The 144179-nt window shown below is 35.8% G+C and overlaps 7 protein-coding genes across 7 annotated transcripts; 2 read left to right on the plus strand and 5 right to left on the minus strand.

Moving 5' to 3' along the window:
• Nucleotides 1-8764: 8764 nt before the first annotated feature.
• On the minus strand, nucleotides 8765-15085 carry LOC129001504 (exosome complex component CSL4). The gene is made up of 6 exons (XM_054428819.1): nucleotides 14979-15085; nucleotides 14345-14457; nucleotides 13641-13715; nucleotides 12404-12577; nucleotides 11969-12050; nucleotides 8765-8932 (listed from the first exon to the last, which is right to left on the minus strand). The coding sequence occupies exons 1-6, from the start codon at nucleotides 15007-15009 to the stop codon at nucleotides 8823-8825; spliced, it is 585 nt and encodes a 194-aa protein (XP_054284794.1). The 5' UTR covers nucleotides 15010-15085; the 3' UTR covers nucleotides 8765-8822.
• Nucleotides 15086-16898: 1813 nt separating this feature from the next.
• On the plus strand, nucleotides 16899-32875 carry LOC129000980 (UDP-glycosyltransferase UGT5-like). Its single transcript, XM_054428095.1, has 6 exons — nucleotides 16899-17007; nucleotides 18612-18853; nucleotides 19114-19718; nucleotides 21189-21411; nucleotides 23105-23324; nucleotides 31011-32875. The coding sequence occupies exons 2-6, from the start codon at nucleotides 18613-18615 to the stop codon at nucleotides 31312-31314; spliced, it is 1593 nt and encodes a 530-aa protein (XP_054284070.1). The 5' UTR covers nucleotides 16899-17007; nucleotide 18612; the 3' UTR covers nucleotides 31315-32875.
• A 2284-nt stretch (nucleotides 32876-35159) lies between these two features.
• On the minus strand, nucleotides 35160-40492 carry LOC129001029 (ER membrane protein complex subunit 5). Its single transcript, XM_054428170.1, has 3 exons — nucleotides 40287-40492; nucleotides 36805-36857; nucleotides 35160-36153 (listed from the first exon to the last, which is right to left on the minus strand). Exons 1-3 carry the CDS (start codon nucleotides 40363-40365, stop codon nucleotides 35893-35895), a joined length of 393 nt encoding a protein of 130 aa, XP_054284145.1. The 5' UTR covers nucleotides 40366-40492; the 3' UTR covers nucleotides 35160-35892.
• A 21434-nt stretch (nucleotides 40493-61926) lies between these two features.
• Nucleotides 61927-80095, plus strand: LOC129001769 (uncharacterized). Its single transcript, XM_054429208.1, has 11 exons — nucleotides 61927-62295; nucleotides 64138-64316; nucleotides 65755-66144; nucleotides 67147-67255; nucleotides 68046-68231; nucleotides 69025-69146; nucleotides 74102-74341; nucleotides 74971-75123; nucleotides 76248-76421; nucleotides 77157-77274; nucleotides 78035-80095. Exons 1-11 carry the CDS (start codon nucleotides 62235-62237, stop codon nucleotides 79912-79914), a joined length of 3612 nt encoding a protein of 1203 aa, XP_054285183.1. The 5' UTR covers nucleotides 61927-62234; the 3' UTR covers nucleotides 79915-80095.
• Nucleotides 80096-97529: 17434 nt separating this feature from the next.
• On the minus strand, nucleotides 97530-98474 carry LOC129000669 (uncharacterized). Its single transcript, XM_054427631.1, has one exon. The coding sequence runs from the start codon at nucleotides 98472-98474 to the stop codon at nucleotides 97530-97532; it is 945 nt and encodes a 314-aa protein (XP_054283606.1).
• Nucleotides 98475-98488: 14 nt separating this feature from the next.
• Nucleotides 98489-99016, minus strand: LOC129000670 (translation initiation factor IF-2-like). Its single transcript, XM_054427632.1, has one exon. It carries the CDS (start codon nucleotides 99014-99016, stop codon nucleotides 98489-98491), a length of 528 nt encoding a protein of 175 aa, XP_054283607.1.
• Nucleotides 99017-99030: 14 nt separating this feature from the next.
• On the minus strand, nucleotides 99031-99693 carry LOC129000671 (uncharacterized). Its single transcript, XM_054427633.1, has one exon. It carries the CDS (start codon nucleotides 99691-99693, stop codon nucleotides 99031-99033), a length of 663 nt encoding a protein of 220 aa, XP_054283608.1.
• Between the last annotated feature and the right edge of the window lie 44486 nt (nucleotides 99694-144179).

The following is a 144179-nucleotide window of genomic DNA, read 5'->3' on the forward strand; positions in this document are numbered from 1 at the left end:
GTGAAACCCGTTGAAACAACATATGTATCTAAAGATACGTTGATGAATCAAGATGAAGCTGTAAATTATCCAACCAACTGAATTCGACACTCCAATCGAAATCGATCACCACTTACCATCTGTTTTGTATATTTACCGTCTTGTGAGTAACAGTAGCCTATAAGCGTAAATATATGATTTAAGTGTTTATAAGACGTTTCTTTTATTTACTTTCCGTATTTGTACTATAGCGTAAAATAAAAATAAAATACTTTAAACAGCTGACTTCATTTTGCAAACAACTTCACAATAAATGGCAAATTTATTTATTTATTCTGATCGATCATATATTTTATTAAAACCCGACATTATTACCGTTCCTGTAGCAGAAAACCTAGGTACTTTTTATTAACCCTAATGTTATTTAAAATAGAATTAATTGAAAATCCAATCAGGTAAATGGAAATTCTCTTAGTCTGCAGGTTTGCTGCACCGAGAGTAGGCCTATTTTATTTTTTACAATACACGTAGCATTTTTCTTAAACTAAAATGGCATTTAATTTACTTTAACATTATTACAGTTAAATATCCCTGATAAATACTAATTAAATATAAATACTTATGAAACACCGAAAATAGATTAGGCTGTGCGACCATTTTTCTATAGACTTATAGGTCAACATACAGTATGTATATTTACGTAAAATTAAATTTATAATAATAAATATGCAGAAATGAAATAAATATAATGCATGCTCCGAAATTATATTACTATAGTATACTAGAGTGAATGAACCAATGAACTGGTAAGAAAAGCATCGAGGCTGATTGAGTATATCAAGTAATACTTAAATGTAAAACACCATGGTCAAAATTTGAGATAGTATGTTAACAATTTATCTTTCTAGCTTTTTATAATCTTTTTCTTTTTTACTTCCTTATAAATTATGTATTTTTGACTTGTACAAATCGTCTTATACTGGGGTAATTAATAAACACATTGTTTGTTTTTGTTGTTATTGTTCCTGAAGAAGGCTTAAGCCGAAATATAGAATTGTTTATGTAAAAAAGTGTTAATGGCTTATTTATTTTTTATGATAACTAATCATAGGTACTCTTTCACAGTTTAATCTTCTTTAACCAATAATTTTGGAAATTGATACCATTGTTATGGAGTAATAACACCACTCCTATACTGTATAAAATAGTTAATCCAAACTTTGATTTTAGTGTGAAAATGCATACGTCATTTACAAATAATAAAAATTGGGATTCTTTAATATTAAAAATTATTTACGAATAAAAAAATAAGTAATATGTGATATAAAATATTATACTAATGGTAGTAACCTCGTAGTACTAAAAAATTACAGCATGGAAAATATTTTTAAATAGTTGCATTTTTAACTGAACTATTTTATAACAAAAGTGGGTGATCGCAATATTTTTACCCCAAAAACAATATTTCAAGGGTAGCCCGACTCACCTGTTGCTCATGTTGGCGCCGCTGTGTCAAATTTGAGGGAGTATCGAGCAGAGCCCACCCAGCATCCCCCATACCCCCCCCCCCCCCATAGTCCCCCATAGACCCCCCTAGCACAGATTGACCGAGTACCCGCATGTCATTTCCACCTGCGCCCCTCTTTGTTACATGTCCTATTGTTTAAATTTGATCAATATTAATCTGATGTTATCTGTAAAATACGCATTTTTTGTAATTTACAAAAATAGGGGATTTATTTGGATTTTTTTTAGGTGTGTAAAATATAGTTTTAATAGTTTTTGTTGATAAATGAAGAGTAAAATAAATATGTATTTTTTATAACGCTATGGATATAATGTGATTTTGTGTATGAGAAAAGTCTAAAAAACTCTTTCGTAATACCTAACCTAACGACTTTTCACTGTAAATCACTAACAAGTAAATTAAAAATTAAAATTATCTATGCTATGTTAAACATTATTGTCAAGTGAATGATAGCGATATTAGTCAATCGTATTAAATTAAGATTAAAATGTCTTTAGATAATGATTGGTTAGATTTACTTAAATTATTATCCAAGTGTCTTGTGGAAAATATTTTTACTCTTAAACATCCCCGAGAAAAGGCAGTAACAAGTGAGAATGGTAAGGCGATTCAGTCCATATTGTTCTTCCCTCATCTGCAACGCATGAGGTTCTGTATCATCAATCTAGAGTTTTAAACTAGTTCGCGTTAGAAAAATCGTCTATATAGCTAGTTGTAGTAAAAAGTATAACATTACTAGACTCTTCTAATCTAACTAATTAATTACATAATGTAATGTAATAATGTATTTTTGTGCATGGACAAATCATGCACTTGTAATATTTTAATGAATGATCATATTATACTCAATACTGTAGGTTCCTTGCAAAGAAGCAAATGTTTATGGTGAAATATATTTCAGATATATAAATCAGATAATAACGGAAAAGCTAGATTCAATTACTATCGAACATATTGCTGTATAACTGATATAAGATATCTTATACTGACGTGAATCTAAATCGCTGGACAATAATGCTATTTGTGGTTTCCAGACAACTAAGATGCTGAAAAGTAGAACTTTTGCTTGAATTTGGAGCCTACCTAACTGTATTTTTGTTCGAGCTATTCATATTTTTACAACACCGTGTAAACAAATAATAATCACAATACAGGATTAAAATCACTCAAATTTAATGAGTAGACTTGTATTTTGCATAATACTTTAGAGGCTATATTTATGAGTTAGAATGTATTTTTACTAGTATTTTGGGTGTTGTGACGTCATTAACATGTTTAACATTTGTAAGGGAAAGAGGTCAATGTCCTGATCTACTAAAGCCGACATTTTGTTGAATAGAATTGACAGCTGGGTTTAGAATCGAACCAGAAATCTGTCTTAAAATCGACTACTGTACTTTAACCACTAGGATGCCAATAATTAAGTTACCAAATTCAATTTAACAGTAGTTTAGATGGCAGTTAATACATGTAGCGTCAGCTGGTGTTACGTTGTCATAGCAACGCATTATAGAGTCTGGTTTTTGTTTTTCTAAAAAGAGCACGTAGAAAGACATTTGGTAGCATTGCTCTTTTTAAAACGTTTTTATTAGGTCGCTTTCTTGTCCGCTACAAATTTTGCAACTGATTTTATACTAACTTCCCTATGAGCTAGGGACTTGAAACTTGAAACATATCTCACAAATGGAAGACAATGCAATATTATACAATTTAATTTTCATATTTCCCTTGGGCTACGCCCCATGGGCTTGTTTTTATTAGAAAAACAGAAACTCTATAATACGTTGCTATGACAACGTAACGTCAGCTGACGCTACATACACTATGGAACTAATTTTGTAGAGATGTTTAAGTTCTCTGTTAATTAATTGTTTAAGTGAATCTGAGCCCAATTTCCGGCTCGCTTTGAAGCTCAAAAGCAACACCGGGGGTTACGGAAGCGTTCTCGTCTCCTAGCAACGACCACCATCTTGAAATGATAACCTTAGTCATTGACTTTGAAACCACACTGTTTATTTTAGGTTTATTGGCTATACTTTCCATGTAATATACTCTGATGTGGACTCCATTTTCGTATCAGACTGTTAGTTTTAAGATTGTAAAGTAATTTTATTCTTATTCTTAGCGGTCCGAAATTGTCACTGTAAAGTACAGTTATATTTTATTTTTGTACACTCTTGCATAACTTTAAAAATCACATCTATTGCTCCTGTAAGTTAATAGCAGTCATAGTATGATTTAAGGTCAAAAGCAAGGTTAAAAACAGACACATGATTCGTGAATCATACCTGTAAGTACTACAAAAACCTAGTTTCCCAAATATAGACGGGCGACGGGCTGGTACATGTAGATGTAGATGGTACAAGCCCTTTCCAGAATCCATCTAGGGTATAGATATCATATTTTAACCACTGATAGAGTTTTAGTTTTAAGGTTTTTCTGTTAAATTCATTGAAGAGCAATTTTTGTTTTTGTTTACTTCGAAATTGGTGAATCTCTGGCTTTTTGCATAACGTTCCATAATATGTAAGAATTGGTTCGTAAAAATTTGAAATACTTCGATCTGTGTTTTTTTTTAATGCATCTTTAAATGAACTCAGTAGATACAAATTTGTACTCAATCATCAGTTTCAAATTGGCAACCTACCATTTGGTATCTTAAAGGAAATGTAGACGAAAGGAATTGTATTTCGATATTGGTATCCTTTACAAACTGCACATATTTTTACAACTGTAATTTCCCCCTAACTAAACTACTTCTACCTATTAAAAGTATTTGGAGTTCCGTAAAAACAGCTTTCTTAGAGCCTCTCTAAAATCGTACTCTAATTTGGTCCCTTGGATAAAAATGTAACCATTTACTGTGCTGCATAATTACTCAAGATAAAATATTATTGTAAACCAAACCATTCAGAAGATAGACAGACAAGAAACAAAAGGCAAGATAAGACATGCCGTATCCATGACAACACCCTGGTCTTCTGGGACAAGATTATTCTTTTGAGCACCTTTTACACTAATCAGTTTTACACTTATTACACTGTGCAATTATGGATGAGGATATTTATCACGTGAAGCATGTAAGCATGCATTTAAATATTGTAAATCGGTTGAAAAAAAAATAAACAGTATCAGCAATCTGACACATACTTTCTCCCATACGCTTGTCAACAACTTTTATCATTGGTAAGCGGTGTACTATGGTATTTTATAGGGATAAATCAAAATAGTTGCAATAACTTTTGAATCGTAATTGTTACAGTAATGGGGGTTGCACTATTTTGTTTGAAATTATAAGGACCCATAACACATTAATTTTAATAAAAACCCAGCTTTTTCCTAAAAATAATTTTTTTTGTTATTTTATGGGATTTTATGGGAAAATAAGGTAATTTACAATAATTTTGGAACCGTATCTTTTACGGAAATGGAATTTATATCATTTGTCTCATAATTCAAAGGACTATAACTTACTGTAGACGTTTATCAACATCGTTCGAGCCATTTTCAAGAAAATACGATTTTCCCATTATTTTATGGGTTTTCATGGTAAAATCACCATTACAATTCAAAATGTCGAACAAATGAAAAGAATTCCTGGAGATACCATGTAATGCATGGATATTCAAGAAACCAAAAACATACATGTACTATATAATGTACATACATACCAAATTTCATCAAAATCTACAGGTGTGGTCTGTAGCTATGTACACATCCACACGCACATACATCACTTTGAAACCCACTTTTTTGAGTTCAGGGGGACCCAAAACGGATATATCCACTCAAAACTCAAACTCAAAAATTTTAACGAAAAAAATACTTTCTTTATATACTGACGTATTAGGGGGAGAAATTAAAAACATAAGGAATAATAATAAGTGACATTATATTGTCCGAGTGGTCGACAAATTATAGCTCTCGCCTTCGAATCTGAAGATTATTGTTCAGTGACAGTCCAGTTCTAGGGTTTGGGTCTCTTACAAAACACATTAAAATATTGGAATAGCATATTATTTACTTAGAATGCATGAAATCTAGCTTCTAAGTGAAATCTTACTTAGAAACTTAGTGTGAAAACACAAAGATTGAAAGATTCCAAGACAAATCACTGCCATCTTTATAATCCTTATTGTTGAGTTGGCATGGAGTAATCTAATAAATCGCCGAGAAATGTATTTATGTCGAGAGTTCGCTTCTCTGGATAAACTTATAATGACGTCCCGTTCACCCGCTTATTGAGTTGTCCCTCAGTCTTCTCTTAACAATGTAGCTAGATTGAACACAAAACTGCCTGCTTGAGATACAATTTATGAAACAATATATGAAATTGACTAAGCAGGTTTAAAGTTATGTAAATGTAAACTGATTTATTTTTGTAATACTGAATTACTTGAATTTTTAATCTCAAAATCACACACAATAAATTTGAGATCACAGATAATAGAAGTATTATAATTACAAGTATGTAATATAACCATTGCCACAAACATTTTGGAATTGTTCTATGTATGCTGGGTGGTGTGATTTATACCAATATTTGTTTCAATATTTGAGTGATGTTCTGTCCCGACTTTTCAAAATACCATGTAAAGTTTATGACGGTTATGTTGGTTATCTTGGAAACGATTATAATATAATGCTTATGATTGTTTCTATTTAAACTTTTAGCGAATTTCCTATATAAGAAATTAGCTACCTGGGACCGATTTACTTTTTTGTTTTGAGGCACCCCACCATCCGTTCAAAATTCATATATCAAGTAACCATTTTTCAGTCTTATGTTATTTTTAGAATGATTTTGGTGTGACTTGTTTCGGCTGTGTTTACAGTAGTAAAACATGTCCCACTGCTTACACTTAACAAAACTTCTCATCATTTTTAATGTCAAAACAAAAAATTACAAAACGTTTAAAGCGATATTTACATGTAAATAATTAATTAAATAAGAACGCCTTTGCAAAGGAAACGCAACAACAACGCGTTCATGTATTGCATTGACTTTCTGCAGGCGTTATTCACTGTTTTTTTTTAATCTCGTCTCGAAAAAATCTCAATCATAATAACAATCTCGTCTTGTTGAACGAGATTTAAAATTTCCCGAATATTTCGAGACCCTTCCATCCCTAGAAAATATTTAGTGGAAATCCAGCCAGGAAAATATAAATTCGCTTTTGTAGGTCAAAGTGGTACATTTATTTTATGATAGTTTCATTTAGAAAATTTAAAATATTTTAAACAATAATTTTGTTGCGGTTATAACATTGTTTTAAGTTCTAGGTTAATATACATTTGCAAATTACATGTTAATCTACTAGTATATTATATAACTTTGTAACATCTAAATTGATAAAGGTAACTGTTTGGCGGACCAAAATGATAAATTTGTAAAAACTGAATAAAGATAAACTTTTTACCTGGAAACTTATCATTATATCAAAGTCATACTTAGACTTATATCAAGGTCCAACTTCACCCTTTGAAACCCCAGAGGGGCAGAGCCCTAAATCATTGAAACAGGAATAGGCAGGATGTGAGATTTTCCTTTTACATAGTTCGATCTAGTTTGTTTCAGAAGTTTTTGCAAGACAAGAGGAAAGACTGCTACTTTTCAAATAACATAATACAATCATCGACTAAGGAAACAAAAGTTTCCTTAGTTCCTTTGTTTCCCTTGTCTGTGATACAATGTAGTTACCCCATATCATTTTGCAAACTAATGTCCCTCTAGAAAAATCGTATAACAAATTTACCTAAACATGTATTGAAATGTTATAGTGTGAAGAATGAAAGCAGATGGATGGTGTCTGAGGTGTAATGCATTTACCCTGTCCACTTTACAGTGGCTGTGAGTGAAGTGGTGGATTTGGGGGTGGTGGGTGAAGTGCTTAAGTAGTGCTTCAAATGCTGCGTGATTCTTATTCTCTAGAGAGAGCTTTTGCTTTTATCTTTCCTCAGACAATCTAAAATGTAACTTACTTCGACTTTGAATACTTAGAAAAGTTGACAAGCTATTCGTTTTGACAAAATAGTTTTTAGTTAATAAATAAGGTGAATAATTGTCAAAAACATTTCAGGTTGAGATTAAATCTTCAACTAAACATTTCCTTGGAGATTTATTATGGATCAATTATGTATAGTACTGAGGGTGTTTGGTATTTAATTTTTTTTCTTGTTACCTTAAAAAAAATTACAACCAATTAGAAATATTTTATGTAGACTGTCGCTTGTCCCTTTTTTACTACTCGAGTAAACAGTATTTAAATATTATTAAATTAAATTAAAACAAATTATAAATATTTTATGTAGAATGTCCCTTGTTATTTGGTTTAACTACTCGAGTAAACAATATTTAAAAATTATCTCAAATTAAACTATACATTTTTTTATTAATCCAGGGAAAATACATGTCCGTGATAACCAAGGCCCCACTAGAAAAAAACAGGCCATGCTGCAGCAGGGCAGCGCAACACTACGTCACAGATGGTGGATAGTTGTACTAAACTCTTACCATTAAAACCTTACAAACAGCCAGCTTGTTCATTTACCTAAAACATATGGGAATGGTGATGGCAATGAATTTATCAATCAAATCTATCCAGTAGTGTGACGTCATGGATTCTGCAGCATGGCCTGTTTTTCTAGTGGGGCCTTGGTGATAACTTGATTAATTGTAGTCAGATTTTGATAAAACTTGGCATGAATGCGTAGGGTTGTATAAAATTGATTTTCTTTGGAATGCTGCAAATCAAGTCATGGGAACCGGGTGTTATGGGGTTTGAATTTTTTTTTATTGGCTTTTACAAAATGTTTACTTTTTAATCATGAAAATCTTTAATTGTCATTACAGCCGTCATGTAGAGCTTAAAAACAAATTATTTCTTTTATTGTAGAGTTGTTGTAAGTTTAAAAAAGCTTGTAAAGGATACGGAGAAATATAAAAAAAAAATATTTATTCAAAATTACCATGTTATTCTATTAGCGAAAGAGAAAATTGTGTTGTTTGTTTACGTGTTTATGGCAGTGATTTGTTTATGGGTAAATACCCAGTGGGTAGGGTATTTATAAAATGGGTATTTATTTTTACTACATATATTTTGTGTAAATACCCAAAAGTTTCCTAATCTAGAATGCCATTGGAAAAATGATTTTTATCTGACATTTAAATAACAAAAAAAATACAACTATCCATTCAAAACAGCCTTGCCCTTAAGTAATGTTTTGGGAAAATCAACCAAATACAAACACAAAACATTAAAATCAAGAGTGAGTTTATTTACAAAAGTACAAAACATGGCATAGCTGGTAGCTACTAATCGAGGGTTATTTTTTCCGGAACAACTTTGGCAACTTTTCTCTCTTCTTTGTTGTAGGATTTGGGACATTGCATACATGTCCAGCTAATTGGAATCATGGCCACACCTAAACAGGAAGAAGAATTAACAATACAAAGTGATACTGAACAAATCTTTTGTTTTGCTAAATGTTGTCATTCCATCATGCTTTTGGTTAATTTGGCAAATTAGAAAAGACTAAGAACTCAAATACACAAACTTTAAGCTTGAATATATTTTGAAAGATTCTATACAAAATAATATATCAGATCTAAAAAAATATTCCTCATTGTAAGCAATTATGTGAGTTATTATGTCCTACAACAAAACACCTTTGAAATACACTGCCAATCTTACCAATCAGTCAATCACCAATCAAATGAAACTGACTATTCTATTACTATGAGTCTGAAAGTAATTGAAAACAGTTCTAGAACCAACCAAAGCAGAAAAAACAATTTAAAACAATATACAACCAACAAATAGTATATTTTGTACCCAGTGCCGGATCTACCACTAGGCCGATTAGGCCGCGGCCTAGGGCCGCAAGCAAAAGGGGGCCGCAGAGGATTGAAAAAATATTTTTTAGATAAGAAATAATTTTATTTTAAACCACCAGTTTGCCGCGATCACAGGTGACGATAATAATTCATGATTTTGCCGCGGCTGCGGGTGCCGGTGATGATGTTCCCGTAATTGCGGCTTGCGGGAGACGTTGACAATTTAGTCGCAGCCGCGGGTGACGGTGATGTGTCCTCATGATCGCAGCCCACGGAAGACGTTCAAGAATTAGCCTCTGTCACGAGTTGTCAATGATGATGTCCCCGTGATTGTGGCCCGCAGGAGACGTTCACGAGTTAAACGTGACCGCGGGTGACGGTGATGTATCCTCATGATCGAAGCCCGCGCGAGACGTTCACAATTTAGCCGCAGCTAGGCTAGGGGTGTCAATGAGGAAGCCCCCGTGATGGCTTCCCCAGGAGAATGCTTACGATTCACGGCCGCGGGTGACAATGATGAAGTCCTCATGATCGCAGTCCACGGGAGATGTTTTTAACACGAATTTGCCGCGATCCTAAGTGTAGATAATGATATCCCCGTAATTGATGCTTCGCAGGAGATGTTTACGATTTGGCCACGGTTGCGAGTGTCGATGATGATGTCCCCGTGATTGCGGTCCGCGGGAGATGTTTCACGATTTTACTGCGGTTGCGGGTGATGGTGATGATGTCCTCAAGGTCACAGCTCACGGGATATGATCACGATTTCGCCGTGGTCACGAGTGTCGAGGATGATGTACCTTTGTTGCAGCCCGCGGGGGGTGTTTACGATTTTGCCGTGGTCACAGATACCTATGATGGCTTTGACTTGGTTTAGGAGAGATGTCCACGATTTCATCCATGACCACGAGTGTCGATGATGATGTCCCCTTGATGCATAGGAGATATTCACGATTACTCCCACGATCGCAAGGAGTTTCCACCAAAGGGGGAGGGCCGCTCAAGTAATTTTTCCTAGGGCCGCAAGTACCCTAAATCCGGCACTGCAGAGCCGAAAATGAGGTTTTTCCAACTTGAGAAAGTTTTCGAGATGAAGTCAAGAACTTAAAACGATCGAGAGCTGCAAAACCATTTCGGCCCGTTGTACGAACGATATTTTTCACACTATATACCCTATTACCACTATTCACCACAATAATAATGCACACTAACAGTCAACACAACTAAAACTTTAAGGTTATGTAAAGAAATAATTTGAGGAATCAGCAAAAACAAATTTAAATAGTTGCTAGGCAGCGATGATAATACAACAAGTTTATTGTAATGCTATGGATAGTGATTGTGTATTTGCTGATTTTGGGCCCTAGGGATGTAAAAACCTGCTTGGTCCCCAAATAACAATGACAGCTGGTGTAGACAGCTATACGTAGCTTTTGGCCTCCAATAAATGTTTGTAAAACAGCTAAAATCATCATAGTAAGGTGAAAAGGTTTTTAAAGTGATGTGTACAACAAAAACTACACCTCTCTCTCTCTTTTGTTCTTATCAGTTTGAGATATAGAAGGAGTTTAATTAATATAACCAGTGGTTATTTACACTGGCAACACTCTCTGAGGTGATGTGGTAAAGACCTCACTATCTCGTCTCCCAGCTTAGATCACAGCCACAAAAAAGGTTTAAGCGAATACTTAAGTAGAAATGAATTTAAAACCCAAAATACAAAATTGCAGATAGCTTACTAAACGAGTTGTTTTAGGAAAAACTTAATCATTCATTTTAATTTATTTTGACCCATTAAACCTATTCCTAAATTTTTTCTATTTACTTAGCCAATGCAACACCCTGTATACAATTGGATATACGACACAAATTAATTTTTCCTACAGTCACCCGACAAAGTTGGGTTCCTTGTACTGTTTATAGTACAGAAAGCTGCTAATTGCTGCATATTTATACTTTGCCGTACGGTTTATACTTTGCCGTACGGTTTATACTTTGCCGCACATCAGGATTCCAACGAAACAACACAAAACAGCGTGGTTCCATTATGCACGTAATCCGTGTACGCTTGGAAATAGGTTGGCAACACTTAAAGATAATTATACTATGAGCAGCTGATTGACTATTATAACTACGATTTAACCTGTCATTTCATGTTTATAGTTTCGGTATTTCTGAACTTTCTGGACTTTTCTTTTAAACGTTTTTAAAACCTTCCTACGATCTTAATAAACAAGAAAATACCTTTTAAGCATTGTTTTTTAGGTGCGGAAACCACTTCAAATTACAAAAACATACGGAACTATATTCTCAAAACGCGGAGCACATTTCTTGCCGAGAAAAAATAGCGGAGTGATATGGACCGCGGGTACTACTTTCTCTAGGGCACCATTTGTGTTGTGTTGCCAGCTGAACCTAAAAACGTGTTGCTTAGTGTTTGAAAGACTAATTATTTATATGCTTTATAGTGACTGTAGGAAAAATATATAATGTGTAACACGAGTGAAAAAGGCCATTGCTGCACTCGAGATCATTCCACACTCGCCTGCGGCTCGTGCGTAAACATTGCTCTCGTGTGCAGCAAAGTGCCACTTTCACCACTAGTTACACAAATAACTATTTACCTGCTTCGCTGTGAGCTATCACTACGCCAAGTTCATTCTCTGCAGTGGACAGTTGGTAGCTGTGTACTTCTGAAATTGGAAGCTGTAATATTTGATAAGGAACACTTTAAATGATCTGATTCCTCAACGTTGTTGTGTTTAAAAAGTGTATTGAGCGATTGCACTAGGAAATTAGTGCAATAAAACAAAATTGTAGCCTACAAACCATTTCTATTCAAAGGTATGAACACTATGTCACATGGAACAGATCAAGGCCCCACTAGATAAAACTAGTTTTTCTAGTGGAGCCTTGAACAGATATGTGTAATTGACCAAATCATGCGTTAACCTTTGTTTAGTCTTGCAAACATTTTAGAAAAATCTGTTTTACACAAATCTTAAATTTATACCAACACAGCTTAATTTTTCTGTTAGACTACGATCCAAAAAGGATACAACTCTAGCGAGAATGATGTCCCCAGGTCTGTAGCATTTGTACATCTCCACACGGTCTTTCTCAAAGCTGCGTACATCTTCTTTGCGTAGGATCCCGCGGTACGGCCGCGTCAACACAGTGTCCCCAATACAGGTGATTAAGCACTTGGCAAACCTCTGGTTGACTATCATAACCTAGATGGGAACATCTTGATTGAACAGAGTTTAAACAACACACAACATTTTGGGATCTGGAATCTGATCCCAACCTCAGGTGAAAGTAAACTAAACTAACACATGACAACTAACAATACATAAACGCCCAACCTAAGTTGTAATACACTACAGAGAGTAGCCTTCAAAAAGATATCTTTTAGTAGGTTAGTAGTTGTTTTATAAGGTATAAGTTCCAAATGAATACCGGTAACATACTAATTTTTACTGTTATAATAATATTAGAAATACAGTATACTTACAGAACAAACATGCCAGTAGGCCTAGTAAGAATGTTAAGTTTTCACCAATACTTTTTTCATGAGTACTAATATTTAAATGGAATTAACTTAATTTAATTACGCTGGTTCAACTAAACACGTTGATTCTGTGATGTTCAAAGGGCATTAAAGAGTTAATAGGTTTACCAACAGGGTGCAGCACTATTATTTTTTTATTTATGACAACAGCCTGCAACCAAAAGGTGAGTGAGCGTAGCGAACGAACTTCAACCTGGAGGCGAGTTAGCGTAGCGAACAAGCTAACCCGAAGGCAAGTAAGCGCAGCGAACGAGCTCCAACCTAAAGGTGAGTAAGCTTAGCAAACGAACTTCAATCAGGCCGTGATTGAGCCATGCGAATGAGCTCATCTTGAAAATTAACGAGCATTGACATAAAACCACATTAGGACAGGACGACGACTTGACCAATTGAGCAGATTTTTTTTCATGAATAGAGCCAATAAAACCACAGGCTTAGTGTAGATAGTAATTTTTAATTTATTATTAATCCCTACTTATGAAGTTAAACGGAGCAAAGCCCGCGGGTACAGCTAGTATACTGTACAATAAAACCTTGATAGCATCTAAAGTTGGCAAATCATATCCATACAGACCATCTGTCACTAGCTTTGGTGTGAGTTGGGATTTAACTTAAGTGAATAAGGTAGAAAGAAAAAAATTGGTCAGCAGCGCTCCTGAAGCAAATAGTAACTTATGACATAGGGATAAATAAAGATAAGTTACTCAAAATTATAGAAAACTCACTTTGGCAGTGACTATATCGCCAGGTGATGGTACAGTACTTTGATCATTAATGCTTCGTACTTCAATCACCGATGTCTGAAACAAAAATTATGGAACATATTTTACTTTTTAGTGGAAAGGTATTGCAACAGAGAATATACGTATGGTAGACTCTCTCTTATCCGGACTCCTCGGGACAGAGGCTAGTCCGAATAACGGTTTTTCCAATTAAGCCGACGTCCAAAAAACTCGTTAAAACGGACCGTTTACAGTGACATTCGACTTAAATTTAGGATAGCATTGTATTTAGGCATGTGATCACTGATCTCAAATCTTTACCACGAGAACAGTCGTTTCAGTACCGCCCACGTCCTGCCAACCTAGTCCGGTTAAACCAATGTGCTGATAAAAATTGTCCGGTTAGTTTGAGATGTCATTTCCGTCAAGTGTAGTCCGGTTAAACCGATGTCCGGTTAAAAGGTGTCCGGATAAGAGGGAGTCTACTGTAGCAAAGGCTAATAATTTAATCCTTAAACAACAATGCATCAAGACTATGCCTAGTTAAAATAGAAGTTCTAGATCTAAGTTATTGTGACTTGAGGAACTCTTGGCTAGGACACCAAGCCTTTCAAGCAGAGGAGGAGGTAGGTAAGTTAATAAGTAAAAAAAAAACTTAAGACAGGGAGGGACAAGTTTTAAATTAAGCTTAAGGTCTGTTTATTTACCTTATCTTCATTGACGATATGCACCACTCCAGCGAGAGATGAGTAAACATAGCCTTGCCGTTCGTATGTTCCATGGCCAGAGGAGTGTTTACTGGTCAGGCACAATCGTTGTCCTGAAATTAACTCAATATAAATTGGCTGGAAATAATTTAATTAGGTGAAAAATCTTAGAACCTTTTAGGGCAAAAGGACATGGAAACTAACTTACAGCTGAGTTAAACATGCATTGTGTCAGTTATCTCACAACATTCTTCAGCATTCTGATTATTCTGTGGTCTAAAATTCTCAAATATATCAACCCAGGAAATTGTCTAAAACCCACGATTTAACTCTAGACAATTTTGGGAAATTTGGGATTGGTTCATCTGGTGTGGACTGTGGAGGATGGAAATTATGCAAATATTTACATAGCCTATCATCATCTAGTTGTTAAGTTTGTTTTATATAGATTATCAAAAAATAAAAATCATCTAATTAGTACAAAAACACATGACCTAAGTTTAATAACTAAACAAAGTAGGCTAGTGAAGAGAGCAGAACTTCACAGAGTACCTAGTGACAATCAAGTTACATAATAAAATTATAAACAACATTGACCTTACAGGATTCGTCCACAATTAGGTTCGATTCCTACCTGGTAAACAAATTAGCGGACTATTCTCCATTTATATTTCAAAATTTTAAAAGCCAAGCCCTAACCTAAAAAGTTAGGTTAACAAAACAAAACAACCAACAACAAGGCCAACAAGAACAAGTGTTTTGTGTTTTTGCCGTTTTTGGTTTTGTTGTTTGGCTTTTCTTATTGTGATACGTTGGCTTTTGTATAGTCCATGAAGCTTCATCGTACTCTAATGGGTCGCCGGAATTTTACCCCCCTGGAATTTTACCCCCTGGGCAAAGCTGACGTCACTATGACGTAGTAACCTGAGCGGCCAAAAGTTTGTTCGCGACCGGAATTTTACCCCCGCGGATTTGGAAGTCTAATGAAAATAGTCAGAGCGTGATTAATTAGATTAACGATGAAAACCGGAATTTTACCCCCTGTCCATATAACTAGCGTTTAGACAACTGAAGATGTACGAGCCGGATTTTTACCCCTGGATTTTTACCCCCCAGAATTTTACCCCCTGGCCGATTTTAGAAATTGAATGATTGATTTCCTTATTTCTGTTTTTAATTAATTGTAAACATTTCATTATTTAGTAACCTATCTTTATTTATTTTGTCACCTCAACTAAGTAAACAGAATTCGCTGTTTTATTTTGATCATATTAACCAACAGTTGGCTTCAAAGATCGAATCCTGATACTCGAATCTCAAAATTAAAATTAAAAAACTGTTCAATTAGTTAATGTTACAAATAAATTAAGGCTACTTAATAATAAAATGTTTACTATTAAATTAAAACTGAATGAAGATAATTAATCATTCTCACTAATTTATATATCTGGCCAGGGGGTAAAATTCCTGGGGTAAAAATCCGGGAGGTACAATTCCGGGGGTAAAAATCCGGGGATAAAAATCTGGGGGGTAAAATTCTGGGGGTAAAAATTCGGGCCGTACATTCTAGGTTTTTATAATTTGATGCGTTCTGATTAAAATCACAACCTTGAAAATATATGTTTAATTCCGCGTTTAATCTATCGAGCTGATGTCGCGAAACTGAAAAGTTCGCGGCCGGAATTTTACCCCCTGGTTTGTGACGTCACGTTTGCCCAGGGGGTAAAATTCCAGGGGGATAAAAATCCGCTACCCCGGATGGGTCTCATAGCGTTGAAACCACAGCCGCCTTTAACTCCAGGCCGCGGCCTTCGAATCGAAGTGGCAACTGGCAACGTCACAAGTGGTGTTGTAACAACATTTTTGTTTGGAAGCAGCTAATGGTATTTGTGTATTTACGAAAGATTGGTTACTGGTCTATGACAATATTGACTCCGCTTAAAATGTACAGATATAGATTTTTAATTTATATTGTTTCGGTTTTCAATTCTGTATGTTTTATTTTCAATATTTTAGTAAATTAATGTTCATAAATTTAAATCAATAAAGTGCGAATTAATGAGCTGGTTTCACCTGTCTGCCATGAGTTATCTTATGGGACGTCTGTCACTAAACAACACCACTTGCGACGTTGTCAATTCTACCAGGCCGCGGCCCAGGCCTCAAGGAGTATGTTTTATCTATAGTGCTATAGTGCTATAGCTATAGTGGTAGTTACAGGTGGCTGTGACTCCAGTCAGTCCAGTCCCAGTCTCCAGTGATTCTGTTCTGGGGCCCTATTTTTGAAATGGTTGACAGTTGACTCTACAGTCAACACTCAACTCAACAGTCAACCATTTCAAAAATAGGGCCCCTGGTTCTGCTCTCGCTCTGCTCCATTATTCCGTTCCATCTCCATCTTTCAAATTTGCTTGCATTTCACTTTCACTCCGACTTCAGTCAGTTGAGTTGAGTTACTTGAGTTGAGTTGACTTGAGCAGTGAGGTTTAGAAGTTAGAACGTTTAGAACAGCTCAACAAAAGTGTCACTGTCAACTCCAACTGTCACTCTTTACTGTCAGTGTCAGTTGTTTGTCTTCTTCTTGTCGTCAGTAGTACAGTTACAGACAGTTACAGTACAGTACAGTGTTACGTTACAGTAGCCAGCGCTGCAGATTCAAACAAGTAGGTGCATGATTACTTCCCTAAACTGGTTTCTAAATATAATCATATAACTATCTAATAATAATATCTTATAATAATCTAAATATAATTCTAGGTTTGTTCAATTCCAAACTTTGTTTAGCCTAACTTAACTTAGGTCTTCGGTTCCAGAACACAATTCTTCTAGAATCCCTAAAATAGGCCTAGGCCTATTATTAGGCTTGAGATTAAATGCTTCTAACTTACCAAGCATGTTCCTTGTGACTTGTGACTACTGACCATTACCAGTTTATTTACCCATCTACAATGACTTGCAAGCGCCTCAGGAGACAAGAGAGTAGTGATGGGAATCACCGAATGAAAATAAGCGAATCAATCAGTTATTGTTACCTAACAGACTAATTCGGTTATTTTATCTTGATTCGGTTAAATTAGTCATACCCAGAAATTTGGATCGGTGATTTGTTTAGAAAAATGAAATTTAGTCTTGTAATGTGAAGGATAAATCAAATAACGAGAACGACAATTAACAATACATACAATATACAAATTAAATAGGACAGTTAAATAATGGGCCTAGCAATGAAGTAGAATTTTTTTAATGCCAACAAAAAGTTTTTCAGTTAAATTTATTTTACACTTTTATTGTTTTTGCCTTTTTAATGTTTTACCATTAGCCTATAACTTAAATCATTTATAACAAACTGAGACTGCGACCTGTTTGGAACAGTGAATAAAGTTGTTCAACTAAAAATCACCGATTGACGCTAAATGACTAAAATATTTGTGGTTTGGGACATGAATAGTGACTAAAATTGATTCGGTGATTCATTGTCTATAAATCACCGATTGGCGCTAAAAATAACTGCCCGATTATTCGGTTATTGAAACTATTCGGTTACCCCATCACTACAAGAGAGAGAGAGAGAGAGGGGGGGGGGAGAGAGAGAGCTAAAAGCAAAAGTTGAATTTAACTTCAAGATTTATTGAGTCGTTAAGTATTATTTACAATAGGCCAAGTCACTAATACTAACAAAAAAGAGTTGCCATTCCTCTTGACTCACAAGCTTAAGTCCATCATAAAGCACACCAGAAAGTCCAAAAGCATACCATGCAAAATAAATAGATACCTAAATAAAAACTGTAAAACATGCGGAGGAAAAATGTAAAAATTTACAAAACAGGAAAAAAGCACAAAACTCAAAAACCACACTCATACCTGCAGGCAGGGATAAATTTAATTAAACTCTTCTTAAAATTCTTTTTTTTTACTTCATTGAGTTTTAACACCCTGCTTTGGCTGAGTGTTTCTTGATGTACCGGTATCGTGTTTTTGTCCTCTAAGTTTGAAACAGTCAATTATTGATAAAAGGTCTTCGAGTGTCAAGGATCTACTGCAAATCATAGGGAGGTAGTTTTATTCTTCTCCAGCTTGTGTTAAATTTTCATGAAACCTGTATCCTGTATACATTTGGGATACATCATAGATTATGTAATGGCTCTAGCATTGACTCTAGATTATTGGGCTGCACCCCTGAGCTACGCAGTTACAAAAGGCATAGGCTACTAAATTAATCTAAAAATGATAAGTTACTTACAAAACAATTATTTGTTTTTCTTTACAGGATGAAGTCTCTGGTACTGTGTTTGTTGTTGCTATCTGCAGTGAGCTCTATCTTTGGAGCTCGCATCCTGGCGATTCTCCCGCTTGCAGGGAAGAGTCACTTGATTTACACCAATGCAGTATTTACTGCTCTCGCTGCTCGAGGACACCAAATCACTGTTTACAGCGCATTGGTACCATCAAAGCCTCCTGCCAACATAAAATATGTCGAGATACATACACAGTTTGAAAAAGAGATGAAAGGTACGGTACCTAACTTCAAATATATCCTAAATGTTATTAATACAACTTATGATTTTTACATATTTTCCAGTAAAGTTAAATCTGGAGGATACAATGAGTTGATTGAAGTTGATTAAATACAGATTTAAATCATTTCTTTACCTGGCATTGAAGTTCAATGATTCAAGTTCAATAATGTTTTTTGTTGTTTTAAAAATATAGACCTATTTTATTGCCCGTTATCAAAACAATGTCCTGCTTACTCATTGGGTTTGTTTCAGAAAATTGGTCTTTTGAAAACTTCAAACAATTTACCAACCAAGATTCGTTTATTGGAATTGGTAATTTTGTGGTTTGGAACCTGGGACTCCGCTTGTGCGAAGAAGTATTTCAACTTGAAGAAATCAAAAAACTACTGGCCTCAAAAGAAAAGTTTGATCTAGTTTTGTCTGAAGCGCTATTCGGTCAAGAGTCTCTTCTGGCTTTCGGCCATGTTTTCAAAGCACCAGCAATAAACCTGAATGGTTTTGGACCGTGGAGTGTGTTAAACAGCGTTCATGGGAACGATCTGCAGCTAGCCCACTATCCCGAGTCGGTCAGTTTAGCAACTACCAATAAAATGGATATCGTCGAAAGATTCCGTAACGCACTCACTGTCGCAAACACATTAGGCTTTTACTACCTGGATCATCTTCCTAAACATGATGCCATCATCAAGAAAGTGTTCAACGATCCAAAGATGCCTTCTGTCAAGGATATGGTGACTAACGTGTCTATTACGCTGGCTAACTACCACCCGACCGTCGGCTACGCTTTGTCTGTACCCAGTAACATCATACCTATTGGTGGTATCCATATCAACGACAAGGTGGATCCTCTTCCCAAGGTTAGATAAATTAAGATGCAAGTTTTAAAAACTTTATCACAGGGCAAAAATATGCAGATGACTATGACTTTATTATTTTATTAAACAAATAGGCCTAAATATATAGGCTACACAATGATAGGAAGCAAATTAGTATGTAAATGAAGTAGGCCTATTAAATATATTATATTATATTTAAATTACGTCCTCAATCAAAACCGCTAAAAAATAGTTTAAGTCATTGGTTGTCTTTTCATGTGTTTTCCTGGAAAGTTGGTTAATCATGACTGAATCCTTTATGTTGGGGTAAAGGACTTGTTATCTCTTGCATGAAGTGGATAAAAATAATAAAAACAAGTTATTGATATTTACTATGCATTTTTTTTTCTCTGAAGGATAGATAATTCATAAATGGAGTTTACCACTTAATATTTGAAAGCCTTGTAATTTGAATAGCATTTCCTTGAATATCAAAGATTTGCTTGACTCAAGGTCGTTTTTGCTTCTTCGCTGTTTGTGTCAATAATGACAGAATGACTTGCAAGATAATCTCGTTCTGTGACCCAACCCAAACATTCCAAATAATCATTATATTCCTCTTTTGTTTGCCAAAGATAAGATAAATCTTGTAATTGTGATTAACTCATTCCTACACGAAGTAGGTATTGGCTATCTTTAAACAACCAAGTTTTTATTTAGAAACACATTTTGTATGACTGGATAATTTTATCTTTTAAAATGTAAATGCACTTATAATAATTATTCTAATAAAGGACTTATTAAATTCATTTCAAATCTGCAACTAAAGGTTTTACCAGTCAGAAATGTATTTTTTTTACACGTATCCAACAAATTAATTAATTATTCATGCTTTGTCCCTATTATACAGGTTTGACACATTGTAGTTTCACAATACACCTAGACAAAATGGAGCAGTTTGATAAAATGCGTAGTTTACACTATAAATGTCTCGTTAAATATTATTTTTTCTAATCTGTTGAAATATTAATAATTCAAAATAAGAAAAAAATCCATTCTCTAGAACATATAAACGGAAATTTCCCTCTTTTGCGAATTTGCTGTTTTTACATGTACAATAGTATTTGTGTAACAAAATCTACCAAGTCAAACACTAGGTTATAATATTTCCTGTCTGTCAATGAGTCTTTTTTCATTTTACCTAACATTGCATAGAATCTTGCACATAAGTATTGTTACTGTACTCTTCTTGTTGTATTTATCCAAGCCTTTGATATTCTTTATGTCTTTTGTAAGCCATTGGTCTGAACCCTGGCTTTTGTTGCCTTATAAAAGTACCTTTTTTTGGAAAGCATCATTGATTGATAGATGAAAAGTGGCATCTTGGTTTCAAAACAATCTCGCTTTGATTTGAACCTCCTACCTTCAGATTTAAAGGGGAGCAACAACTCAACCATCTTTATAATTGAAATTGTCAGCAGAATAGAATTAATCAAATATATATTTTTCCAGGATATCAAGGACTTTCTTGACAGTGGTAAGAACGCTGTCATATACTTCAGCCTGGGATCGATAATCCCGACCCATCTGTTCCCTCAGAAGTACACGCAGATATTTGTTAATGTTTTCCGCAAGCTGCCGTACAAAGTGTTGTGGAAGACAGAGGCAGAGAACATTCCTGATCTGCCTAAGAACGTCATGACCTCTAAATGGGTGCCTCAGCAAGGTGTACTGGGTGAGAAATGCTTTGATTTAGGTTCCTTCCTTAAACATAGTTTAGCACAGAACAATCATAAATCACATAAATTAAATCTTACATTGAACTTGGGAGTTTGTTGAGAAACCACATGATTTGTGTTGTTTTATCTTATTCTTTGAAAGTTGTATCTTTGACTATTAATACATTTTTTATACTTATATGTACATTGAAAACTTGTTTTACAAAAGAGGGGCGAGGCGGTCTTGTATTACCTAGTATGTTCGGTTTGTCAATGTTTCGAATTTAGGTTATTTCGTTTGAAAGAGGTTTACAACAATTGGTATAGTCAACGTCATCTTACAATCTACAACATTATAGTATACCCCAATAGGTAGTCATGAGCAATCAGCAGACTTTGAAACTGAACGTAAGATGTCGGTTGCACACAATTGCATTCAAGGGAGTAAAATTTAAATTTTGTTTTTGGTATTTTATAATTTTTAAAGAGGCTGGCAGTCTCTTTTAACCTTGCATTAGCCCATCCACATAGGCTACGTATCCAGTAAAGCAAGGGGTTACTACTAAAATAAGAGAAAGCACAATAAAATACGGAATAGTGGCCTGTACTAAATGATTTAAGCTGTGTTTAGAAGGCAGTCATACGGAATATGCAATAATCCGACACTGCCAAAATAACAAATGAGCTACAAGGAGTATCTCAAGGTTCAATAGGCCTACTGAACTAGCACCTTTTTTATTTAATCCTACCTTCATCCTGCCTTTAATTCAGTACCTTCATTGGTTTTCCAAAATGTTTAACGATGTTACAGGAATCATTTGTGAATTAATTCTTTTTGCAAACTATTAGAACCTCTCAGGACAAAACGCACATCAATGAAACTCTCGTTTGATCTTTTCAAAAATTATTTTAACAGTTTAAAAGCGTAATTAAGTAGAATTCATAAGCTACATTTTTACTTTCCCCCTACCTATATGGAGAAAGTATTGTTTTCATCAACATTTTCGAGTTTAGTGTTGAGGGGATGTATCCATTTTGGGTCCCCCTGAACCCAAAAAAGTGGTTTTCAAAGTGATGTCTGGGTGTGTGTGTGTGTTTGGATGTGTACTGAGCTATAGACCATACCTGTCTGATTTTTATGAAATTTGGTATGTAGGAACTAATCCATGGTATCTCCAAGCGTTTTTCTTTTGATTTTTTCAAGATTTGGATTTTTAAGGTGATTTTCCCATAAAATAATGGAAAAATCGGATTTTATAAAAAATGGCCTGAATGATTTTGATGCAAATTAAGTATGTTATAGTCCTTTAAATTCTGAACAAAATGGTACAGATCCCCTTTCCGTAAAAGTTATGGTTCCAAAGTTATTGTAGCTTATGTTATTTTCCCATTAAAAACTCCATAAAATAAAAAAATCAGATTTTTATTTGAGGAAAAAAGCCGGTTTTGATTGAAATTTATGTGTTACGGTTTTATAATAATTCTAAACAAAATAGTGCAACCCCACGTTATTGCAACTTTTGTGATTTTTTCCTATAAAATATCGTAGTTAGTTACTCCCACTGCTTACCTATGATAAAGGTTGTTGACAAGCTTATGGGAGAAAGTATGTTTCAGATTGCTGATACCGTTGGTCGTTTATTTTAGTTTTCAAATTAAACAGAAAATTTAATTCAGTAAAATTTAAATTAAATGTTTTGCTTATTACAGCGCATCCCAACTGTGTGCTGTTCATCACCCATGGAGGTCTGTTGAGTCAACATGAAGTGTTTCACTACGGCAAACCTGTCGTGGGCATTCCGTTCTTCGGGGATCAGCCGTTCAATGTGCGTTTGTACGAAGAGTTGGGCGTTGGAGTCGGGCTTGATTTCTACACAATGACCGAGGAATCCATGACCAAAGCTATTATGAGCGTTGTCGGCAAGCCACAGTATGTATTTTAAAGTTCATTGTTTTACCAGAGAGTTGCCAATTTGATTTTAGTTACAAATTATATTTTTGAAATACTTTGGTAAGGTCAAGGGTCTCCAAACTATGGCCTAAAGGTTTTTATATGGCTTGCGTTGGCATGAGCGATGTGTGATATGATCGTACTCAGTATTTACGGGCCCTACTTTCAAATATATTTCTCTCTATTTCTATCTTAAACAATTTTGTATTGGCAATAAATTGAAAAATTAACATTTTTGTTCAATGATTTGTTTTTTAGCAAATTTATTTCATACAATTAAGTTTTGCACATTTTATTTTAGTGATGGCGGACAGGGCCGCGTTAAGGGTCAGTGGCGCCCTGGGCAAACCCAAAAGCAGCGCCCCCTTATATACACACATATATATATATATATATACATATATATACACATATATATACATATATGTACATACATATATATATATGTACATATATATACACGGCCGCGCCCGGGAAGCCAGTCACATAAAATATACACTGGAAGTCAGTCAGTTGCACCCCCCAATATATTTCAAGACTATGATATATATATAATATATATTGGTAAATATCTTAAGCCTAGACATATCTGAACGTATATATCTCTTTTTTTCTTAAAAATACTAAAATATAATTACGTAAAAAATGCTATGCTAATGCAGTCACCACCGCATTTGCATGGGAAAGCCAGTCACGTAAAATTTGTGCTGCTAAGCCAGTCACTATATATTTTACCGCATACCACTGGAATCCAGTCACTGAAAATCCACCGGGTATCCTGTCACTTCAGTCACTTTCACCCCTGCCCTTCTACTTTGTGATATTTATTTGTTCTACAAGCTTGAAAATTTGCATCTCAAACAAACGGATTATGCTTCAGGCATTGAGCACTCTCATAACCCATCTTTCGCACTTCATTTTAATTAGTTGTCGTCCAGATTACTTAACAATTACTATTCTACAGATTAAATACGTAAATGTCAATGTAATCTTTGGTCGTCTTAATAGTCGTCCTGGCAACTGTGGATACAAATATGTGCAAGCGCAATGTAAGTTATTGCTTTATAGTCGCACAATTAGGCCTATTGTTGAGTCCTTGGAGGCAAGCGGCCATCTTGGATGATTTCAAATAGCTGCAAAATTTATCGTCCAAAAATATTTTTCAAACACCAAAGTGTTTATAATTTAAATAGCTAGTACACTGTGGGATTAGAAATGTTCTTTGTAGTTTTGAATTATTCTCCAAGGGAGTCCATAAAATAAGTTAACGGTCACGGTAATCTTGGAAAAAGGCCAACTTAATACGAAAACAATATCCTGTGTTGCGCGGGCCGTAGCACACAAATAGTTTTCCCGCCTCAAACAATCAAAGGCGCGTGGAACAAGGCAAAAATTCTTGTCTCTCTTGCGGCGAGAGGTCGGGGCGGGCCTAACGGGTTCCATTGATGGGCTACCCGGCTACCGACCGACCTGGGGTAGCGACTAGCGAGCCAGTGGATGGTTAAAGGTTCTGCCGGTTATTTCCATCTTATTGCTGGTTCTCGAGCTTTTTGAGCTCGTTGTACAGTGAAATCTTACTTCCCTATTTTATATAGCCACAATCAAAGCGATTTTTACAAGAAAGAATGAAGATATAGACTAGACTCAGTGATGTGTGGTTACTTAATTAAATCATGTTCCTTGATTGTTTACCCTTTTGTAAGAGCCAATAATCAATCAACTTATATTTCTTTATTTTTCGATTATTATCTATATCAATTCAAGAGGTAGCCCTGAACCTGGTTAACAAATATACCGATTACATTTAACGTGTTTTCTTTGAGTTACGCCCCATGGGATTCCAAAGTTTCACAATGTTTACATTTTTGAAGAATGTAGATAACAGAATATTTAACGAAGTCAGCTGTAAATGCTGTCAATGCAGTGCTTTGATTTTGCGGTCCAAAAGGTAGAAACGATTTGAATTGTGAAACTTTTAATTTTTGCTACGGGCCTGTTAATTGGAGATTGTGACTTTCTTAATTTAAGGAAGTAAACGTATTAACATGACGTGTTTGGAGTGGGATTTGAAATATGTGACGTTTATCAAACTTTTTCTCTTAAAAATCCTCTCCGATGTAAAACACAGGTACGGCAGCTAGGTTTATTAGAATTCAACGGTTTTTTAATTGTCCTCCAATGTTTAGAAATTATTTTTCGATCAAGTTGTTTAATGAATTAATAATTAATAATTAATTATTAATAATTAATAATTGTTTTGCCAAATTATGTTTCGAAACCAGGAACTAAAAATAGATCAGGAAATAGATATTTTAGTTTAGAAAACAAAGCAAATCAAATAGGCCTACGTACTTTTCAAATAAAAACACTGGTCGGATGGTTTTTAACTTTGCTGTTTATTTACCTCAATAAATTTCTAATAAAAATCACCACAGGTACTAATCTATATAAATAAAATTAGAGTTTTGTCTGTAAATTGCTCAGAATCATAAATTTTTAGATTATTTTTACGTTTTAAACATTCAAGAATCCGAAACAAGTTTCATCTCAATTATTCCGTTATTATCTCAATCATAAATTATTATCTCAATTCCGTTGTTGTCTATCTTCCGTCTGTCACGGTCCAAAGGCCATTTTACGCGGCCTTCTCCTGAAAAACGAGATTACCTATCAAGATCCTCGAATCATTTTAATGTATTCACTGGATTGGCGAAAGTGTCTTTAGCTATTAAAATATGGCCTCACTACAATAGTTTGGCCAGCATATTTGAAAATATGCAATGCAAACCAATAGTTTTTCTTTATTTAGGAAGGTTTCAACTGACCACTAGAGGATCCCCGTGCGTAGAACGGGCACACAGCTAGTAATTAATATTTAATTAATACATCTTATCTTTTTAATATTATAAATGTGAAAGTTTGTGTGTTTGTTTGAAGTTCAATCACGCATTAACTACTGGCACAGAAAATATACTGTTTTTGATTTATAAATAATTTGTCATATTGTGCGAATCTTTAGGGATTTGCTTTTTTCTGCTGTTTAGGTGCAGTGGTAGAACATTATTATAGATATGGTAGATGTTTTATACTATATTATACCGTAAATTAAGGAAAAACCAAATGTTCTCAATACGTGTCTTCCAGCGTTGATTTTTTTTACGGTTTGAGGCCGTTTGCTGGTTACAATATTTAATTGTTTTGTCCAATGTCCGAAATGTAATAACATGACATTGCTATCCCACACGTCAACTTTTCGTTTCCTTTTTTGGACAAATACTAGATAGAGGGTTAACTATATAAAATTAAGTGTGATTTGAAATTTAAACAAAACTAGAGGACTCGTGCTGCTACGCAGCTTTAAAATAACATAGCATATCCTAGAAATAATCAAATTTATGATACAACAAGACTGACGATAACGTTTTGACATAGAAACCTAGGTCTCCACTAAAAGATATGCCTTCGATTTATGTCAAATTTAAGATTTTTTATCGATAATACAGTATCTTGGACTTAACTGTTTCAAAAGATTAATAGCTCAAATTAATATAATTCACGGATTATTTTAAATTTAAAACATAAATAAAAAACATAAATAATAGTGGAACTATTGGTTTTAAACCATAGAAAAACCTTATGAAAAATATGTTTTATTTTGGTTATTCATCTTGTGTTTGCTTGAAACTCGTCCGATTTCAATAACTAATAGCTTAAATTAAAGGCGGTATTTCACTGAAGGTTCTTAGACCAAAATATATAGGATTAGATAAAATTGTAACTGGTGAAATGCATCTTAAATCGAAGTAGAAATTTAAAAAAATCAAATATATATTTTTGGTGGAGTAATACATTAGATAAATATTGCCGATACTTTATGTGAAATCTGTGCGAGCATTCCTTAAACATAAGACCTCAATCATGGAAATCGGTCGGGTAGAAGAGCCAATTTAAATGAACTCGGAAAATAAAAACCATTTAAAAAAATACATATATATAAGACTAGAGGACCTATGCTGCCCCGCAGTATTGAAATAAATACCATTATTAAATAAATAAATATCAATATGCCGATGCTTGATGTGAAATCTCTGCGTGCATACCTTCAATTTGAGGCTTCAATCATGAAAATCGGTCGGGTGGAAGAGCCAAACGAACCCGGAAAAGAAAAACCAAAACTTCCATAGGCACATGGGAGTAAATTTAGTTTACGTATAAACTGAGTGATACAATTCGCTAACACATCCTGTAGGCCAAACATATCTTGAAAAATCCTATTTTTGATTATCTACCAACTATAGCAGGCAAGATAAGTTTTAAAATGTGGTACTTTTTTAATATTAATCACTACCCTACTAACAGTGAAATACCACCGCCGAAGCAAACCTGCAGAATTTGATGGTTCGTTATTTTATTTCCAAAGTAGCAAGGCCATATTTTAATAGCCAAACTCACTATAACCAATCCAGTGAATGCAGGAAAAAGATTTGAATCATAATCGGTAATATAGTTTTCTCGGAGTAGGCAGCGTAAATTTACATTTTGTCAGTACAGACAGAATGACAGAAAGACAGACAGACAGAAATTGAGATGAGACTCGTTTGAGCCTTCATAGCCTAGAAACGTAAAAATAACCAAAAACTGCATGATTCTACGCAATGGACAGACAAAACTGTAATTTTATTTCTATAGAAGAAGACTACATTTGCACAGTTTCAAGCACTCGACAGAGTTGCTCGACAAGCTGGTCTGAATCTGACACCATTGAATCACTGCAAGGGATGCGCGCAGAGGTAGAGGAACATTCAGATGACTTCTGAGAATTTTAATTTTTTCGTTTTGCAATGTGCCGTTATAGCCTTACTTGGAAGAGGGGGATTTTTTTGTTATGTTTAGTTTTAAATAAATCCGACCTGAATATAAAATAGCAAATGCAAGTCCGCAGTAACAAAAACGTTTATTTTTACGGAATAACTAAGTTCTGGGTAAAAAATAAGTTCTAGACCAGTGGTATAGCCAGGAAAAATCTATTTTCGCCATAATATGAGTACAAACTTTTGAAAATTTAACATGGGCCTTATGAGAAAACATTCCGCCATTATTGTCATTTGTTTACATTTTAAGACATAACTCGGCGTTCTGTACCCACGGGCACCTCAGCTTGCGCATGGGCAGAAAGCTCTTGAAGCACTTTCCGAGGTAACTGTTGTACTTCTGATGTGTATTAGCTTCTGACATACAATTTTGTCAACTAGAGACAGATAGGAAGAGGACGACTCGACTTTGCTCCACTTCATTAAATAGTTTGATGTATAAGAATTTGTATTACATTATAAAACTTTCCAGAGTAATGAGTTTCTAATCCATTAAAAGACTATTCTTACATTATCCTCAGCTGTATTACTGTTTATTTAATACTTTTGCCAATATAAACGAGCGATACATTTTATTTTTTTATTTTTAACGCTTTTTATAATAATTATTATCACTAAATTACTTTCTCGTCAGTTATCGAGTCGTGTCGTTGTCAATAATGTCGTCTGATTCTGACTGATGTCAGATGTTACACTGAATCGGTCACAGGGATAATAATTAGTTGTAACCTACCAACGCTTTTTATAATAATTATTATCACTAAATTACTCTTTTCGTCAGTTATCGAGTCGTGTCGTTGTCAATAATGTCGTCTGATTCTGACTGCTGTCAGATGTTACACTGAATCGGTCACAGGGATAATAATTAGTTGTAACCTACCACTAGCTTACCTAACTAAGTTTTGAGTGTTGCTATTTGCAGTGTGGGATGAATGCACTGGACAGTTTAGCTATCTATTTCAGAAAAATAAAGTTTAAAATAAATCAAATTCTAGAATCTGTTCTTAAGTTGTGGCCGTTTTGAGATGGATGCTTTCAGAGCTCAGTTTAGCCTAGCCTGAACAACTGGATTAGTAGCTTGACTTAGTGGTTCATCCATGTTTAACTCCGTTTTAAAACTAATATACATAGGCATAAGCTTTAATTTTTGGATTTGATTGTTATTGTTTTTATAATTTTTCTCAATGGTAAAATGGTGTTTGCAAACTGAGTGACGTCAGCATCTGACGGGAATAGCACACCTATGTATTTTCCTTCCACCATGCAAGCCTCCCTGCCTCTGATAGTATAGTGAGTGCGCCCGGTTCACACTGCTGCCTGCCTTTCCCTCACTACACGAGGTATAACCTGAAGCTCGAGTATTTTCAATATTGTTGTATTTATTTACTTTTGCAATAAGGGAAAATCACTTAACTACAAGTTGAAATCGCCCATTTTATTTTTGAAATCCCGGCTGATAAAACTCTATTTTTCCTACTGCAGGCGGTGGTTCAGGACGCCCCTCGGGCGCCCCCCAACCACCGGCGCCCCTGGTCATATGCCCAGTCTGCCCGTTTATAAAAGTGGGCCTGATGGCGGATATCTCACTACAGCTATTAAATACCTAGCTTAAAAGTTATTACCTATACTTAAGAATAATCTGTTAGGTATTTACTGAATTATTTTACTAAGCTTTCAGATTTTTTAATAATCCAACAGGAAAATAACAACTTAAATTACACCAATGGGAAAAGGGAGTTTTGAACTATAACAACCCTTTTCAGATTGCAAGAGATTAGGCTAATCTTTTTCTTTGTCAAAGAGCTTAAAGTGTGAACTTTGCAAGTAAAGTTTTACAAAAATGTCCAGGGGAGACCTTTAATACTTAATGCTTTTCATTGAAATGGCGACCATACAGTGTAGGTATTTTAAGCCAAGTATGAATGGAGATGAGTGTAGGATGAGTGGCGCGATCTTGTAGTCTTGTTAGTGACTAAGGCCGACATATTTCCTAGACACAGCTGTTAATTAATAGCCCATACAGCTAATTGCAACTAAGGGACCTACAGATTATAGTGGAATCCGAACCACATTAATTTTAGCCTTGGCATTAACGAATTGGTCTAATTATTAGGATAGTACTGCGGATAATCGTAGTACTCACTACTGCGGACGTTAATCCACACCAGGGAGTTTCGTATCCACAATGCATGCCTATAAATATCCACAATTCTTGACCTCCTAGTAGTTGGATACAGGACGATGCCACCGTCTCAGTCGTGAACCTCTAATCCTCCTAATCGACCCTCCTCTAACGTTCGAACAAGTTTAGAGACCTCTGGGTTAGGTCATAGGATTTATTTGAAAGTAATATTAATGATGAGGAAATAAATCTTAACAATTTTAGCATTATTTTTAACAGTCAAACAACAAAATTATAAGACATTCATATGGCAAATGTAAATAATTATTGGGACAAAAAAACCTTAATTTAACTTGTCAGACAAAATATTCTAGTTTTTTTCTGCATGCCAAACTTTTTGTACATTTTTATGTCACGCTGAAATCCTTGTTCTAATTCTTCTAATAGCCTTTGATGAAAAATATAGTTTTTTGGACCTTATTACATTGAAATAACTAAGTTGGTAAATGTTGATGTTTGAGTTTTTAATTTTGTCTTCAGTTCTGTTTGTTATCCAGTATATTTTATCTTTAAATCGCAAGCCTACACCAGAATATCAGTATGAAATCAAGACAATTCAATCCTTATTTTACAGTCATTGATATATTCGTAATTTGTTGAACAATTTTTCAGGTTTATTCAAAATGCGAAAAAGGTGTCAGAACTGTTTCGTCACCGACCAATGTCGCCGCAGGATACGTCCGTGTTCTGGGTGGAGTACGTTCTACGACACAACGGAGCACACCACCTGCGTCCCCAGTCAGCTGTGATGCCTTGGTACCAGCTGATCTTGTTGGACATCGTTGCGGCTGCCGTAGCCACATTGTTCTTGATATTACTGGTGTTCAAGAAAATATTGTCTTTCATGTTTGGGCTTTGCAGTAAGAAGCCAGTTGCCAAACAAGACACTGTTTCTAGCAAGAAGAAAAAGAATTAAACTAACCAAGAATCTTGGCAGGCCAGTAAAAGTGCAAAATACATGACTGATATCAACAGTATTAGGTGTGTTGTAAAGGTAAGATGTTTATATTATGAAATATGGTAGCTGTTGCATTTTGTTAGTTGGGAACTGTAAGTGCCTTATTGATACAATTTTTAATGTTATACAAACTTTAAAATACGTTTATGTTACGCAACAAAGGTAAGGGATCGTCTTTAGAGATTTTATCTATTGTTGTTATACTTGAAGTGCCTTAACTTATATTGTTGTCCATTGTATACATGAATTTTATATTTATAGATGATTGTTTTTTAACCAATGGTGCTTTAAACTCAACTTCATGACAAAAAAAAATTAAGTGCTTTCTATACACAGGTAATAAGATATAGACTATCAAAAATAGATCAACTAGCATTATGTGATTTTCTTGTTAATCATATTTTAGGTCGTAACTAAGATAAGATGTGTAGGCTTAGTAGCACATAACTATTCAACATGGAGGTATACAAAATAATACAATTATCTAAGAGGAAAATCGGCTGATGGTTAAATAGTTTTTAAGAGCAAAGATTATTTATAACTTTAAGACACAAAGTGTTGTTTTTTTTTTAATTTTTTTTATCAAGAAATTAGGTTGTAATACTATTTTATTTATGTTTGATAAAAATATTCCAAATAAAATATAGGCTACTAACTCATGTATAAAGCCGAAGGGATAGTTTTAGAATAGTCGTTAGTAGCCCATAAGAGTAAAAATTACCTCAATAAAATCAGTGTTAAGTCTTTAGTCTTTAGTGGTAGTCTTTACATTAGTTATTGAGTGTTGGACTAAAATCAATAAGCTACTCCTTAGCAAAACCATTCATTCATGTGCTAGAAACATAATTGCAACCTAACTAGCCAGTTTTATTGTTATCAACGAATTTGATTCAATGGGCGCGTTCTGGGAACATGAACCGGTGACTTACTCAACAGTATCGCCCGAGGCAAGAGTCTTGGTATCTCAGAACGGTTAGTCACCGATTTACGGTACACATCGGATTATAATTTACACATCCATTTACTATTTACTTTATAATATTTAAATCAAACAAACTTACCCTCACAGAATAAATTATTCACTTATAACGTAATATAACCCCCTCATAGAACAAATTATTCACTCATTACGTAATATAACCTATAAAACTAATTAACATTATTTGATGGATCCGCCATCTTGCCGTAGCTGCATCCAGTTGTCCAAGAAACTGACCAATCAGAGGCCGCCGGTGTATTATGTTGTTATCTGCTTGGTTAACTCACCGGTCTCCCAGAACGACACATTTTTTGCACCGGTACATGTTCCCAGAACGCGCTCAATATAAAAAATATTGTTCCTAATTTGTTCGTTTATTTGTACTTAAAAATGTTGCAATAATTTTATAATAGTATAGGGTATACAAACAATGAATTTAATAGCATAGTTGCAATAAACTCTACTGTTAAAACATTTAATATGTGCCTTAATATAACTGTTATTACAAATGTATTGTGTACGCCTACTAATTTTGTTAAAAAAATAAAGAATTTGAACAAATGTTGCCTAATTATTCATGTTATGAGGGGGCCCATGTGCAAATTGCAAATTTTGATGGTTTGATTCTGAGGCAAAACGGGTAATGTAATAGGTCTCTACTTTTTAAAGATTATGTTTGTCTGAGGCACCCAGATTAAGGTTGTTTGTTTTTTTAAACATCCTGTATATCTATAATATTAAAACGAAACAGTGTTTTTTTATTTCACGATTCTGAATCAACCACTCGACGGATTTACATGATTTTTGTGTTGAAAGAAAGATAATTTTAAGAACTAGGGAATGTCGAAGCCATAATTTTAGTTTAGGGTCCCAGTTTTTTAGCAATTAAGTTTTAATTTTTTTAAAGTCTAGCAGCCGACGCTAAGATTCTAAACTAGCTTTTGGCATAAAATAATTTGCTAACCATAACAGCTGTACACATTCAAATTTTGTGTCACAAATTCAGCATTTGGATAAAAAGTGTAAAGACATACTTAGGGTTGACTTATTTATACTATGTGTAATGCTAATCATTGATACGTTCAATTCTTCTGTAAGAGGATGACAGATTAATTAAATATACGTAGTAAAATACTAGGATGTTCAAATTATTTTTTAAAGCAATCTTTGTAATCTTCGATTTGTTTTAGAGCAATATAATTTGTTTTAACTAACAGCTGGTTAAATATAAAATATGGAACTATGAGGTTATTTTAGTTACTCTTATTTTGTCATTGATTATAGGAAATAAGTAAGATTAGTAGAGATAATTAAACCACAACTTAAACCACAGTTTTAACCAAAATTAATTAAACCACAGTACAAATCGAGGCTCTGTACACGAGTCTTAATTACAAGTCGAAATTACGAGTCTTGACAATTACGTCATTAGCTTTACTAGCGTGTTTACTTTTTATATTCCTGCTACATGTGACCAGTTCTTTTTTTCAAATGAATGTTATTTGAACCAAACAGCTGTTTCAAAACAAACTGTTGTTGTTTTTACTTTTCTTTGTTTACACTTATTTATTTAGCAATTAATGCAGTGAAATTGATATAAAGGATAGGTGTGACGATTAGTTTTGATGTTAGGACACCAAAGTTAAATTATGTGTACTGTGAATTTTATTGGATATTATCGTTTTATTTTAGGTAGTTTCTATTCAGACCTACTGAAAATTGTGTATAGTAGTTGTATTTTGGTGATAATAATTATGGAAGAGGCAGGTATGCTATGGAAGGTGGTATCGTTGACTAGGTCTATACACTTCTCAATTGACAAAATTACTCTCTCTACCGTAGGCTACTTATGGGTACACTTCCATATCCGTTGGCACAAACAACCGAATGAAAATATTGATCGATATATCGTTTGGTTAGAAAGGTGTTAACCTAACCAAACGATGTATTAAAATAAACAATCGAATAATCAAAATTACTCATTTGGCTGTTTGTGCCAACAGATATGGAAGTGTACCCCTACCGTACTTATAATCAGTGTGCGTCTGTGCGAATCGGCTGCAAATCTCACTTCAACGCTTTTCACATCGTAAAATTTGCAGAATTGCTGTTTTATTGTAAAATTATCGGATTTAAAATGCATATCGTATAGGCCTATGATGGAATAAAAACATATTTGGTCACACAACATTTGTTTACAAGATGATTTTTCACATTAAAACTGCAAGATACTTTGCCTTTATTTGTGTAAAGTAGCTGATCTGAATTGTACACGGTTTTAACTGACTACTGAATTCCCGTACGTAGGACGGGCTAACACCTCGTCTATATTATTAATACAGTAAGGGTGTCTCTCTAATATCCCTTTTCCAGCCATCCTACTTGAACAATTTTCACAATTGGGGTGTAATTTTTAGAGCTCATGAGCAGATTGACAATGGTAATTAAAAAAAGCAATTTACTTTGTGCCTTTGCTTCCTAGCTTTTGTTTCATTTCTGGAGAGTGCTTTATAGGTCCAGGGTTACTGATTAACTTTCTTAAGCCTAGTCCACACAAAAACCTTATGTTTTGTTGACAAAGGTGCCTTAAGCATAATAGAAAATTAATATGAAGTCAAGGTTAGGAAATGTTAAGTTTTAATCATAATTTGATTAGAATTCAACCAACGATGTGAAATAAAGTCTTACAAAATGTTGAGAATATGATTCGGTTAAAATTTGCTTGTAAAAGGGTGGGATTGTTTTAAAAGTTAGTCCTAACCCAAACAGCAACCAGAGAACAGTAGGCCTAAGGGAAATAAAGGTACCTACTTAAAAATTAGCATTTTAAGGCCCAGATAATTTAATCACAATAAATTCTGCCACTAAACAACAAAATTCTATGTTTATACATAAAGAAAACTGTAACAGGCAGCAGTTTTGAATTTATCACCATCAAATACACTTTTCACCACACTATGATGTTTTTGGCTGTATTACATACGCTAATTGGTGGCTGAAAGTTACGTTTTGCTGTCCATGCCAGCTGCCATCGTAATTTGGGGACCGAGCAGGTTTTTACAGGCCGGGGCCGCAAAATCAGCTGTCCGCTTACTTACTTAAAACATGAATGCATTTTAAATACACAATCAAAATCCATAGCATTGCAATAGAATTGTGTTATTGTCACCGTTGCCTAGCAACTATTCATTTTTATTTTTGCTGATTCCTCAAATTATCTTTTCACATAACCTTAAAGTTGTAGTTGTGTTGACTATCAGTGTGCATTATTGTAGTGGTGAATAGTGGTAATAGGGTATAGTGTGGTGAAAAATAGCGTTCGTACCACGGACCGAAATGGTTTTGCAGCTCTCGATCTTTTAAGTTCTCGACTTCGTCTCGAACTTAAAAACGATCTCGAGCCGGCAAACCCTCATTTTCGGCCCTAGGTACGAAATATACTATTCTGTCCTGAACAATTGTGAAAATTATGTCTTATTTTATAATTTTGTTCAGGATTGCAAAAAGTGCTATAGAAAAGTGATCACAATGTTAACAATTCACACACAACTTAATTTTCACTTATTTGTCAGTTCTGTCTTCTGAAGTAGTAGTGAAAGATCTGGTGCGACGTATTTCACATTTGGTGGAGGAGGCTCATAATCAGGTGATAGTGCTCGACCTCTATGGTTGAAGACGTAAAATGATGGAAGGTTTCTCAGGGTTTCCCAAGATTTCTCTTCTAAATCTACAGTGGCTCTTATCTCCTTGAAGTCTCCAGCGACGGCCATTACACCGTACATTGTCAAAAAGAGACTAATTATCCCTTGAAGAATTATCTGCAAAATACACACTTCTGTAGAAAAAACTGTATATTGAAGCTACATTACTTTTAAGTTAATTAAAAAAAAAAAAAAACGGTTGTTATGATATTTAAAAAATAATATAGGCCTATCACTGTATTTAGGCCATTGGCTTATGTTCTAAAACAATTTGTGATTCTTCTGCGATTTTGAAAGGCATCAAACCATAAAACATTTTCTGATTAAAAAACAAGTGATTTTAATTTATTACTTTTTGCTTGTGATCTAACAAATATGATTTAATGAAAACTTTATGTCCACAAAGCATGGACGCCAATAGGGGGGTAGGAAGAGTTGTGGTGCTAAACATTCAACAAATTTGCCTTTTATACAGCTAATAAACATGTTTAAAAGTGTTTTACTTCAACTTGTTTGTGGAGGACGGTTTTCTCTCCCTGTCCCCTTAAAACCAGATAGTCTAGTATCTTTAACTTAACCTGAAGAAAAGTGATGCAATGGTCTAAAATACAAACTAGTACAGTACCTTAGTAGTTGTTTACATTGGACTCAAATGATATTGTTCCAAAGCCCAAACCATGAAGACCTACTATTATCAAATTTTATTACAAATCAACTTGTGAACTTAGAAATTGTCAAATTCAATGGATACCGGTAATCAATACTTACATCAAATGGCAGGGATATAAACTGTTGTTCTGTGATCCGCAAATATGATCTATCTGTAAAAATGAATTTAAAGTTTTAGTTGATATTTTCTAGAATGAAAAGAAACAAGACACAAACTTAGGGGCCTATAGGCCTAAGGCAATACTAGTCTACACAATATTTTAAGGCTAATTGGGGATTCACAGTTCAAGATCAGATTGATGAAGTGGGTATATAGAGGGTTAGGCTAAAGTCTGGAACCCCCCAGTTAACTTTTTAACGCATTGCAGTAGGAAAACCAAACTCAGCACACATTTACAACATAAGAAATTATACTTTTTCATCGAAGTTACAACTTTGCCCCAGGCCCCAAAATGGGGTATTTTGGTGGCAGCCCCAAATTTTCAAATGTAAACACCCCTCATGTGACCCCTCATTTTAAAGGGTTTATCAAGAGAAATTGAATGGCGCAAACCAGAGGTCCTTATCGCACCCCTAATCAAAATGGCAGCCATTTTAATTTAAGATGAGTAAGCAAGATAAAGTCTGGGCACCTCCAGTTAACTTTATAACGTGTAGCAGTGGGAAAACCAAACTCGGCATACGTTTACAACATTAAAAAATGCACTTTTTTATTAAAGTAAGAACTCGTACCCGGCCCCTAAAATGGGGTATTTTGGGGGCAGCTCCAAATTTTCAAATATGAACACCTATCATGAGACCCCTCATTTTAAAGGGGTTCTCAAGACAAATTAATAACGCAAACTAGAGGTCAATATCGCACCCCTAACCTAAATGGCAATCATTTTGAAATATTCCCTATTAACTTTTTAACAGGTTATAGCAGGAAAACTAAACTCGGCATACCTTTATAAAAAAAGAGAATTCACTTTTTGGTCAGTATTAAAATATTACATTTTTAAAGTTAACTGGGTGTGTCCAGACTTTATCTTGCTTGCTCATCTTAAATAATTAAAATGGCTGCCATTTTGCTTAGGGGTGTGATATTGACCTCTGGTTTGCACCATTCAATTTCTCTTGGTAAACCCTTTAAAATGAGGGGTCACATGAGGGGTGTATACATTTGAAAATTTGGGGCTGCCACCAAAATATCCCATTTTGGGGCCTGGGGCAAAGTTGTAACTTTGATGAAAAAGTGTAATTTCTTGTGTTGTAAATATGTGCTGAGTTTGGTTTTCCTACTGCAACGCGTTAAAAGGTTAACCTGCCGATTTACATAACTTAAATAAATCTGGGTACTTTCCTGTTAAAGGGAACATTCATTATTATCGATGATTTTTTTTCTCGATATATCAATATTAACGAATTGAAACCTATCAGCTGACAACTACGATAAATAAGTATTGTTCAGTCTCAACAAACAATAATTTTAAAAAAATATTGAAATGAAACTGTTCTAAACTAACCTAACATAACTAACCAAACTTTCTGTAACATTTAAAAACTGTTAATATTCTCCACTTGCCTTTTCTGTTATCAAATTGAATTTTTTAATGGTACAGAAAATTTGGTTAGTTATGTTACGTTAGCTTAAAGAGCAGTTTAACTTAATTTCTTAATCCATATAATAGACTATTTTATCCTAAACAGGATCAGTTGTCAATTTGTAATGGATGGTAGAGAAAAACAAAAATATCGATACATCGAGAAAAAATCATCGATAATAATGAATGTTCCCTTTAACAGGAAAGTACCCCTAAATCTGACCCCATCTTATCAAATAATTAGTGAAAATAAGTAGGCCTATAAAACTATTGGAACCAGTATTTTAATTTGTATCAATCTATCATTAACTTAGGCTAGGTACTCTTCTTTTGGTAGGTAACTAAAATAAGGTCAAGTGGGGTAGGTGTACGCCTGGGGCATGTGGACTTCTAGCTAATAGGCCTAATAAGTTTGTTTATTAACAAAAAAATATGAAAACTTGGCCAAAAGTATTTCAAACTATGCCCTTTTAAATTATAATCACTATACAATTCTCTAGCTATGATTTATGAGTTTAGACGTGTTTAAGAACCTCTTACGTTTCTACTCAGAACACAAGTGCCGCTCGGAAAATTAAAAAAAAATATTAAAAATTGAAATAGGTACAATGATAACTAACTGAAATTTGGCGATCTTACTTATTTTTTTAGGGGTAATTAAAAAATAACATTGTTAGGCCTAACTTATTTATAGCCCTGAAAGTCAATTTTGGGGAGTTAGGGGGGGGCGTACACTTACCCTGTGTGAAAACACGTTAGGGGCAAGTGTACTTTTTCCTGTGGGACAAGTGTACATACACCCCCTCAATAAATGATAAATTATCTAAGAATAAAGAAAATTTTTTACTTATCTCTCACTTGAATGACAAGAAAAAAACTTAAACTTTGTAAATTTAGTTTTTTAAGGTTTATTACAGGAACATTCCCAGAGCCTAAGTAATGTCAATTACAATTTAAAATATTACTTAAGGTTTTAAGTTACTTCACCGAGCGGAGGTTTACGAAAAAACCCTTAACTAATGTGAAACCCTTAACAATGTCACTGGAGGACCGAGTGATTGGCTGAAATGACAAGTTCTGCCAAATAAACAAACAGGTGACCAGGGGTTGCCAATTTTGGTTAGGGAACAATCTGGGAAGGCCCCCTCTCTCCAGGTTCAACACAGAAATAGAATACGGGTAAAAGTGACCGAAGTCGGGACTGTACCGACACTATCAGCACAGGTGGCAACACTGAGAGCTGCCCTTCCCACTCCCACCACAGAGATGGCCAACACATGCTTCTTAATGGATAGGTACACTCTCGCCCATGCTCACACACTGCTGTCCTTGTTCTGACACAAAAAAGTAGCCAAGAACCGTAGTACAATTTAAGTTATACATTATAACTCTTGAGCAAATATTAGAATAGCCTAATAATGTACGGTAAGCCTAATAATTGATTAAACCGATGTGAGTCAACACAATATCCTGACGATAACAACAAACTGTGTCAATAGCCCTTTTAGGGTACAGTTTCTTAACTGGGCTACGGTAATATTGATTGAAACTATCGATTCGATTAGTAAACCTTCATGCGATTTTTTCACCATCAGCAAGTGTGATTGGTTAGGTTAGGTTATGATAGTTTTATTTTATAAGATATATTTAAAAATACTGTATCGATTATTAATCAATATTTTCAATTCGATAGCTTCAATTGATATTAGCCCAATTAAGAAACTGTACCCCCCTTTTCTTTAGGCCCATCTTTTTCCCTATTCTACAGTTCAAGTTGAGCTAGCAACTAAAGTTAATTTACTAACTAAACTTAGGCCTAGGACCCCTAAACATAGGCAGTGCTGGAAGTGGGTTTGGGTTAGGCGTAAGTTAGGCCTATTGACCTGGGTTATCAGAAGCCAAACATTTGGGAAAGTTCCCGAAAGTTGTTAACGAAATCTATAAACCTTGGCCTGAACAAACCAAAGGTAAAAGTATACACTATACAATGCAGCTTACGTTGGGCGGCTGAGTAGGCAGCGTGTAGAAGTGAAATAAATCCAACAGTAATGATAAGTTTGTGAACTGAAGAAGTCATGATAATCAACTATTGTTTAATAATTTTTCCCAAATCTATTATTGTGCCCGAAATTAACTATTTCTTATAAATTAACCTCAATTTGATAATAGCAACCAATATTAAAAACAATCAATGGAACACCAATCTCATCACAGTCACGTGACGTCACCACAGACAGACAGACCGCTAGACAAACAACACGAACACAAGGCAGAAGACAAACACCTTCTGCTTGAGTCGAAAGCTTTACCGATGATTTCAGTAAATTCCATTCGTCGTTAGAATCGAGTTATTGTGTACTATAAGAAAACGAATTATAAACAATTAAATATTTTTGTGCTTAGTTATGTGGAGTGGTGGCAGGTTGTCGTGGAGGCTCCTTGTCACGGACCTTAACGCGCTTCTGTTGCTGTTCTGTTATAGCATTGACCTGTAGGTATATATAGTCAATGGTTATAGCCACTGGTTTGACTACAAGCATACTACAAGTGATGTCATTTCTGGTCTTCCGGACCCAGACCGGTTATAGTAGTATGTTTTCTGTGCCCAGACGCAGTTGGAATTGGTTATTAAATTTAATGGTGCTATCCCTTCCACCATAGGTGCTATCATAGACTAACCAACACGGAGTATGTTTTATCTATGGTGCTATCCACTGAGCTATCATCACAGGATCATATTTAAAGCCCATGATCAGAGACAGATGGACCCACATTCGGAACATCAAAAATCTACTACATTTTTCAGGATCGAGCCGTCGACCTTTTGATTGTTACGAACACTATAACGCTCAGCCCCCCTCGGACCATTCTCTTACAATACCGTTAAGAAAAGCTAATAGCGTCAAAACAGATGTTCGGTATTCATATTTTTAGAGTATTTAGAAATTAATCATTATGTTAATTAAGTCACTGGTTAATTAATCATGCTAATGTGTATATAAATCACCACATTTATTGTAATATTATTTAGTCTCAGTACCAATTTATTGTAAATAGACTCCCGCTTTCAATATTCAAATGAGATTGCTAAGCCTGCTCGAATTTCCCGCCACAGTAAGGCCTATTTTCCTGTACTACATACCCATGAATCACCTGACGCCGTGTTTGCTTCAATCGCATTTCCTATTGGCCATCGAATTCCTAGACCCCTCTAAACCACAATTGCATTTTTCAAAGTGTGAAGCCGGCGATCGGCGTCTGTCTGTCCACGGTCGGCGTCCATAACTCACGGTGTATTCCGTTTCTCGTATCTCGGGACATTAATTGCCCATTTTACCTCTCTTAAACGTATTTTTAGGCTATAGATTAATTATATCTGGCCTCCCTCTCCTCTATAGTACATTTAACTATATATACATTTTAATTTCCCCCTTTTGTTTGTGATTAAATTACTTAAATTGTGATCTAGTGCTTTCAGACTCTTCAAACCTCAAGACAGTGTGTGCGCGTCCGTGTATTACTTCTAGACTTTCCGTACGTTTTCACCGTGACTTCCGCGTATTAGTGAGCTCTTTGTGATTATGAACTTGGGTGCGTTGCGTTCTCCAAAATTCTACAAAACAGAAGCACTCGGTCTAAGGACTCCGCCATCCGCCATCGCTCCACCATAGACGACGCCGCTGCCATACTCTCCACCTTTGGATAATTGGACTCAAGGTACAACCTTAAAGTTTTGTGTGTGTTTTAATTAGACTCTAAAACTAATCTCATTTGCCCCTCACAAGACATTTTATTCCATCTCGGGACCTCAGTGCCCTTCAAATTGCAGATTCGCCATTTTCTCTAATTTAATTATTTTTCTCTTGAACTATTAATTAGTTCTGGTCCTTCGAGTTATTAATTATTTTCATTTTCACCCATTACGCCCCCAACATTTGGTCCTTCGAGCCGGATTCATTGTCTAAAGTCCTGTGGTAATTAATTTCAGCCAATTTTCATCATCAACCATATTTTTAGCGATCTGCAATTTTCAATTTTCGCCATATTGGTAAAATATCGGCTCGCGTTCGTTCCGTTCGTGGGCGTGGTTTAGCAATCTCTCTCCACTCGCGCGTCTGCGCAGGTCACAATCATAATCATGTACAATTTGCTGTTCTCTCTAGTAGTAGACAATTTTTCCCTACTTGGCTTTTTTATCCCGAAAACGGGATTTAGTTTTAGTTGCGGGATTTAGTCGCGTGCAGACGGCCGACACTAGTAGCAGACGCATATCTCAACTGTCACTCACTGTACAGCGTTTGTTGTTGTTTACATTTTCTCATTTAAGGTGTATTGTGTAATAAGGTTGATTGATATTATTAATAACCAACTATTAGGTTATTATTAGGTATTTACTATTATTCTTTGAATCAATATTGCTCTTTTGAATATCATACTAAATAAACAATAATTTGTCATTGTTATTTAACATTGTTTATGCATTCTGAATTTTGATTTTAAATGAAGTAAAGTTAAATTAGTTCATCTCTGTAATTTTGGTTGACAAACGTGCGATATTATATTTAAGGTAATTTTATCTTGTCAATTAACATTTTAATAAATAGTTCAAAATAACCGTTTTTACTGGTTCTTATTACTAGTGTTGTACATATAAACAAAACTGTTAGCTAGCGTATTTGTATTGTGATTCATATTTCATTGATGGTTATAATTTAATGTTCCTTTCTCATTTATTAGGGTAATAACTTACTCTTTATGTTGCAATTCTTGTTTACTAAGGATTATTCTACACTGTTTCATTAATGAGGCCTACTCTCATTAAACTTATTTAGATCCATTTATTATTTTTGTAAATAACGGTGAACTTTCATGTGACTCATTCATTTGTTCTATCATATCTCTTGTTTTATTGTGCATTATTATTACCGTACTTGAATACTTTCAACTAAGCTCAATTGTTGATTTATAGTTTGAAAATCGAATTAAACCTGCCACACTCATTTAAAAATATTTTATTGCTATCTAACGTGTTGATAACGTAGTGTTTTTAACTATTTGCCTCAATTAAGCTACAAAGTAGGTGGATATATGTTTTAGATATTTATAATATTTTATCTCTATATTATTCAGCGGACAATTAATTACTACATTGTTAAGCTAATACCATTCATAGGCCTAGCTACAAGCCTTTTGTGTACCCACAACTTCCATTTTCGCGTGAATACTTTCAAGTGAACACTTCACAATGCCTCCTAAAGCATCTGATTTTAAGTCCGCAATCTACACCCGTTCTACGGCGCTGATTAAATCACGTTTTGAAAAACTTAAGGCTACAGTAGATGAATTATCAACTCAAATCGACCCTCTAACACCATTACAACTTAAGAAATTATCCGCTTACGCGTTGGAAATAAAAAAGAAACGCAGTGAATTTGAAAATAACCTTCAACGTGCCTTCGTTCTGGAAGATGAAGGGATCGATGATAAGACTCTTTCCAATGATCAAGATGCTATTGAAGACATGTTCTCTCACATTCAAGCTACGATTGAAACCCTGGTTCCCTCAGAACCACCAAAAACCCCTTCCGCGTTCAGTGAATCGTTTTCTGTTTCAGAAACTCATCCAAGCTCACAAGTACGATTACCTAAACTGGACTTACAAAAATTCTCTGGCGATCCATTAACGTGGACAAGTTTTATCAATCTTTTTGACACTGCAATCCACCGTAATGCTTCATTATCCTCTGTTATGAAATTCCAGTACTTACTCTCTGTCTTAAATGGAGAGCCTCTCAATTTAATAAGGAGTTTAAATCTCACCGCTCCTAATTATCTAGTCGCCTATGAATTGTTACGTGACAGATATCACAACAATCGAAGATTGCAATCATTGCATCTTAACCAATTGTTGGACCTGCCAAACATTACGGCAACTTCACTCAAAGGTTTGCGCCAATTTGTAAACCTGTTTACGGAACACACACAAGCTCTTAAGGCATTAAATTGTGACGTTAGTGACAACAACCCCCTATTGTCCGCACTCCTTTTGCGTAAAATGGACCAGGAACTACGTAAAAAACTTGAATCGTTCCGTTCCAGTCAAACCGAAGATCCAGTTACTCATTCATTACCAGAAATTGGTGAAATAATAAAATTTCTTAACCAAGAATGTTCGCAGACAGAAGATGCTAACATACATAACATGTCATCGGCCCACAGAAGCGTTCAACCTTCACCTCACAAAACCATACCAAAAAAGGTGCATTTCCGGTCTGACGTAGGCCTAGCCATGGTAGCTACTTCGAGATCTAATGCTCCCCCCTCTCATAGCTCTCAGACTAAAAATAGTCCTGTCTATAACAAATGTTTTGTTTGTAACAAAAATGATCACAAAGTTTACACTTGTGACGTATTTCAAAATAAATCTCCTCGAGAGCGACACGCCATTGTTAAAAAACATAATCGTTGTTTTTCTTGCTTGGGTGAACATAGCTCCAAAGAATGCCGCTCTCAGTTCACTTGTCGCACATGTAAACAGCGACACCACTCTCTCTTACACCTTGGTGATAATAATCAAACATCTCAGATGTCTTTTCGACCTCAAGGTCAAAGAACTTCCCCGACCACTTCAGGTCCATCTCACACTCAGACTGGTGATGTTAATTCACAAGCCTCTATCTCCGCCACTGTCGCGGATGTAAGCAATTATTCTGCCCAAAATAACTCATGTACGACTTCGGGTAATTATACTGTATTACTCGGCACCGCCTTGGTCAAGTTGACTTCCCCTCAGGGTATCTCTCATGTGTTTCGTGCTCTACTAGATACTGGCAGTATGTGTGATCTGCTCTCAGAACGCGCTGCGAATCTCCTAAATATAAAACGCCAGTCTTCTCAACTCAAAATATCTGGTCTTTCTCAAATGGCTTCCTGTACTAAAGGGTCAACTTACTTGAATCTTGAAACTCTCTCAGGTCGAGTAATAGCCACTGACCATCAATTCCATATTCTTGATAAGATTTCCGTCGACTTACCTCGCTCCCCTATATCACCGGAAGTGCTAACAAAAATCAAGCCCTATGTTCTAGCTGATCCTACTTTTCACTTGCCTGGTGGCATTGACGTGCTTATAGGTAGTTCTCTGCTACCCCTCCTCTGGACTCATGAAAGTTACTCCCTCGGCACGCACATGCCTCATGTGATAGGTACTCATCTTGGCTTTATTCTGATGGGTAAAGCTCCCTGTGCAACTAACTCGGAACCCGTGTCAGGTTTTGCGATCTCTCTTCTCTCTGTTAGTGATAATTCACTACACTCTTCCCTGCAACGTTTTTGGCAACAGGAGGAACCCCCTCACTTCCAGGTTAAGTCACAGGAAGAGCTTCTTTGTGATGAATACTATAAAAAATCACACTCTCGTGATCAATCAGGTCGTTATGTTGTGCGACTTCCGTTCAAGACGGACCCCTCCATTCTAGGCCAATCTAGGCCCATTGCTGAAAAGCGCTTGTTGTCTATTGAGCAGAAATTTAAAGCTCAACCCCATTTTTCACACTTGTATAAGACGTTCATGTCTGAATATCAAACTCTCGGCCATATGACAAAACTAGATTTTGTTGAAGACATACACCCACACTACTTCCTACCTCATCATGGGGTACTGAAGGACTCTAGCACGACCAATTTAAGGACAGTGTTTGACGCCAGTAGCAAAACCAGTTCCGGTCACTCCTTAAACGATATTCTTTTGACAGGACGTAAATTACAAACTGACATTTGTGACGTAATTTTGAACTTCCGCTCTCATAAAATTGTGTTTTCATGTGACATTCGGCAAATGTACCGCCAAATACAAGTGCACCCTGACGATCAAAAGTTTCAACTGATTCTGTGGCGTGACGACCCTTCAAAGGAAATCTCTACGTTTCAACTTACTACCGTCACCTACGGCATGAACAGCTCCCCCTACCTTGCTATTAAAACTTTAATGCAGTTAGCGGAAGACGAAGGTGATGCCTTCCCTCAGGCTTCTCACTCTCTACGTCATCACACCTACGTGGACGACATTATCACGGGTGCTGACTCCGTTGAGGCTGCTCTTGAACTACAGGACCAACTTATCCAACTTCTACATCGTGGTGGCTTTGAACTTCGCAAGTGGGCCTCCAACTCCTCTGCTATTCTAGAAAAATTTCCTTCGGAACATCTAGAGACTCCAAGTTTCCTGCAAGACGCTCAGCTTCCCCAGTACTCCATCCTAGGTCTCCATTGGTCTCCTGAAGAAGACTGTTTCTGTTACGCTTTCAACCCCCCGTCTGAAAAGCTGACTAAGCGCTCCGTGCTCAGCTTTATTGCCAAACTATATGACCCCTGTGGATTTTTGTCCCCATTAATCATGGTAGCAAAATGCTTCATGCAATTACTATGGACTCAAGGTCTTGATTGGGACGACCCTCTCCCTTCTGATCTCGCACATAAGTGGCATGTGTTCACTAGTAACACTAAAGACCACCTCGGTCAAATTAAGATCCCCCGAGCATTTCCGCTCGCTCACTCCTCTGATATCGAGCTTCACGGTTTCTGTGATGCATCGGAATGCGGTTATGCCGCGGTAGTGTATTTCCGGTGTGAATCTAGTGACAAAACAGTCATTGTGAAACAAATATTGTCTAAGACTCGTGTTGCCCCGTTAAAAAAGGTAACTTTACCCCGCTTGGAATTGTGTGCAGCTCACCTCTTATCAAAACTAGTGCATTATTGTGAAAAACAATTTAACTCTCTTACTACGAATACCACTGTATTGTGGAGTGACTCATCTGTAGTTCTTACTTGGCTACAAACCCCTCCATACAGACTAAAGACCTTTGTGGCTAATCGTGTAGCCCAAGTGCAAGAAATCATTCCCAGTTATCAGTGGCGGCACATAAAAGGGACGGAAAACCCCGCTGATTGTGCCTCACGAGGAATTCTAGCCTCATCTCTCATTGACCATCCCTTATGGTGGACTGGCCCACCATGGTTACAGCTCCCTGCGGCCAACTGGCCCCCCTCATGTTTTTCGCCGTCTGAACTCACTCCCACGGACGAAATCAAAGAAACTCCTCTTAGTGTACTTAGTGCAACAGTCGCCCCTTCGGAATGGGAGTTATTGTCTAAATATTCATCTTGGTTGAAACTAACCCGTGTGCTAGCTTATGTACTACGATTCATAAACTCTTCCAGGTCTAAAAACAAACTCTCTGGACACTTAAAACTCAGTGAATTAAATCTAGCGGAAGTGACAATTTTTAAACTAGTGCAAAAACTCCATTTCAGTGCGGATATTAAATTATTGAACAAAGGCTCAATATGTTCTGCACAATTACAGAAACTCACCCCCTTCCTCGACCCTAATGGTCTCATACGCGTCGGTGGCCGATTGTCACATTGTTCGCTTGCTCATGACATACGTCACCCTATTGTTCTACCCAAGTCTCATACTGTAGTGAATTTGCTTATAGACTTTTACCACCAGGTACACTTGCACTCAGGTCCGCAACTAACTCAATCACTACTCGCCCGAAAAGTGTGGATTCTATCGGCCAGGAGCGTTATCCGCTCGCGCATATTTAAGTGTCTTGTGTGCTTTAAAAATAAACCACGAAACAAAATCCCTCTAATGGGTGATTTACCTGCTCATCGGGTCAATCCTACTTGTCCATTCTCATCTACAGGCGTAGATTACGCCGGACCATTTAGTGTTCGCGTTTGCAGTCTCAAAGCTCTTAGACAGATTAAGGTCTATTTGTGTATTTTTATCTGCATGGCTACCAAAGCTATTCATATAGAGGTAGTCACCGATCTTACCACCTCAGGCTTCATTGCCGCTCTCACACGTTTTGTGTCGAGACGCGGACTCTGTTCCGATCTGTATTCTGACTGCGGAACCAACTTTGTTGGTGCAAACTCGGAATTACGCAAGGTAATCCGTGAAACCATCCTTACACCTGATTCGCACGACAAAATTGTTCATTTCACCACCCCCAAAGGAATTAACTTCCATTTCAACCCCCCCTCTGCACCTCATCAAGGTGGCTTATGGGAAAGTGCCGTTAAAAGTGCAAAATACCATCTGAAACGGGTAATTGGTGAAACCATTTTAACTTTAACCCAATTTCAAACTTTGTCCATTCAAGTAGAGGCAATGCTAAACTCGCGCCCTCTTACAGCTCTTAGTTCAGACCCTTCCGAAATTTCTGTGCTGACCCCTGGACATTTCCTCATCGGAGCTCCATTAGTTGCCCTGCCGGAACCTCACCTGTCTGAAGTGCCCTTCAATCGTCTTCGTCAGTGGCAGCTTGTCCAGGCTTTTCACCAGCGTATCTGGAGGCGTTGGCAGCTTGAATATCTCCACTCCCTCCAGCAGCGATCCAAGTGGACCACCCCTCATGAGAATTTGAAGACCGGAGACTTGGTGCTCATTCACTCCAATTCACCTCCACTCACCTGGCCTCTTGGACGCATCGTCTCCACTCACCCTGGCGCTGATGGAACAGTTCGAGTCGTCACAGTGAAGACAGCTTCTGGGACTTTCACACGGCCTGTTCACAAGGTCTTCCCTCTGCCATGCAATGAAGACTAAGTCCAAGAAACCTACTCTATGTACATATTAGATTTAAGTGTGGTTTACGTTTGCTCTTGTGTTTTTTAATTAATTGTCTGTTGAAGCTGTAATGCTTCAAGGGGGCCGGAATGTTCGGTATTCATATTTTTAGAGTATTTAGAAATTAATCATTATGTTAATTAAGTCACTGGTTAATTAATCATGCTAATGTGTATATAAATCACCACATTTATTGTAATATTATTTAGTCTCAGTACCAATTTATTGTAAATAGACTCCCGCTTTCAATATTCAAATGAGATTGCTAAGCCTGCTCGAATTTCCCGCCACAGTAAGGCCTATTTTCCTGTACTACATACCCATGAATCACCTGACGCCGTGTTTGCTTCAATCGCATTTCCTATTGGCCATCGAATTCCTAGACCCCTCTAAACCACAATTGCATTTTTCAAAGTGTGAAGCCGGCGATCGGCGTCTGTCTGTCCACGGTCGGCGTCCATAACTCACGGTGTATTCCGTTTCTCGTATCTCGGGACATTAATTGCCCATTTTACCTCTCTTAAACGTATTTTTAGGCTATAGATTAATTATATCTGGCCTCCCTCTCCTCTATAGTACATTTAACTATATATACATTTTAATTTCCCCCTTTTGTTTGTGATTAAATTACTTAAATTGTGATCTAGTGCTTTCAGACTCTTCAAACCTCAAGACAGTGTGTGCGCGTCCGTGTATTACTTCTAGACTTTCCGTACGTTTTCACCGTGACTTCCGCGTATTAGTGAGCTCTTTGTGATTATGAACTTGGGTGCGTTGCGTTCTCCAAAATTCTACAAAACAGAAGCACTCGGTCTAAGGACTCCGCCATCCGCCATCGCTCCACCATAGACGACGCCGCTGCCATACTCTCCACCTTTGGATAATTGGACTCAAGGTACAACCTTAAAGTTTTGTGTGTGTTTTAATTAGACTCTAAAACTAATCTCATTTGCCCCTCACAAGACATTTTATTCCATCTCGGGACCTCAGTGCCCTTCAAATTGCAGATTCGCCATTTTCTCTAATTTAATTATTTTTCTCTTGAACTATTAATTAGTTCTGGTCCTTCGAGTTATTAATTATTTTCATTTTCACCCATTACGCCCCCAACAACAGAAATAAACGGAAAATAGATTTTTACGGCGCTGACAGACCAGAACCATGACCACCTTTAACTCCAGGCCGCGGCCTTCGAAGTGGCAACGTCGCAAGTGGTGTTGTAACAGCAGCTGTTTTGTTTGGAGTAATGGTATTTGTGTATTTACGAACGATTGGTTACTGGACTATGACAATATTGACTCCGCTTCAAATGTACAGATATAAATTTTTCATTTATATTGTTTTGGTTTTAAATTCTGTATGTTTTATTTTCAATATTTAAATAAATTTATGTTCATAAATTTAAATTTAAATAAATAAAGTGCGAATAAATGAGCTGATGTCACCTGTTTGCCATGTTATCTTATGGGACGTATGACACCAAACTTGGCCGCGGCCTGTAGTTAAAGGTGGCCGTGCCAGAACGCGTATTGTATTATAAAAGGCTAAGAAGAGTGAACGAACGAGGGGACGCGCCAAGGTCCGCGGCCAACAAGGTCTACGACCACCAACCTGACCTACGATTGGTGGTGCGAAATGTCCGAGCTGAACTAGTTCCGTGACGGGTGAAGGGGATGTAGTCGTGTTTGCTGCCGGTAGACCTTGTTGCCAGTGGCCAACGCATCTGTTAGGCTGGTGCGGTCAGGACAAAGTCTCCTTTACATAACTAATATGCATTTGTTTATTGATACTATCATTATTATAGTATTTAAATGGGATAAGAGTAAGACTAATACAAAAGTAACCCGTGCTATATATTTGTATAGCATTTTTGCTATTAAGATAAATAAATCTGGTTTCTGCTTATTTTCTTAGAATAAAAAAATCCTTTTGTATTTTTTGAAGTTAATTACCCTTTTCGAAACCCTCTTATAGTAGGTGAATAATTTACTTTAAACGTTGTAATGTTAAATAAATATTTTAAAATCAAAACGATAGTTAAACTTTTGGCCAGAAGATATCATAATAAGTTTTATTTTAAAAAAGGCAACTTAAATTTTTGGGGAATGCTATTATTGTATTAATTGTAATAATAGATGAGTGAACGAAGTGAACGAATCTTCTTACTACACTTATATTAACAATTGAGTTATTTGATTTTACAAGGAAATCAATGTAAAAATAAAGCTTGTTATACATAGCCGGCACTTATTGTATATGCATGGCTGAGTACTATACGAAACAACGCCTGCAAAATCTAGTATACCTTTTGCAAACTCCGCCGTATTGTGGGATGATAGGAACGCCTTTTCCATTAATTTAATCAATGGATTGTTAATCTTTGTTGCTTTTAATAATATTTTATTTATAAGCTGCTATGTTGTAGTTTTGTAAATTTTTTCAAAATGACATCATATTTTCAATTATTGTATAGTACTAGAGAACCCGTGGAGGCTCAATGAGCCGCATAGTATGAAACACAACGCCAAGAAAAACATTAAGCTTAAATTCGAATGGTTTTAGTTACATCTTAGAGTTGTTTGAAAACTTATTAGAAACTAATTTTAAATATCTCTATTTGCGTCGTCAAGGCTCACTTACATTACCGGTATTTCTGCTCTCAGTTTTAACTGATGACTTCTAATGAATGCTAAACGATCTGCTTCAATTCGAGGTACCGGTAACATATGCTGCAACAAAGTGTTTCCAGAATCGAGAACTTAAGAAAACCTTATATGCCTTACTGATAACCTGTGTTAAGTAATTTAAGTCGAGTCATTTTATTTCTTTGATTTGAGACATACACCAACCTACTCAAACGAATTTTCTCCGTAGAGAATCCTGAAAATGGGGCGATATCTACCATTTCATGTGCTACATGTTTTAACACAGAAGACAGTACCTAATACAAAAAACCACACTTATTTTAATAAGGAAATAAATTGAAAGAATAACAAACGAATAAGTTTAGTACAGCTAAGGTATTTTTAACATTAGGTATATGGAAGGTTCGCTTTAGAAATGAATTACGACCTTAAAGGGCAATTTACGAAATAATGGATAGTTTGGATAGTAATGGAAGTTTGACAGTTCAACAGTTTGCTACGAACACTTGGTTGAAATGAAACATTTACTACAAGTGTACATGTTGCTCGAAATCGAGCAATTGCGAAGAAGTAAAGTACGGTAGTTGTTTAAAAACAAATAACTTATTTAAAACCTAATAAAAGTCATAATTTCCGATGAGTTTAAAAGACTCAACTCATAGATCACGTACCTAACAGTTCAATATAATCAACATTTCTTGTAAATATTTTATCATTTTTCAAAAGCTGATCTAGTTTTTTAGCGTATTCTACAAATATTTCCCACTTATAGCCGCATTAGGTTGTCCATGTTGATCTTCGTCAATGATAATGTAGTCTGCATGGTACTACCCATTGTTGCCAGTACGTTTACAAATTTCTGTAATTTTTTTACAACGATAACATTTTGTTTACATTACTTAAGAACTGCCTGATTTTCTTCATAACCTCTCTATTACAATTGTATTTGCTTCAATTGGCAATAATTTGGCTAGTTACTGTTATGACGTATGTTATATAATTGAGTACACGTATATTCAATTATATACGTGTATACTCAATGGATAAATTTACCTGAAAAATGCAGAATTGAAAGGCCTAACATTGTTTAGATGGTTTTTTTGTTTCCCTTAAATGTGAATAATGCAAATCCTTCAATGAAAGTTTTATTAACGTTTTTTGGATGTAGTCATATTATTTTAAAATCTCTTGACTTTTAATAAAACATATATTTAATGTCCTTGCCGTAACAGTTTAATTCAGCCTTAGAGTGTTTTCCTTTCTTTGCCAATAATCATAAAGTTAAGTCCCCCGTGTTTCCTAAAAAATAGTAACACTTCGACTAACATCCTTGTTCATTTTTTGTGGGAATATTCATACTGTAGGTGTTCTTCATTACATAGGAGGTAAAATATATCAAATTGCCAAGGCTTTCTCGATTATTTAAATTGTAAATTAAAGTAGTACATGTATTTCATTTCTATTCAACCAAAATCAGTAAATGAACCCAATGCGTTCCGTTGAATTGAAAGATAAATAACAGCAATTAAATTATACAGCTGATCAAAATGTAAACAATTATGTTCTTCATAAGGAAAACATGGGAACCTTTAAAGCCACTGGGGCAGAGCTTACGGGACTTTTTCATAAATGTAAGGTCAGTTTGCAAATCTACTCGACACGCTCTTTCCAATGAGACGTCAATGGATAAAATCGGTTAAGAAATGGCGGAGGAGTTCAACCGACAAAGTTTCATGTAGCGTATTAATTATAAAGATTTGAATTTGGGTTGGCGCAAATATTACAATAGAAAAAGAGAGAGAGCCTGGATGAATTGATATACTAAAAAGAAAACAGCAACAGGGACACTATAACAGTATATCTATTACTTATTTAATACGCAAGCAGGTTTTTTGTGACAATTACTCCTCCGAAACTACTGAACCGATTGGCATGTTTTTGGTATCATTGGAAAGAGCGTAACGTGAAGTTGTACAGGAAACTTTCTGCTTAGGGAAATAATTAGAGAGTGAGGCCCAGAGGCCCTTTAAAGTTTCGTATTTCTCCATAAGATTAACATGGGAAACAAACACTGTTATGAAATTCCAACCACTGTTGGCAGAAACTAAAAGTGAGAAGAACATATTATGTTAATTGTAAACAGTAAATACGTTTGCTAAGAAACTATTGATTTCCTATTGGGAAATTTGCTAAAAACCAAGTGTTGCACGTGGTAGGGACTTAAACGTGAAATCTGTCCATAAAGCACATTTGTCTGATATAAGGTGTTTTTGCGTAAAAATTAAGCTCTTAATAAGGACATTGAACTATGATAATTATTATAATTCATTTTTATTTTAACAATATCTATCCACCACCGTCAATGCGTCGATGATATTATTTAGCTACAACTGCAGCGACCCTTGTCGCGGCTGTAGCTACCTGCCGCCGAGATAAAGCTCGCACCCCAACACAACAGTCTTTGTTTGGGTTTCAAGGAACGCAAACTCTTTGTTCTCTTGCTCGCAAAACTGGACCCTCTGGTCATCGAACCGCCGCGCCGCTCCGCTTCTGCGGTGTTAATGCAGCCCACGAGGCTTTGCACCCCCTGTGGCCACCCCGTGTTTTGTAGTAGGTGTTTGGTGTTTGAGGGCATTTGTCTCTCAACAGTTATTCTCTATTAATGGAGATGGTACTCAAGTAAGAGTACCGATAACGTGCCCGGCATGTCATTCCATTGTGGACCGAATAATTAGGGGTTGTTATTTAAATTAAATGAATTGTTGTTTTTACATATTTTATTTTACCCAATCTGGCTGCTTCCATAATTTATGTACTAGTGGAACCCCATCGAAATCGACGGTTAATCTTGAGGTTTATGTAAATTCAGCTAACTGCGATGGATAGAGTGAAGTCATTAAAATCTTAGTTAAATGAAGGGAGGATAAGCAATAATAAGTATGGCGATTGTGTTCCCTAAAAAACGTAATTGAAGAATTCATTTAACACAATATTTCCTGCCTTTTTATTGGCTTTAGGTTGCCCAAAAGGTTTTTTAAGAGTCTTACAATTGTTTGTTCGTGAGTTTGTTTCATGCCAAAGCCACTTTCATTATATGGGAGAATGAGTTTATATAATTAGTCTATCATGTTACGGAAAGAGTCAATATTTATTACTAACCACTAATTCCATCTGCTTTAGGAAAATCATTCAGATTGTATCCGGATTTATAAGTAAATATTCACCTTTGGCCATAAAAATACAGAATTCTATCAGCATATTAAATCAGTTTTCTCATGTGTAATAATTTATTTATCTTAGGAAGGTGGCTAAGGGATGAATGCGTCCTAAAAATAGCCTACTATTATGGAGGGCCCACCACGAAAAAAAGTTTTCTTTTAATTAAAAAAGTTTGCTTATTGACACTGGGAACATTGGGTCACTTATTCTTGCCCCATAAGGAAGCCAATGGGCCCCATTTTTAGGTAAATCTTCTTCTAATTAAATAGCAAATACTTATCATTCTATTTTCACTCACAATTTAATAACTCTTTATAGGTGTATTTAATCTTTTACCTAACCCGCCATGTTAAACTTCCCTATCCCAAGCGTGATGTATACAACTTCCTTACTTCTCGAGTGATGTAAAGTATCAAAAACTCACTCGGTGATGTAATGAAACCCATTTAAATAACATTGAGTGATTAACTTAAAAAATATACCTCTATGGAGCCAACGACGTTCAACGCTAGAAATCAGCTGTGCTCTTGAATTTTATTGTTATGTTTTGAAGAATTTTCCTAACCTAGCTTTTGTTTGTAAATTAACGTTACTGTTAGAAGATGAGTGAAATGGATAATGATTAATATTGTTCGTTCGTAACCTCCTGTATATTGTCGGGTCAGGTAAAATCTTGTACGTTACACGTTACGCAAGAGCGTGTTTACATCACTTAGGTAAATTATGCAACTCGCTTCAGCTCGTTGCACAACCTTCACCTGCGTGATGTAAAAACGCTCTTACTACACTTGTAAGGTAAATAGCTATTACACATGATTGAAGGGGTATACTGTACGACATAATAAGTGGGCCTACAACGTATGAAATCACTTTATAATGCAATGTAATCATTTTCGAATTAAATAATGCCAGAGAGGAGATAGGATTATCAAAAAACTAGCTGAAGCCGGCAGACGTTGTCTTGCCTTTGGCTATTTATATAATTTAAGTATCGAGTAATAAAAATCCAAACTAATTCCAGGAATATTACAAAAATGTGTACGTTATCTTATATATTAAAACGTAACAGAGTTTTTTTTATTTCACGATTCTGCATCAACCACTTGACGGATTTTTATCATTTTTGCGTTGAAAGAAAGATTTGAAAGAAGCCAATTTTGGGAACTAGGGAATGTCGAAGCCACTATTTTAGTTTAGGGTTTCAGTTTTTTTAATTTTAAAAAGTCCAGCAGCCGACGCTAACATTCTACTCTAGGTTTTGGTATAATACAAATTGAGTTATTTATCACTCAACAAAAAATAGATGTATGCCTCATTTCTGAAACCCATTTCACTGATAGAAGTTTCTTCAAAATTCCTGGTTATATTGTCTACTTTACTAACCATCCAAATAATAGAGCTCATGGAGGAACTGCTGTACTAGTGCACAAAAAACTAAAACACTATGAGCTTCCTAACATGCAAAATGATTTCTTACAAGCCACGAGTATTGTTGTAAAATGTGGCAATAACGCCTCTCTTACACTCTCGGCAGTCTACTGTCCTCCACCTCATGCAATAAGTAGGGATCAATTTAGAGACTTTTTCTCAACACTTGGGCCAACATTTATTGCGGGTGGGGACTATAATGCTAAACACACACACTGGGGCTCGAGACTAGTAACTCCAAGAGGCAGAACTCTTTACAGAGCTATAACAGAAATGAATTTGGATTGTGTATCTTCAGGTTTACCTACTTACTGGCCAACTGACCGAAATAAAATACCGGACCTACTGGACTTTTTTGTAGTTAAAGGTATACAATTGAACTACACGAATATCGAATCATCCCTTGATCTTTCTTCAGACCACTCCCCTGTAATCATAACTTACAGTACTAGTATATGCTTGAAGGAAAAATCCCCGTCGTTGTGTAATAAGAATACAAACTGGGATTACTTTAGGACCCTTGTAAATAACAGTATTGATCTTAAAATCCCGTTACGGAATGAACATGATGTGGAAGAATCAATAAATTACTTCAACACTACCATACAGAAATCAGCCTGGGAAGCAACTCCAAAATCTAAAATCTGTGTCTCAAAATCAAATAACTACCCAATTTATATTAAGAAGAAAGTAGCAGAAAAACGTAGACTACGGAGAATTTGGCAAAATTCACGCGACCCTCTTGATAAAACTCGTCTAAATCGTGCAGCTCAGAAATTAAAACGATGTTTAGTGGAACTGAAAAATACATGGTTTGACGATTTTACGAAAAATCTAACCCCAACTGAAGCAACTGAGTATTCTCTTTGGAAGTCTACTAAATATATTAAACGTCCAGTTCAACATGTACCTCCAATTCGGAAACCTGACGGGTCCTGGGCTAAAACCCCTGAAGAAAAAGCGAAGGTTTTTGAAGATTACTTTTCTGATGTATTTAAGCCTATTACTCCGAATCCCCCCAATGACGAAAGTGAAATTTACGAATTTTTGGATACACCAAATCAGTTGTCACTGCCTATAAAATCTTGCACTCCTTCAGAGGTTTCAAGAATAATTTTTAAGGAAATTAACCCCGTGAAAAGTCCTGGGGACGATCTCATCACTGGAAAAATTTTAAGAGAACTACCTCGTAAAGCCATTATGTTGTTGACATTTATATTTAATGCTATGTTACGATTGGAATATTTTTCTGTTCAACTGAAAATTGCACAAATAGTTGTTATCCCAAAACCAGGCAAACCACCTAATGACGCATCTTCTTACAGACCCATAAGCTTGCTTCCTATAGTATCAAAGTTGTTTGAAAAGGTAATACTTAAAAGGTTAACCCCCACTGTTGATGAATTAAACTTAATACCAGATCATCAGTTCGGCTTCCGCAAACAACATTCTACCATTCAACAAACCCACCGGTTAGTGGATATTATAAAAAACACATTTGAGAAAAAACAGTACTGTTCTGCTGCATTTTTGGATGTCCAACAGGCGTTTGACAAGGTGTGGCATGTCGGACTTCTGTTTAAACTCAAAACGTCTCTCCCTCACTCTTTGTACAACCTTCTAAAATCATATCTGACCAATCGATCTTTTCAAATAAAATTCGAAAATTCGTTATCTGATCTGAAGCCGATAAAGTCTGGGGTACCTCAGGGGAGTGTTCTTGGTCCCTTGCTATATTTGATATATACAGCAGACATCCCTATGGTCCCCAACGTCACAGCTGCTACGTTTGCTGATGACACCGCACTGTTGTCGAGTCATGTGGACCCTCAAGTCGCTTACATAAATCTACAAGCTGCCTTGACTGATCTCCAGTATTGGCTTAAAAAGTGGAGGATAAAAGTCAACGAAAACAAGTCCAAACATATTGTTTTTACTCTGAGAACAGGGTACAATCCTCCTGTATCCATTAATAATGTAGCCTTAACGGAGGCAGACAGTGTAAAATATTTAGGTCTAACTCTTGACAAAAAATTAAATTGGAAATCTCATATCTGGTGCAAGAGACAGCAAATGGAATTAAAACTTCGTAAACTCAATTGGCTACTAGGTACGAATTCAAAATTATCATTGGCTAACAAAATTTTACTGTATAAAGTTATGATCAAACCAATTTGGACATACGGAATTCAACTTTGGGGGACCTCGAGCAAATCCAACATCGAAATTCTTGAACGATTTCAGGCTAAGGCACTGAGAAGAATTATTGGCGCACCCTGGTTCGTATCCAACACTACAATTAGGAATGACTTCAAAATTAAATCAGTGAAAGAAGAAATTACAGACCTTAGCAAAAATTATCAAGAAAAATTAGAATATCATCCGAACAGTCTTGCTGTTAATCTGCTGGACAATAGTCAGTGCATTAACAGGTTAAAAAGTGTTGTGCATGTGCTGGACCTAAACTACAGATTTCTGTAAATGTTTTAATGACTGATCAAATTTTTGGCAAGACTTGTTGATGAACAGGTGCTTGCAATGACTGATCAAATTTTTGGCAAGACTTGTTGATGAACAGGTGCTTGCTTCCTGACATTGTTTGATATATGTTTTACTTATTGTTCTCATATTTGAAGTTTGAACAGATTGTAAAATAAATTCTGATAAAAAAAAAAAAAAAATACAATTTGCTTAACGTAACAGCTGTAAACAATCAGCGTTTTCGGCACAAGTTCAGCATTTGGATGAAAATGAAATGACATACGTAGGGTTGACTTTCTATACTATGTGTAATGCTTTAATAATTGATAGGTTTATTTATTCGGTTTGAGGACGAGATATAATTTAAATATACAAAGTAAAATTAAAATAATAGATGTTCTAATTTATTATTTCAACAGTCTATAAAATCTTTAGTTTGTTTTATATAATTTGTTATAACTAACAGCTGGTTGAATATACAAATATTCTAAGAACTATGAGTTTAGTTTATTTACTCTGTGATTTTGGATTATAGAAATTAAGTAAGATTCTATAACCATTGCTTTATACGAATCGAAGCTCGCGAGACTTCAAAAGAAAGCTTATGAAAATTGTTTTACCACCCGAATTTTTGACAACAGGTTGGGAAAGTAACGACGACCAGAAGTTTTAATTAATCTTGGTAGCTTTTTCTTTACAATAAACTTTGAACTGCTTAAACTAAGCTTGAATTAGGAATAGACATATTGATATAATTATATACAATTTTAATGGACTGCTCGATTCCCAACAGGAATCCCTGTAGGACGGGCCAACAGCTCGTTTTAAAATAAAACGATTTATTCCCGAAACATACCATTAATTTACATGGCATGTTTTAAATTATACTTCATCTATATATTTTGTAAGAAAAACAAATCTATTTAAAAATCATAAAATTTAAAATTCCTGCCGGACCGATTTTGTTACTTAATCGTTGGAAAGCCTAATTCGTGTAGATTTGCAAATAGTTATGAAAGTGTGATTTTATTACTTTTTGAGGAGAAAAAATGAAAATAAACAATAATACATTTAAAACGCCTTTTTCCAAGTTTATATTTGTAGCCAACTTTAGACTGTCTTTATTGAGTATTTTCAGGAAATTTTATTCTATCAAGAATATCACCGTCCACTTTGGTCGATTTCCTCACCATTTAAAAGTTACTCTATTTTCAAAAACCTTAAGCAACCTCCCAATTTATAGTGGTGAGAAAATACTGAATGAAAGATGTTGTTAAACTTTGTACAATTAAATCTACAGTTCTACTGAACCGATTTTATTAATTAATAGGTCATTGGTAAACCTAATTTGTGTAGATTTGCAAATAATTATGAAAGTTTGATTTTTTAAAGATTGCCTAGATGAAACCCGTCAAAGTCGACAGTTACTGTTGATGTCGCAAGCAAGATCGTTTGACTATAAATCGATGATAAATGACTCTATTTTTTGAACAATTTGTGTTGTTCGTGATTTAGCTGTGTCCTTTAGGTACGTCCGATCTTAATAATCAATAAATCAAAAGGAAGCTGGTATTTCACTGAAGGTTCTTAGGTCAAAACAAATAGAATAACGTAATTTGAATTGAGTAAAAATATCACAAACTAAATTCCACATCCAAGATATAATCAAATTTATGTTTTCTGATTGAGCGATACAGTATTTTGAAGTTAACTGATTAAAAACAGTGCTTTAGGTACGATTATTAAGATCGGAATATTAATAATTAAAAGCTCAAATGAAAGCTGGTATTACTATCACTATATATTATATATTATTATATATACTATATATATATATTATATCACTAATGGTTTTTAGACCAAAACTTATAGGGTAATTTAGTTAGAGCTGCTGAAATACATCTTTAATTGAAGTAAAAAAAATTAAATTTTTTCGTTGGGTAATACATTAGAAAAATTAATGATTATGTTTGATCACAAATATTTGCTTGCATAACTTTATTTTAAGACCAAAATTAAGAAAATGGATTGAGCAGAAGAGCCAAACGAACTTGAAAAAAACTAATTTAACTCCCATTAGAAATGTACAGGGACACATTTTGTGCATAACTCGAAATATACGTAAATAAAAATGAATGCCGATTCTTGATTGCAAATCTGTAGTGCGTCCATACCTTTAGTTTGAGGCCAAAATTGTGAAAATCGGTCGAGTAGAAGAGCTAACCCGACTCGGGAAACAAACCCCAAATATTATTATAGATGGCCATAGGTGGTTTATCAGTATGCATAATCTAATCATACGAAACCTTTTGTGTTAATAACTAAACGGCTTATTGTTATTTGATTGATTTGTCTTTAATTAAATGTTGTCGTTAACAATTTGCATTTGTGTTTAAAGTAAATTATCATTCTAATGTTATGTGCTTAATCTGTACCATTAATATTAGTAAGTAAAGTGGTGTATGGATTTTAAAACCATTAATAATCGTGGAATAGATATGATAATTAAATAATTATTTTTCGTAGCCAAGCAAGTGTACGGTAATTTGTACAGTTACTACCTACTTTACAGAAAACGGTCTCTTAGTCAGCCCGCAATACAGCAGTGTTTTGGTAAAGTATCCTAGATTTTGCAGGCGTAGTTACGAGTGAAGTAGTCTCAGTTGTCCGCCGCACCGTTTGGTTAGGTCGGCCAAACCAAACTGTGCGACTCAGAGGCAAGTGGGAGGGATTGTTGGTCTCATACTCCGCCGGCCGCAGACCTTGCGGAAACTAGCGCGGGGGAGATTGACCGCGGTGGACCTAGGTATGACTCCACGAACGAACAATGAACCAAGTTTACAATGAAGTTCATGTTGAATGAATGAGATAACAGATTTATTATATAGAAAGAAATTGATTATTTATACATATCGATTAATGGTCTTTAGAGTGTTGGACACAGTTACAGTAAAACAGAATATTAGGGGATATTCGCAAGTCGTTTTCGAATTCATTAATTTAAAATAATCAATGATTAATTTTAATCACGTAAAACGTTTTCGGATGGCTTGATAACTTTCTAAAAAGAAAACAAATAATAACAAAAATAAACAGTCCCGTCTCCCATCTTGTAACCTCAAACTGAACTGACTAGTGACTGTTGTTATGTTACTAGGTTAAGACTTCTATCTGTATCGTTCGTATTTAAGACATTTTTGAAGAGGCAATATGAATTAAAATTATACTTGTGAATTAAAATAGGGGTTTAATCAATTTTTGTCTGCCTTAGTACAGTTTTCAAATAGGTTATGTGTGTTTTAGACTCAAAATTTAAGTTTTTGTTCGGCCTACTCTGTTACTGTGTAAGCCTATTTTAATATGTTTATTGTTTAATTGCAACACACGTCGTTGGTATACCCTATGGTGTTATTAATTCCATCCGATGTTTGTGGTGTCTTTGCTGCATATAATGTGCAATACAATACCTAAGGACAGAGCTTTGTAACTTATTTAGGGTAGGCTAGTAAGTTACAATTTCGTTTGCTAACCATGGAAGTTCAAAATGACCACGGCCTTTTAGTCGTAAGTCTGGAAAACTGCATTACTTCAGGTAAGTTTGTGAAGCTATTCACTTTTTGAGTTGAATAAATTATAAATAAGCTTAGGCTATTAATAAGTTAGGCCTATGTTCCAGATAACTTAAAATTTTGGTCCCTTGAGATCAATCTTAGACCACATATAAATTGTGTCTAGATATTTGGTAGAAATTTACCCAATTCAATCTTTACATAGACTATCCACCCTTCCCTTGGCCGTCAAGGTCAACAGCTCTAGCAATGTCAGTAGGACTTAAACGATAAGCCCTTCCTAGGTTGTCTCCTAGATTTGATGGTAGGTAAAATTTCCGGCCTTGGCTATTTTTATGGATTTGTGTTATCATAGGCCTATCGTAGCCATATTTAAAAAAGTAAGATGCCTTGTGTAACTTTGTTATGACTAAGATTAGCTGTTACATTAGCCACCCTTTTTAAAAACCCAACGACCAAGGACACCTGGGTCCAGTTTTGAACCATCAAAAAGCCATTGTAATCGTTCTCAGGATCGAACCGTTGACATGAAATGATTACTAAATGAGCATTTTAACCAACCAGCTAACCAGCTTTTCATATTTTTTCCTCCATAAGATATCAAACAATGAAAACAAAAGACTACACACTTTATTTGCTACAAATGTTATGTCATCTATGGTATATATTAAATATTTAGTTTTCTTTTCCATGTCGGTTCAGCTTATCTATCTGACCGATTTTCATAAATGTTGGTCTTTTAAAAATGAAAGGTATGGACTCACAGATTTGCCATCAAGCTTCAGCATTAATTTATCTGACTTATATTTCGAGTTATTACAAAAAGCAGCTTGCTCTCCTCCCTGTACATTTCTTATGGGAGTTAAATTTGGTTTTTCTTTTCCGAGTTCCTTTGGCTCTTCTACCTTACCGATTTCCATAATTTTGGTCTTAAATTAAAGGTAGGTATGCATGCACAGATTTTCCATAAAGAATCATCATTCAGTTATCTAACTTATTGTATTACCTACTTGATCAAAAAATATAAATTTTACTTTTTTCATACCGGTATTCTTTGTAACTCCAATTAAAGACGTATTTCCCTAGTAAGTTACTAATTACATTAACCTATAAGTTTTGGTCCAAGACCCTTCAGTGAGATATCAGCTTTCATTTGAGCTAGCCTATTGATTAGGCTATTAAGGTCGGAGGTACCTGAAGGACACTGCTGAATCAACATAATAATTATAATTATTTTAAGACTTATCTGCAATCAATGATACCTAACACCATTTTTATTTTATTTTTTATATGTAAGTAAAGTGGCTGGTTTAGAATACTCCTTGAAATAAAGGTTTTCATTTGAGACGTATTGATCGTTTGAATCTGTTAAGTTCAAGATACTGTATTAGTACTCTTAAAAAAAACCTAAATTTGATTATTTCTCGGATATGGAATTTAAATTTGGCTATTTTTACTCAATTCTTATTGATCCTACTATAATATGTTTTGATTTAAGAACCTCCAGTGAAATAGGTACCAGCCTTCATTTGAGTTACGGTATTGATTAAGATCGAACGTACCTAAAGCACACTGCTGAATCACAAAGAACCCAAATTGTTCCAAAAATGGAGTTATTTATCATCGATTGATACTTAAATAAATGATTTTCTTTAAACCGCAATAGTAACCGTAGATTTGAATGGGTTTCAACCGGTTAGACTTGTAAATTACAGTGGAAAATCACTACCCTATGGGGTAAACTTGACTTGTTAATTTTTACTCACCAAAAAAATATTTTACAACTAAGTTGGGTACATTTAATAACGATAGGTACCGACACCTATCTACTTTTAATTTGATAGTAAATGCTGTTATGTTTACAGACCCTTGCGAGCTGGGTAAGACCAATAGCTGCGTTTACACAAGTGGAGCCTGCGGACCGGAGACGTCTGTTGTGCAGCTTACAGCTCCTGTACAATGTATCGGAGACATCCGTCAAACACTGTCGTCGCGAATGCAACATCAACACCTGACTCAGCTGCAGCCGATACAGTACTCTCAAGTGAGTGGATCATTTGATGACTAATAGAGATGACTAATAAGTGGTTGGAAACAGGTATTCCTAAAATGTAGAATAGGCCTAGGCCTACTATGTAGAAAAAATAAAAGTCTTGATTTCAAATTTCTTCCGCTTTGTCACTGAGAATTATCAGTATACGTTGGTTTTGGTATTAGGTACATTTTCAGAAAGGTAGTAATACGGTGTAGCCTATAGTAGGCTAATACTGTAATTGAAGAATAAGTAAGTACTTACAAAATCTTAAGTGATAGATGGATGAATAGGGATAAATTGAGGAGAGGTTAGTAATAAAAAAATAGGGCACTTTCTTGTTAAAGGGAACATTAATTATTATCAATGATTTTTTTAAAATTTAGGTTTAATCATATTTTTGTGTTCAATATCAATATTTGTGTTCCTTTACTATCCATATTCCTTCTGTTTTAATATCTTAAAACACATTTAAATAACAAATTGACAACACTGATCTTGTTTAGGCTAAAAAATATACTTATCCTACCCTGATTAAGAAATGAAAAAGTTCTAAGCTAACCTAACATAACTAACCAAACTTGCTGTACCATTTCAAAATTCCGTTTGATAACGTAAAAGGCAAGTGGTGAATATCAAACTGAATTTTAAAATGTTACAGCAAGTTTGGTTAAGCTACCCTATGTTAGGTAAGTTTAGAACAGTTTCATTTCATTATAAGTTAATTTTTGTTTTAATTGTTTGTTGATACAGAACAGTATTTATTTGTAGTTGCCAGCTGATATGATTCAATTCGTTAATAAAAAAGTAATATCGGATAAAAAATAAAATATAGATATATTCAGAAAAAAATTAATTGATAATAATGAATGTTCTTTTTAACAGGCAAGTTTTATGGAAATAATTTTTCATTGTTAATCTCATTTGGTTAGGTACATTGATTTACTTACTTTCCCAAAGTAGGTAGGCCTACCTATCAACAACAGTTGTAATTGTAAATTAATAAAATTGATTCTCCATCTTCGTCTAACCTACATTAGAAAAATATGAGTCTTGATATAGGCCTATTCATAATTAATCAAAATTCAAGATTTCAATTCAGATTTCTTTAACTTAGGTATAACTTTATCCAGTGCTCGATTTAAAAAAAATGAGGTGCTGGAACTGTAACCTATTTAATTTTATTTGTAGCCTACCTATTTAGGCCAATATTTTTATATTTCCAAAAGAGAGGTATCGGAACTCTGTTCCGCCATGTTCCCCCGCAAATAGAGCACGTGGTATAGGTTATATAACTTAAATATTTAGCCTATATCAAATTATTAATTGGCTTTTTCAAGGTTTAATCCTCTTACTTCATAATTCTTATAAGTTTTACAAAAAAATCCAGATTAAAAAGGAGTGTTTATTTTAAAATAAAATGATGATTATGTGAACCCTGTGTTTTCAGACGATAAGTTACGAGCCAAATCAGCAAATGGAACACAACAGTTTGGTAACAAACCACACCCTGTATCAGCCGATGACAGTTTCCACAACGCCACTTCACACGTACACCACTTCCAACCCGTACATGAACAACCCTGTCCTGCCGCTGCTCACACCTTCGCCCTCGTTCCCCTCGTCTGCACCAACCATGGAGGATATGGCCACGTCAACCGACCTATCAGAACCTGCAGTAATACTCAAGACTCCCTTGGAACTAAGCGAACCCACATATCCGGCCGAGGGGTTCGATTACTTTTTGGAAATCCAAAAATTCTTAATTAGCGGCCAATGTCCTCCGAATGTGTCTGAAAACTATGCTAAATCCCTGAAGAAACGAGCTCAGAATTATCTGGTTAGTTGGAAACTTCTTAAACGGAAATTTTGAATTTAATTTTTTAATCGTTTGTTAGTTTAAGAAAATATTAGGCCTACATTTGCTACTTATAAACACTAATTTTTATTATTTTTATGTTAAAAGCCCATTTTGTTTGTTTGTTTACATTGGATGTAAACATTCTTTATTTTCGTGATCCTTTTAGCGAATTTCCCATATAGGGAATAAGCTATTACCGTAGTACTCATGGTAAGACCTGGACGCGGGACCGATTTTTTTTTTCGTTTTGAGGTCCCTAGAGGCCAAAAACACCATCCGTTCAAATTCATATATATATGTGTCCGTCAGCACGATAACTCGAGCAAAAATGATCCGATTTTGATGAAATTTGGTACAAACGTGTAAACGTACGTTTATTCGAACGAGTTCGCGATCCAGCATGATCGGACCATGGGAACGGGGGTTTACGGGGGGTTTTATGGGGTAAAAATAGGTTTTTCCCATTTTTGACCCAAAAAACATAAAATTTAGCAATTTCTTTCCAAACCATTTTGTAGAGCTTAAAAAATTAATAATTTAGTATATTGAAGCGTTATTATGCGCCTAATGGTTACGGAGAAAATTCCAAAAAATTGTAAATTTAAAATTCCCATGTTATTCTTATGGAGAATAAGTAAACTGTTGTAGTTTGCTTGTTTGTGAACATATTTTGATCAAATTTGGAAAATGTTTTTATTTCTTACTAACTATTCACATTTTACAAAAAAAAACAGTTTTACCCTCCCTGATGCAGCAAACCTAAGTACTTGTTAAACTAATTCTATTTAAATCAAGAATAAATGTTATATTTTTAAGTAGACATTTCAGTGTAAATCCAATCAGTCAAATGGAAATTCGCTTAGTCTGCAGGTTTGCTGCGGCGGGGGTATTTTCATATGTGTTGGGTTATCTGATGTGTTGCTAAATAAGTTATTATGTAAATTTTTAACAACTTAATGTATGACTTGTTCTCTTTTTCAGATTATAAATGACAAACTGTATCACAAAAGTAAACAACCAAAGGAAGTGATTATGAGGAAAGACCAACAAGAAGACATGCTGTCGGACATTCATGTGGTAAAAGAAACAGGTAAATTGAAATTGATTTGGGTTTTATGAAGATCTGTAAGATTAAAAAGTATTCTTCATCCCCCAAAGATTGTTTTTGTAAGAGTTAGATTCAACATCCCTTTTAAAAAAAATTTTTATGTTACATAATACATTTGATTTATCTTGTGTATTTACGGAAAGTAAATAGAACGTAAAAGTGTCTCATAACACTTAAAACATGTTCTTTTGTTTACTTTCCGTAAATTTAATAACACCATTGACTGTTGTTGTATGAATAGTCAAAGATAACACGTACAATGCTGATCAAGAAGTTATCTTGTGTATTTACGTAGCAATTATTTTTTCAAGAGTTCTATTCAAATATTTATCCACCTAACAAGCCCAGCTCTAAGATCTAAAAGAGATAGTTTTATAGCTTATGGGAAATAGTTAAAAAATAACTTATAGTTTTTTTTTTCTCCTAGGACGCTAGGCACGAGACCGGAATTGTTTTTCACATTACTTCAGGCTAGACCTAGGGGTTACGGCATTATCACTTAGATAAAATCCATTGGTGATTTGGCTGGATTTGAACCCGGAACCCCAGGAACCGGAGTCCCGTGCTCTAACCACTAGACCAGCTGGTTCCCCGAAAATTACTTATAAATATAACTAACTAGCTGTACCAGCGGGCTTTGCCCCGTTTAACTTCACAAGTGAGCTCGTTCGCATGGCTCTAAATTTGAGTTGTTATTCAAAGAACCTAAATTTGATATGTTACAACCAGTCAATATTTTTGTATTGGAAATAAAAATGCTACCTTATTCCAGGTGTTCACTTGGGAGTCAAGAAGATGTTTAACAAGTTGAACATGAAATATTTCTGGCGAGGAATGTATACTGATGTGGTCAACTTTGTGAAAAAGTGCGACAAGTGCTCGGACCAGATTGACCCGATGAGGGGACCTCTCCACCCCTGCCCCGGGGGACCCACTCTGGGAATGGCTGCTCTTGGGGGTAAGTTTTAAAATGTGTTGTTGATAAATACATAGTCAGAAGAGAAGCGAAATAGTTAACTAAAGCTGCAACATGTGAGCATCTTATGGTATCATGGCGACATTGTGGTAATCTCTTGTCAATAAAGATAAAATCACTAGATTCCTGTTCAGAATTTTTTTTATTTTATTTAAATCCTAAAAATTATCTTTTTATTTTACTTAAATTTGTATGGATCCATATTTTTTAGCCGCTGAGCTGATCCTTTGACTAAATCAATTAAGTTACCTGTCGTCAATCATCTCCTGTAGTTTAACAAATGTTATCAAATATTTTTCTGTATTAACAACGCCTTACGGCTTTACGTTTGATGATGGCACAGAGATGTTAAAACAGCCGTAATATTTGTTACACTACAGGAGCTGATTGACAAAGGAAACTTTATTGATTTATTACATTTTATGGATTTATTCACAATAAAATCCCAATGAAACTAAACCTTATAGTCAGCAATGCAAAGATGTGTATCAGCTGTTTGGAAATAAAGTAAAAAAAAGGGACAGTAAATTATGAGTTAGTCTTGTCCTTGTAATTTGGGTTGTGTGTAAAAGCTTCCTATTATTCGTTGCAGTACTCTGACCCTGACTCCTTATTAGAGGCTCCACTTTATCTCTAAAATGTTAGTCTACCTTTTATTTATACTCTCATATTGGCCTCAACTATACAATATGTTCTTTTTGTAATTTGTTGCAATAAATTCTTGATTCTTGATATTTTTTCCCTATCTGTTAACACTGTTTACATCTTGTTGCAGGAGAGTCTGAAGATTCCGATGCAGTTGAAGACCCCTCCCCTCTCTCCCCCTCACCTTCCCCCGCCTCTCCTCTGAGAGGTGTGAGGGAATCGTGTAACAATGGTGTGGGAATCTGGAGGAAGGTGAGCCATAGTTTCTCAGCACGTAAAATATTTTGATCAAAGTAAGATCTTCTATAACTATTTGTAAAATGTATTAATCCTCCAAGTGTCTCTAGTTTTGGTCTTAATGTTCGCCCATTTATTGCGCTATCGCAGGGTTTTGTTAAAATGTATCTTAGAAACTTAAAAACAATGTAAAGTATACTGTTTTATATATCATTTTGTTTGGAAAATTATGGGCTTCAATGTAACATATAAAACATTACAAAAAAAAATGTTCAACAATTTTTTCAAAAATTATAAAAGAAATTAAAAAAAATTATGTTTGCGCTCAATAAATTGTTATAATTTATAGGTCTACAAATATTTTAAAATAGCCACTTTGTTCAGAATTTTATGAGGATTCCAAAAATATAATAATATAAGGAAGTAGATTTGCAAATAAATAAGTTATGGGCAAAAAACAGATTTCGGTACATAGCGTTTAGCTAAGAATGCATAGCCTAACCATAGCTAGGAATCTGGCTGATAATTTACATCAATATCACTACCTACTTCTTCAGGATCATCAACCAGCCCTTCAAAATCACTTAAATCTTCTTATAATGCACCACGTGTATCACTACTTTTGATTTTTAAGACTAAAACAATGATAAACGTAATAAAACACATCAGTCATCGGTGCGAGGTTAACCAAGCTGTTTACAAATACGCACGTCAGCTGTCTGCTACAATTATGATCGGCTAGAGAAAAAAAAGCGCTTAGAGACAGACCTCGGGAGAAAGCTTAGAATCTGCCAAAAAAAACGATACCTAACTCGATCCAGTTCAATCCGATTTAGTCAGTCATAGAGCCTTCGCCGTAAACAGTGTTTGTGAGTTGCAAAAGCGACACAAAACACTACACAAAGTGTGTTATGAGTCGCTTTTACGACACATAACACTCGGAGGGTTAACCTTCACCCTCTTTGTTCCACAATTTGAGATATTTGAAAACAATCCTTCTATGAGGGTCCACAGAGTTTCAATGAACTTTGGCAAATTACGATTTCCACTTAATTAAACTTTATACAATTTGCAAGTTGCAACCCCCATTCATTGTGGTTGCGCTTTGCAGCTAAGGTGTTTTGTTTTTGTGCAGTCACAAATTTTGCTCATTCAGCATCTTAAAAGTGTTACGTATTTATAACATACTAGCTGTACCTTAACTTCATAAGTGAGCTCGTGCGCATGGCTCAATCATGTCCTGGTTGAAGTTCGCTCGCTACGCTCACTCACCTTTAGGTTGGAGCTCGTTCGCTGCGCTCACTTGCCTTCAGGTTAGCTCATTCGCTACGCTAACTTGCCTCCAGGTTGAAATTCGTTCGCTACGCTCATTTACCTTTTGGTTGCAAATTTGCTGTTGTCATAAGAAAAAATAAATAGTGCTGCACCCTGTTGGTAATCCTTGTAACTTTAAAGCTATTAAACATCATAGAACAGAATCAACTTGTTTAATTGAAACAGCTGTTAAGATTCATTAATTCCATTTAAATATGAGTACTCATAAGGTTAACATGGGAAACTTCAGAGCCACTGGAGCGGAGCCCGAGAGTCCGATCAGAATAAAAACAACTTAGTTTTCCTATTTAATGCCTAAAGAATCAGTGTACCAAATTTCAGCCTCCTAGGTAAATGAGAAGTAAGAGTATTAGTGATGAGTGAGTCAGTGAGAGCTTTGCCTTTTATGTATACTAGTTAACCGCCCGTGCTCCGCCACGGGAATATTGTCAGCAATAAAAGAAATAATAATTAACAAATACTGTTTATCTTTGTATTTTATTTAGGGGTTGTTTAATTTTTTACATGAAATAGAACTGATAGTTTGCCTGTATAAACGGTTTTATATTAATCAAACCGATATATTATTTTAACCAAATGAATGTTTTATATTAATTCGAGTTTCATTTGAAAAATAAATAGTATACGAACTGGGCAATGCTGATAACCTAATAAGCAGCTATTTATGCTATTTAGATAATTTGCTCAAGTATATTCCTATATTCGTCGTTTTTTTTTTTCATTACATTTTTGTTGTATGGAATAAAAATAGTCACTTAGCCTACATGTAAATCACGCATCAGCAGTTGTTCACATTTCACGAATCTTTGACCCATACTGTGAGTAAAAGCTGTGTTTACGTCGTATATATAAAGTTGGGCATACTTTTTTCAATGTTAGAGGGTATTAACGGTCCAATTTGATGGAAAAGGAGTCGTGGATTTTAAAACTATGTAGACTAACACTACCAGAAAGATGTTGATTCAAGTGAGACTTAGAACTGGCCATTTCAAATGCAGATTTTTATTATATTTTACTCAAATAGTTTTTTGTCTCTTTTGACCCTTAATACATTTTTTATAGTCGCTGTTGATAAGATTTTCCATAAACTCACAATGTTGATAAGGAGTTCATTTTACCTTCCCCTTGTGACAACATAAGGAAAAACTATTTGTGTCCCAGTTAGTCTGTTCTGACTCAAAATTCATAGATTTGCAGTACTGACAAATCCAATCTAACGACTACAATTAAAAAAAAATTGTATTTTTTAGAAAGGACTTCCAGAGCACATTTAACACCATCACTGCTCTTTACCTTTTTAGTTCGATGGTTCTCTACATGTTTTTTTTTTCGTTCTGTGTGTCTCTTTACGCCCGGTTAATGATTACCTTTTCTTTTTCTTTTTGTACTTTTCACATCCTGGGGTTAATGACAAAGTTTTATAACGCTATAATGACCCGAGTCAACATTGCCATTAAACATCAAGTCAGATACTTCTTCGCCAGAACCGAAATCGTAAGTCACAGTTTCTCAAGCAACTTCCCTATGTACTTGAAAAAAAGTTGACTGATATATTGTAGTTCCACGTATCCCAGCGAACTCGCCATCTCGAGAAGGTAAAGTTTGGTACCACTGAACGTCTAACACTGATCTTGAGTAAGATTCGTCACCTACTATAAAATGTTTGTATGTTTCCCACTCATTAGCAATTATATGTACAACTTGCAAGCGGATTTCCTAATGATTATTCTGGTGGCCGTAGAGAATAAATTATATTGATCAAAACAATAAGTTTCCGTTCCCTACTATGGGTATTATTTCACATTCCATACTCAAACTTAAACTCAATTACCACTTTTCTTCAGATCACTTTGAAGGAAAACGAAAACATTTCAAAAATAAGTTAACAAATACACTTTCCTTGATCAAAATCGTGTGTTTATAAACAGGAACTCCAAGTTTAACAATTGCATACTGAAAGTGAGGATATAAAAATAATATCAAATGTCTGACAAACATTAAACAGCTGACGAATAATTTATAAACTGTGAATTATATTCTTCAATAAGAATTGTATTGACTCGACCTTTAAAAGGCTGTAGGTCGTAGCCCTTAGAAAAAACGTAAATTCTAAGGAAGTTCGGCAAATCTACACACTATCCCCTTTAATTTGAGACATAAATCTTGTAGATCGGTCCAGTAATTACTAAGACCAGTAATTACTAAGAAAACAGTGTTACAACTGTGTATTAAATATATAGATAGATCAAGGCCACACTAAAAAAACAGGCTGTAATGCTCGTCAAGCATGACGTCACGATAGAATAGGGCAGTGACGTAATGTTAGCCGTTTGTGATCAGCTGCTTGTTTTAATCTTTCCTTGAAAAATAATTAAATAAATACATATATACGTCATTGCCGTCTTCTAGAGTGACGTCATGCTTGACGAGCATTACGGCCTGTTTTTTTTTAATGTGGCCTTGATATAGATTCATAAGTCTTTGTTAAATCTTTGTTATGAAATACAAACTTTTAAGTGTTGATCAACTAGAATTAAATAGAACTATTGTACCTGTTCGATATGAGAGTTAATAGAGATTAGAAAAAAACAGTGTCACATACCTTTCAATGTAAAAATCCAACACTGGAAGGTTGCAGGGGGAATGGGGATTGGGTGAGCTCACCACGCTGAGGGACACACAAGAAGTTCTTGAGGTTCTGATGCACTGCACACACTCGAAAGGGAGAATTTAGTATTATTTTTCACTAATAAGAGATAGAGGTTTGAATGTGGGGACACTTCCACCACGAGGTGGTCAAAAGACCGAGAGATTGCCAGAAAAACGGCGCGGCGCGGCACATACGTCCGAACGAGGAAGGTTTTAGACGCTAACTGAATAAAATCATGGTGGGGAAATTTGAATTTTCCATGAGAGGGAAAGAGACAGAGATAGATCACGCCATATGACGTAGGCATCGTATGATTTTAAGGAGAATGTGGGGGAGCGGAATTGCCGTGGTGTGTGTGTGTGTGTGAGTAGAGTAGAGTACATTTTACAGACTTAAAATAAGTAACTAATATACAAACAAATGTTAAAAACCTATGCACACTGTTAATTAAATGTTAATAAAATACAGTACATGAATAATGATTAAATAACTAATTAAGCAGGCTTACCTTTAAATAAGTCCATAGAGACACATAAAACATCACAAAATTAAAAGTAGAAATTTTCGTGGTCACTGACCACTTTTTCAACCACTGGAGATTGAAGAAAAAAAAAAAAAAATTTTTTTTTTTTTTTCTCCAATCTCCAGTGGTTGAAAAAGTGGTCAGTGACCACGAAAATTTCTACTTTTAATTTTGTGATGTTTTATGTGTCTCTATGGACTTATTTAAAGGTAAGCCTGCTTTCCTGTCAATTTCCTTAATAATTCCTGGCAAATGCCCTATCTTTTTATAAGATAAATAACTAATTACCATATTTACAAAACCGTACTGAACAGTACCTCTTGCTCGAATTTGAGCAATTGGGAAGTATTACAGGCAAAAAGTGCCCGACACATCACTAGTATTTACACATTTATATACGTGTTGGATGCTTGTAGGAGAGGTATTTGCAAGGTTTATATCGTCACCTTTTTTTGTTGACAGGTAGAAGTACAATTGCACGGGCCGTATGCTACGACGACTGGCCACAACGAGTACATCGCTACTCTATCAGACCCTGACTCTGGCTGGTGCTGTGCTCGCCCTTGTCCAGCCTGTGAACACTCAGAGTTCCTCTCGGACTTCATCTTCCATGAGTTTTGCAATTTCGGGTTCGCTCGATGTTCGCTTGTTGGGTGCTCACAGGAACTTGTACTAGCTGTGAATGAAGATTTTGTGGCAAAGGTAGATATTTGTACATTAGTTTTAATATGTATTCCTCATTGTTGAAGCTGATTGATGTTTTCCTCACACAAGCTCAGAAGTGTGTAGTTACTTAAATTCTTTCGATAAATCCCACATTATTTGTGTTCTTAAATGATAGAAACAAAATTTCTTGTGGTAGAGTTTTGGAGTGCTTGTTGTTAAAATGTTTGAGGGTGTTTTCTTTCAATACAAATTGTAAATTTTTAGATCCTACAGAAAAAAGTTGTAAAATTTGCCTGGTATATTTTAACATAGGAATACATACCCTGTTGCTATATTTCTGCATGCTTCATCCCTCCACAGTTCCCATTCTTCTACATCTGCATCTCACTCTTTAAATCTCCATTAATCTCTAAATCTCTTCTATCCACTTACTTCTGGTCTTCCTCTTGATCTCCTTCCCTGCAACATATCAACTCCATTAAAATATTATTTGCCACACCCTCTCAAACGTCTTCAACCATCCTAGTTTTACATTTCTACTCGTACTCTTAAGCCGTCTTTGAACAACTAATCTTCTAATTTTTCCTTTTACCATAGATCTACAAAAACTGAAGATCTTAACTCAATAGTCTTACCATATGCTTGATATTGGTTTGTGTTTCAAGGCCTCACAGTTGGGTGATATGTTTACGTCTGCTACCATAGACAGTGTGGACCAACAACAGTCGTCATGTAGCTGGGTGGAACCCCTAATGGAGAGACTAGTGCAGGCCCACCCTTGCAACTGGGACCAGTACCTGGATCTCTTCCTCTTCCAGGTTTGTGATTTAGTTCTCTTTGGCAGTTTTTTTTCCTAGGACGCTAGGTACAAGCCTGGGATTGTTTTTCACATTACTTCAGGCTAGACCTAGGGGTTGCGGCATTATCACTTAGATAAAATCCATTGGTGACTTGGCGGGGATCGAACCCGGGACCTCAGGGACTGAAGTCCTGCGCTCTAACCACTACGCCACCTCACTCTCTTTGGCAGTAAAGTAGACCCCCTCTTAACCAACCCTAATGGGACCGGACCTAGGTCGGATACCTAACTCAAAAGGTTGGTTAAAACGGGTAATCTCTAAAAACTTAAAAAAATTAAGTGCTATTCATTTGGAATGATATAGGCTTATCATTTTTCTGAAGTCGTGTGTGCATTATTTACAAAATAAATTACACTTATCTCCTTTTTTAAGTAGGGTATTGATGATTGAAAAATCACAAATAAACCCAAAACATGGTAAAGGTAACACCTATAGTAATATTAACTGGTGCTTTCCAAATATATCATAATACAGTACAGAAGTTATTGTCAAAATTAAAGATACAACTAGCCATTTCGTTATGAGACAGGATGTTAAACATCCTGTTTGCGTGTTTGAAATGCCGAGATTCCTAGAAAGTGGTGGTTAAACCGAACTGCTCTCAAAACAAGGTCGTTTAAAACAAACTGTAATATTTCAAGAGCGAGTGCGGACAGTCCGACTATCGGTTAATGCGAGGTCGGTTAAGAGGGGGTCTAGGCCTACTGTAGTTGGTAAAGAAATTAAATTATCATATATTCTAACAAGTAGATTATCTATTATCGACCAGCTGTTCAGGGTTTTTTTTTCATTTTTCTGTAAAGTTTTATATCTGTTGACACCAGATTGTGTTGATCTTTCTACAGTAGAACTTATACAATGTTGTATTGCAAAAGATTCCAGATTACTAAGCACCATCTAAAAATAGGTCTATTTTCAAATTAATTCAGCTTAATATAAGAAAGAGGGATATTATAATGTATGAGGCCATTATATTATGTTCCATTGTGTTTTTAAAAAATGCCTGTATATTGGGGTTCACTATCAGTTATAGTGAATATATATATATTTTTTCATATTCTTTACTGATGTAAATGTTCCAGTATCGCATTGGAGAGTTGAAAGAATTCTTACCGTTCTCTTATGAGTCTCCGTTTTCACTCCTGTTCAAACACAATCCTCTGAGTTTCACATTGTTGGACCAAGATAAAGAAAATGTTGATGGAAACAACACCTACAAACTACGGAGAAGAAAACCTCACAACAGACTTCTGCAGGTATTATCCTGTCATAGACCCTTTAAAAATAACTGTGTTTTGCTGTTGGTAACTAGTATAATTGCTAGTTCAGTACTGACATTTGACTCTCAATAATCCAACATAGGTAATAATTAAAACAGCTGATTTTTATTTTACTCTCTAGGGTGTAAACATTCAGGGAGAAAAAATTGGACGTTTCATCACTAGGGCTCTTCGACCCGAGCTAAAGTTTCGGAAAATGAGCAAGGGTTGAAAAGAAACTTTTTGCCTCTGTGATGGATGAACTATATTTTTGTCATATTGCTACCTACATCAATTAAACAAACTTAGTTTGAAAAAATACTTTTTAAGTAAAGATAACCTCTCAAATGACTTCCAGCTTGTTTTCAATATTTTTTTTCGAAAATAAGCAGCTGTGTAGTGTAGGGCTAAGTGATTCAATAACAATTTATGGTTAACCTATAAGTTAAAGCTATACAGTAGCCTAACTTTAAAAATCATGATTTGTTCAAGTTTTCATTCTAACAATCTCTCATACAAATAATAAGGGAGACATGTTTTTATGTTTTTCTTCAGATTTTGCAATTTTGATTCAAAACACTTTGGCATTGGATAAAGCGTTGTGTGATAAAGCCCATACTAATAGGTTTAAATAAAATAATTTCAAGTAGACACTCTGAACCTATTAAACTCTTGAAAATCTTTCTTAGTATCTTTATGTATAGATTGTTTAAAAAAAATACTATGTTTCAGTGCAGGCATTGTGACACCTTGTTTACGTCTAAGCTTTCGTTTCGCATTCACCAACGCAAACACCAGGGAGAAGGCTACCGTCGTCTGCTAAACAAAAAACGACTCAACAAGTCTCGAGGTATTTTTTGTACAAGATTAGTTTGAAATATGTTCTTCAATTTTAAGTTTACTTTTAGTGTTAGTGTTGAGCAGAAATCATCAGATAAAATAAAATAAACAAATAAAAAATCTGAACTTTTGAAGTTTATTTTATGTGTTAGTAAGAAAAAATTGACTATGAGCTGGACTCAAAAGAATAAAATCTATTTGAAATTTGGGATTTTTTTTGTAATTTATTAGACTTCACCAGAACATACAATGTGACTCAGCGATTTGGACTTACTAGTAATTTTTGCTGAGCATAAGATGAAAATTAGCTGAGCTGCTCTGGGTATAATACTCAAAATTATTTCCACACAATTAATTGTTAATTTCGAGGGTCATAAAAAACAAAAGTTATGCTAAAAAGGGCTGGTATGCAGATTGTGAATAAATCTTTTAAGATCTTATTTAAAATAATCCTTCTCTAAATTTTTGTTATGGGTAGAATCTTGACTTTACACTTTAGTCCATTCCAAAAATGAAATAAAATGAAATGAAAAAGTGCTTTTATTTACAAAAAAATTGTAAAACAATAAATTTTTTCTGCACTAAATACAATAATGGACATAAATTGGTTGGCACAAGTGCCAACCATTCCATAAATTACATGTTGTACAATAATACATTTCTGAATACAGTAATTGTAAATTTATCTCTAAAATGAATTCTGAACAGTTATTAATGGTTGAGTGTAAAAAAGTAGGGTTCAGGAATTAATTTTACATTTAATTTTTCAGAAACAAACAACTTGAAAAGACCAAATGTCCAACTGCCTGGGACTTGGAAGGAGAGCACAGTGTCAGCAGTGAAAGCTCTTTTAGAGGCAACAAAAGACGAGAGAAGAAGAAGAGGCAAGTATCACAAGTACTCGGTGGAGCTACAGGAGCAGATGGTAGAGTACGCAGTGAAGAACGGTAATACTGCTGCAGCCAAGTACTTCTCAGAGAGACTTGGAACTTTGGTGAACGAGAGTACCATCCGCAACCTCGTCAAGATATACAGTGCCTTCACACCTTCAGCCATAGATGAAATCGGACGTTTCGCTGTCAACTACGGGGTGGAACCGGCAGCAAAGTTCTTTTCTGAACGCTTAAAAAGAGACATCTCTCAAGGCCATGTCAGGAAGTTCAAAGCAACATACTTGAGCAGGCGTCCAGCATCCGAACAAAAACAGAGTGAAGAGTCTATGTTTCCTGAAGATAGAAGAAATGTGAATCCGATTAGAAATAATGAATCAAGAGTGAAAAGATACACAGTGAAGATGAAACTAGAAATCGGTGAATACGCTGTTAACCATTCTGTAAAAGACACGGTGGAGCATTTCACTGAAAAGCTTCAGATGCCAGTGAAGGAAAGGACGGTGAGGAGATTTCACGAGATGTATCTTGATAAGTTTCAAAGCCAGAACGAAGAAGCTAGTCAAAATATCCAGAGTATGGAACCGATGAGTTGTGGCAATCAGGAGACAGTGCATGTCAATGTTTACAGCACGTTTCCTGAGACACAGAACAACCCGGTGACGTTGTATCAGTTGAATCAGCCTCAAGCAGGTAACAACATTTGCTATCAGACTGCAGCCAATGCCTCCGTCATTACTACACAAAGCAATTATCACTCACTTCAAAACTTCTCATCTTCCATACCTGTTACACTACCAACAGCTCCTCCCCCTTACCCAATAGCTGTAATAGGTGGTAGAATAAACTCTGAAAAACCCTCCAATGTTCCCGACGATTCAGATAATCAACAGGCTCAGTCGTCCCTTGTCCCGCAACATTCCTTGGTCCTCACCAACCAAGACAGAGGAGGTCCTTTCCTTCCCCATTTTCTCGCTTCTCAACCTCTTCAGCCAACGATTTTGACTCTAATTTCAGAAAAAGAGCCTCTAAAGGTTTCAAATAGGAGTGAAATGCAGCCAAGCTTTACGTCTGAATGTTACCAGGAAAACCTGCCTGTTGTTACTGAACTTATGACTCATCCTGCAAAACATGATGTTGACAGGTTCAACTCAAAGTCTTCAGTTCCAGTCCCTGTTGTCACGAAACTTGTAACTCATAAAAAACATGAGATCCTTGAAAGGTTAGACTCAAAGTCTTCAGACTTTAGTGATTCAGAAAAACCACCAGATGGAAAAAGGCCAAATGCTAAAAAACAGACAAAGAAAAAAGACAAAGGATCCAAAAAGAGAGGAACTTATACAACTTACAGCCCTGAAGTAAGAGCTGAAATCGGGAAATTCGCTGCAGAGCATGGAAGTTTAAAAGCATGCCAACATTTTGCCAATATTCTTGGCCATGACGTTCCGGAAAGCACTGTACGAGGGCTGAGGGAAAAGTATTTGATGAAGAAGAAGCATTGCCAAGTAACAAGTCTCGGATATTCCCAGAGAGGTCGTCCGTTGCGGTTAGGGAAGTATGATGAACTCGTCCAAGAATGTATAAAAGATCTAGTTAGGTCAGGAGAAAAGGTTTCTTCTTTCTTAGCTATTGCAACAGCCAAAGAAATTTTGAACAAGTATGAGCCGGGACTTTTGGAGGAAAATGGCGGATCTCTGAAACTCAACATAACTTGGGCAAAGTCATTCCTCAAGAGAATCGGAGTGCACAACAATTCTTGAAACTTTGGACTAATAAACCATGGCTGATAGTTAATTCTAAGCTTTAACAAGGCTTAAGACATAGTCTTCCAGTTTAGTTGTTTTAAACTTGACTTGGACTTTCTAACTAACATAGTTTTTAAATTTTGTATTTTATAAATATAAAAAGATATTAGCTGCATCAAAGATAAAATGCTCTTTTACAGCAATTGCCAAGACTTAAATTTATTGTTTTGGTTAAAAAAAATTTCATTATTACTGGCACTTTTATTGGTATATTGTGAGCAAGTTTCTTTTAAGTGTCACACAACATTATTTCATATCAATTTTTGACATGTTTTTTACATCTTAATTTCATATAATCGCGCATATAATTAGCTCATTGTTATTTATTTTAGGTTTAAGACTTTTTATGTTTTAATGTAAGCTCGAATTTATAATATTTATATATATTTAGGCATTCTATGTCATATTATTATTTGGCATTTTCAATTCTATATATTTACATTTCTTGGATTGATTTGTTGTTTTTATACATAAATTTTATGTAGTTTATTTATATTTATTGTTTGTATTTTATATAATTTAATTTGTGTACCTTGTACATTTTTGAAGAACTTTAAATTATTATCTTATTTTGTCACACCAATTTCCCGATTTGAAATAAGTCACCATTTATATTATCAAAAGGCCTCGCCCCCTATACATGTTAAAAATGACTTGTAATTATAATTATGAAGTATTTTAAAAATACAGTGGATAACATACTGATTCCTTCCAAAGTAATAATTATTGATACTAGTTAAAATATATTTGTCTCCAAAAGGTTTTAAATTTTATTGCTGTAATAATAATTATAAAATTTTCTCACAAAATGAAATATGGCAATTTCTCATGTTGGTACTTTTAAGAAATTTATGTTGAAATTAACAACCCCTCTTTTCTACCTATGATTGAGATTAGGATGTGATTTTACATATTTGGACTGATGGGAATTGGTATAGCTCCATTTTCATTAGATATTTTCTTGGAAGGGATTGTTACATGCATATCAAAATTTTGTGGTTTTTAGTGAATTTCCTATGCAGAATTTAAGCTATTTATTTTTACAGATGTTTTACTTTTTCCAAATTTCCTTCTCTTAGTACTTGTACCTATGAGAACTCCCCTTATGTTTCAATTTTACCAAATGGTAATCTGATTTTACATTACATGGGAAGTCTATTTCGTGTATAGTCAATGTCAAATTTCACTTACTTCAAGACAGTTTTGACGCATACTTGTGAGCCAAAAAAACAAAGAAAAATATTCTATGAAATTTGTATATTCAGTTCGTGTAATACTAGCCTATTATGTCAAAAAATCTACAAAACCTTTTGAGACAAACATATTCTAAACTTTTTCGAACAATTTTAGGATAATATAGTACTATTTTACTCTCTGCAATCAAACATTGTCCTAATACAAGTGCCAAGTGAAATTTATTTTTCATGAGGTTTTGGTAATAGGTTTTGGCCGCCTTCCCCCAAAACTGTTTTATATAATTTTTTATGTTTCATATACCATCAATGATATTTCATTTATATTAATTTAAAATGTAAACCCTATTATATTTATATTTTTAAGCGTCTGTTAAGTTTATGAATAGTTTCATGAATACTCTCCTGAACTGTTTTGTAATTTGTGATATTTGATAAAAAAACTTCTTTGTACAAAATATTCTTTTTATTTGTTCTCCACAATAACACATTTAACTTTGTATAAACTTTGGATAAAGTTATCAAGAAAGTAAATAAGTACACAATGAATTTTACTACATTATACAATCAGTTTTCTCTCATATTTAGGTCAATTTAGCCTGGATACAGAGAAACGGATTAAAAATAGAAATTACCTTTGGGGTGCAGCAGAAGTAAAAAACCCATTTAGATCAGTAAAACAAGTAACTGTTAGGGTTATGCTACAGTTTTTTTTAGGTTAGATACATAAACCTCAAGAAGCTTGCTGTTTTCAAACAATATACAACCAAATTTATTAGTGAAGAAAACTACGATTGCACAACATATCCATTGTTAAACATGTTACAGTGTTGTACATGCTGGCTCATGTCATATTGTTATCAGATATCTATGATGTCCTGCTGTATGATAAGCTGTCTCTTTGACTATGATTTCACTAAACAGTGGGTGGTGTGATAAGAATCAGATTGTGCAAACGCTGTCAACCTGTCTAAAGGCACAAAGTGTTTGGGATACACCAGTCACATCAACAAACAAGAAATATTAATCTATTAGCAAATTTCCCTATAGGGAAGAAGCTGTTACCTATAGTCCTCCCTAAGCCCATTGATTTTTATTTTGATAGTCCTAGATGCCAAAAACAATGTTAGTTCAAAATATAAATGTATGGCTATCACACATATCTGCGAACACTGTAACTTCAGTGGTTTTGGTCTGATTTTGGTCAAATTTGGCATACATGTAATGTGAAAGCATGTGTAAGGCTAGGTAAACTTAATTAAATTTGTGAATCAGCAAGATCGGGTAATGGGAGCAGAGCATTATGAGGATTTGATATTTTTAACTAATTGCTTTTTAAATAATGTTATTTAAATAAAGGACAAATCTGACATTTTTTCAGGAAATATTTCAGTGAACATCCCACTAGAAAAATAGAAATCCTTTTAGTGCAGCGGGAGTATTTAATTCAGTCACTAGTCGCTACCCTTGCTTTGCAACGGGGTCAGGTCAACTAATTTATACACAATTGTCCTTATGAAGGCAACTCCCCATTTCGCGGTATATAGTAGGCTACCGTAAGTCAGAAATATATCTATAAATTTGTCCCTAAATTTTAAAACAGTAAGGCCCATTTCCCGGAATCTCTTTTTCTGTAGCAGAAAGCGACGCAAAAACCGTTGCACTGTTGTATTAAATAACTTCTCGATCAGCATTGTAGGTACATGTTATTATTGTCATTCGCCTATTGGGTCTGATGATGATTGGAGTGTCCAATCGAAATCGATCACCACTTACCATCTCTTTTGTATATTTACCGCCCGTCTTGTGAGTAACAGTATAAGCGTAAATATGTTTTAATTGTTATAAGAGGTTTCTTTTATTTGCTGCTGTATAGCCTTATGTTTTTTATGAAGTTAGAATCATGTAAAAACATTTCTTTTAGTTCGTCATTTAACTGTGTTTGTGGCATGTTAATGAGTCCATTGTGGCAACATGCTTCGAAATGTCCATTTGTGGCCTCCTCTGCGAACTGAAATGTGCCACAATACATGCAAGTGCTGTTAAAAGGACCTAGATTGTGAGAAACGACACTCAACTCATTTTCCAGCATTCTTCTGAAGGAAGGTTGTAAACCAGCTTGTGGATTTCTTTCATATTTAGGCCTTACATGACGTTCTCTTTCAGCATTTCTTGTGTTAGTTGAATTCCTAGATACTCTTCCACGTCTTGCAGGTCCTCCCCTACCCTGATAAGTTACTTCATCACTCATTATAAAAACGAAAAAAAATCCTGGATACTCTTCACGTCTTGCAGGTCTTCCCCTACCCTGTCTAGTTACTTCACTCATAATAAAAACGGAAAACAAAAAAATTAAACAAATACAGTACATTTCATTTTGAAACATTATTTAACAACATTGACTTTCGGAATAAATGTATACATTGCAAATAAATAAGTAACAGCTGATTAGAATGCAGACGTTTTTCAGTCCCCATGCTTTTCTTATGGTGGATACTTTACGTTATATCTCGTTTTCTGGCAACTTTATGGGAATTCTGGTATTTTCCCCGAGTCCCTGGGGTCAAGACCTTTAATTTAAGACCTCTCCCCCTTTTTCTGCAACTTACCAGACGTCCACAAGTTTCTGGTAAAAATTTTATCTTACAGAATTATATATATAGATGGGAAGGGATCTGACCTAGTGGTTGGTAGAGCCTGGGACTTCGCTCCCAGACGTCTGGGTTGACCACCAATTACGAATGAATTTGATCACAGAAATATACCCTATAGTCTGTAATTCGATCTACAGTATTTGATAATCCCTAAACCCTCTAGTGCTCTGACGTAATGTGTCAAAACAGTTTCAGACTAAAAACCCAGAAAAAAACTAAACATACAGAGAAAATGATGACACCCTACTAAATCATAAGAGATAAGAAGCAAATGTATTACCACTGCTATTGTAAACGACGGGCGTTTGTTTAGGGCCCCTTAGCGTCGGCACAATTCAGGTGTTCAATTTAGGAGCCCAGGAAATCAACGGCACATTTCGGATCCACCCGTTCCAGTGCCACGAAAGCACCAAAAGATGTAGCCTATTTCAAATTTAAGTTTCTTAGCTGCAGTGTTTAGGCCTATTACTAGCACCGAATACAGAAATACATCACCTATGTGGTGCTAGTATATTTAACATGATACGTTTCCTCCGCTCGATTTCGAGCACTCTACCTCTGACATGTGACAGGTCCACGTATTGTCCGACACCTTTGTGGTGCCGCGACCACGTGGGCGTACAATACACATTGGTAGGCTGACAACTGGGAATCGCCTGCAAGTTACTGTGGCGTATGGCGTCGTTGGTCAAAAATATTTTTTTTTAAATGCCAATTTTATTGAGTAGGATTGGATGAAACCATTGAATTTTGGACACTGAATCAGACATCCTGTCTACACACGGATCTGATTAAACATTGTTAGGCCTATATTCAATAATTGTAACATAGTTGAATGAATAAGCCATTCAAAGTGTCAAAATTCGTTGTTCTCAAAAAGTATTTAGTACTATAACATTTGATAATAGATGTGACATAAAATACCTGACGTTATAAGTTTTCAATGTTGATTGGTTTGAACGTTTGCGTAGTCGACAGAAATCTATAGTTGACATCAGTGGACCCTGTCGGTTGTTTAGTGGAACGAACCACTTTTAAATAGGAGAATACTTGAAATTAAGTCTAGAGGTTTCCACTAAATATCATTGTTTTAATTTAACATATTTTTAAAAGTAATTAACAATTAATTGTTTAGTGCAAAGAAAAATGATCCACTTTTGTTGGAAAAGAATGTCCCTTTGTTTATTTTCCTCTTAATTTTTTTTTTAACATTTAATTTCATTTACAATCTGTTCAACAAAAAATAAACAATAAGCAAATTTGATAAAATTCAAACACAGTAGTTAGTATTTATCCAACAATAGAGCTAACACACAAACTTTGCATATTTGGTACAAAAGTCTAAAAACGACTACTTAAGTTCAAAACATAGCATCTTTTCAATCTGTATGTATAGTTGCTGTTGTCCAATAAATTTAAAGCAAGGTAGTTAGGATGGTACTCTAATTTCTTTTCACCACACTATGATGTTTTTGGCTGTATTACATACGTTAATTGGTGGCTGAAAGTTACGTTTTGCTGGCCATGCCAGCTGTCATCGTAATTTGGGGACCGAGCAGGTTTTTACAGGCCGGGGCCGCAAAATCAGCTGTCCACTTACTTACTTAAAACATGAATGCATTTTAAATACACAATAAAAATCCATAGCATTGCAATAGGATTGTGTTATTGTCACCGTTGCCTAGCAACTATTTATTTTTATTTTTGCTGATTCCTCAAATTATTTCTTCACATATCCTTAAAGTTGTGTTGACTATCAGTGTGCATAGTGGTGAATAGTGGTAATAGGGTATAGTGTGGTGAAAAATAGCGTTCGTACCACGGACCGAAATGGTTTTGCAGCTCTCGATCGATTTAAGTTCTCGACTTCGTCTCGAACTTAAAAACTATCTCGAGCCGGCAAAACCTCATTTTCGGCCCTAGGTACGAAATATACTATTAAGTATTTGGCACTTAATTTTGAAATTTCTTCTTCAACTGTTGGGGTTCGACTGTCCCTGTGAATCACTTCGTTACTGACGAACCATGGTGCCTGGAGAATGTGTCTTAGAACTTTAGATTGGAATCTTTGGATGATGTTCAGATTGGATTCACTGGATGTCCCCCACAGTTGGATACCGTACGTCCACACTGGTTTCAGAATAGTTTTATATATAATAGCAATTTATTTTCTGTTGTTAATTTTGAATTTTTATTTAATAGCCAAAAGGTTTCTGAATTTTAAATTTAACGAAATTCTCTTGTTCCAGATATGGGTTTTCCAAGTAAGCCTTCTGTCAAGGGTAATTCCCAAGTATTTAACTTCATTGCTCTGTGGGATTTGAACATTGTTTAGGGTAACTGGTTCCTCTTCATAGCAACCAAAATTCAATAAAACTATTTAAAACATCTGATGTCAGCTGATAAATCTGTCAGCTCTAATTAGAAATTCTCAAATTGTCATTGTTGTATACATGGTTATGAGATACGGTATCTAATTTTATCAATAGTAGAAGTAAAAAAGACGATTTTAAAATCTCCCCAACAGGTCGATAAGTAGTCAACAGCGTCAGCGTATAAAAGCCTTGAAACCAGACTAAAATAAATCCATTGTTGAGTTCCGAGACGTCACAAATCACTGTAGTTCAGCGAGAGCGAATCGACGCGTGAAAATTTTGCCATTAATACATAATTAATTTTCACCGGTTTCTATTAAAATTCAATTTGGGAGCCCGGAGGCGCTCGGAAAGTTCAGAGAGATGGATCACGCTGGGAGATGCGGAGATTGAAGATTTGGAGATATTGAATGTGTAGGATATGTGATGATGCTGGTATATTATAAATCAGAAATAATATATTTATTGTTATGTAAACTATTTTAAACAGTATTGACAAACGTCAGGCAATGTTTTATAAGTAGACAAAACACTTTTGGAACAATAAAAAATCAAATACATGACTTAGCTATCTACTGACAACAAAAATCAACTTGCATTTCTTAGGTACTTATAAACACTGTGGTAGTCCCCCTTACAAAAATAATTATTGCGATTTTCTGAAGATTTTGGATAGTAGTGGAGTAGTGGAGATGGTCGTGATGATTAAGAGTTGGAGGTGTGTGTTGGTAGTAGTTGGAGACATTGAGATGTTGGATGTTGAGAAACAGATGGGTTTGAGAAGTCAAAATTAATAAAAAATGTAAATATTGTAGTTGTCTACTTCTTTTAATCTATGGTAATACCTCCCACTCGAATGTTGAATCGTTCACGTGGCGTAGCCTGAGGGGATTTTAACGACATGAATGTTTAAACATATTTCTAATGATTTCCCTTCGTGTACAATTTCAGCTAGTTTTCAGTGGGTTTGGCGTCGCCCAGTACAAGCAGATACATGAAAACACCCTCTTTATGTTATTGGATTAAAGTGATCAAAAATACTTTATTGAATTCAGAATGGAAGATCAAGTTATGATTTCCGCGTCTGTTTCTGCACGTGTTCCCAACGTGGTGTGGGCGACCACTGTCAAATCTGGGAACATTATGGTCAAAACCTGCAACAAACCGATATTTCTGCCCACTCACAGCTGTTTACCCACTTTCGGTCACTCTGACAACTTAATTTCCCCTATTTACTGCCACAATACATACTAATGGCTTCATTCCCGGGCTCCACACACTTTAACATATCCATTTAGATTTTAAAGCGACCGTTTCTCAGGTGTGGGCAGACATGGACATTTTGCATGTGGTCACTTTTGGTTCCATTGTCATATTCGAGGGAGTGTTATTTTATGCGCAAATATTGTTCGGCTGACCTTCGATTTGCCAGTTTTGTTAACCAGATACGTTTGAGGCTAGTTAAATTATTTTCCAACGTAGCTCAAGTTTTAAATGATTCTGTTGTCATAGTATGACGCAATTCATTCAGGAAATAGTTGTTATTATTGGTAAAAAAAATTTAAATATGTTTTGATGTCCTTATCACATCTCGATTGTTGTTTAAGCAAAGTTTTAGGCTAACTATTTGAATTTTAAGGTTTGCAACGACTAAAGAAATATTATTGATGTTAAACATTGTCTAGAAGTCTTAATTTTGTTAGCTTTTACTGAGGAGGCTTTTAAAATTTGTTCAACATATTTTCTTATCTGCCGTAATAATGAACATTTAGTACTCGTATATTTATTAGTGGAATCACGAAAGACAACATAATTGCAAAGGGATATTGAGGATAACTTACGATTTTGTAACCAGCTAGGTTACTCGGAAAGACTTGTCAATTTTGATAATCGTAAATACAAGTGTGTATGTCTAGAAACAGAAAATTGATTTCAAAATCAAATGTTTCAAAACAAAGGGGTTTCTGCATTTATCTCGTAAAATTAGAAATACTATATAGACCCAGCTGTTACTGATTATTGGGCTATAAATAAATTATCCTGTTAGTCAGTAACAATGCTACACAGACCATCTCACACTTTTCAAAACTCATCCTTCACTCATACTTGGGTTAAAATACGCAGCTAGGTGGCGTCCCCATCTTAAATAATTGATATGAAACATTTTTCATAACCCCCAAGGATCATCACTAACTTAAATACAGTTTACCAACTAAATACTCCGTTGAAAAGACCCTTGATTCGCAAACGTAGAATCAGTCGAATCTGAAACCCAATTTAAACCGAACTCCATTACAGTCGGATTTGATAACCGATACTCTATTCTAGATTCGAGATAAAAAATGAGTTCGTGCTTCTCCCAACCCCTTGCCGCGAAACTGACCACCTGTTGGGAAACGATTGTAAATACGAACATTGTTCGTAATCCAATTGAAACCATTAGGCAAAGGATGAAGAAACGAGAACGCCTACACAGGCTCGGGGCTCCAGCCCGGTAACTTTCAAATTGGGAGGCTCCACAGGTTAGGAAACTATCAAACCATTGTACCCCGGGGGTTTAGTGTGGGAGTACAATGGACAGTGGGGCAACGCTCCGAACACTTGTCGTAGGACAGGAAACTTTCTTTGGAATCGTGGCAGGTTTGTGGGGTAAAAATTGGATAGAAGTATTGGGGGTTTTAAAAGGTCAATGGATGGAGGATTGAGAATGAACGTTCAAGTCAATTACAATAGCCAAGTAATGACTGAATTAAATGTCCAAATGGGGTTTGCAATGCAAGCCGAAACTATGTTTCTCATAGGGAGAACCCTAACGACTCGTTTTAGTCCATCCAGGTGTTAATACTGTTCGATGAAATGGCGACCATACATAGTAGGTATTTTAAGCCAAGTAGAATGGAGATGAGTGTAGGATGAGTGGTGCGATCTTGTAGTCTTGTTAGTGACTAAGGCCAACATTCCTTAGACACAGCTGTTGAGGTCAGACAGCTATTGGCAACTAAGGGACCTACAGTTTATAGTGGAATCCGAACCACATTTTTTCCTTGGTATATACGAATTGGTCTAATTATCAGGATAGTACTGCGGATAGTCGTAGTACTCACTCGTGCGGACGTTAATCCATACCAGAGAGTGCATCCACAGTGCATGCCTATAAATATCCACAAAGGTGGTATTAAAATGGTATATTCAGTTTGAAACGCCAGTATCAAAATAGCAACATTGTTGGCAACCGTAGATGAAACTCTTCATTTTGGGACTATTTTGTTTGCTTATATGTTTTAGAAAACGTGTTGCTATTAGGATAGTCAAAAGGAGCATTAGTTCCAGGTAGAACTATCGTATATGTATCAATATGTATCCTATCGTATTGCTTACTTTTGGAACTATCGTTTCAAACTAGACTGATACCACCTTCTTGGGACAGAATTAATCGATAGATTGATTAGCACCGAGATAATGTTAGGGACCACCTAATGCAATATGAGCCTCCAATAGCACTAAAAGCTCCAAAGTTGTTAGAAATGATATTGAAGTCACAATAGTATTTTAAAATACTTTTTCCTACAGTTACCTAACAATGTACATGTTCTCTCGCTGATTTGAGAAAGCAAAGTGCCCAATTCGCTCATCAGTGAGACAATGTTAACATTGTCTCACTCTAATTACTTTGTCTCACTCCAGATTTGCAACGTGAAGGCACGAAATAGTGAGCGCGTAACATGCAGGCAACGTCGTATGCGCGCGAAATACGTTGGCAGCACTGGCTGTAAATCAGCTGGTCAGCTGTTGTACTGTTGTATTTGTCACTTCACGTTAAATGTTATATTAAAAGTTTACTTCTGTGTAAAAATAGGTTATGTTTATTCACCAATTTATTTGTTTTATGGTAACTGTAGGAAAAGTATAATGTGCAACTCGAGTTCAAAGTACAATTGCCTCACTCGAGAAACCATTCCTCACTCGCCTACGGCTCGTGAGTAAGGATTTCTCTCGAGTGAGTCAATTGCTCACTTTTCTCACTAGTTGCACAAATAACTATTAACACTTAATTTAACCTCCTTGTCTCATACAATACCTGCGTTGACCTAGACAATAACAGTGTAAAATAATGGTTCTGTAATGATAAATTATGATAAATGTATGTGTACAAATGGAAGCGAGCTGGTCTAATGGTAGAGCTCGGGGCTTCGGAGCAAGAGGTTCCGGGTTCAAATACCGCCAATCATCAATGGATCACATGGAATTTATCCACGTGATAATGCCATAACCCACTAGGACTAGCCTGAAGTAATGTGTAAAACCCGAACTAGAACGCGTCCTAGGATGTAAAGGTGGGACAAAAATACTGTACTCACAAATAGGAAAATCGTGTAAAATCCTCATTGTTTACCTAATGGTATTAGTCCCCCATAAATAATCTGGTTCAACTCAGATTAATGTACAAGCTCACTGTAATTTCGCGTGATCCATCAATGGGGAGTCTGTATTGAAACTTCATTTACCCGGACAAGCCGTCATTTCGCTTCAAGTAACCAACGGGTGCAAAGGTCGCGGCTATTAGTCTACAGCTGTTATTTATTGAGCGTAAGACGTTGGAAAATTGACGCAGTCGTGTGACATGATGATTAATGAAGTATATTGTATTTATTTCTTACTGCTTCACTTATTCTCGGTCTATAATCTGTGGATTAGATGAATTATGTTGATTTTCTGTACGTTTTCATACAGTTTGCGGCTGGAAATTCAAAATTGGTGGTACAGGAAGCTCAACGTAGAGATTTCGTTCAAAGTCTAAAAGTTTGTGAAGATATTTTTGACTTCGTCAATAAGAACCTGGCGATAGGTTGGATTCCAATAATGATTTTGTAAACCTGGATGGCTGGATATGATACTTTTATACTATCCAGAGAGCTGAAATAATCAGAAGCTTTGTGATGTTAATAAACTTAACACAGATGCCAGTAGTCATTGGGCTTTTAATAATTGGTCCTGGCTATAAAATCTGCTGATCTTTGTTGGGAACAAAGCTATCACCTGACTCATTATCAATACTTCATTCATAAAAAATAGTATATTTCGTTACTAGTCCTGAAAATAAGTGTTTACCGGACGAGTATGGTCGTTCCCGTGCGAGACGAAGTCCAGTACGTGATTACCATACGAGTCCGGTACACACATTTTGGACGAGTTACGTACGATAATTTACGCCATACTACTTAATTCGTACAAATCCTTATATATTTCCACCAAACTAAAGGACTAAACATCACCAGTCATAACCTGTAAGAGAGGTTATGTTTTTGTTTATAACCAATCATTGCCACGCAAATACAGTATAATCAGCTGATTGGTGTCCGGTAAAACTCATTGCAGAACAGTAGTCCGCAATGAAACCCCATTTGAATAAGCTGGCGGCAAACAGCTGTTTTCTGGACTAAATCCTTGCGTGGGAAGTTCGTCAAAATAATGTAGTGTGCCGTAATAGTATATTACGTTACTAGTCCTGAAAATAAGTGGCGTAAATGTATAGGTACGAACTCGACTTCGTCTCGCACGGGAACGACCACACTCGTCCGGTAAACACTTATTTTCAGGACTAGTAACGTAATATACTATTACTGGCGTAACGGCTTCGGTTTAAATATATGTGTTGTGAACAAAGGATTATCGTCATAAGCTACATAGTAAAGACTTAAGACGAAAAGACTATGATTTTGTTGTATGGATCGAAATATTAAAATCTTAGTATATGACAGGTTTTGGAAAAACAACTAATTTAAAATAAATAATTTAACAAGAATTCTAGATTTTAGGATCTAAGAGGGTTTTTAGAGGTATTTTAAGGCCCTGACACCCATGCTTGAATAAATAACAATTCCATAAATGGACTGGCCATGTAAACAGAAGGGAACTGGACTTCTATAAAGTACCATGAAAGTAGAATACTCTTTAATATCTCGATCTTCCTTTTCTCCAAAAACTGGCTTTTCAATCAGCAGTAATGGACTAGAACTAAGATAAAGACATATATCAGAATAATCAGTTCATAATATAGGCTGTATAGTTAAAAACAACCTCTCTTTAGACAAACCGTAACGGGAATGTACAAAATATGAGGGAGGAATTTCCTGATAAACGCATATCATATATCGATAACATTGATATCATTATTCTGAATTATGCCAATAACTCCTTTTCAGACAAACAATTAATAATTATGGGTTGGATTAAATGACAATGACTCCTTTGATCAGATTTTTGCGCCAATAATTCCCTTTTGTATGCACATTTAAACGTTAGATCTAAGGGTAAAGATGTTACTTATGATGTTGTATTTCCGTTATCTGTATCACGCCAACTTCGATTTAGTTGAACAGTCTAAGATTCATGGATAAGGAGGGATTTTCCTCATGAGTGAGTGGGATAATATCTCTGAGATTCTTTGTTCTGTACTCACCTGTTTCACGCCAATAACTTCTCTCGTGACGGTCAGATCTCGGGTCAAGCACGCTCACATTGTTGGTTTGGAGGCGTTTAACTTTCCAAATTCTGGGATCATCCAAACATCCAATCAGATTCACAAATCATAGGTTGAAAACACACTGAAACCGATGGTTTTAAATTTATCAAGTGGTTCGTTTGTGAAAATATTCAGATTAAGTGAATTCCACTAGCTTTTATCATTGTCGTTTAGTGTTCGCCACCTTTACATTCTATAAAACATTTTAACTCTTGTCTCAATTTGAATTTTAGTAATGGCTGGTAAAGTGAGGTAGTATAGGTCACGTAAAGATTATATTTTTACTTTGATCCAAAAATGAAACCATAGGATAAACCCTTTAATCGTGACAGAACTCATGAAAACCGTTAAATAATTGACATTATGATTTCACCGACTGATTTGTGGAATTGGCTGTAACGTGTTTTATGTGGCTATGATTGTTTTGGAATATTAGTAACATGATGATTTTGCATCGGGTGAAAACGAAAGGTCGAAAAACCGCCAGGTGTCTAAAGGATGCTGTTTCCATCCTAAGATCACCACAACACAACTTGACGAAATATCTCTATCCCGTACACTATAAAATGTTTTATCACCAGCAACATTTTTTAAGCTGGAGACTTCTTCCCCAACAAATGAATCCGAAACGGTGGTTTCCAGATTAGATGCGACCATTTACCACAACGTTCTTCGGATAATAAAATTGAGTCCACCGCCCCCGGACGTCATGTCAGGGAACATCACAATCTAACCTGTCCGTCACGACGTTTGCGATAAGTGAAAACGAGCAACGATGTTTGGTCAGTGCCAGATAGGCGCGAACGCCGCCGGCCGCCGTTTCTGGAACGGTAATTGAATGGAATCATACGGGCAAAGGAAATTGGCGGGAATCGGACCCGATACCGCATACTTTAGCATGTTTAATGAGCCGCGATTTTGATGGTTTTGGCGTGAAACGGAGCGACCCTGTTATTAGGAGCATTGTGACCGGTCGACCGTGGCTAAGGCACGGGGTCAGGTGGAAAGGTGGTCGCAAGGTGTTCCTGTGTTCCCACAGACTTGGTGCGTGCTCTCGCCTCCACGGTCCAGGGCGGACTTTCTACTTGCACTGACCACTCTGCACGCGAATCTTCCCTGAGTGTTCGATGGTTTGGACGTTGACTGACAGTACGCTTTTTTGACCTAGGACGCTAGGCACGAGCCCGATATTATTTTTCACATTACCTCAGGCTAGAACTAGGAGTTGCGGAATTATCACTTAGATAAAATCCGGTGATTTGGTGGGATTTGAACCCGGGACCTCAGGAATCTAAGTCCCAGTCTCTAAGCTCGCTTCCATGACTGTACGCTACATAAGCTTTGGCTTGATTAGGGTTTTAATTCATATTGATATGTATTAAATTCGTTGTAAGGAGAGTGCACTTGTTTTGTTACTAGGTCAACCTCCCCCCAGAATTGAAGGTGAGCATTTACTACTCGGCGCGGATTAATAATCAGCTCATTGGAATCGGCAACCATCAACATTGTTGGGCGTGTTGGTAGTCTGGGGGTTGGAGTCACAGACTTCAATGAATCGGCTCTATCCACGGAAATCCTCAAAGATTTTAGGGAATTAGAAAGTTCTTCTATGTTTGTGATGCTTCCATAGAAATGCTATTGGGGAAGACACAAACAATGTTTAATACCGTAAAATTGATATCACATCTTTATTTTAGTAGGCCAACAATACTGTTTTATAGTACACTATTTGCTGTGATAGGAGAGATGAAGAAGTAAGAGGTCAAATTCGTCTCGGTATATTTTTAGTAGATACAATAATACTATAGTGAGTGACTTACTTGTTGATAGAACGTTTTGGCAATTCCTCTTTTTGATGAGTCCTATAATTGAGGATCTAAGAATCTTCGTTTACCATCGTTATCAAATATCAACTTGTTTCTGACAGAAATGGAGTTTGACAGCGCAATTGACACAAAATCCCATCGAAAGTCTGTAGTTGAAACTTGTGTGATAATTTTCATCCACCACCGATCGCAAATCGTATTTCACATTCGCATTGTGAAAGGGAGTTCAAACTAAAGAGCTTTGGGTGCACGTTTACTGAGCTGTAAACACATCATTGGCACCGTCGTGCGCGCGAGGCAGTGAAACCGTCGAGGCATCCCCGAAATTTGGGCGATTTAGAGGATTAATGGGCGCTAATGGAGGCGGAGAGCTTACTGCCGCGGTGGCGGGAAATCTGGTGAGAACATGGATACAGGTTGTAGGAATGTCGGAGTCGTTATGTCTCAAGGGAAGGAAAGTATCGGCTATTTCTCGTTTTGGCATTCAAGAAGCTGAGGAATTGTTAACAATGTGTAAAACTTAAGTTGAGGAAATATAAGTGTCTGCATCTGTTTTCAGATATACTCATGTTATACCATTCACAACCTATAGCTTGAGCTAATTTGACAATTGGTAAAAAATTGCGATGAGATCATTATTTTGAATGCTTTTGTTAGGTATAGTTACAAACTTCTATGGTTTTCGGGTTTGGAATCTTTATCTAGATGGTAACAGAATCGTCCTTCTATATTACAATTGAAATCTGAGGGGTATTCCACAGAATATTTTAAAATAATAGGCTAGGTTGTTTAAGCAATTCTAACCCAACCTCATATACCTATGGAATATCTTAAGGACGTTTTTGTGTTTGTTTACAGTACTTATACTTAAAAATATGATGTAACTTCAGCCATTATTTTTGCACGTTGGTGGCAACCATCTGAGGAATGCAAGAAAAAATAACATTATTGCACATTGACATTTACATGAAATGAGGCGTATTTTGTGGCATTCGCTAAATTTATATGGTTGCTGGTTGCTGTCATATATTATGACTTCGTCGTTGAACTGGCTCCAGCAATCTCCTACTTCCTTCACCTCCACCAATTCCAACAACTAAATCAGACGAATTGTAGCTTCCCCTGAAGACCGTTTCAGACAAGTCCGCCAATATTTTATCCATTTCAAGGACGAGATTCGACCGTCTTTAACAGGGAAAGCCTACCTTTTACTTTGAAATTTGTTTGATCATGTAACCTTCCTCACCTTCACCTTTTTCTCACAGCTACTCGACGCTGTAGTAGTTAACAGCTACAGCTCCTTGGAAGGAACACGGAGAACGTCTTGATTTGCGATTGTACACAAGTTGAGCGTGTTCCTTCAGTCACCTGTTCACTCCTTTCTTGGAGACTCACAACGCTTTGAACGCACTTGTATACTACTTAACCTAGAATACTAGTAGACTCGTTACACCTTGATCTTTGAATGTTTTCAGAGAGGAAACTAAATCTATTAAATGTATACCTTAACACTTATTTGATACGTAATACGCAATACATTAATAATTCGGCGACCATACAAATGTAGGTAAGGCAAGAATGAATAGATATGAGTGTAGGATGAGTGGGGCGATCTTGTAGGTAGTCTTGTTACTGACTAAGGCCGAAATGTTCCTTAAACAGGACTGTTAATTAATAGCCCATACAGCCAATGGCAACTAAGGGATCTCCATACGGCAACTAAGGGGTCTACAGTTTATAGTTATACTTCTGTAATCAAGGTCCTTTGGAATGATTGTAAATGTTGGATTATGAATAATGCATAGTATTCCTCAAAATATCAGAATATACATGATTACTCTTAGAAATATTTGTTTAAGAGTTAAGATATTGTCAAGTCCAATTTGTAGAATTTAGGTTCTCCCATTGTATAACATGGGGTCAAGGTGTCTTCCTTTTAACTAAAATAGGCTTTACCTTCGTCACTGCAGCTCAAATACTGGTGGTACCTACCGGCATTCGGTGTACCTACGTTACGGCCGTTTCGGCATAACAATGTCATCATCAGACTACAAAAACTCGGCTGAAGTAGCGTTGTTGAAGTTTAAACACGTAAAACACACGAACAAACGAAACATTTAACATATTTACAAAAACCGATCAGGCCTGTCGTACAACGGTTGACATGTTCCCGTTCCGTGCAAAAGGCCGACTGCAGAGATCTGATGATGGCATTGTAATGCCGAAACGGCCGTAACGTAGGTACACCACCAGTATTTGAGCTGCAGTGACGAAGAGCCTATTTAAGTAATATAAAGCTCAGGGGCTAAAACATGGATGTTAATCAAGTATTCCTTTTAATTTTGTGGTCTTAGTTTTACAAGTCTAGTAACTGCTAATAAATCTCTTAATGATATGTATTGCTTGATTCATTACACGGTTACGTTTCAATAGAAAATTCTATGCGAGAAATGCGTACACTGTAAATACTATCTAACTATAATTTTAAACTTAAGAACATTTATTCATGGATAGTCATAATAAATTACGATCAATATTATTCCTAAGTGAGCATTTGCTACTTGCTGATTTCATATGGAAACTTAAGGAAAATAATTGGTCGTCCTTCGACGGAGAATTAAAGATTAACTATATAGTAATTCTTACTATATACATTTCCATTTTATACTCGTATCCTCTCTCTTGTATATTTAATTTCACTTGTTTACCTAATTCATCATAAAATAATTCAATTTTTTGTGGCTTTTTGGAAAACTTGAGAGTCTCCACTTTAATTTTTTCTATCTCCAGCATAAACTACTGTTAACAATATCTGGAGGACCTTAAGTATTAGGTAAGGGGTAAGTGGGAAAGCTACTCCAAGGACTCTGTCGCAATAGATCGGTTAGATTTTCTTGCCACGTAGTTTTTGTAAGGCGCCGCCGTGTAAAGTGAATGGGGAGAGTTAAGACGTTGATTAGATTCACTATTGAGATGTCTAACAACTCCTGGTAGGGTGATCACGCCTCTACGTGAACCAACTGTTTATCAGCAAGTAGATGTATTGGGTCATCAGTTGGATCAAGTGTTGCAGCGAGTACAGGTAGATCAAGTAGAGGCAGAGGACCAAATGGTACATCAGGTACAGGTAGATTAAGTAGAGGTGGAGGACCAAATGGTACATCAGGTACATGTAGATCAAGTAGAGGCGCAGGACCAAATGGTACATCAGGTACAGGTAGATCAAGTAGAGGCGCAGGACCAAATGGTACATCAGGTACATGTAGATTAAGTAGAGGTGGAGGACCAAATGGTACATCAGGTACATGCAGATCAAGTAGAGGTGGAGGACCAAATGGTACATCAGGTACACGTGTTAAGATATGTAATGTTAAATCAAGTAGAGGTGGATCAAGTGTTGCATCAGGTACAGGTAGATCAAGTAAGAGGCGGAAGACCAAATGGTACATCAGGTACAGGTAGATCAAGTAGAGGTGGAGGACCAAATGGTACATCAGGTACAGGTAGATCAAGTAGAGGCGCAGGACCAAATGGTACATCAGGTACAGGTAGATCAAGTAGAGGTGGAGGACCAAATGGTACATCAGGTACAGGTAGATCAAGTAGAGGTGGAGGACCAAATGGTACATCAGGTACAGGTAGATCAAGTAGAGGTGGAGGACCAAATGGTACATCAGGTACAGGTAGATCAAGTAGAGGTGGAGGACCAAATGGTACATCAGGTACAGGTAGATCAAGTAGAGGCGCAGGACCAAATGGTACATCAGGTACAGGTAGATCAAGTAGAGGTGGAGGACCAAATGGTACATCAGGTACAGGTAGATCAAGTAGAGGTGGAGGACCAAATGGTACATCAGGTACAGGTAGATCAAGTAGAGGCCCAAGACCAAATGGTACATCAGGTACAGGTAGACCGAGAAGAGGTGGAGGGCCAAATGGTACATCAGGTACAGGTAGATCAAGGTAGAGGCGCAGGACCAAATGGTACATCAGGTACATGTAGATCAAGTAGAGGCGCAGGACCAAATGGTACATCAGGTACAGGTAGATCAAGTAGAGGCGCAGGACCAAATGGTACATCAGGTACAGGTAGATCAAGTAGAGGCGCAGGACCAAATGGTACATCAGGTACAGGTAGATCAAGTAGAGGTGGAAGACCAAATGGTACATCAGGTACAGGTAGATCAAGTAGAGGCCTAAGACCAAATGGTACATCAGGTACAGGTAGATCAAGTAGAGGCCTAAGACCAAATGGTACATCAGGTACAGGTAGACCGAGAAGAGGTGGAGGACCAAATGGTACATCAGGTACAGGTAGATCAAGTAGAGGCCTAAGACCAAATGGTACATCAGGTACAGGTAGACCGAGAAGAGGTGGAAGACCAAATGGTACATCAGGTACAGGTAGATCAAGGTAGAGGCGCAGGACCAAATGGTACATCAGGTACAGGTAGACCGAGAAGAGGTGGAGGACCAAATGGTACATCAGGTACAGGCAGATCAAGGTAGAGGCGCAGGACCAAATGGTACATCAGGTACATGTAGATCAAGTAGAGGCGCAGGACCAAATGGTACATCAGGTACAGGTAGATCAAGTAGAGGCCTAAGACCAAATGGTACATCAGGTACAGGTAGACCGAGAAGAGGTGGAAGACCAAATGGTACATCAGGTACAGGTAGATCAAGTAGAGGCCTAAGACCAAATGGTACATCAGGTACAGGTAGACCGAGAAGAGGTGGAGGACCAAATGGTACATCAGGTACAGGTAGATCAAGGTAGAGGCGCAGGACCAAATGGTACATCAGGTACATGTAGATCAAGTAGAGGCGCAGGACCAAATGGTACATCAGGTACAGGTAGATCAAGTAGAGGCGCAGGACCAAATGGTACATCAGGTACAGGTAGATCAAGTAGAGGCGCAGGACCAAATGGTACATCAGGTACAGGTAGATCAAGTAGAGGTGGAAGACCAAATGGTACATCAGGTACAGGTAGATCAAGTAGAGGCCTAAGACCAAATGGTACATCAGGTACAGGTAGATCAAGTAGAGGCCTAAGACCAAATGGTACATCAGGTACAGGTAGATCAAGTAGAGGCGCAGGACCAAATGGTACATCAGGTACATGTAGATCAAGTAGAGGTGGAAGACCAAATGGTACATCAGGTACAGGTAGATCAAGTAGAGGCCTAAGACCAAATGGTACATCAGGTACAGGTAGACCGAGAAGAGGTGGAGGACCAAATGGTACATCAGGTACAGGTAGATCAAGTTAGAGGCGGAGGACCAAATGGTACATCAGGACCCTAGAGGTGGATCAAGTGTTGCATCGAGTACATTTAGATCAAGTAGAGGCGTAGGACCAAATGGTACATCAGGTACACGTGTTAAGATATGAAATGTTAAATCGAGTAGAGGTGGGTCAAGTGTTGCATCGAGGACAGGTCAATTAGAGGTGGAGGACCAAATGGTACATCAGGTACACGTGTTATGATATGAAATGTTAAGTTAAGTAGAGGTGAATCAAATGTTGCGTATATGTGGGGGATCAAATGCTACTTACTATCCAGACAAGACCAATTGTAAATCATCAAAATTATACATAGTATATCGGTAAAGGATGAAATTATACATCAAGTGTAGATGACTCTTTGATCAAGTATTATCCAGCAAAATGATACATCAGGAAAAATACATTTTCCATCGTATGGTTAAAATGCTTATCAAACCAAGGTAGACTTCGAAAAAGCGATTGTCTATGCAGGTTGGAACTGTTTCACCCAATTTTGCTTTTTGAAAACTGTTTTCTCTAGAAAGAAAAGAAGAAGCCATCAGATGGGTCTATTCTCCATATCCGCACTCCTCAATCCGAAAAACCTCCGTGCTCTTCCACAGGACTTTCGGTCCCGCCCGCACCGTGGTCGACCGACACGGGCGTAGCCCCCGACCACCGGAGCAAGACGGCTGATAAACAATGTCTTATTTATTGACAGGGTGTGTCCATTAAATAATTGTCCATTACTGAGAAAACTCAATTACACGCCCTGAGTCACCCTGTCGTCAAGACGGCCACAATATGTCATTTCCGCATCCTGTCTTGGCGTGAGTCTACAATCGCTACCTGTGGAGAGTAATTGGTTCTTCGGGTCTAAACAACTGTTTAAATTACCACTCAGACCACAGGGCTGTTTTATATATACGCAGGGCGGATTCATAAGCCAGATTGTGTTGAAGTAAACCTAGGTTGGTTGAAAAACTGAGGAATGTGATCCATTAGCTATTTTTGTGTATTAAGAGTGCAATGACTGTTTGTGCTCGTAATGTGCACAAGACTATTCCTAAATTAACTTAGGCCTATAATAACACACAGATTAACTTTTTAGTTGTATATACCTTTTTAGGTTATATTTGCTTTTTAAGCTATGTTATTAACCGGATCTTAAAAAGCATGTATCATTGTATCATGTGACCGGCTGTGGTTGATGTAGAAACGACAACTGTGAAAATGTTCATAGACTAAAATTGAAATACTTATGCTTCGCAATTTATTATTAAATGTAACACAGCATCGCATAATGTTCTAACCCGTTTATTTGTTCAAACTTAAACAAAATTTGAAAAACAAATCTGGATAAACTCTCCACACAATTACCTTTAAACCTAGGTTCGAGCCTGTGATGCCCATTCCGATGAGGGATTTTGATCGCTTTCTCCCATAACAGTTTGCGCTCTCATTAAAATGACCCTTGGGCTTCTAGAGACTCTTGGACCCGGTAGCTCTCACAATCATTATAATGACGAGTCGGTATCACTGAAGGCTATGGTAATACACCTCACACGGAGCTGTAGACTTCATTACACGTGCATTACACTCATTACACCTTGCATTGCATTGACTTCATTACAGCTCATCGTCACAGTCGCATCTGCATATCGTGGGTGGAGTATCTGATGAGTTTGCAGATATAGAGTTGTGTTAGAAAGATACATTTTATCGTGTGACATTTGGTTATGTGGATAGCATAAAAGTTAGCGTCTCACATGAAATAGGTTTACAAACAATTTCAAGAGTATAGACCAATTTTCTTAAAGCATTTGTGCAATTTTGTTAAAGCATTTCTCTTTCATTGATAATGTCACTGACGTAGACACTAGCAAAAAGCTGAGGATGAAATTAATTTATGAAGGTGGGAAACTAAACTTTACTTGGGGAACTAAAATCAACTTTACGAGACATTGTTTTATGTTTTCTACAGACTAGTGTGAACAATGTTTTAGGATGTGACTTTTTCGATTTTTATTTAAAGAACTAAATCTTTGAATCACATAAATCACACCTCAGCATAGTGAATATGGGCGAGAGAAAATAATGAAAAAATAAAAAATGTAAGTAAAATTAAAAATATTTGTATGCACGAAATTTAGCTTTTGAAACGAAAGATATTGTCATCGCTGACACTCACTTACAGACGATCATTTTGTGACCATAGTTTATTTTCAGGGTCAAGACATATACTCTAGCACCCTGGGTTAAGGCTGATGAGGACCTATCCTAGAACATCCAAAATGGGCTCATCTGCACTGAAATATCACGATCGTGTTACTTTGGTCCTTCAGAGAGACGTAGAAAGAGAGATTGAGACCGATGATTGAATCAATACAAATGGCTTCCCAAAAATGAGGTAACCGAGTGGTATGGTCTGAGTAAGATTTTGTCCGATTTCTCAAATCAAACCAAAAAGAATCGACGTCTGGAACCAGACTGTATTAGAATATATCAAATTTGCAAACACCAGCTATTGTACAGTAAACATTGCAATATTATGGGAAACCTTGCAATAACATTGTACTCTTTGCCAGAGCGATAACTCCCTACGCACGGTCTCCAAGGTAAGATTCCTCAGTTCCTTGTAACTCAGTTCTTCAGTTTCTCGTTCTTCAGTTCTTCGGTTCCTCGTTCCTCAGTTTTTAGTTCACTCGTTCCTCGCGTCTCAGCACGTTAGTTGATGTGCCACACAGTTCCTCAGTTTCTTGCAACTCAGTTCATCCGTTCCTCGTTCTTAAAGTTTTTCGGTTCCTCGTTTCTCAGTTCTTCAGTTCCTCGTTCCTCAGGTTTTCGGTTACTCGTTCCTCAGTTCCTCGTGCCTCAGTACGTTAGTTGATCGTGCTACACAGTTTCTCAGTTTCTTGCAATTCAGTTCAATTGTTTCTCGTTCCTTAGTTCTTCGATTACTCATTCAGATCTTCAGTTCCTCATTCCTCAGTGCTTAGGTTACCCCTTCCACAGTTCTTCGATTCCTCGTTCTTCAGATTTTTGTTTCTCGTTCCTCAGTTGATCGGTTCCTCGTTACTCAGTTACACGTTTCCCAGCTTCCGTGCCTCTATTCCTCATGCCTTAGTTCCTTGTAACTCAGTTCGTCGTATCCACGTTCCTCAGTTCTTCAGCTACTTGTTCCTCAGTTCTTTGGTTACATTTCAAATGGTTCTTCCTTATATCTTACTCATTTCTTCGATTCCTCGTTCCTAGGCATTTCGGTTAGTTGTTACAATTCCTTAGTTCCTCGTGCCTGGCTGAACTAACGTGAAGACACTGACAACTCCTCGTGCTTCAGTTTCTTGTATCTCTGTTCTTCATTCATTATTTCTTTGGTTCCTCATACCTCAGTCTTTTTAACTAAGACCCTATTAAGTCCATCGTTCCTCAGTTCCCTTGTCTCAGCCATGGCCCGATATTGTTCCACATTCATGCACCACGCGGATGCGAGGTTCGCGCGATTTTGATGAGTCCGGCCCGCCATAAGCTACATTTATTGACGGGTTATGGCCCTGCGTTGTAGCACTACGGGACGCCGCCCGCCCGCCCTCATATTTCGGCTCTCCGCATTATTGGAATTTTAATTATGGTCCCGGACTTTAACGGTGCTCTCAGTATAAAATGTTCCTGTAACAGTTTCCAAATTGCCTTTTAACGTCCTCAAGCCTAACGAGGGAAAGATCGTTTGTGGTGAACTTTTAAACTACCCAGGTTCGCGTTTGTAGAGGTGAAAATATGTTTTCTATCCATAGTACTTTTATTAGTACACCGATTGTAATAGCATAGACTAACCAACCACAAGTTTTATCTATGGCAATCACCTGTAGGTAGTGGATATTATTGAAACTTTTCTAGATTTAGAACGATGTATTATTGTTAACTTTTCGGTCTTGCTGCAGGACCAGCTGAGCAGTACGTACTGGTGTTGGCCTCCCGATGGCGTTGAAAGACGTTCATCTGCATCGAAATCAAGGCTTCAGCATACCATGTAAATTATGTTACACTGTACTGAACTCAAATTAATTATGATTGTGGCTGAGTAGTTTTTACAATTTTACTAATAAACTGCAACATTCAACTAAAATATTAACTGAGTCGAAGGAACACATTGTCCACAGTTACTGTTAAGATTCTTCCCATTCAAATCCACAATTTGTGTTTCCGGAGAAAGCACCAGCCAATGAGACCAAAGACAATCCCAACCAAAGGTTAATGGGTCTGTATCCAGATTGTGCGTAATTATCTGCACGAGTCGTTGCATAAGCGTGATCCTCATTTGATAACTACGGAATGGTCGGGGCCACGGGGCCCGGGGCCCCACGGAGACGGGTCATGTTATGTGGCCCCACAATGTGTATCGAAGTCCACGACTGCTGGACTACCGCGGTGGTATATTGTGTCTTCGGGCAACGATTCAATGGCTGGTGGATTCAGTCGTCACAAGAGCAAACTGATTGTGATTCCTTCGCAAAATATTTGTTTACATCCTTGAGTATGAATACTGAACGTTGGAAGATATAAGATTTTGTAATAGCATGGCATGACAATCAGCTTAAATAATTGTTAATCCAAAATACAATGCTAAATGAATTCAAACAGTTGAAGAATTTTGCTTCAAATACACTTTTATCATCAAGGTTAACTTTTTGTTTACACAGAGCTTAACGTGTACAAAAAAATAGCAAGTCCAATTATCCGACATGGATCCAAAACAAGGGGATACTTAAAGAACGTTCTATGAAAATCTCCCTAGCATTTGAGTATAAATTTGGACCAACAAAAGACAATTAGGATTGGTAAATAAATCATAATAGGGGCCTGTTTTAAGAACCGGACAAGTTTATGAAGCAAAATGCATTTGAAAAGGGTTGGATATGTTCCAAGGAGGGGGGGACGAATTTATGACCTATGGTTAAACAATCGAGATGTAGAAATCACACAACATAAAAAATATATACTAGGAAAAGGAGTGGAAGAATATTTCCTAAACGATGAAAAAATAGATGGAAAATTAAAATGACCATTATCTTAGATTTTCTAAGAATAGACATTCTAGAGTAAAAAGTACAGACATTTATTGTATTATTAAAGTACTCGTATACTCTGCATAGGGGAAATCGAGTATTGTGTACATTGTACAATTTACTCATTTATTTACTCAATATTAGGTTATTATTCAACCAAACCTTTCATTTAAGAATTGAAACATCCTAAAAGATATTGAATCATAACAAATATCTCAAACATTCAAATCATATTGTATACTTCTTGTAACGAAAACCAATATTTTAAAATGTGTTATACAATCACTAACGCATCGGTACAGCAACTTCACTCGGTGCACTTTGTCTGAAGATAGACATCAAACATTTCACGAGACAAAGAAAGCGACCAAAAGAAAGACAGCTATTAGGAGACGAGGGGTAAAAAGACACTGATTGATTGAAGGAGTAACAAGTTTCTGTTGCACACACGCACACACACACACACTCACACACGCACACAAGGCACGCGTTCAACTGTCAGGTGTCACATTCCATCACATGATCACAAGTGGTAAAGCCACTTCCAACTTCCACACTTCACAAGTCATCTGCTTCATCTGATTGGGTGTCGATTACTGCTACTGAATTCAAAGCGAGTTTTCATGTGAACACGCATTTTTTCAAGCAGGTTTGTCGGATGAATAATATACGTGCTAGCTTTGAATATGGACTGTAATAGAAGTCAGTTAAAACAAATAAACTTAGTCTAATTTCGGGGTATTTTTAAGAGGAGGGCCACTACTTTACTTTGCGCTGTGGTGGTGGGGCAAGGTTAGTTTTATTTAATTATTACCAGATTATGAAAAATGTGTCATCACAAAGTTTATCTTCATCCAAACTGACGAGAAAAAGGGTACACATTTTTTTATTGACGTGTTTGTGTAAAGTCTTCTCAAATTACTCATACAACAACTTTTGTTTTTGTAAATGTTAACTTGTTTATCATAATAATAAATTAAAAGAAACATAACCTTCCCGACGCAGTGCACCTAGACGGCACCCTATAGAGAGTGACGGCCATTTTCTTCTATGCCGGTGATATTTTTAATTTAAGTAAACGTTAGTTTAGTTCAAACTCTTTTAAGGGTAAGTGGTCCAAAACATACGTCTTGTTGATGCGTCACGAATTGAACGTGTACCTCCCAAAGTCAAACCTCCTTTAACCTATAATCCAACACGATAACACACTCGTTTTGAACAGTCCCGAATTTTGTCTCTAACCCTCCATGTTTCGCTAGAGCTCTTCTTCATCACGATTGCACCGGACGACTCGACTGCAGGTAGCAGCCCAAGAATCCCTAGCATTTACAGCCCCATATATCTCTATGTGTTTATCACCTGAAGCAGCGGTCATAGACTAATCACCTTCAAATGAGATCTCTAAATACCGCCTTTCCCCTACATCTCACGACTATGGGGACCCCCGCAGCGAATTGGCGGCAAACGTCTACTGTTATGGCGGGTGTAAATATGCATCGTTCTGTCCTTTACCTCGCATTAACCTGGTTAACTTGCCTGGAACGATTATAGAATAAGAATTCTAAAAAGACAATTTTATGATGAATATTTTCAGAAAATTGTATTGTACAGACAATTTAGCAGATGGATTAGTTGTACCCGAATCTGAAAACACATTTTATAAACTTTAAAGGTACGAGGTATCTATTCAAACTAGAATCTAAGTAGACATTATATCTATTTTAAGCTTAATATCAAAATATTACAAAGCATACATAATTTTGTATTAAAATTGATCATGCATTTCTAAAAGGTAACATTATTTTATTGTATCTTTTTCAAAACGGTGCTAGGATAATGCTATTTTATGTATCATCGTGGGTTATTTACAGAAATTGGTTTGAATAATTGCAGCCATATTGAAGCTTATGATGCTTACAAAACCTGTCGACTTCTGTAATCTTAAATTTATCCCGTATCCAAACTCAGTCTCATGTACCACTACAGTTATTTTTCTTCAGATTTTGTCAAATGTGTCAATAAATGATAATGTTCCTTTGCCTTGTGAAATCCACAAACTTAAGTAGAAAGCAAGTCGAGGATGTTGAAGAATACTCAGTAAAATCCACGTATCCACGTATAACATTACGTGCGGTCTAAATCACTTACATTATCAACGACAGAGCACGTCACCTTCAATGATACTTTTCAGGATCTTCCCTGACAAAGTACAGGTTCAAGTTGTCACCCGGAGCAATGGCGGAAGGAAGAAAAGAGATGAAAGTGAGTAATGGCAGGTTGAGGGAGAAAGGATGAGCGGATGAGACATGCAAACGGATGTACGGTACCGGACCCAAGGGTTCACGGTCGGTTTAATGGAAGAACCTGGAATGCTTTGGCATTTAGTTGCACGGATTGCCATGCTATGTGATCGCCAATGAGGTCCTTATGAGAAAATTGAGCCACAAATCCGTAGCTCTTTCGATGCGGTTCAAAGGTTTATGTTGTTTCTGTAGAGTTGAAGCTTTGACTATCAATACAAAAACTTCAGTATCCAATAGTCAATGGTTGAAGTGAAACGTTGATTGAATTACATCTTCATAAAAAGTGACACAATCACGATATTGTGTGTGAAAGAAGTTAATGGCTGTTTCGAATACAAAGCTAATCTGCAGAAACCGAAAAGGAAATCGCAATCAACAGGTTGAAAATTTACTGTATTTATACTACATACACGGTCACGTTCTAGGAAAAATATAATTAATTCTTTTTGCAGACAAGATTCGAATACATTAGACGAGCCTGAAATTTTATATAATATTTCTACCATTTAAGTACTTTGAGAAGGTCTTGTTGGGGGAAAATTTAGTAACAAATACATTTATTTACCATTTGTTTACGGTTTTACGGCATTAAGTTACCTCTGAAGACGTTACTTAGCATCTGTTCTCAGGACACACCATTGTCATAACTTGCAGCACATGACTATTAGAAGGGTGGTCTTCCATTCTCCGACGACCGATGCGTTCATTGAGCAAGAAGTGACTAATTAACGCAACAATACTATTAGCATCCGGTGAAATATTGCGCGATAAACAATGCGCAATGAAGCTGACGCGCAAGTCTTGTGATGAGCATGTACCGCCTTGTACGCATGCGCACACATCAGAACTTGAGAAAACTGGTACGCTTGCGTGTTGCGTACAACGTGAATCAAATTATTTGATTGATACAACCAATAGAACTTCATCGTAACATTTGGGACTGTAAATTCAGTAGATATGAATATGAATGCATGTGTAGAATAAAGTGATGTGTTATAGTGGCTCTGTTCACCGATATTACTCTGTGCTTTTTTACTGATCAGCTGTACCTATTGCCAGAGGATTGATGAAAATCCGCATGGTGAAGAAAATCTAGCCTGGTTAGCGTCTCGGATTTCGTTGCGAAAGGGACGGTGTTGATTAATGACAAATCCACAAAACATGTAATGGGCTTGGACTGCTTTCCCTTAAAAGCGTTTTACTTTATTACAAAAATTGCCACTGGCGTAGACACTGGGGGTGGGACTAAGAGTAGTTTCAAACAATTAAAAAGCAAATGTCCTTTATTAGGATCAAACTTACGACTTTTTTATTCCAAGTATATGTCCACCGTATATGGGAAATTTACTAAAATCACAGCATAGAACTAAATTTTAGGAAGAACACTTTTTGAACTGACGGAAACAGAATTTTGAGAGAGAACACTTTTAGGCTACCGCCTCTGCAATGACGACACAGACGAACGCGTGGGCTTAACGAAGCCGACAACTCACTAATTACAGATTATCCATAGCGTCGGTGGGAGTAAATTAAGATATTAACACGAAACATTAGATCCTCCATGCATGAGGACAAGGTGCGGGCGGTGCGCCTTCCTATAATCAGCTGTTCTGTGTCCGGGTCTCATGAATGTGATCTCATTAGGAACAGCTGATGTATCATCTTATTAATATTTGCACAACCTTTGATTATTAAAAGAAGTAGACATTCCATGCCCATAAAGCTGTAGAAAGTGTTATAATAAAAATTAGTTTGAACTTGTACACCAGCTGCTGCTGCCAATGACTGATTTTCACAGATTTTCCACCATGACAGACTGGTAGGACGTTTTTACAGTATATTTTATGTCACTTCAACTATCGTAGTAAAAAGGAGCTCAGATAGGTTATTAATTTTTTACAAAAACACACTTTGTGAAAAGCTTGTTTAACGATGTCCTATTTGAATAAAAATTATCTTCAATTCATCTATAAAGATGAGATGTCTACACGGAATTTAAATTCAGGACACAACGTCTACATGATATACTATACAACTGTAACATTATGTGAAATATCACATAATAATTTATGTGATAGGTAAATTAGGATAGTTAAAGAAGACAAGTGACGTCATTGCTAGTTGTATATTGTTTGTGAGTCGGTGGCTCAGTCGGTAGCGTCGCGGACTTCGGGCCCAAGGCAGCAGTGTCGTGGGTTCGGATCCTGGTCACTGCCGCTAACTTTTATCAGTACAGTTCACCTTTGTACTGTACCGGCTCACCCCTTGCTTTGCTGGATACGTTCCACGCACAGATCTGTAGTCTATGTGGACGGGCAAATGCAAGGTTAAAAGAGGCCGCCAACCTCTTAAAAAAAAAAAAAAAAAAAAAATCCCTGTCAATTTGTCGATTTCTGATACACATGGTATTGAACCAACCTGATAATAAAACTTGCATCATTTATAATACATAGAGTTTAAAAACAAAAAGCTAAAAGAAAATATAATTTAAATCCTGGCACAATCTGTGAGTGACTTATGAAAATTATTCAATTTAATTAAGGGTTGGCCACAGTTTGTTTATATAATGTTAAAGAACTGCTCTGGTATCTAAAATGGCTATATCAAACGATAATCATAATGAAACTCTCTGGAAAAAGTTCAGTCTCAGCTTTTTAACACTTTTTCACTCTATGACTGTTCCATATTTTTTGTGTCCTGTTTGATTAAAAGTTTACCTACAGTTGGTTCATGTAGTTGTAATGAACTACGTCGAATGGTTTCATCCAATAACCAACATTATACACATTTTTGGATTTAATTTAGTATTTATATATAGGGTGTCCCACAAAGATCCCCAATGTACAAATGTAGAAATAAGGATAAATAAGAAAGCTGACATTTTCACAAAATATTTCCAAAACTTACTTAATAAATTGTAAAAAGTTTCAAAACTGTCGGTACGCACCCAAATACTGTAATAGAAAAAATACAAACCCTTTTCGTGAGACACTTTGTAAATTTTTACTCTACATTGCTTCAAACCACAACTTCCAGGCCAGAAAGCTACAATATAGATCAGGATAGCGAGCAACGCAGATAACGTCCTGATCAATCTTAACGCGCCTCTAACGCTCTTCACGCACGTTGCTCCCAAACCATTGCCAATTTTCATCAAAAGCGAATAAATTTCATTTACGCGTCGATTTACTGCTCACGCCCCCTAATCGGAGATATTAAGTCATTTGGGGGTCGGCGCGAGCATGCGCTCTTGACCCCGAACATTCGGAAACGCGGTAAAGTGGATTAATCCAAAACGTTTAACACTTTAGATAGACCACGCGCTAGTATTCCACGCCTGGTGAAGCCCGTGATGGGATCATCTAGTAGATTATCTGAAAATCGTTTATATGAAACTTGATTATCAAGGATTTTGATCTGAAGATGTTGCCGAAGCAGAGGTGGAAATGAGCAATGACTGAATGAGGAAGTTGGGTAAATGAGAAAGAGGAGGTAATGATGAAAAAACAAAGTGTGTGCTTTCGGGGAGTAAGTAATGTTGACAAAATACTAGTTTTCTATATATAACATATACGCTCTTTTAGTGGACGGAATGGACCATTTACGTTACGTTTCGTCTGTGTAAAAAAATCACTTTCCCCCTAGTTTTAACCGTGATTTCTTCTATAATATTTGGGAATGGCAAACGCAGAACTTTCTATGATCAAATTCAAAGCTCATGGTGAAATTATGTTTACTTAAAAGAAAACGAAAATTATAATGAAAATTAATTTAAATTAAGTTAGGAAAGAAAGAGTGTTTATTCTTAATTCATTACTTATTTCCTATGTTTACCATTTAAATAGTCAGGTATAAAAAACTTTGCGAAATAGCTGATCAGTAATCGTGGTTTATCACAAAGAAAGTATTTCGAAGATTTATTCAGGACTATTGTGGAAAACACTGCCTCAATTTTTAACCACGATGCTCAATCAGTTTTCTCAATAATGTACCAGCCGAATACTATAATTACTAGAGTAAAATTGGAAAAGATGCTGTGTGATTATATAAAAAAATATATAAATGTACAGTACCATGTAAAGCTCTTATTGGAATATAATTTTAAAAATTAAATAGATTAGTGGACGTGTCAGGACATAAAATACACCTAGAAATGTAGATTATGAAAAGATATAGTGATATAGTACACATCAAACCAAAAGATTACTAATGAGACACTACAGATTCTCCAAGTCATCCAAACGGTGCCGAACGGCGAGGAAACACTAGTACAATGGTAATACTAATGGGTGGTAATCAACCGGTAGATAAGGCAGTGCAGGTAATGGAAGTGATTATGTGCTAAAAACCTGCTCACCAGATAACTAACGTCGTAACACTACAATCAGCATATAAACTAGTGTGGCTGCTGGCTGCTGGTACAGCGAACAGTGGACGGAGAATAGTGAGTAGTAAGTGAAAAAGTGAACAGCAAGTAGTGGACGGGAAATAGTTAAATTATTAACCGTTTGACAGAGAACAGTGAAAAGTTATTAGTGAACAGAGAATAGTGAGTAGTTGAGTGGAAATAGTGATTAGTGAACAGTGAATAGTGAAAAGGGAACAACGAATAGTGAACAGTGAGTAGAGGAAATGTGATCAGTAAGTTAAGGAACTGTGAACAGAGAACAGAGAACAGTCGATAGGCTGTAGTGAGTAGTGAACAGGGAACAATGCATAGTGAAAAAGGAAAAATGAATAGTGAACAATGAGTAAAGGAAATGTAATAAGTAAGTTAAGGAACTGTGAACAGAGAACAGTCGATAGGCTGTAGTGAGTAGTGAACAGGGAACAATGCATAGTGAAAAAGGAAAAATGAATAGTGAACAATGAGTAAAGGAAATGTAATAAGTAAGTTAAAAAAAACTGTGAACAGAGAACAGTCGATAGGCTGTAGTGAGTAGTGAACAGGGAACAATGAATAGTGAAAAAGGAAAAATGAATAGTGAACACTGAGAAAAGGAAATGTAATAAGTAAGTTAAGGAACTGTGAACAGAGAACAGTCGATAGGCTGTAGTGAGTAGTGAACAGGGAACAATGCATAGTGAAAAAAGAAAAATGAATAGTGAACAATGAGTAAAGGAAATGTAATAAGTAAGTTAAGGAACTGTGAACAGAGAACAGTCGATAGGCTGTAGTGAGTAGTGAACAGGGAACAATGAATAGTGAAAAAGGAAAAATGAATAGTGAACAATGAGTAAAGGAAATGTAATAAGTAAGTTAAGGAACTGTGAACAGAGAACAGTCGATAGGGAGTAGTGAGTAGTGAACAGGGAACAATGCATAGCGAAAAAGGAAAAATGAATAGTGAACAATGAGTAAAGGAAATGTAATAAGTAAGTTAAGGAACTGTGAACAGAGAACAGTCGATAGGCTGTAGTGAGTAGTGAACAGGGAACAATGCATAGTGAAAAAGGAAAAATGAATAGTGAACAATGAGTAAAGGAAATGTAATAAGTAAGTTAAGGAACTGTGAACAGAGAACAGTCGATAGGCTGTAGTGAGTAGTGAACAGGGAACAATGAATAGTGAAAAAGGAAAAATGAATAGTGAACAATGAGTAAAGGAAATGTAATAAGTAAGTTAAGGAACTGTGAACAGAGAACAGTCGATAGGGAGTAGTGAGTAGTGAACAGTAAATAGGGAAAAGGGAACAACGAATAGTGAACAGTGAGTAAAGGAAATGTGATCAGTAAGTTAAGGAACTGTGAACAGAGAACAGTCGATAGGGAGTGGTGAGTAGTGAACAGGGAACAGAGAATAGTGGGTAGTTGAGAGAAATTAGTGATCAGTGAACAGTAAATAGGGAAAAGGAACAATGAATAGTGAACAGTGAGTAACGGAACTGTGAACAAAGAACAGTCGGAGTAGTGAGTAGTTAACAGTAAATAGTGAAAAGGAATCAATGAATAGCGAACAGTGAGTAAATAAAATGTGATCAGTAAGTTAAGGAACTGTGAACAGAGAACAGTCGATAGTGAGTAGTGAACAGTAAATAGTGAAAAGGAAACAATGAATAGTGAACAGTGAGTAAAGGAAATGTGATCAGTAAGTTAAGGAATTGTGAATAGAGAACAGGCGAAAGGGAGTAGTGAATAGTGAACAGGGAACTGAGAATAGTAAAAAAAGACAGTTATCAATCATCAATTATCAATCATTGAGATGGGGACGCCTCAAATATGATTGAACCGGAAGAAATTACTAATGGATAGCGAAGAGGGAACTGTAAAATGTTAACAGTCAACTGGAAAAAGAGGATTGTTAACAGTAGTTGTCAATGAACAGTTTGTTAACAGCCAAAAGTCAGCAATAAAAATACAGTTATTCCTGCGAATATTTATTGCTGCAACCAAACGAATTTCCATTACTCTAATTGTATATTTTCCAAGATATTTCCTTAAACATGTCAGATTTATTTCTAACTAGCTGTAACCCGCGGGCTTTGCCCCGTTTAACTTCTTAATTTTCAAGATTATCTCGTTCGCATGGCTCAATCACGTCCTGGTTGAAGTTTGTTCGCTACGCTCACTCACCTTTAGGTTGGAGCTCGTTCGCTACGCTCACTCACCTTTAGGTTGGAGCTCGTTCGCTGCGCTCACTTGCCTTCAGGTTAGCTCGTTCGCTACGCTAACTCGCCTCCAGGTTGAAGTTCGTTCGCTACGCTCACTCACCTTTTGGTTGCAAATTAGCTGTTGTCATAAATGTAAAAGAAATAATAGTGCTGCACCCTGTTGGTAATCCTTGTAACTTTAATGCTATTGAACATCACAGAACAGAACCAACTTGTTTAATTGAAACAGCTGTTAAGATTCAATAATTCCATTTCTCATAAGGTTAACATGGGAAACTCCAGAGCCACTGGGGTGGAGCCCGAAAGGATTTTTGAAATAAGAATATCCCTATATGTTAATTGGGAATGTGAGCTATCATCATGCCAAATTTCAGCCCAATCCGACCAGTATTTTTCGCGTTCACTTGTCACAAACATACATCCAAACATCCATCCATACATACAAACTTTCTCATTTATTATATTAGTAGGATTAAAACATTAGGTTTAAAATTTGCTTAGGTTCGTTGGAAAGGGAAAACCTTTTGCTGTAAACTGTTAATCGTATAGTATGAAATAAACAAATTAGCCAAATAAATGGATAGTAAAAACACAAACGTTAAATTGTAAGTAAGTAAGAAATAAGTAGTAGATTACTATAAACTATAACGACAACGATTACAGACAGGGTACGAAGATAAGTTCGGGTTTTGATTTAAGTCAATGGTTAGAGATAATCAAAGAATAACATGGTTAGCTTGCCTAAAATCAAACGGTCCGTTTTGACAGGCCAGTTTATTAAAATGGGTATTAGAGGTATTAGGCAGCTGAAATAGCGAGAAGTAAAATTGACAAGTACAGAGTACAGTAGTATTATGAGCAGTACTGTGCAATGATTAATAGTGGTGCAACATTATTGAACAAAATGAGTAGTAAGAGTAAGTTTTGAAAAAAAGACTATAAGATAGCAATAAAAGCTGTATAGTAAATATTTAACAGTATGACATGACCAGTGAGTACCCTAACGTATTGTGAGCATTAAACATTGGTAAAAACAGTAACGAGCGTGTCGTTAAACACCTTATAACTGCTTCTTCCAAATAACAAGGTTACTCGTTAACACAACACTAAATGTGTAATTATTTCGTTTTCTCATAAACCTTAACTGTTCCCCATCATAAACACGGAACCGAAAAAGGGTCTGGTTAACCGCTGTCAAAAACATTTGACGGTCTTTTGTCAAAACAATAAACAGAAGCTGTAAAAGATAGCAACGGTACCTGTAATTAAACACGGGTGAAAGATGGCGAGTGGGAGAAGAAGAAGATGACCTTGGAGGGTGAGTGACCCGCGCCATAGAGTACGCGGCGAGGACACAGAGTAAACAAATCAAGATCAAACAGGTGGTTCGCATTGGAAGAGTGGAACATGTCTCAGAACTGGGATTAGACAGTAAAGTTATTAAAACCTGTGCCGTGGATTAAACATACTTTACCACTTTAGAGTGTTACTAAGAGATCAGCTCAATATAGCAGCAATACAATTAAAGTGTGTTTCTGTTGGTGAATGTGTATGTGCGAATTAGTAATGTCATCAACTTTAAAACGATTTCATAATGGTATTATATAGTGTTAAAGACCTCTTGCTTAACCTCGGAAATCGACTAGTAAGAAAAACAACCATAATGAGACATAAACACATAAAAAAATTGAAAATCTTAATACTGCTGAAGATTAGAGGGTGCTAGAGTATAATTATAGTATCAAAATTGTTGCATTAACATTGATAAATTCATAGCTCAGTTCGTGATTTGGTCATCATTGAAAAATTGTCAATTAAAAGTAAACTAAGATTCAAACAACAAATTTAACTTTTAAACATACATGTTACAATATTCGAATACAACCTAAATGAAACAAAAATGAATTAAAACCCCAAAAAGTAGTTTCTTTATACAGTAATATGATTTTTCGCATGTTTATTCATCGTACAATTTACTGATTCAAAGTAGCCTTAGTGTTGTAATAAGACTTTCGAAAGGTAAAATCTATTTTTAATTATTTTCTACAATAAATTATTGTAAATTATAAGTAACACAAATTACACAAGTAAAATACCCAATACGTAAACACTTTGGTTAAGTAACACGCAAAATTAGGGACAAAGAAAAACATGTTGCCAATCGAGTTTTTATAGCAATACGGTATGAGGTAAACAAATTACTGAACAAAAATTTAATATATTCTTATGCCTTTTTAAATAAAATAATTAGTTTTTTTTAAATCAGTACCTACTTAGCTTTACATTCAATTCTCGCTTGGAATATCCGGTCCATACACAGTAGGAGTTATGATTTTATTTTATTTTTGTATTTTTTCGCCAGTGGATCTTTTACGTTTTGAAACGGAACGGTCCAAACCCTGGTCTTGGTTATATTGTTAAAATACATTGAGTTGGACGCGTCTATTGCTTGTTGCTTCGGCTACATGTAACGGCGCTCTCCATGCAAAGCACTCCCTCCAATGCGCGCTTGAATTTAGCTTAATGTTGGTGTTCGAGTTTGAGTAAAAGAATTTAACTTTATGCTAACTACTTCATGTATATAATTAATATCGGCTATTTTTACAATGTTACATATTTACTTATTTCAAGCGGGATCGTAACTGGACCCATATGACTATAATCATTGAGCTTTCAAATGATAATAAAATGTATACGTTGGTTGGTAACGAGACCAGGGCTTGGACCGTTCCTTTAAAAAAATGTAAAATATGTAAAAAAATACAGTGACTGTTCAAAGATTGTGCAGAAAAGAAAAGATGTTTAAAGTTCACCAATTTTTAGATATTTGGTTTAACAGTTTTGTTTTAGACACCAGTATTTTTTTACCCAAGGTGTAGATTGGTTAGTAGATAGTTTTTGCATACTTAAACTTTAAATCGATGATTTAAAATATACTCCTCTGGATGTTATTTGATTTTGATTTTTCCTCATCCAATTGTATAAACAATTGTTATAATTAACAGTTGAGTTGCTTGAGTCGAACCAAACAGTTCATGAATGTAGAAGTTCCAAAAAGGTAGCTCAGTTCCAAATAGTTTTTGATTGGACCAGTTTTATTATTATATCCATATTGTAATGAAATAAAAACAATACATTAAAGAGGTGAAAGAAAATGATTGGATTAACGTGCTTAAATTAATATAAATTATACGTAAAGATTTTTAAATAATGGATTGATACTGCCTGTTTGGTTGAACAGTCTTAAGTAAAATTATAACTTTACAATCAATAGGGTGTGCATGATTTTTGTATATTATTGTTTTAACTTTGACTATAAACACCTCTAAACATGGTTATGTGATTGACAAGCCAAACAGAGATAGAATAATCCAACAACAAGAAAAAAAAACTAATAAAAAACTACCACTTCCTATAGATAAAACGTATCATTGGCACATTGAAAAAAATTTAACACAATAAATATTTCTGAACAATTGCTGAAAGCACTAACAATAGCAATACTTAAAATCAGAACACGTAAAGTATGGAATTTCAGTAAATTGTATGGACAAAAATGCTGATTACCAAAGAAAAATGGTACAACACACTCCACTATAGCACGGGGCCGGCACACTCTCATACGCCCACTAGGCTCAAAAGTGGTCTCGAGATAAGCCTCTATCTGTGCAAATATCGGGCGTGATGTCCACTGTACTTTATTCAAATCCAGCTCGGACCACACCGGTAGCGCAGCTTTCTTCTTTGCATCTTACTGGCTGTACATATCTTAATGTTACTGCAATGTGGGTGCAATAAATACACTGGTGAAATTATGCATTAGATTATTCTTTTTAGGATTTCGTTTGGTGTTTGAAAAAAAAAACTTTTGACGTCCTACTAATTTTCACTAGCTTTAGTTGCATTAAAGATTTGTCGGTAATATTTCCAAAATATATTTAGGTTATTCTGCTGCAAATCAGCACAGTCGTTAAGACCATAGTTAAATACAGGGTGGGGCAATGAAAGCGCTCCAATTTATAAGCAGTACAAACTCAATAATATTCACCCTATGGATATAAATAGCACATCAAAACACAGCTTATCTTTTGCCATTTTAACTTAACAAAGTCATTTTTCCATTTCTTGAGAACGAAATCCTGCAAGTGACGTCCTTGTTCTACTTGACATTAGGCATTTGAAAACTCCATCAAATACTCCTCCAGCATTTCTTCAGGAATCACTTTAGTTTTTGGACAATTCTTAGCTTCGGTTCAAGCAAATCTGTGGGGTGACTTTGAAAAACCTCGAACTTCAAGTAGCTTATTAGAAACTCCCCCCCCCCCCACTTTCAAAAAAAAGGAGCCAACGTAAAGCTTTCAACAACAACAGCTTCCTGGCAAATCTCTTTGGCCTTTGAGTTACTGCGACTCGCACTCTTTCAACATTTGCTGGTGTACAAAGAGTTTTGCGGCCCCCACCGATTATTTTTAAGGTTTAAGCGTTTATCCTAAATAATTTTACCCAGTTCACCATTGTTTTCCAATCTGGAACAGTGCCATGTTGACCAAGGATGGAATGTGGTCCAAGCAATCTCTGGGTTTTTGCACAAGAACCACTATTTTTATAATAGGTTTGCACAAAAAAATCTCAGTGTAAATAGCCTCGGGCATAATATTTACTAAAATGGCATAGTTTAATTGATGTTTTAAGCATAGCTGATCATTCGTTGTTGCAACAATTAACATGTGACAGCTAAAACAAATTGTGGCGTTCTCATTGCCCCACCCTGTACCTCGGCAACATGTATGTTTATAATAAGAAAACAAAACATAAGTCATCTTGCAAAAATATATTCGATACTAGTTTGGTCAATTAGTGACTTACAAATAGTGTAACGTGATTTACAACTGTTACCCAACCAGAAATATACACCCTGGTCAGCTGATCGTGATAAGCAGTGTCGCCAATTGCTTATATTGAAAATTGAAATTTACTGTGGTGTATTATTGTACCATTTTAGCGAATTTCCCATATAGGGAATAAGCTATTACCGTAGTACTCATGGTAAGACCTGGACGCGGGACCGATTTTTTTTTTCGTTTTGAGGTCCCTAGAGGCCAAAAACACCATCCGTTCAAATTCATATATATATATATATATATTTATATATATATATATATATATATGTGTGTCCGTCAGCACGATAACTCGAGCAAAAATGATCCGATTTGGATGAAATTTGGTACAAACGTGTAAACGTATGTTTATTCGAACGAGTTCGCGATCCAGCATGATCGGACCATGGTAACGGGGGTTTACGGGGGGTTTTATGGGGTAAAAATAGGTTTTTCCTATTTTTGACCCAAAAAACATAAAATTTAGCAATTTCTTTCCAAACCATTTTGTAGAGCTTAAAAAAACAAATAATTTAGTATATTGAAGCGTTATTATGCGCCTAATAGTTACGGAGAAAATTCCAAAAAATTGTAAATTTAAAATTCCCATGTTATTCTTATGGAGAATAAGTAAACTGTTGTAGTTTGCTTGTTTGTGAACATATTTTGATCAAATTTGGAAAATGTTTTTATTTCTCACTACCTATTCACATTTTACAAAAAAAAAAGTTTTACCCTCCCTGATGCAGCAAACCTAAGTACTTGTTAAACTAATTCTATATTTAAATCAAGAATAAATGTTATATTTTTAAGTAGACATTTCAGTGTAAATCCAATCAGTCAAATGGAAATTCGCTTAGTCTGCAGGTTTGCTGCGGCGGGGGTATTTGTTTCTGGCTCCGGAAATATCGGACAGTGATGTAGTAAATATGTTTATCGTAACGGGTAAACATTTTTTAAACACCTTGGCAACAACTTTTGTTCTGTTGGTTGGAAGCCAAACAAGGTGGTAGCCATTATAGAACATAATTTATAAAATTAAACAATATACACAATTTATCTTGAATTAATTGGCCTAAAGCAACGGCCGGAACAAGAAATATATAGTTCATCACGTGAACCAAACGCGACTTTGCGACCCTCTCTCTCTCCTCTTCGACTCTTTTGACTCCTTTTCCACCCAGAGTCACTTTAGACCCAAGAGATGATATCCACAAGAATCATTCAAGTTGTAAATGCTTGTACGAGATGTGCAATAAGGTGCGAACAGTAGAAAGCTCTGTGATTTATGTATGAACAGGATAGGATAGTTCTAATTGCCGAGAGACGTTGGCACGACGGCGGCAATGCAATGCTAATCATCCCGTGAGGTTATTTATGGCTGGTTTTAGCCGTATCTGGTTCTACGTACTAACTGCTAAGCCCCCGCTCATGGCTACCTTAGATTTCTCTAATTAGTAGTTGTTCCCACCTGACTTGGATATCTACTCGATTGAATTTCCTTTTCGTCAAACCGCAGCGGGAACGGCTGTTTTAAATGCGTTGCGGGGCTAAAGTAGATCTTATATCTATCTATGCTGTGTATATTTTTGCAGTCAGTTATATCAGTGGCCATAAACTATAGGTCAATGATAATTCACCTATGTATTGTGTATTAGTGTAACACAATTCATTGAGGATAACTGCGGTACTTCTACATTTTGTATTTCAACAATGGAGAATATTCTTTGTGGCAATGGCTGATAATACTGTTTCTCCTAGCTTGTGTTTTACCAGATTTGTATACTTGCAGATTACTTTAAAAATAAACGACTTGTAGACCTTACTTTGAAGCAGGGGTTCTCAACCTTTTGGTACGCTCCCTAACAATCCTGAATTTTTCTAGCACCCCATCCCCCCACCCACCTATATTAAGTTCTATTATATTTTTATTGCGGAAATCTAACCCTAGAAAGGCCTACTTAAAAACGTTGAGATCGCATTCATACATAAGATATGACAGTACAAACGTATCAATGTTTTACTGTTAATTTCGCATTTCTTAATTATTCGATGTCAACAACAATACGAGTTACTAAGTATTCGTGGTTACGACTCGTAAACATCTGTAACATCTCTGTCCGATATTTCCGGAGCCAGAAACAAAAACAACCACAATCCGCAGTAACATTTAATAGCAATTTTGGCGACACTGCTTATCACGATCGGCTGGGTGTATATTTCTGGTTGGGTAACAGTAGTAAATCACGTTACAAAATCCACCTGCACCTATTCTTCTATCAATTGAAACAAAAGCCCATATACTACGGCCCCGGGCCTAGCGCCGCGCCTCGGCTCTAACTCTGCTCCACTTTCACAATATATGCAAACATAGACATCACGCCTACTGCGTTGCGAGATCAAATAAAGCAAAACCAATTGAACGCGTATCGCACGGTCTACGGTCCCCCGAAGGTGTCAGAGAACTACGGCGCCCTGAGGCTGTGCTACGTGTTGTAATGACGTGGTCAACCTGTTGAATGCTTTGATAACTTGAAGTCCTTGACGTAGACCTCTAGGCACTAGGAGGATCCCTCATGAGTGACTCAATATTATAAATACATGTTGATACAACTTCTATTATATCTTTGAGAGGCGGTTGTTTGTTGGACTTTATATACATTTTTATAACCGTGATGTTATTTTACACTTGAAAACTATAAATTTAGAAATTACTATTTTTTTAAATATTCCCAATCGCCAAGGAAATTCATTGTACACAAGTCCCAATTGGTTTGAAATTTACATTGTAAAAGGTCAATTTTTATTTATTTTTAAGGAGCCACTAAAAGTTTTAAATTTACAACTTAGGTAGATTTTTTATATTCCAGGTATAATTTTTCCTGCCGGTTGATAAAGTGTCATGCTGAGGTGGATAAATACCTTATAGTAAAGGTTACGTGAGTAGATTTGTTCTCGTTCACTTTTATTTTCCATGTGTTTAACGATTCTGACAAGGCATTAGACAAATTTGATAATTTAATGAATTTACCATTGTATTGGTAAGGGACGCTAAAATAGCAGCATGCTTAAGTGATAGGGTGCAGTTATGATGATCAGGTAGATTGGCTGTACCACAGAAAACATACTACTATTATAGGTTTCTGTGGCTGTACGCAGAATAAATAGTACAGGTCCAGGTACACTTCCTTGGGGAACGCCTACTTGAATTGGATTTAATTTTGTAAGGATATCTCCAAATTTAACTCTGAAGTATCTGTCTCTTAAGAATGATTTGGTTGTCATAAATATATGAGGAAGATTTCATTTGTGTTTGTAAAGCAGATCACAATTTTAAAATTTGATTTCTCTGTAATACACTATAAAAAAAATATAATGAATAGAGGGTGTACCGGTACTTAAAGACATTCTTTTCTATAATGACGATATCACTTTTATGTACAATATGAAAAAATTGCGATACTATATTTTATCTACAGTAGTTTTTAGGGATTTTCAAACTATATAGTCCAAACCATAAAATCAAACTTTCTTGAAATTTGCTGGGGTCCACAATTTCACAGAATTACACACTTTGAAGGTGACCGCCTATATCTGAACCACCTGACGGCTTTCACAATAGGCGGGTGGCGTAGACACATTCCGACAAATGTAAATTCCTTATCAGAACAGGCTTGTGTCAAAGATCATTCCAGTATCGGACGGCAGACTCGGATTACGGGCAGGCGGCTGTCGTCCGTTGGGGCTAAGGTATCGTCGCCGCCTCCAATACATTTGGGGAACAGTCCCCAGATATATACATTACCATAACTCGCCTCCCTGGCAAAACGCAAAAGAGGTTTCTGGTCCAGATAAGATTGCCTGGCCCACATACATGGTGAAGTATGGATCGGCGAAACGACAAAGAAATTTATGGAAAGTATAGATATAGGTAGTTTGAATTGGATGGATAACGTAAGTTTTTTCAATACCAAAGTAATTGGAAGTAGCATACAGTAATTATTGAAAGTATAGATATAGGTAGCTTGAATTGGATTGATAACGTAAGTTTTTTAATTGGAAGTAGCATAGAGTAACCAACACATTAGACTTCTCAACCCATTCTAGAATTTGAAAATTGTTTAGTTCATGTTGGTAACACTGGGTGCTAGTGTCGACGAAATGTAGTTTCTATTATTTTAGGGTTAATTCATGATTAGTGTTGTACTATTTGGTTGATCCATAAGGATGACGAATCTACTAAGGGGATATACTTTATCTATGGTGGTAGTCAATGCCCTCGCATGGAATCATTTCTATACAAATAATAATTAATTTACTAGGGTTGCTTTCAGAGAGGTGAAAGCCAGTTGAGCGGAACAAACGTGATTTGATATTTGTATAAGTAACTAATTGTAAAAAAAGTCAATAGATGTACTAATGCTGGTTTTATTGATTAAAATTATAATAATTCAGATTTGTCTTTACTACATATTGTTATTCAGATACCTCTTCCAAAAGTGCATTATGGTAGTTTTGACCAGGAAAATATTACAGTAGTTGGAATCTGGTATTAACATCCAAAAAGGGCATTAAAGTATAAAAAAGAGAAAGGAAATTTAACATTCAAATTCAACTGTAGCCTACAACAAAAACATTGGACTTAATTTTTCACCCTTAAAATCGGTTAAAGTAGGCTATATTAAAATATAAAAAAACAGTAACTATTAAAAAAACGAGTATTAAAGTATAACATCAGGAGGGGAAATTTGACCATTAAATTCAACTGTGCAACATAAACATTGGTCTTCATTTCAACCCCTGCAATCGGTTAAACTCAGCTTTCTTTGCTGGTAATAATTTATGATTGTTAATACCAAGTATTCTTGATGGAGGATATGATTGTAATGTAACTGGAATGTAGGTCTTCTACCATTATTAGGACGATGTCACGAATACTCATAAGCCCCGACCTACCTTCCCCACATGCCTAAATTAGATCAGTGTTCAATCTGCGTTTTATAAATAAGTGTAATAACTTACTGCACTGTTGATGTAATTCAACATAATATAACCTGTGATGTATTATCGGATTAAATATCGATTTCGATGCGGTTCGATATATCGCTTATTAAATCCTTATTTCTAACATTGGCTGTTTCTAATCAGCTGGCAACACAAATAGGTTCCCAGAAAGTAGTCACTGGTCCGTATCCCTCCGCTCCTTGTTTATGCTCCGCGCACTGAGAATGTAGCTCCGTATATTTTCTCGATTTTCAGTGAATTCCGTGCATTAAAAAATGTTTTAACGGCATTTTCTTGTTTATTAAAATCATAGGAATGGTTTAAAAACGTTTAAAAGAAAAGTCTAGAAACTTCAGAAATACTTTATGATTCTCTTGTTTATATTTTTCTTGTAAACAAAAAACTGTCATATGGCTACTTTAGTCCCATAAGCCTAATGTTAAAATTTGGAAATTTTAAGTTCGTTTTAAGTTGCATTAGCATTATCTAATTGAAATTTGTTTGTTTATTAACCATCTCACTATTAGTCTAAGTAATCTTGTTAAGTTTAGCTGAAATGTGTTCTGCCGTTATTGAGTGATGTTGCTTTATTTGTTGCATTGAAGTTGATCCCAAAGAGCTACGCTCGCTCCGCTCGCTCCGCTCAATAACAATCAATAATAACCACCGCTACCGTTGTTATTTCTTGCCAAGTTGGGATTCTTTTCCTTATACGACAACCCCTATATAATTCTTATCGAACAATACACAATTGAAGTTTTAGGTATTGTATTAATTTTTACCTAACCCAACAAAAACTAACTTAACCCAACATAACCTAACCTAACCCATTAAAACCTAACCTAACCTAACCCATTAAAACCTAACCCTAACCCATTAAAACCTAACCCAACCCAACATAACCTAACCTAGCCCTAAGCACGATTCGTATGTTATGAAAACATTTGAACCTAAAAACATAGTTGTATGCTTATAGCAAAAAATATTGAGTTAATTATAACCTTTCATTTTGGAATAAAATATTTAATATGAATTGTTTAGTGAATATTTTCCTGATGTTTAACCATATTTACTAAACAACCATCTGCAACCCAAAAAGATGTAGCTGTATGAATGAATGAATGAATGAAAAAAATGCTTTATTGGACAAATTACATAATAGTCTACCTCCATTGTTGGACATATAAGTTGTATATGTACAACATATACTATACTAACGTGAACATAACATAAAATACATACTGCTAAAATAAAAAAAAAAACTAACACGTATTAAACAGTGGTCAATGTTGACCGTTTGGTTGGCAACATAAATACCTTCTCCTTAACAAAAAACAATTCCAACTGCACAGTAATATGAAAGAATAAATGAAATCATTCGATGTAGCTGTACTGACGTTCCTATAGGCTTCATTACAATATTCAAAATAATTCTGCTATTTACCTACTTTCACCATCAATGGGTTATCTAGGGATTTTACTATTCCCTCGTATAGTGTCAAGCAACAAACAAGATGTTTTGTGCGCTCACAATGTCGACCTAATTGAATATTCAAGTGGATAGTGGATATATTCATTATTCAATACACTTCCAATACCAATGGAAAGGTGTTGGAGCAGTTTTGTAGTTTAAGAAGCTATAACATTTGAAGCTCACTGGTTTAAGTTTCCATGTAGTGAAATGTACCGATAAAAAGTAAATCCAGAGAATTTATGTTTCGTATAAGAAAACATGTCTAGATTGTAAGTTATATTGGTACTACAACTAGATCCTGCTGTTCCTGATCATTGGGCTTGAAATAAATTATCCTAGCTAATGAAACAGCTGATCTTTAGTCAGTAACAAAGCTACAAATATCATCACAATCCATTCTACACTCATACTTCACTCTTGGATAAGAATCTAGGTGGTGACACCTTATGAATTTATAATCGTTTATGTATATTTAAATTCATTTGAATAAAGATTAAATGTGTCTGATATAATCATAAACTTAGACTACACAGCTATCAACTCGTTAAAAGAGAGATTCAAATGGCAGGGTTAAATTAAAACCATCAAAGCAAAGAGATTCAAGTTCAATTAAATGTTTTTGTTAATACGAAATAATACTAAGAAAGATTATTTTACTGAATAATCATTCATGCATTTGAATTTATGAAATCCGTATTTTTTACAAATAGGTAGTTAACATTCTGAAAACTAACAATACGAGATGTTGCCTTAACTGCAGATATGATTCTTGTACAAACATGTCGACAAGTGGTTTTTCGTATTTAGTTATATCACTTTAGTATTGAATACAGATCAGCTGACATGTCGACCAAATTGCATCAGAACAAAATGGTTTCACGTTTTTGAATAATAATCAACAGGGTCTAGTCGCAGTTTAACAAGAGGTGAGAACAATTTTAGGTAAGGGCCTCTTCAGTACTTGTTCATATTATTGCAGTGTCTAGGTTAGCGTAGTGACTTTTACTTTAAAATAGTGTTACGTACTATTCCGTTCCGTATGATAATAAATATACGTGGGCTGTATTTCCGTGATATATCACTATCCACTCGCTTAAGACCTTTTATTTCTTTACACTCGTGAAGACACTGTATGCACTGCAGTAAAACAGCAGGTTTACTCCCATAGATAGATACGTTCCCTATTCAAACACATAGCCGTCTATTATACAGTAGTGCACTATAGCTGGAAGCTTTTAGAAGTCACCCGACACTGTATAAACCTATGGCGTTATTGCCATTCTCAACAGTGCACTCTACTCGTGGTGCTCAATTCATTGTTTTATTCCAACATTTATTTGTTTTGTTTACCTCAGAAAATGCGTAGATCCATTTAACCATTGGTTTTTAATGGTGCAAGTAGATTTTTCAGCCTATTGTAAAACCTGTAGTTTGTGTAGTCTTTGTTGTAGTGTGTTGTGACTGCAAAACGATTGTAGCTCTTTGGTTACATACCATATGAAAATTATATGTTTATAATTAGATAGTTCTTTTAGTTCCAATAGTTGTATGATTAGCGAAACAAATCTACACATATCTAAGAAAACCATAACGCAATCTAAGGTAGATATAAATGAGTTTGGATCAATTATATATTTGGCCTCTGAGGATATTAAAATAAAAAAAAAAACGGTGCCAGGTTTAAGTCAGACCATGCCGGTATTTGCCTTCGCTTCTTCCCTATAGAGGAAATTCGCTAATAGGTACTATATTACCTTTTAGGCACTATACTTTTTTACAATGTATTTAGTAGGGGAATTCAATAAAAATAGTCTATGGTTATTTCTTTCTTGTACTTTTTAACCATTTAAATGTTATACTTCTTGAAATCCTCGTTTGGCATTTTAGTTAAAAGGCTTCACTTGGAAATCTCCAGAGTTCGAGGATGGTCCTACCATAGATTAAACACACTCCCTTAGTATGGAGTATGTTTATTACAGGAGTAACATACTCTATTAGTTCTTATGAGTATGTTTAATCTATGGTCCTACCATCGACTGACTTCGAAATAATATACGTCGTCTTTTAGATTAATATCCAGATGCTATAATATACTTGGAACCGGCGGAAACTTAAACAAGCATGAGTCGGTGAAAATTGTGAACGAAAAACAACTCTGACGGACAATATTTAACAAGAGAGATTACAAAAATAAACATTGTTACATTGTTTTGCTAATTCTATGTAAATTAATTTAATGGTATCTTATGTTTTCCAAGAACAGATTTTCTTTACCTTGGTTAACATTCCCTCATATGGAGTAAAAGTAAACTCACAGCAAAAACGGGCAATTGTAAAGAGAAAACAAGGTTTAATTTTACAAATAATAGATCTCAGTAAGATTGCCAATGTTATCAATAAAAAAAAAAAATAAATAAATTCAATTTGTGCTTACAGGAACAGAATACTGTGTACAAATTAATGTAACTATAACTGTATTTATTCTTTTTATACCTTTACATATAGTATATCAACTCGTAAGTAAAATATTAGCTATCAATAGTATACTATTCAATCCTATAAAATAGTAATTAATATTCGTTTGAAAAAAAGTATTTGTAGGAAAAGTGATAAGTAAGTAGGCTTACTATCCCAAGTCTCACATCAATGATGGATTTAGAGACTATGGAAAGCGAAACTTCTCGACATCCTTTACAATCACAAGAACGATTCCCGTTTTCACCCACCAGAAAAACTGTTCGACAAATACACAAAACCTTAAACCAACAATAATGTTTTATTGGTTATGTTTCAAACTGCGGAATGTTTCGTTTCGCCCGGTAATGTGGTCTTTCATGTTTATGTCTTGCGAAAGCTGACGAACCGTGAGTGCGCCCGGGTCAACAATTTGTCGTAAAACAGCTGTAAACAGATATTGGATGTAAATTTGTGAACGTTAAAACTTCCAGATGTTACGTACTGACCAACATTTCAAACCGTAGGGTTATGAGCTTTGAGTTCCACAGGTTCTACATAACAGCCGGTAACAGTTAATAATAAATACTAGTGGTCACCTCGTGGTCGAAAACTTCACCAAAAATATGTAAATGAAATTAAATGACATAAAAATTCTTTATTTATTCAAGCAAAGTTAGGGCCACATGGCTGTTTCTTACACTATGTAATGTACAGTGTAAACCCCACACTGAAAATAAAACATGTGATTGGAATTTGTTTTGATTTTCTGTTTACATTTCTTTGTTATTTCGTCACCATTATGAGAACCCATAAGGCCCATGTTAATTTTTTTAAGTTTTAAATTGATTTGTTGCGCTTATTCGTGAGCCTATTTTAATTTATAAATAGATTCTGCATATCTACAGGAAAATATCTTTCTAAACGTGTAGATTCTCTCTGCGATGCACACGAGCTGAGAAAAAAGGTTTCAAATAAACATATTTGCCTATTAATTTATAGATAGATAATAAATAATAACAGTTTCGTCATACTGCAAAAAAATAGAACAACCGTTTTTAATGCACGCGTTGCGGGCCAAAAGTACATACCATGAAAATTTTTAGTCTCTAAGGAGAAAAATCAGCTGTTGTAAACAGTTGTAAATTTAGATTGTGGCAATAGTATCGATTGAAATTATTTATCGATCGATTTATTAGGTAAGGTTTTAGAAATTTTTTTAAATGTCAATGGTGTAATGCAATGTAACACAATTGTAATACAGTAGAAGAAATTAATGTTTGAATCACTTACTAAACAGCTGCTTATTTGCATGAGCAGAATTGAAAACAAGCAGAAAGTCGTTTTGAGAGGTTATCTTTGCATACAAATTATTTCGTTTTCTAGCTTTGTTTGTTAATGAATTATTAATGAAACTAGCTGTTACACACGGGCTCCACCCCATTTTACTACATTAGTATTAATAAAACTATTGATTGGTTAAGTTAAGATGAAATAAACAAAACAGAATACAGTAATGGTAATAAAAACAAATAATAACAGCTGAGGTATTTTTAACATTAGGTAAATGGAAAGTTCCCTTTGGAAAGCAATTACGACCTTATAGGGCAATTTATGAAATAATGGATAATTTTGCGCAAGGTTTCTCGTCATGACGAACATTTTAAGCATGTGGTTTATGGGGGTGTGACTTGTAGTTTTCTCAAAAGTTCATGGGTACTTTTGGCTTTATATATAGAAGATATAGCGGAAAATAAAGTTTTCCATACGGGCAAGTGACTTTTTAATCCTCGCTCATTTTCAGACATCGGCTTCGCCTCGATCGTAAAACTTGACCTCGGGCCAAAAAGAGTCACTTTAGGCCATAGCGATTAAATATACTATTTTTGGAGGGAGAAGCAATAATAATAGTAGTCGATCCTTTACCTTGTGATTTTTTATGGTTAAACTAAGGTTGTAAGTTGGTTCGGTTTTACACCCAGATGCCATTAGCAACTGGGCTATTAATATAATTTTTAACTATGGGCCGAATTTAGATGTAAAAAGTCCTGGGTTTGGACAGTTCCCATACAAAATAAAAATTACAATTGCAAAGAGACACACAAAATATAAATGAATGAAATTAAAAATGGAAAAAGTGAATGAAAGGACATAAATGAAAAATAGAAGAAATTAGACCATGTTAATTTTTTCATATACGTTAATTATATACTAAATATACGTTATTTAGTAGTAACGTGTATGTGGAAGGTGAAGTCATCAGTAATTTATTCTGCCAGATGCATATGATGTATTTGGACAACATACACAGTAGTATAGTAGTTTTTGTAGTTTTAGTTGAAAGATTACAGTCCTCCTTCTTATTGCAATTCTAAATTCTTTTGTATAAATTAAATAATTAAATTGTATTAATTTTCGATTAATAAACCTACGTTTTTCAAATATTTAACGATATGAAAATGTAAAATAATTATATGAGTAACTTAGAAGTCCTTTAAGGAGTAAAAGATATTTTTTAATTATATTTGTAAATATTTAATTATATATTTATATTTAGCTTATGAATATCGAATCCAATGAATCAAATTACATTACAATTAGGCTATAGACATAAACTCAACCGGTAGTTTCGTATTATACCGCCCACACCGATAAATATACTTCCAAATAAGATTTTAATTAGTTTAAATAATTTTAAATCTTCCTAACCTAACCTAACCCAACCTAACCTAACCTATCCTAACCTAACCTAAGGGTTTTTTCCAATTTAGGCGTGGTTGTTATTATACGAATGCACCACTCAACCTTATGTTTAACGAAACTAGGAAAACCTAAAGTACCTAAAGTAAACCTAAAGTAGGAATAACCTATTTCTTCAAAAGGACATTCTTTTCCGGGTTCATTTTTTAAACGACTACCGGGACCGTCAAAGAGGTAACACTTTTTAAATCGAATCAGAATCCATCGGTAAAATGCAAAAAAAAAAAAAAAAAAAAAAAAAAAAAAAAAAAAAAAAAAAAAAAAACACCCAGACTGCCCAGTGTTAACAGAATGGAATTTTCACCAAAATCTTTTCCCAAAATGTTTACAGACGTTTACAACTTCGTGTTTGGGGCCGGGCAAGCGGGTCGAGCGGAGGGCATCGTACTTACAACCATAAAATGACCGTTAACCTTTGTTATAGGCTCGTGCTGAATTATGTTCTTAAAAATAAATATGGCGAAGTGAATTTAACGGACCTGGACAAAAATATGAAGTGTGATTTAGGGCCGGTGAACCCGAGACGACGCCTTCCCGATTGAAATTTTCACGGGGTTGAACCGACGGGGTTTTGTCCGAACAATTGCATTGCACCGTTATGTGTTTGAGTGCGGCCTACTTTGTCTGAAGTAAATCAAACTCAAAACCATAAAGTGTAAAGTAAAGGCACGTTGCAGATGTGTTTCACTGTTTAGGGCAAACAGGAAGTTTTGTGGGTCATATTCAATTTATAGTTGATTAAGCCAATATATTAATACAATTGTAAACAAGTATTAAAACGTGGATGATTCAAAGTTATCCCACAAATTATGTATATTTAAGTCAAAGTGAATAATTAACTATACAATTTTTTCTTGTGGAAATGCTCTAGTTTCTTTTCGGTTTGGGCCGTTGACCTATTTTTAATACATATACAAAATATATAAAGACAAATTTTTACCTTAATAGGCCTTTTGTGAGGTTAAATAGAACATATTCAACATTGGAAAGACCATTATTGAAATAATTTGATGTAGATATAATGCATTGTACTCCTATATTAACTACATTTCCTACATTAATTAGGGTTTTGGAGAAGATAAGTTAAAGAAAAAATTTTAATAACATTTAACATTACATTTGTGTCATTTTACATCACTAAGTACCAGAATATATACTTGAATGGGAGATTAATTATGGCTTAAAATTAAATGTGATGATGATTGGAGTGTCTAATTGAAATCGATCACCACTTACCATATTTTATATGTATTTACTGTCTTGTGACTAAACAGTATAACTGTAAATATATTATTGTAAGTGTTAGTTGACGTATTTTTGTGCTTTAAGATTTATTTTAACAGATTTATATCAATTTTGGTACTTTTAAACAATATGTTAAGCCCCATTGATTCACCACAGTGCTTTAAATTCATTGATAGTTTACTAATGCGTGCTTTGGTATTATACAAACCACACCGATAAATCGATTACCAAATAAGATTTTAGGAAGTTTAAAAAACAAAATCCTCCTCACGTAACCTAACCTAAAACATAGTCCACCCTTAGGTTAGTTTAGGTTATAATCCTGGCTGTTAGGTGTTGTCGGTATGATAACAAAGTACGTACTAATGATTAGAGTGTGAATTGATCACCACCTTCAGCAACCCTGCATCCTCGACTCACATGACACCGGAAGTTATCTAGTAACGTAAGGGTTGATCCCCGGATGTACCCTACCGTTACACCCTCCGTTATTTATTCATGGATTTTCCAATCCCGCTATCCACGTATCAGGTTCACCACCTGTTTCTGTAAAGATTATCTAGGGCAGGTATTTAGGATAAGCTGTAATTTTCATGGATACATGTGGTGGATTCAGGTGGTGGTATTTGTTTTGGTTCTACCTCAATTGGTTTTTTGGGTAGTTTGGAAACTACCCTTGTTGCCTGGGCTATATTGCTATAATAAGATGGGGATGCTACTCAGGCGTATTTAATCCAAATACAAAACTCGCTAGAGTAACGCGGAACCTAGAAATTTTGGTATTGCAACATCTTACAATAGTGTGTAGTGTGCCATACCCAAAACACCCACAAACCTGTTGAAGTATTGGTGTAATAACAAAAACCAATGTGCGAAAACACCTCGTGTGTGGCCTGTAAGTTAACAGTACATATTTGGCTTTTTACATGTGTGCTCTTTATGAGACGAGCCTAAGTTCGTGGGTTTGAATCTTATCATGGCCAGGAATTTTGTGAAACTGATGTGTCACCTGTTTACAGCAGACTTGATAGGGACCAAATGTCAAAGGATGGTTGTCTTGGGTGGTAGTTGACTTGGGTGGTAGTTGACTTTGGTGGTAGTTGACTTGGGTAGTAGTTGACTTGCGTGGTAGTTGACTTGGGTAGTAGTTGACTTGCGTGGTAGTTGACTTGGGTGGTAGTTGTTGCATATAATAACTATTGGACTATGTTTATTATATTTAGTACTCTTTGACTTCCTTATGAGAATTCAAATGTTTTTTGTTTTACATATGTTTTTCTGTTGTTCATTAATTATTCTGTAAATAAGTTTGACCAACATAGTACATTATAAAAGTTTCTTCCAGTAAAGTATTCTTTTCATTTCATTCTATTTAACTTGTAACAATAGTATTTTATAACAGTAGTTGACTTGGGTGGTAGTTGACTTTGGTGGTAGTTGACTTTGGTGGTAGTTGACGGTATGGGTGAATCATTTTGGAGCTGCATCTTAAATCAAGCATTTTCTCCGTCGTTTGTTTTATGGGAGCATTTTGTTCATTAGACGAAGGAACTTTGTAACCCCAGGCTTAAAGTATTAAGAAATTGTACACTAAACAATCAAACTATCTCGTGAAAACAGTTCCGACTACCACCCAAGATGTTAAACCTCTATACCAAACTTTAGAGCGGAATAAAAGTCAAACTACGACGCCCTATCTTATCTTCTTCTCGACCATCGTATAAGGCGCCTTTCTAGCCAGCTTAGTCGTAATTTATAACATTTTAGCATCGTCGTAAATCTACGATAATTGCGAGACGCAGGTGGCGGTGGCGGTGTCGTAATGTGTCGTAAACCTCTCGTAGCTCTACAAGCGTTTTCGCGAACTCCGTGCCCGCCGGCGGCGCTCGTACGCTTCAAAACCTGCTATTAAGGGGCGATATGAGTGAAAAAGATGGCTTGTAAAACTGCCTTTACCAAGAGCATGGGTGCAACAAATAGAGGAATGCACTTGCTGTACATACAAGGGTATGGATTTGTCACGAATGGTAAAGTGCTATCTAAATAGGTTAATGTAAACGTAAATGGTTAAAACCGAGGTAGGGGTAACCTCTATGCTATAAAACGTACGTTGGAATCAAATTAGTCTTACTTCATTGCTGCTCGAAATCGAGTAAAAATCTCGTCATCTCAACTCAGCGTGTCTATAGGAATTTAGTTTCTGTCTCGGGTTGAAATTCCTGTTACAAATTTCACGTAGCCATCTAAATTCAACCAACTAAATATTGAGGTATTATCATTTTAGAAAAAAAAAGAAAAACAGAAATGTTGCGTGAAAATTAGAGGCTACTTTTCACACTGGTAGAATTAGAAAACACCAGCTCACCATTGCATATTTTACAGGTTTTATCTTTCATTGTCAACAGTAATCCGGTCTTACTGATAAATAAGTGAAATAAAATTCAAATTAAAGGTAGCATGGGGCATGGCTGTAAAAAAATCTAATAGGCTACTAATGATTTGTAAACCAAACGCTTATAAATTGCAGCGAAAGTTTGTCTCTAAACAGCTGTTTAAAACATAGGAAAATTGTGTGAAATTTCGTAAAAAAAATGGGTTACTTAACCTCATTGGTTGATTTGCAAATAGGCTGATTTTACAAAAGGTTGATTTACAAAAAATCATTAAGACTTCTAAATAAATACATTAAGGGGTGAATTGTGATGCTCTATTTCTCCGGAGTAGGTAGCTTGAATTGCCATCTTGGTTGTCACCCAAACTTAAGGTATTGCCAAAACAGCGTATGAATTCCAAACAGATACCAACTCCTTTAAATCCGTTAAACATTCCGGAAACAAACCCGCTAATCCGGACCTGCTAAATTAATCGCATACATCCGGACGCTCATCGCTCTAACCTGCGGCTGATTAAGCGGGATAGTTAAGGGGTCGTAATGTCTCATCATGTGCGTAGGTGGCGCAGAGAAACGGACGACCGAGCTCTTCCCATGGACCATTCAGAAACATCAGAAACCCGACACGGGGTGCAGGAAGCTGCCCTTTAAACAGAAAATTACAGAGTCCACAGGTGCGGGTGTTTTGGGTCTTTGGCCACGCAACGGCGCTCCAACGGCATCCTGCTACCTGTCTTGGCTCTTCGAGAGGGGGGGGGGGGTAAAGTAGGGTGGCACTTCTTAATAATAAACACTAGCGTAATAAACATTTAGATGTGTTGTTCGAATTAATCTTGTTATACCCTTTTAGTTTAGCTAGTTGTTTTAGTTACAAATTGGCTTAACATTAAGAGGGGAAAAACTTCTACACAATTATAGACTTGTAAATTCTGACTATGTTCGTAAGTCAAAAAAACCAGTAAGTAGCTCATTTTGACATTATATAATTAATTGAAAACGGCAAATAACCTTAAATCAATAGCTTTGATAACTGAGAGAAAATGCAATTGTAGATTAAAACACATTGTCTTGTGGCTACACATGGTTTTGCCATTAATTTGAATCTGCTAATTACTGTCTCAACTATACTTTAAATGTTAAAATTATCATATGATCAGCTGACTGTTTGTAAACTTTATATTTGATTTTATTGTAGTTCTTTCTTAATACAAAAGTGTTTCAATGTTATAATCTCTTCTTTTAATTAACTTATTTTGTGTTAGTATATTTATATAAGGCACAAGCCTTATTTGGTGACCCCTTACTGTACTTTTTATTGTCATTAATTCAATTGGACCATAATGAATAATCAAGATTCTACTCCAACTCCTAGTACACCAGAGGCTTCACAAATCTCAACAATTCAAGTGAAAATTCCACCATTTTGGTCAAAAAACTTTGGTTTCATCAAATTGAATGTCAGTTTTCTCTTCATGGAATTTCAAAGGAAAGAACTAAATACAATTATGTAATGAGCTCACTGGACAATGAAGTTGCAAGTCACCTTTCTGATTTTATTACCAAACCTTTGTCTCAAACTCCCTACTCTGACTTAAAAGAAAGGCTCTGCTCAGAATACGAAATTTCAGAAAATGCCAAACTAAAACAACTGACAACAGAAGTTTTTCTCGGAGATAAGAAGCCGACAACTCTTCTTCGTGAAATGAGAACCTTAGCAGGCACACAGGTAACTGACAGTTTTTTGAAAGTTATTTTCCTACAACGTCTACCTAGTCACATTCGTACTGCTCTAGCTGCTTCTCAAACCAATTCTCTTGATGACTTAGCTAAATTAGGTGACCAAATAGCTGAACTATCAGCTGTCGACAACTACGTTTGTGCTCAAGGAGATGTTGCGCAATCTAGTGATCGGATTGCCAACTTAGAAAAAACAAGTCAGCGAACTAACTCAGTCTATTGATGGACTTCTTAAGTTAAGTAAACGCAACTTCCCAGTCAAACATAAGAACAATTACTATCCTAAAGAGAGAAATGATCAAGGTGAAATTTGCTGGTATCATAACAAATTTGGTGAAAATGCTAAAAAATGTGTTCAACCTTGTTTGTTCACACCAAAAAAGAATGCACAACAGGAAAACTTCCTGCCCCGTCACTAAATGCGGCTCAGGATGACAGGGGCTTTCAATCCGTGTGCTCCCGCTATCTCCGCGTACCGAAATCTCCGAGCCCAAATCTGTCCCGCTATCTCCGAATTCTTGAGTGACCCTTATAATCCCCTGTCACTGCCTGCGTTGGTAGCTGTCATTGCATCCACGGCTGCGAAGCCCCGCCTCCTTATTACCTCCCCTCCCCCCTTGAAAAATTATAATTCCGTGTGCGGCTCAATAAGTACCACAAGCTTTGTCTGCGACTCCTGGTAATAAAAAAAAACAAAGTTATAATAGCTTTTTAACCGTAATATTTACAGCAATGGGGGTTGCACTATTATGTTTACAATAATATGGACGATAAAAGCTGATTTTAATCAGAACAAGCCTTTTTGACAAATCCTATTTTCTGTTGTTTTAAGTTACAATCACTTTTCAACAGTAATTTTATAGCAATGAGAGTTGTGCCCATTTTATTCAGAATTCAAAGGAATACGACCTGTTGGCCCCTCCTAATCGAGTAGTCCACTAAAACTGTATATAGTTTATCAATATTTCTATTCCTAATCCAAGCAAATAGTTTAAGCAGTTCAAAATGTATTGTAAAGAAAACGCTTTCAAGACAATATGGTAACGGGGAAAATTAAAGAAATTGTAAATTTAAAATTCCCATGTTATTCTTATGGAGAATATTGTAAAATGTTGTAGTTTGCTTGTTTATGGATATATTTTGATAAAACTAGGCAATTTTATTTACTTTTTACTAAGCTATCAATAATTTTCTAAAAAACACACTTTATTGGTTTCCTTGTAGCAGCAAACCTAGGTACTCGTTAAACCTAATGTTGTTTAAATATATTTAATTGAAAATCAATTCAGACAAATGGAAAGTCGCTTAGTCGGCAGGTTTGCTGCGGTGGGGGTATTTATCCAAATGCTGAATATGTGTAAAAAACGCTGAATGTTTACAGCTGCTACGTTAAGCAAATGGTATTATAGCAAAAGCTTTAGTCTAGAATGTTAGCGTCGGCTGCTAGACTTTAAAAAAATTAAAACTTAATTTGTAAAAAACGGAATTCCTAAACTAACATTATTGCTTCGACATTCCCTAGTTCTCTAAATGATCTTTCTTTCAACACAAAACTCGTGAAAATCCGTTAAGTGGTTATTCAGAATCATGAAATAAAAAATTTAAAAAAAACCCTGTCACGTTTTAATATATATGATGTTATACTAAATTTCTATTACAATCGTTCTGTGAATAACCTTAACGTGTGTACGTTAGATCTTTTGGTTTTTCTCAATATATGTAAATGCAATTTTTTGTTTGTTTGTTTTATTATGATTGTTTCCCTTTGTACTGGTGTTATTTTAGACATATTTGAATATTATTACACTTTCGATTTAAATAAAAAAAAAGATACCAAACTAAAAGGTCCATTTTTACGTTTTAAAATATTAGAGTACTAGTTGTTCTAAAGAATGATTTAGAGAATATGTGGGTCTCGAAATCTATTCTAAAAACAGTTACACACACTTACCATGCGAATTATACAGGCAGATCTCAATCGTACTTATTGATTTTTATGAAAACTCTTCTATATTTGCTATAAATTATTTGGCAGGATCAAAATATAAACTCAGAGAAAAAGTAAACAAACTATAAATTAAAACTTAAGTTATTTCAAAATCTCTGACATTGGTTATCACGAAATCGATTGTGTATAAACCTACTCCATACACGAAAATACAGTGATCAAACTTTTCTGGTATATTATACCATAGTTAAACAATTGTAATCAAACCAAAATGATAAATGAATGTGCATTGAGCATTTAGTAATAAGATTCAATATGTTGCTACAGAGTTGTGTTTACAAACCTTATAAGTCTTTTAGTAATGAAAATTATTGTTATGAAATTCTATATGTATATCTAGCGTCTCAGTTTTTACTGCCTAACAATATACAAACAAGCCGAAGAGCATTTAGTAATAAGATTCAATATGTTGCTACAGAGTTGTGTTTACAAACCTTATAAGTCTTTTAGTAATGAAAATTATTGTTATGAAATTCTATATGTATATCTAGCATCTCAGTTTTTACTGCCTAACAATATACAAACAAGCCGACTCCTCTTTTTACTTATAAAAATACCAATATTGGGTTAACGAATTGACTATACACTTCTTAAATGTTTAACCATAGACTAACCAATACAAGTATACTTCCCATCTCATTGTAAATTTTGAAGCTCGTTTTTCGTGTCTAGTTCATGTAATGCGACACTGGTGGCTAGTGTCGACGAAATTGTGTTTCTATTATTTTAGAGTGAATTTCATGGTTTGTGCTTTACTGTTTGGCCATATAACTAGAGTATGAGTTATTGTTAAACGGGGTTTTAAATGACTAAAATAACAAGAAACAAATTGTAAACAAAACACAACATCTACAGTACACTGGACAGAACTAACGTTAACATTGTCTTCAGCTGTTCCACAAGGATGGGAAATCTACTAAGGGAGTATGTTTTATCTATGGTTTAAATTATGAATGAAGGGGTGTATGACAATGGTATCAGGTAGTGGCTAAGAAGGGGTGGTGGTGGGCGGGGTTTAAGGGAGGCGGGGCTTCGCCCTCGCGGAAAGTCTTAACGCAGGTAGTGACCGAGGATTATAAAGGGTCACTCTGAAATTCGGAGATGACGGGACACGGAGATATCGGTACGCGGAGATAGCGGGAGGTAACCTTTCAATCTCGCCGCTTATTTGTAACCAACTTACCCTGTGGTCGTAAGTTTCTCGTGGATTCTGGAGCAGACATATCTGTTTTGCCTCTCACAAACAAAGACAAATGTACTGTAAGTAATAGACAATTATATGCTGCCAATGGTTCTGTTATCAAAACGTACGGTAAACAAGACATAAAACTTGATCTAGGCTTGAAAAGAAAGTTTGTCTGGTCTTTCATAGTTGCAGACGTAACCCAACCCATAATTGGCGCAGATTTTTTATCACATTATGGTTTACTTGTTGATATCAAAAATAAAAGACTAATCGATAACAGGACTCAATTATCTGTTATTGGAATTCAAAAACTTTCAAATCAACAATCTGTATTGGTTCTTGACCCAAAAGGTAAATACTCAAAGCTTATCAACCAATATCCTAATTTACTGAAAGAAAATCCTAATTTTCAAGTTTCACAGGACACAGTTTTTCACTCAATTCAGACAACAGGTCAGCCTGTGAACTTTAGAGCTAGACGTTTATCTCCAGAAAAACTTGCGATAGCTAAAAATAAGTTTCACAAGATGGTTGAGTTAGGCATTTGCAGACCTTCAAAAAGCTGTTGGTCCAGTCCACTTCATTTAGTTCCCAAAACTGATGGTACATGGAGACCTTGCGGGGATTACCGTGCCCTAAATGCAAAAACAGTTCCTGATAGATATCCTATACCTTATTTGCATGATTTTAACAGCCAGTTAAATGGAAAAACTATATTTTCTAAAATTGATCTTGTTCGGGCTTTTCATCACATTCCAGTAGCTCCTGATGACATTCCAAAAACTGCTGTCATAACGCCTTTTGGATTATTTGAATTTCTAAAAATGCCATTTGGATTAAGGAATGCTGCACAAACTTTCCAGAGATATATTAATTCTCTTTTGCATGATCAAGAGTTTACCTTTTGTTACTTAGATGATATTCTAGTAGCATCCTCCTCAGAAGATGAACATATTAATCACTTGCAAACTGTTTTTGATAGACTTAATAAGCATCACATTAATATTAATACGTCAAAGAGCGTATTTGGCGTGACTGAGATCTCTTTTCTTGGTTACACAGTTTCGAAACAAGGAATTTCTCCTCTTCCTGATAAAGTTGAAGCTATTGTTAGTTGCAAACTTCCTGAAACCATTCTTGAGCTTCGTAGATTCCTTGGACTTATAAACTTTTACAGAAGTTCACTACCTAACGCAGCTGCTATTCAGCAACAACTATTTGATTTGTGTAAGGGTACACATAAGTCTGATAAACGAAAAATAATTTGGACTTCAGAATCTAAGAAAGCTTTTGAGGATGCAAAGGGCCAGCTAGTCAATGCCACACTTCTAGCACACCCATCTCCTGATGCTCCTTTAGCTCTCATGGTCGATGCATCAAACTTCGCTATAGGTTCGTCTCTCCACCAGATTTGTAATGGAAACTATGAACCTCTTGGGTTTTTCTCTAAATCCCTTACAACAACTCAACAAAAATACAGTACCTATGACAGGGAACTCCTGGCTGCATACCTATCTGTGAAGCACTTCCGTTATCTCCTTGAAGGGCGAAGTTTTGTTATATATACAGATCACAAACCTCTATCTTTTGCCTTCAATAAACCCTCTGATACATCTAGTCCAAGGCAATTGCGTCATCTAGACTTCATTGGACAGTTCACTACCGACATAAGGTATCTTCCAGGAAAACAAAACATTCCTGCTGATTTCATGTCAAGAATAAGTGCTATTGACCTACCTTCATCTATATCATTTGAACAAATTTCTGAAACTCAATCGCAAGATGCTGAACTTAAAAACCTGAAGTACTCAAACACAACTTCTTTGATATTCAAAAATATTTTACTTCCTAATGGCTCAGAGCTGTGTTGTGACACAAGTTTTTACTGGAAGACTACGACCGTTTATTCCTCAGCAGTTCAGAAAACAGTTATTTGACTCCCTTCACAACCTGGCACATCCTGGAATCAAAGGATCTCTGGACCTTATTAAACAACGTTTTGTTTGGCCTTCCATGAATAAAGATGTCAGACTTTGGGCCAAAGCATGTGTAGCTTGCCAGAAATCAAAGGTTTGGAAACATACTACTTCTGAGATTGGAGCTTACAACAACATAAATGGACGTTTTTCTCACATTAATGTGGACATAGTTGGACCCTTGCCACCTTCTCAAGGATTTACGTACTTGCTAACTATCATAGACCGCTTTACACGATGGGTCGAAGCAACGCCTATCAAGGATATTACTGCTGGAACAGTTGCAGAAGCACTTCTTTCTACCTGGATTGCTAGATTTGGAGTTCCTCAAAACATTACTACAGATAGAGGAAGACAATTCGACTGCAATTTATTTCAGGAATTAACAAAACATCTCGGTATCCATCACATTAAAACTACAGCGTATCACCCTGAAGCTAATGGAAAGATCAAGAGATGGCACCAACATCTGAAATCTGCATTAACGGCTCAACTCACATCTAACTGGACACAGACGTTACCAATGGTTCTACTGGGACTAAGATCTTATATTATTCCAGAACACAACGTTACTGCTGCAGAAATGACACTAGGTCAGTCCATCAGACTGCCATGCGATCTTTTTCAAACTACAGAAGATACCTCAACAAATGTTCCTGATTTAGTGTACAATCTGAAAAGAAAAATGAATGATCTCAAACCAATAGAAGCCAAATACCATTCTTCTAAGAAGGTCTTTGTTCATCCAGAATTAAGAACATCCAACCATGTTTTTGTTCGTCATGATTCATCCCGAAGACCGTTGCAAGCTGTCTATGATGGTCCTTACCAAGTGGTTTCGCGATCTGACAAGTGGTTTACTATTCTTACTCCACGAGGACCTACGTCGATTTCTATTGACCGACTCAAACCGGCATTCCTCCTTCAAGATTCTATGAACGGTACGACCATTAACGTAAGAAAAAATGACATGAAACCTAGAGAAACTCAAGTAGACAAGACCAAAGACAGAAATGAAGATGTTGACCTTAAAAAAACACTGATTTTTACAAGATCAGGTCGTAGTGTTCACCCCCCGCATCGTTACGTTCCTCGTTGACACTGGGAGGGGAGTATGTGGCTACACATGGTTTTGCCATTAATTTGAATCTGCTAATTACTGTCTCAACTATACTTTAAATGTTAAAATTATCATATGATCAGCTGACTGTTTGTAAACTTTATATTTGATTTTATTGTAGTTCTTTCTTAATACAAAAGTGTTTCAATGTTATAATCTCTTCTTTTAATTAACTTATTTTGTGTTAGTATATTTATATAAGGCACAAGCCTTAGTCTGAAAGAAAACGATTAAATTAATATTTATCATATTCAAAAAGCATGGCGTTTACTTACATTATGGCAAATTTCTATTATTTAACTTGTAGCCTCCAAGATCTTGTTTTGATAAGTAGAAACGAGTCATCATTCATGAAACCAGAAGAGGAGCAATAGTTTGCTGATGAATCGTTGTATCCAGTTGAAATAGTTTTAAAATTGATGAATTAACAAGTTCCAAACTAATAGTTGGTGAAAAACACTCGTTGTATCAAGTTGAAATAGTGTTTAAAATTTATAAATTAACCAGTTCTAAACTAATAGTTGGTAAAAAAACTTCGTGTACCTACATAAACAGGGCAGGACTAACCTTAAAATTGCCATCAGTTAATCTATAAGGATTATAAATAAAATGAAAATGGTTGATTCATACAGGCAAAGTTAGGGCCACATGGCCCTCTCTTACACTTAACCTGTAGCGTTAACCTGTTTACGACTATCCGCAGTACTATCCTGATATTTAGACCAATTTCAAAAATGTGGTTCGGATTTTACTATAAACTGTAGGTCCCTTTAGGTGTATGGGCTATTAATTAACAGCTGTGTCTAACTAAAAGAATTAACAGGACTAAAAGATCGCCCCACTCATCCTACATTCATCCTTCATTCATATTTGGGTTAAAATACGCACATAGTCACGTCCCCATCTTAAATAATTGATTTATTTGGTAATTGATTGGTATCCAATTATGTTCACCAAGGACTGTGGCCACAAGTAACAGCTGACTCGGTAAATAAAACCATCAAATTCTAATAAACCGAAACCTCAAGCCAGTTGGGTATGGTGCGGGTGATTTTAATAATTGTATTACATTTACCGTCTGAAGTTATTAGGCGTAAATCTATAAACCGGCTATTGTCTTTTGACATTGAAAATTAATTCTTCATAAAAGGTAAGAGCTTTCAATCACATTAAGAAAACAAACAATTCTTGAAACATCATTCAGAAGCAACCGCAATACCTAGCCATAAAAGATTTTTTAATAACCGAAAACAATAACTGGGATTTTATAAAATTGTATGGGATATTCGACTTTGTAGAATAAATATCAGTCTATATCGCTGAAAATTCATCTGTGTAGTAAGTAAGTTACATGTTTATTGAGAATGTTCACATGTTGGTAAATCGTCCTTGAGTTTTTTCAAGCGTAGTTCTAGTAATTTCCTATTCTTTAGATAAAAGTCAAATTCTTTTCTACTTACCATTTTACTAGTCGCCATTGTTGATTCCACTAATTTTACTAATACAAGTTCACATTTTGTATAAGAAAATAAACACAAGGTTTTTATTAATTCACAATCTGTAAGTAAACATAAACAATTCAACAAGTAAACAAAATAATAATTTGAACACATGCTAGAAATAAAATGAAAATAAAACATATGATAAAAAATATATTCCTTCCTCTTTGGCCTGCACTAAAGATACTCTCATAGAAAGAAACGAACACTATCTGAAGTTTTTACTTGGTTCAATATTTTCAGAATACTCTTCCACGTTCGTAAGTGTTAAAGATACAAAAGTTCCCGGATAAACGTTATCTTACGAATCTTACCCAATCTCTCAACGATTTTCTCCTCATAAACAACTCAGAACACGAAAGATAATCCGAATATCCCAACACGAAAATGCACCTCTCCAACAATCCGAACACGACATAAAACCGATGAAAAACAAACCCGTCGTACAAGACAACGGTGGGTGTTGATATCTTAATTGTGTTTAAATTACGTGCAGCCCATACGGGGCCTAGACTTTTGAACGTGTAGTGTCATCGGCTGGAATAGGACTGTAAAGTACAAGGGACAAACGCTAGCACAACAAACCCACATGGATCCAGTTACCTAGCATGTTATGCGAGACTGGCTCAATGTTTTATACGGAGAATGAGCCATATTTACACAAC

The sequence above is a fragment of the Macrosteles quadrilineatus genome, unplaced genomic scaffold, assembly GCF_028750875.1.
Source record: "Macrosteles quadrilineatus isolate MER2022 unplaced genomic scaffold, UCM_ALF_1.0 Scaffold_8__2_contigs__length_117827958, whole genome shotgun sequence".
NCBI classification, from domain to species: domain Eukaryota; kingdom Metazoa; phylum Arthropoda; class Insecta; order Hemiptera; family Cicadellidae; genus Macrosteles; species Macrosteles quadrilineatus.

Bases quoted from the DNA above. Each gene is read 5' to 3' on its own strand.
- LOC129001504 (XM_054428819.1), bottom strand. From the start codon at position 15,009: ATGGAGAATAGTCCGCTAATTTGTTTACCAG. The intron at 13,716-14,344 runs GTAAATAAACAG...TTTTTGTTTCAG, and splicing joins ATATCGTCAATGAAGATAAG to ACATCGGTGATTGAAGTACG. The intron at 8,933-11,968 runs GTAAATAGTTAT...CTTCCTGTTTAG, and splicing joins GATAGCTCACAGCGAAGCAG to GTGTGGCCATGATTCCAATT.
- LOC129000980 (XM_054428095.1), top strand. From the start codon at position 18,613: ATGAAGTCTCTGGTACTGTGTTTGTTGTTGCTATCTGCAGTGAGCTCT. The intron at 18,854-19,113 runs GTACGGTACCTA...GGTTTGTTTCAG, and splicing joins GTTTGAAAAAGAGATGAAAG to AAAATTGGTCTTTTGAAAAC. The intron at 21,412-23,104 runs GTGAGAAATGCT...TGCTTATTACAG, and splicing joins GCCTCAGCAAGGTGTACTGG to CGCATCCCAACTGTGTGCTG.
- LOC129001029 (XM_054428170.1), bottom strand. From the start codon at position 40,365: ATGACTTCTTCAGTTCACAAACTTATCATTACTGTTGGATTTATTTCA. The intron at 36,858-40,286 runs GTAAGCTGCATT...TCATTTTTACAG, and splicing joins TGCCTACTCAGCCGCCCAAC to ATAGATCATATTTGCGGATC. The intron at 36,154-36,804 runs GTAAGTATTGAT...TGTATTTTGCAG, and splicing joins TTATATCCCTGCCATTTGAT to ATAATTCTTCAAGGGATAAT.
- LOC129001769 (XM_054429208.1), top strand. From the start codon at position 62,235: ATGGAAGTTCAAAATGACCACGGCCTTTTAGTCGTAAGTCTGGAAAAC. The intron at 64,317-65,754 runs GTGAGTGGATCA...CTGTGTTTTCAG, and splicing joins AGCCGATACAGTACTCTCAA to ACGATAAGTTACGAGCCAAA. The intron at 67,256-68,045 runs GTAAATTGAAAT...ACCTTATTCCAG, and splicing joins TCATGTGGTAAAAGAAACAG to GTGTTCACTTGGGAGTCAAG.
- LOC129000669 (XM_054427631.1), bottom strand. From the start codon at position 98,474: ATGTACCATTTGGCCCTCCACCTCTTCTCGGTCTACCTGTACCTGATG.
- LOC129000670 (XM_054427632.1), bottom strand. From the start codon at position 99,016: ATGTACCATTTGGTCCTCCACCTCTTCTCGGTCTACCTGTACCTGATG.
- LOC129000671 (XM_054427633.1), bottom strand. From the start codon at position 99,693: ATGTACCATTTGGTCTTCCACCTCTACTTGATCTACATGTACCTGATG.